At 48.4% G+C, this 143,503-nt stretch overlaps 1 protein-coding gene across 1 annotated transcript; it reads right to left on the minus strand.

Annotated features, from left to right (window-relative positions):
• Positions 1 to 10,477: 10,477 nt before the first annotated feature.
• Positions 10,478 to 67,833, minus strand: LMCD1 (LIM and cysteine rich domains 1). Its single transcript, XM_082848619.1, has 6 exons — positions 67,712 to 67,833; positions 38,889 to 38,977; positions 32,029 to 32,284; positions 25,386 to 25,715; positions 12,386 to 12,601; positions 10,478 to 10,733 (listed from the first exon to the last, which is right to left on the minus strand). Exons 1-6 carry the CDS (start codon positions 67,751 to 67,753, stop codon positions 10,575 to 10,577), a joined length of 1,092 nt encoding a protein of 363 aa, XP_082704745.1. The 5' UTR covers positions 67,754 to 67,833; the 3' UTR covers positions 10,478 to 10,574.
• Between the last annotated feature and the right edge of the window lie 75,670 nt (positions 67,834 to 143,503).

Consider the following 143,503-nt stretch of genomic DNA (forward strand, 5'->3'; position numbering starts at 1 on the left):
TGCAGCTGTCTACCTAGGTCGTAGGTCAGGTCGTGATGTTTCTGTAAATTTCCAATAAGACAAATGTCATCCTCTGTTCTGCAACTTTTTACCTCTATATGAATGGAAAAGTGTTATAACCTTAAAGGTCAGAGCCTTGAGCATGGGTTATCCTATATATTTCAGGCCATTTATACATATATATATAAAGGTTTTTCTATATATTTTATATATTCATATATATATTTTTCTATATATTTCAACATTCTTAACTGAAGCAAAAACAATAGAGCACAAAGGTTAAAGTAAAAGAAACAGATCTAATAGGGAGTCAAATTTGTTCTTCCCTATTACAAAGTTACCTGGGAGGGGGGATGACAACCGGTCTTCTACCCCGCCGACAGGAAGCCCAGCGCTGCACACATTTCTAATAGGGTCCCTGGAATAATCATTCAGGTCACTGCACGGTTGCCCGCAGATGACTTAGCCTTTTGAATAAAAGCCATGTAATTTTAAAGGATTAGAGAAAATATCTGTAGTTCTTCATTATAAATGGAACAGATAAGGTTCACCTTTGCTCTCTTTCTAAAGACTATTCCTTTCCTCTTGGAAAGTTTCCTAGCACGGAGGATGTCACATGGTGTCATAAAACCTTTGGAAGTGGGTTTGCCTTTGGGATAGAAAGAAGTTTCCTAGAGTGAGCAGTGCCCCGACACCAGCGTGAGCTTCATCCCCAAGTCACTCTCCGTATGAAGCCGATGGCCGATTTTTAGGGCCAGGTGTGCATTCTCCTGCAGGATTCTCTCGCCAGACGTTAGAAGGCAGTCACAATTTGGGCAAAATCTGGAAGATCTCACCCTAACTGGCAGATGGACAGCGTCTCAACCACCGAACCGAAACAGACACGTTTACCCATCAGAAGGCACTTGACACTCTGAATATGGAAGAAGCAATAAGAGTTAGAAGAAAAGCCGGCCTCCAAGGCTGTGGCGGGCTGCCAGGTATTTTCTGACTTCACACCAGTTCAGTGGACGCGTCTCTGGAGCCACGTAAACTGCTGTTCGTCCTTCCAACATGAGGTGTTTTCTTTTTTTTTTTTTTTTTTTTTTTTTGCGATATGCAGGCCTCTCACTGTTGTGGCCTCTCCCGTTGCAGAGCACAGGCTCCAGACGCGCAGGCTCAGCGGCCATGGCTCACGGGCCTAGCCGCCCCGCGGCATGTGGGATCTTCCCGGACCGGGGCACGAACCCGTGTCCCCTGCATCGGCAGGCGGACTCTTAAACACTGCGCCACCAGGGAAGCCCGAGGTGTTTTCGCTTTAGGATGTGGGTGTTTCATCTAGAACATTTGGCATTTTCTTCCAGGTCCTTATTTTAACAATCTTTTGATTCTAAAAAATGCTTTCTTAAAAAAAATGTGAATATATAGATGCAATCATGGCCCATTCCCTCAGGCCCACATGCTCATTTGGAGCTTGTGATAATTCAGCCTGTACTGAACTGATTCCTTTTAGAGAAGTTACAGCGGTCATATATGGTGGGAAAACCACTTTGGCGGAAGTAGGGCGTTGTGGTGGGTGGTGGCGGGGAGACGTGCAACTTCTGAAAGTCGACGACAGTTTTCAGTCTCTGGTTCCACATGAATCCCGTCCGGTTACCAAAGCCAGCCATGCGGTTTCTCCTAGATGGAAAAGCGCTGGTTGCCCTGACCTAGAACTCGGGCTTGTCACACTCTGTCGTGCTGTGACAGAAGCCAAAGAACACCATGTCTTAGAGCAGCGCCCTTGGAGGAAGATTTCCTTACGTGAGTTGTTTCCAGTTGATGTGATGTCACCTCATCTGTGGATTTCAGCTCACTGCACGTACCATTCACTCAAGTGAGAACTTTGTAGGGGGCTGGAGGGCGAAACTCAACCACGGTGAACATGCATCGTCCCTCCGAGATGAGTCCCCATTCTAGGAATGCCGTGTTTTCATTTCATGTGTACCTTGGAACCAAGGAAACAAGATAGTTAACCTCTACAGATTCACAGAGGACAGCACTTTACATTCACAACTCTGTGTGTGTGTGTATGTAGAGCAGGATGCTGAAATGTCTCTCTCCGTGGGTAGGTTGGTCATATTTGGGCATTCGCCAGGTCTCAGAGATGAGAAATAAGAAAAGGAAGTTTGCTGATGAACTTAAAATAAAAATACAAAATTAAAAACAACATCAGAGAAAGCAAACCACTGTTTCCAAGAGTAGAGGAGATTCCAATTAAGCCATCTTCTTCCAAGGTCCGCTGTTGGGTAATAGAAGCCCCAGCGATGATGAAAGCCAGTACTTACTGAGCACTTACTGTGTGCCAGGGGCTGTTCTAGGTCTTTTAACATGCGTATGCCCACTTAATCCTCAGAACAGCCCTGTAAAGGAAATGATATTACTAGCCCCATTTTATAAAGGAGGAACTTGGGAACAAAGCAAAATGACTTATCTAAGTGACACAATGGAGTTGGGTTTAGACTTGAGGTACCTAGCTCCCAAGCCCGTGCCGTCAGTGGCTGTGTTTGCACTACCAGATGTGTAGGATCTATTTGGTGAGCAAGGGAGAAAGACCAGGCCCCCTACCGACCTATTTGCGAGGAGGCTGGGGAGACTTTGGGAAGGAACGGAAGCTGGGATTCTGCTGGGCTGCAGGCGTGTCTGAGTAGATGATGGTCTGTTACTGGTTGCTCTCCTCTGATAGATGTTGATGCCATGAGTGCAGAAACCATGTCTCCTTTGTTCACTATTGTATTTCCCAGGCCTAGCACAGTGCCTGGGGCATAGGAGGCCCCAGGTAAAAGCATGGTGCATGAGTGAATCAAAGAATGAACCAGTGAATGAGTTTTGCCTGTTGTTCGGAAGACAAACGTGGAGTCTGACATAAGTACAGTCTGGTCAAGGGCCACATCAGGTACACAGTTGGTTGAGACTCTGAACATCTGGAGGAATCAGGAAGGGCTTCCTGGAAGAGGGAGCATTCCTGCTGAGCCTTGAAGTGGAGGCGGCTGAAGGGTGGCTTTTCGGGTGGGAACAAGCGCTGAAAGCTCAGTGTTTACAAGCTCTGGCCTAAGATGTCACAGACACCTCCCCTGCAGAGGGGACCACACAGGCCACATATTGAACAAACACCTTCCTCCTTGGCCGGGGGCTCTGGCTGGAGCATATTCTTCTGTCCAGCTTTGGCACAGATGGTCTCTTTGCATTGGCCAAAGATGCCCGCCCACCCGCTGGCTCCTGCTTCCTCTCCCCTTATCAGCTGAAGATGAACTCCACAGAGCTCTCCTGTCAGACGATGCACAAACCATTCCCTTGTAGGGCAAAGGCTTGCAATTCCTTGCAACAATCTTGCATAATTTATATATTTGATTAAAACCCAGAACCTGTGCCAGCAGCCTGCATAATCTAGCATATTGGGATCATTAGCTGCTTGTGTCACTCTTCTATTTTAAAACTTGCCATATTTGAACTCCTGGAAGTACATCCTTCTCATTTATTAAACTTTTCCCATAAAGACCGTTTAGTAAGTCTCCATCATCTTTCATGTCATTAAAAAAAAAGGTCCCAATAAAATCCTTTAGGGAATACCATTTTATGCAGACCTTTAAAAACATGTCTTTTCTTGCCAGTAATTTAAAAAAAATCAAGACAAATGAGAGTTTTAGTAGCATGATAATTAGTTCAAGATGAGTGTTGTGACTTGGCTTCTACCCTTGCTGTTTGCTGTGCTCCCCTGGGAGCCTGCATTCCCCAGTCCTGGGATGGTCTTATCCTTAGATTCCTTGGCTTGGCTCTCTTCCAACTTCTCGAACTGCTCCTTCTCTGTGCTTTGCTCCTGTAGTTTTATCCATCCTGCCTCTCTTTGCCCAGAAGGATTTCCTTTGCCACCTGCAGTTCTAACAGGGACTCTCTTTTCTACAAGGGGCCTGATTTACGTGATTTGGGGGTGGCTGTCTTTTCTTTTCTTTTTTTAATTAATTAATTTTTGGCTGCACTGGGTCTTCATTGCTGCGCGCGGGCTTTTCTCTAGTTGCAGTGTGCGGGCTTTTCCTTGCGGTGGCTTCTCTTGTTGAGGAGCACGGGCTCTAGGTGCGTGGGCTTCAATAGTTGTGGCACATGGGCTCAGTAGTTGTGGCTCGCGGGCTCTAGAGTGCAGGCTCAGTAGTTGGGGTGCACGGGCTTAGCTGCTCCATGGCATGTGGGATCTTCCTGGACCAGGGCTCGAACCTGTGTCCCCTGCAATGGCAGGTGGATTCTTAACCACTGCACCACCAGGGAAGCCCCAAGGCGTGACTGTCTTTTCAAATCCCTTCTCCTCCCCTCAGGGGTTGGCTGGTTGGCACGTGATCAAGGCACTGCCAATCAGGGTACCCCGGCTGTCTGGGCACAATCATTGGTCGAGGGATAGGCACATGACCCATGTTGGGCCAATCAAAGTCATTCCCAGAAAGGCCCAGAAAGAGACACTCCCCTTTCATTGGGCTCACTGGCTCCGAGGGTGAATGTGACCTTTATTGGGTTCTGGGGGCCGCCATCTGCTACCATCTGGGCTGGTCTGCCTGAGGACGAAGCTGACATGGAGGAGAACAGAGGCAAGAGATGGAGAAAGGAAGCAGATTCTCAACAAGAACGTAGATTCTAGAATGTGGATTCCCTCCAGGTTTTCCTTTTCATTGTTGTTGTTTAAACTGGTTTGCATTGGACTTCCTTCCCTTGCAACAAGAGAGGCCTGGATAATATTTCTTCTGTCTGCAAGTCCAAATCCTTTCTGCTGTTTAAGAACCAAAGTTGTGGGACTTCCCTGGTGTTCCAGTGGTTGAGACTTCACCTTCCAATGCAGGGGGTGTGGGTTCGGGGAGCTAAGAACCCACATGCCTCGTGGCCAAAAAACCAAAACATAAAACAGAAGCAACATTGTAACAAATTCAATAACGACTTTAAAAATGGTTCACAAAAAAAAATCTTAAAAACAGCACCAAAGTTGTCCCAAACTCAGACCAAAGAAACACGATATCTGATGCATGCGGATTCTATTATCATAGGACCGAGGGAATTGGTCCAGGAGATCATTTTGCTTCAAACAAGTAGCATCTGAATGAACACAGATCATGGTTGAGAAGGAGCAAACACACTTCTTCCTTCAACATCGTGATCTCCAGGCTCAGCTCGTCAAAGGCATGGGTGGTCTGCACACATGCCGTGGCACCCTCTCCGCTTCCATGGAACTGTCTCATATGTGAAGCCAAACTTTTGGAGCCAAAGTCTCATAACCCAGTGAGTCAAGCCCTCATGTCACTATCGCCTGTGTCCTCCCCAGACAGATTTGTTGAAACATCCAGATGAAGCAGAGGGTGTAATGGCTTCAGAAATGTTTAATTCACTCGAGCTAAAATGTGAAACATCTTGGGTATTAGTCCCATCGTTTCTGGCTGCGATGAATAAAACCTCACTAAAGAGAAACTATATGGTGAAGAAACGTATTACACAAGTAATACATGTAGAACGCAGCATAAAGAAGAAGGAAATTGTCTCAAGTAACAAGAAAGCCAGAACTAAGTTCACTGGCTTGATGATCTAACCAAGGATCTAGACACTGTTTGAGTCCCAGCTCCATCACTCTCAGCTTATTAGCTTGGTTCACTTGTGTCTTCAAGGTTCTAAGATGTTCCAGCCTGACAGCACCCAGCTTAAGAAGACGAGACTCCTTGAGAAATGGCTGAATCCAAAACTGGGGCAGGAGAAGTATAAGATGAACTGAGAGTTCCTTGTGGTGTCACAATGTAAAATTATGTTCAAAGGATGGTGGGGACCTGTTAAAGGGACATAGCAGCCAGCTTGTAAAAGCTTTTCATTGGCCTAATTTGGGACAGTTTGAACATCAAAATAATGATAATAATAGATTATAAACAATTTAATAAAATAGAAATCCATCACTCCAAACTGATATAAAATATGAATAAATACATAAATAGGGAGAAAACAGAGCTTTTCCTTATAGTAGAATGCTAAGTAATAAACATGGAAGGAATGATTGAATTAGAAAAAACATCAACATTTGGCAACTGTCATAGTAATAATTCAGTCAAGAAACCTCAGTGGATTCTGACAACCTATGGGTGGAATTTTGATGAGGAACCAGGATGTTAACATAGTCTCAAAGCACCTTCCCACAAAATGCTCATTAAACACCAAGGGAAAAGGAGTCACTTGACAATGGAAAAATTTGGTATCATCAAGTGTTGAAAATTAATAGCAACACTAATGGAACAAATAAAAATCCTGTATTATCTGATAGCATCACTTGCATGGCCTTCCTGCCAAAAAAGCATAACCTGCATCTAATTATGAGGATATCAGACACAGCCAATCTGAGGGACATTCCACTCACTATGTGGCTTTTAATCTTTTAAGATGTTGAGATCCTAACTGTCAAGGAAGGAACTAGAAACACTTCCCAATTGAAGGAAACTAAAGAGACAAGTTAGCTAAATGCAGCGCATAATCCTGGAGTGGATCTTTTTTTTTTTTTTATAAAAGACCTTATTGGGACAACTGGTGAAATTATTATAAAAGACCTTATTGGGACAACTGGTGACGGGGATCTGAGGATTAGATTGGTAGAATGTTAGTCCCTAATTTTGATGGTGGTTTCACGGTTAGGTAGGAGAATGTCCTTGTTTGTAGGAATCACACACTGAAATATTGATGGGGTGATGGGGCAGAGTGTCAGCAACACCCTCAAATGGTTCAAGAAGACAAGTTCTTTGTTGTGGCTTTTTTTCTAAGTTTGAAATAATATCAAAAGAAAAAGAAAGTAGGGCTGTTCCCTCCAGAGCAGCTCTTTTCATCAAGGAAGAGAATATTTCTAAGCAGCTCCCCAAAGGTGAAGCCCTGTTGGCCAGCCTTGAGTCACACGCTGTTCCCCCAGCTGCAGAAGAAGCTAGGAGAGTGAGTTTGTATCGCGGGAAGTGGGCTCTCCCCACAAAGAAGGAAATGGGGCGGAGGATGGCCGCACATAGGCAGCCAACGGCGTCTGCCTCTTTCTGAAGTTTTCATCGTTGATTTAGGCCCTTTTGGAATCCAGTGCCATGAGCAACAGTGAATCCTCGAAGGGCCCTCGGCTGTTTATTCTTTGATTTTGTTGCTAGGCATTATTCTAAGGATTGAAGACTAAAGATGAGAGTATTTTCTCAAGAAGTGCATGGGGGAGCCTTTCTCAAACTAATACTTATAGCACAGTAGAATCAGTGCCGTTATCGCCGTAAGCCTGGGGTATTTGAGAGCACAGATGAAGGGCAAGGGCACCTATGATACCCTTGTAGGGAGGGTGAGGCTGGAGAAGGGGAGTGATGAGAATGGCAGCTGTGCTTCCTGCTGACATGGGGGATAAACCATGCGAGAATTAACGCTGTTACACTGTACAGCGTATGTCTTTCCAGTTTTGGTGCGGCGTCCCGCTCAGTTATGGCAGCCCCATGGAAGAGGCAGTAATAGGGCACCGTGTGGGGAACTCCTGGCAAAGGGAACAGCCGGGGCGGCGGGCAGAGGTGGGGAAGGCTGGGTCACAGAGAGGAACCTGCGTGCTATGCATTTGGCTTCTGGAAAGGGGGCAGTAAGCAAGGTGGGTTGGGGCCAGGAAAATTAAGAAACTTGATTGCAAAGCTAAGAAGCTTTGACTTTCTCCCATGTGCGAACAGGGAGCCCCTGTTCTGTAGAGGAGAGTGCACGGCGAGGACGTGTTTCTGAAGGGTCCACCTGAGTAGTGTGTGGACAGGGTGAGTTCGTGGCAGGGAGACTCACCAGGAGATCGTTGTCAGTCTGGGCCGAAAATGTTCAAGGTGAAATACAACGTTGGGGATGGAAGGAAGAGGTGATGGGAGAGAGGACTGCACTGAGTGACCATCAGAGGGGAAGGGGGGTGTCAGAGAGGATTCCGTGTTCCAAGTGCAAGGTTGGTGTCATTAGTAGACACCAGGAAGGCAGGAGCACGTTCTGGGTGGCATCCACTGGGGTCTGTGGGGGACATTACTCCTGTCCACAGTGGTGTGGACAGAGGCACCAGGACAAAATCGATCAGGCATCGCACTGGGGTTTCAACAGAGGAGAGATCATGTATCCCGTAATCTCTCTGTCCCGCCATTACCACCCCCTGCTGAAAACTCTCGGAAGGCTCCCCGTTGCTCGTAGGACAGAAGCAGGTCTTTTCTGTTGCCCACAAAGCTGGTGACCCTCTTGAACCTCAGCATCCATCCTCCGTCTGTGGACCTGCCACACCCATCTTCCTTCAGTCCCATTCATGGTCACCACTGTATCTCCAACAGCAATAAGTAGATATTGAATAAACTGGTGCTGCTTCAGCCACAGGGTCTTTGCACCTGCCATCCATGCATCCATCTTTAACCATCTTCCTTTCCCTCTTTGGCTACTCGGCGTCTACTGCCCTTTAGATCTCAGTTCAAGTGTCACTTTCCCAGGAGCACCTTTCCTGACATCCCTGATTAGGTCCAATCTCTTTCATTTGCTTTATAGAGACCCGATTCCCCACCCCCACCCCACCTTCATACCATCCATAGAAGCAGTAATTTTACATCAACTTGTGGGAATATTTGCCCGAGGCCCATCTCCTGCACAGACTGTAAAGTCCAGGGGCACTGTTCTTTCTGTGAGCACTGTACCCTCTGTACTTAGCATGCGGATTGGAATTCTGTAGTGCTCAGTGAATACTTGTGAATGAATGCATGAGGGAATGAACAGGTGCCTGTTCCATTGGCGCTTCAGGGAGGGCTGCTGAGAAGCAGGTTATGTTTCAGAAGCTCCTTCTAGGACAGGTAGAATTTCTGTAGAAGGAATGGGTCTTCAAGGACCCAGCACAGACCAGGGCAGTGGTGGCAGGGGAGAGGGTCTTGATCAAAAGGAGTTTCTGAATGTTTACGTGAAATAGGGAAGTCGAAATCTAGAGAAAGAAAGGGTTTTAAGACCAGAAGGACAGCTAAGCCAAGTGTTGGAAGGACTCACATGTCAGGATGAGGACTTGGTTGTTAAGTTGAGGGGCAACAGGGATCCTGGAAGGATGGGTCCGAAAGCTCCTCTTGGAGAAGGAGGACATGGCAGAGAAACACGGGGGCTGGAGAGATAGCTGGAAGCAGAAAAACACCTGTGAAGGATAGGGCAATAGCTTTCGTCCAGCTTGCAAACCACATGAACGGAGGTATTGTAGACGAGGTAATGCGAGCAAAATGTGGGTGGTGAAATGAAAGAAACTGGGCAATAGACGGGCAGTTTAATAAAGAGAGGCCAGGACTTCCCTGGCGGTCCAGCGGTTAAGACTCCGCACTTCCAATGCAGAGGGCGCGGTTTGATCCCTGGTCGGGGAACTCATGGCGTGACTAAAAAAAAAAAAAAGGAAAGAGAGGCCGTGGTGATGAGACTGTGAGCTCCTAAGCCTCGGGTCTTTTTCACCTTTATATCCACAGTAGCAAAAGAAAGGTCTTTTTTTCTGAAATTGTGGGGAGGAAACGAATTTGGAGACTGTGAGTGCACAGAGAGGCCATAAAAGAGAGACAGCCTCACCCGAAGAGCTATTCTGTTCGGCTCATTCGGTGTTCCGTTGGCAACGTTTAAAAAAGGGAGCGATTTCTCTTAAAAGCCGTATTTCTTCAGGTTGGCCTGCACTGGCCACCGTGTCCCATGTGGCGCCCATTGGTTGAGCTTAGGTGGCCCTGTTTGGTTGCTTTGAGTCCCCTGCCTGGTCTTCCACCCAGAGGGGCTCACTCGTCACCTGCCGGGACTTGGAGAACACCTGAGTTGCTGCTCCCCGGTTTTCAAGAGGCTGCTCTTAAGTGTCCCATGAAACACGACACGCTCGTTTCCATCAGTGCTCTGGGGGTACCCAGAACTGGGGGGATGGGAGTTCTGCCCCGAGACCCTTCAGTCCCCAAAGGAGTCTGATGAGACACGATTGATGAAGAGGCACACCTGCATTTCCAGTGCCTTCCGCTAGCACTGGCACTCAGGATCTTGGCGCAAAACAGATGCCGTGAAATGACTGCCAGGTGTAAATAATGAGATCAGGGCATGTGCGAACTTCGTAAAACTTTTATTGATATATTTATCATGCCAACATTTTTTTATTTAAGATTCAAATTCCATTTGAAAGGGAGGCAACAAACGAGATCCCAGGCTGCTCCTGGAGGAGCCCCCAGCTTCACGAGAAAGCACGCACATCCTCCAGCTGTGTGATTTGATCACTCAGAGTTGCATTCTGGGAAACTCCTCCTAGAGAGCCCGGGCAGGATGTGTTTCGTTGGTAGCTGGGAAACAACAACAGCAGCAAAAACAAAATAACTGCGTCCTAAGACTTCTCAGAACATCTCCGGCTTTGAAACTATTGACCCTCAAGGATCCCTCCCCACCCGATCTAGAATATGTGTGTGTATGTATATATATCCACTGAAGAAAGATCACTGTTTTTGTTGCTTGCTGGCTGTCTCGCCAGACCCTTAGGATGGCCTTGGCACACGTGGCTGTGCTTCTCGGTGGGATCCTGTGGATTCCAGCCGTGGGTGCACAGCCCTTCAGGAGCGTTTGGACTTGCTGCACGCTGGGCACAGAAGCTGAGCCCTGGAGATGATGTACGCCCGGCCGCCCAGCTGCTGCTCGCAGCCCTCGCAGACAAAGTGCTCTCGGTGCCAGGCCAGGTCTTCCACGCACTGGTAGTCCTCTGAGAATATTATCTGGGGAGGGGAGCAGAAGAATCGTTCAGCTCAGGTTTTGTCCCTAGTAGACAGGGCGTGGGAGACAAGCCGTAAGATGATGGTCCCTCGTCCCCCATGCTTGTTTTGACCTTTCAATGCCTCAGTGGAGAAATCTGACATAAATCTAAGACAGTAAGTACAGTATTTGGCGAAGGTCATGGTTGCATCTTAGCTTCCGGGATCAAAAAAAAAAAAAAAAAATCCTCCGCTATTGACAGGTTTTACGTATCTGACATCTATGATGCTGTCTGGGCCAAATCCAAAGCCCAGTTGCTTGGGCTTGGAATAAAGTAACGCTTCGGAACATCTGTACAATCTGGTGAGGAACCAGAGAGCAGAACAGCATACTGGTTAAATGTGCTGTCTGATTTTGGGGTCAAACAGGGACCAGGTACATGTTTTCACTAAAATACCAGCTGCATGACTTTGGGCAAATTACTCAACCTCCCTGTGCCTCAGTTTCCACATCTGTAGGATGGGGATGTAAATACTACCCATCCCATGGGGTTTTATGAGGGCCGCGTGTGTTGCTACAGATGGAGTACTCGGAATGGTAACAGACAAAGTCAATGCTTTCTGATTATCACTGACCTCTCTGAGCTGCACTTTTCTCAAATGTCAAATGGAGATAATGATCCTCTGTCCCTGAAAGACTGTTGTGAGATGTAACGGCACATCACATACAACGTCTGTAGCACATTAGGATGAGGTGTTGTTACCGCGAGCATACTGTTGATCTCACAGAAATGAGGTGGGTGGGACCAGGCCTGCTGACAGCCCTTTTCCTTCTGTAACATCCTTGCCCACACAGGTATGAGGTAGGACGATTACAGAGTCTTAACTTCACATGGAGACCAACACGTGAAAAGTGGGAGGAGGCAGATATTGGCTTAAAGTGAGGAAGACACTTCTAACCCTCGTATGTGCCACAGATGAAGGTAGTGAGTTTCTCGTCACCAAAGGCATGCAGGCGGTAGTTATTATTGTCATAGCCATTATTGTCACTCTTCATACACCTTAGAGTTTCTCTAGTCTAAACCCATGTTGGAGAGCTGAACCCCTTTCACAGCATCTCCTAGCTGTCCGATTGTGTTATGTTAATGCTACACGATTTTATTGTATCATCTTGTATTACATTCCCTAAGACTCGCAGCGGCTTCCACTTCTTAGTTACCCGGGCCCCATGCCAAGCATTTTCAGGCACGATCTCATTTATCCTCACAGCAATTCCATGGGATGGGCACTGCTACCCTCCCATGTGGTAAGTTATAAAACGGAAGCACAGGGGTTAGGGACACACACGCCTCACAGATGCAGAGCCCAGTTTGAATGTGGGTCATCTGCCTCCTGGCGGCAGCCCATAATGTTCTTCTGAGCCCTTACTTAGTGCCAAGCCTTGTGCCAAGGATGAGACTTGACAGGTGCTCTGTGTCTGACCCATCCCAACAGGCCCAGGGGTGGGAACTAATTTCTGCCCCACTCTGCAGATGGGAAAACAGAGGCTGAGAGTGTGAAGGGGGATCTGAGCCTCAGTTTTCCTATCTGTGGATCACATCATCACGAAGCTACACTCCCCTGGGCCTCTGGGTCCCCTCCTGCAGTCTGGGGGTGCCCATCCCACTGGTCCTCACCTCGTCGCAGCCGGAGCACCGGGGCCGCAGGCTCTCGCAGTAATGACGGCCACACCAGGGCGCCCCGTCCTTCCAGAAGTAGATGAGGTCCACCAGCGGCTCGGAGCACTTGGTGCACACGAAGCAAGCAGGATGCCACTGCTTGCTGTAGCCTGCCCTGTCCGAGTAGACCACAGGGCTGTCGGCGGGGGCCACCCCCTTGCAGAGCTCACAGACCTGGAAGGGTGGGGGAGGAGCCCCAGGACACAAGGTAGTCAGGAGTGCATCGTGACCTGGGTTCGAGTTTCAACTCCAGTCTCTTTACTTCCTGGGTGACCTTGAGCAGTTACTGTACCTCTCTGTTCCTCAGTTTTCTCATCTGCAAAGTGGGATAATAATAATACTGCCTACCTAGTAGGTAGTTGGGAGGACTCAATAAAGTATCGGTTTGGCCATAAAGTTCATTTGGCTTTTTCTGTAAGATCTTATGGACAAACCTGAACGAACTTTTTGGCTAACCCAGTATTTGTTTAGCACAGTCATTCTCACGCTTTTAGTTCTCAAGACCCTTTAGACTCTTAAAAATTTTTGAGAAGCCCAAAGAGTTTTTGTTCATGTGGGTAATAGCTATTGATATTTACCATACAAGAAATTAGAACTGAGGAAAAAAATTAAATAACTGTTAATTCATTAAAAAACAGTAAACCAACAGCATGTTAACATAAATATCTGTAATGAAAAATAACTAGATTTTCCAAAACAGAAAAATTGAGTCAGAGTGTGGCATTGGTTACATTTTTGCGAATCTCTCATGACTGGCTCCGTAGAGGATTTCTCGATTCTTATAACTGTTTTAGCTTTTTGTCTTTTGCATCATGTGGTTTTCTCTGAAATATATGAAAAAAAAATCTGACCTTACACTGATTAGAAATTGAAAAAGGGAGGCAGGCATTTTAAATAGCCTTTCTAGATAACTGTGGAGTATTTTTCTTTGCCATTACATCAAAATTAGACAGGTGTTAGTTTCTCAAATGTTAGTTAATGTAGAGTATCAACCAACCTTTCATCCCGGTTACATTAAAACCCACCGGTCCACCTGGCACTTTGAATGGATCTTTTACCTATAGAGGATTCATTTTTAATAAACTTAAAATTTTAGAACAGTTTTTGACGTACAGAAAAATTGTCGTCATAGTACAGAGAATTCTCGTATACCCCGCACCTGCTTTCCTCTGTTCTTAGCATCTTACGTTAATATGGTGTACTTGTCACAGTCAATTAACCAGTATTGATATGTTGTTATTAACCGAAGTCCAAACTTTATCCAGATGTGCTTAGATTCCACCTACTGTCCTTTTCCTCTTGTAGGATTGGATCCAGGATCCCACATTACAGGTAGTGATCATGTCTCCTTAGGCTCCTCTGGGCTGTGACAGTTTCTCAGACTTGCCTTGTTTTTCATAACCTTGGAGGAGCACCAGTCAGATATTTGGTAGACTGTCCCTCAGTTGGGATTCGCCTGATGTTATTATCATGACTGCACTAGGAGGAAGACCGCAGAGCTAAACGGCCGTTCTCATCACGTCCTATCCAGACGACATCCTCCATCTGTAAAATCCAGTCATTTTGGAGTTCTCCCCTCCTCAGAGCTCTGATGACGAGGATGATGCTGGCTGGCATCTCCCTGGGGCAGTTGTGTGTCCAGCTCAGGTGTTTTCCCTCCCGACTGACACCCTTACGGAAACCCGAGAGAGTTACTTGCCCTTCTAGACTTATCTCCCTTTTAAGGAGACCTGTATTTCCGCCCAGACATGGCCAAAGCCAGGTTCACAGAGATTCAGTGACTGCTGGGTAGCAATAGCTGACGAAAGGCAAAGCTGGGATTTGAACACAGGCCAAGCCTGACCCCAAAGCCAAGGTTCTTTCTGCTCCACCGTGCGGCCGTGACATCAGAGTCAGCAAACTACCTGCCTCTGCCTGTTCTTGCAGGAACCATCAGCGTCGAATGGGTTTTACATCTGAACTCTAATTTAGTGAAATGTTTTCTCCCAAAAAAGAATTCCATTCTTCTCACAGTAGACCGGGGTTTTGGACTGAATGGTGCCCCTCCCCCAGTTAACATGTTGAAGCCCTGACCCCCAATGTGACTGTATTTGGAGATGGGGCCTTTAAGTTAACTGAGGTTAAATGAGGTCATTAGGGTGGGGCCCTAATCAAATAGGACTGGCGTCCTTATAAGAAGAGAGACCAGAGATGGATGGCTGTCTCTTTCTCTTTCTGGGTGTACACACAGGGGAGGCCATGTGAGGGTACAGTGAGAAGGTGGCCCTCTGCAAGCTAGAAAGAGGGGTCTCACCAGAACCCAACCCTGCCAGCACCTTGATCTTGGACTTCTAGTCTCCAGAACTGGGAAAAAAATACATTTCTGTTGTTTAAGCCACCTGGCCTGCGATGTTCTGTTATGGCAGCCTGAGCTAGCTAATACGGCCTGTATTGCAGAAACCTGTCTTAATTATACTACTGTAGTTTGAATTTCAAAAAAAATTTGTGGATATTTATTTTCTCTCTTGTTACATAAAGTACCTACGTGATATCATCAACACCAGCTCTTGGTCCACAACACCTGAGAGATAGATCACCTGGCCCTCTACAGAAAATATTTACTGATCCCCGGCTTGAGATGAACACTCTGTCTTACTAAGCACAAATTATGTGTCAGCCCCAATAGAGATATTTATTGTTTTGCTGTGTAAAGATGAAAAGGCCTAGATTCAGAGCCTAAACACTTAGAATGCTTTACATACTTTAACTGCATACTTAATATACGCTTGTGTACGAAGAGGAAATAAAAATTAAAATGGTGGCAATTGGGGAAAGAAAACCAAATGACAGAATATGTCCACGTACTGAGTGTGGTCCCTAAGCACGGTCATGGCTGAGCTCGTGTTCAGGTGAGCAGTGTGTCTGGTTAACTGCTCCCGGCTGCCTGATGATGACGCTCCTTAGAACGTGCTGGAGTTTTGGTTTCAGTTATGCCCACAAGAATGACGGGTGTGAATCCTTCACCAAAGTGAAGCCTGTCCTTCTGTATGTGACTGAGCCCCAGCTCACCTGGAACTCATCAGAGGGTCTGAACCAAAAATAGGTGATGGGGAATTCCCTGGTGGTCCAGTGGTTAGGACTCCACGCTTCCACACCAGGGGGCACGGGTTCGATCCCTGGTGGGGGAACCAAGATACCGCAAGCCTCACAGTGTGGCAAAAAATTAAAAACCAACAAACGAAACAAACCAAAAATAGGTGATGGATCCGCGTTCATTGACTGTCACATCTCCAGGAGTGTAAACTGTCTGGTGAGGGCTGTTTGAGAAGCAAGTGAATTTTCTGTCTGTTGGTCTTTCTAAATTTCACAGAATGAAATTTCCGGCCCCTTTCCTCCCACACAGAAGGGGCTTACTGTCCATCCACCACACCTGGTCGAGTATCACCAGGATACATCAGTGGGGCGCCTGACTCCAAGTTTCCAGATGTGCCTAACACAGAAGTGGGGAAAGGGAGGGATATAAATGCACCTGGATGTGTCTGGTGGGTACCAGCAGGCGCCCGCGACCCGCAGAAGGAAATAGAGGGATGTGAGGTCAGGAAGCAGTTTGGGGGTGATCACGGGTGACTCTGAACTGTGGGTTGGGACTTCGCTTTGGAGATAGTGGGAAGCCATTGCTGGTTCTGGAGTGCTGGGGTGAGGTTTGCACTGTGGGGGGATGACTCTGGGGGCACTGTCTGAATGGGCTTTGTCAGGAGCCTCTCTGAGGAGTGTCTCTTCCCTCCTTGGCCCCCAGCATCCCTGGCTGTGCACCCTGTTACCACCAGTAGCCAGTCCTTTTTTAAGCAAACAGTGTCATTGACATTTTATGGAAACATGCTGTCAGAGTAATGAGTCCTGTCAACATGCATCAGGAAGCAATTTCTTCTTCTGGCCTCCGAGCTATTTTCCATGCCCCCTTCCCTGTGGTCTCAAAGGACAAGAGATCTGACAGTGTCTCGGCTCTGTCAGCTGGTGGCCCCTCAGCCACTAGGGGCAGCCTGACAACCAAGAGTCCGACTGCCCAGCCTGCCTGGGGTCCTGTGATCCTGGTCCTGCCCTTCTCTGCACAAACTTATTCTCCTACCATCCTTGGAAGGGAGGTTTACAGTTTCTAAATTGCAGTGGGTGGTTGAGAGGGGGGCTAGCTGTGTGACCTTGGGGAAGTTACCCAACCTCTCTGCACCTTAGTTTTTTCACCTGTCAAATAATACTCGGAACATCACAGGTCTGTTGCATGGATTAAATGAGATAATAGAATTAATGAACTTGACAAGGGTTCAGTAATAATTAGTGAAAATCTCCTGTTATCCCTACGAAGCCTTCCTTATAGAAAGCTGAGGAGCTAAATCCATTTCCTAAGATGACAAAGACGTCGAAGGCAGCATCTGCTTCTGGTTTGGAGGCCTGGGTTCCTTTCAGTAGCACCATGAGCACGTAGCTTGGCAAGAGGTCATCCTCCCACCCATGAGCTCTGTGTTTTTCCATCTCTGTTCTTTCCCTCTGTGCAAGGCCAGAGAATCACATCATGTGAGTTTCATCTTCTGTCACTATCCCAGACTCAGCTACAATCAGTGCCCGCCGTGGTGGGCCTGCTTTTCTCCCTCTCCCATCCCACCCCCTCCAAGACAGCGTTCTCAGCCTCGAGTCTGCCCCAGCATCCCTAGAGGGCCGCTCAGAGTGCTGCATCTCCCCACCCCGAGTGTCTGATTAGTAGGTCTGGGAGGGGGCAGGGGAATTTTCAGACTCCCAGGGGATGCTGGTATGGTCAGGGGACCGCACTTCGAGACCCACTGTCATAGAGCGTTTGAACATGACCTTATGTAAAAACTCAGCAAAAATGACATGACCAATTAGGTTCCATGACAGCAAAAGCCAATTTGAATTCCTGGTATGCTTAAATTCTAGACCATTTTGAAGAAAGCCCAATGTGGTCATTCCCAGGCGACTTCCCCTCTAGAGAAGCCACTTTTGGTCGAGTAGAAGTCCTTTGGAACTAGGCTGAAAGGCACAGAGAAGACCATTGATCATTAGCATGTCAGTGGGTTCTCATTCAGACTCCCAACTGTCTAAAACTAGAGCCTTCTCATGGGAATCTGTCCAGCCTTTGCCTCGTAACCTAGTTTGCAGACTGTGGTCCCTCTGGGGGAAGGAGCTGTAGCACAGACCTGTCATAGGTAGAACACATGTGACGTTTCTCCTGGTGCCACTGAAGTTCTGTCTTGCCCTGTTCAAATGGTGAGAGATTCTTCATCACAAGCGTCTAAATGAAAGAGTTTGTATATTCTGTACTTTGGGATTTTGTAAACACTTGCACTGAGAAAGCTGAGGAGCATTCTAGATTCAGCTGCCTGCAAAGCTCAGACCCTGCAGGGCTGGGGTTCCCTGCGCCGTGAGGTGTGGAAATGATGCCGGCAACTTCTTGGACCCTCGTCCAACCAATACCCGTATTCCCTTTCTTTGCATATGGTCCCGCCGTAGTAACTCGCTTCTGTAGGACAGAATGTGGTGGAAGGGATGCTATAGATCCCTGAGGTAGGTCACAAAGGCAACACAGCTTCCACTGGCTCTTTCTTGGGAGTCCTGAGCCCCGCATCCTAGGGCAGCCACACGGAGAAAACACAGAGATAGAGGGAGAGGCCGGGGCCCCCGCTGGTCCAGCCCTAGCCGTATCTGTCTTCCAAGCATCAAGGCCAGATGTCAGGGACAGAGACAAGCTCTCCCGCTGAGCCCTGCCCAGGTTGCTGATCTGCGAGAAAACAGACGACTTGGAACAGGTGTTCTAAGCCGCAGCATCTCAGGGTGGTTTGCTGTGCGGCCCCAGGTAACAGGAGCAGCACACGTGGGCACGCAGAGTTATTCGGGCTTCTGAAATGGAAGTAACCAAGACACAAAGTGTTTCAGGAAGCAGCAGATTCAGGACGGTGGCCCCGGCTTCCACGGCCAAAGAGCTGTCTCCAGGGATGAGCCGAGCTGGCCTTCAGGGACAGATCTGCAGATGCTGAGAGCCCTGTAAACCAGCCGTAATCCGTCTGCCGCGGCTGCCAGCAGTTCTGTTCCAGTCATGCGGTTCTTTTCTGGAAGGCCCTTATCCAAAGGCCTCCCCAGTCTAAACCCAGATTGCCTTGTGAAAAGCGCACCATTACAATACAGTAAATATTGACTCAGGGGCCTTGAATTCAGGCACTGGGTTCTTTCCAACACAAATACTCAACAATTTATTTATAAACAGCATCTCTCCATTTCCTCTTATGGCGATTATTCACCATCTTTGCTTTGCAGCCTCGTCTATCGGCAGTTTTTTGGGTTTTTTTCCTCTTTTCTGGCCCAGCGTCACGGCTGGCATCTTTAGCCTCTTGCGTTCTCTTGCCCCACACGGGCACCTTCCCGAGGTTCCTTATGGTGCAGAATAGGTGGGTGGCCGCAGGCGCTGCGTTTAGGGTCCCGGCCTTTGCACGAGGTCCCGCCGTAGCTTCATCGGGGGGGATCTCCGAGCCTCCGTTTCCGCATCTGTGACACAAGGTGGGCCCTGATCTTGGGGATTGCTTTGCACGTGGGGTCAGTGCTGTGGGCCCACCAGTGCTTTGTCTCCCGCATCTTCTAGGGGCAAGTCCTTGAGGAGGGGCCTCTCCCAAGCAAGGCAGAATGCAGGCGTTTCTAACCGCATCTCCCTCACTGGTTATCTGGTGAAGGGGGAGGATGGGGCCAGGAAGGCTTCCCAAATGCGACACTTGGAAGAGAGAACGGCAGCCTGGGGTGTTCCCGAATCCGGCTTTGACGAGTGTATCCCTACAGCGGGCTGCTGCTGAGTAGGGACGAGGCTTACGTGTGGTCATCTCTGTTGCAGAAGCCTCGCCAGGTGTCTGGGCCACACGGGGGCTCTGGAAGCGGGAGCTGCCGTCCTTTGGAGTCTGTGCGGGGTTTGAGGTGCGGCAGGCCTGAGTTCCAGTTCTGGCTTCACGGCTCACCAGCTAGACAACTAGAGAGGGGGATGATATATCTTGCCGGGTAGTTCTTGGGATTGAATGAAACAACCGTGTGAAGCCTCTGGCGTGCTGCGAGGCACGATGTAGGTCGTCAACGAATGGCAGATGACGCTATCCTCAGAATTATCAGCGTCCCCAAGTAACCTCCAGTAGCAAAATAAAAGGGAACAAAGCCCAGGTCATTCATAAATGGTGAAAACCATTTTTTATGGCTCTTCTAGTTCCAGGGTCAGCAAAGTACATCCCTGGGGCCAGATCCAGCCTGCTGCCTGGTTTTGCAAATAAAGTTTTATTGGGACACAGCCCTGGTCATCTGTTGAGGTATTGTCTTTGGCTGCGTCAGCGCCACAAGGACAGAGCCCAGTGGTTATGACTGAGACCTCGTGGCTCGTAAAGCCGGAAATATTCACGATCTGCCCTTTATAGGAAAAGTTTGCCAATCCCTGTTTTAGTCAATGGACTATTACGTAGCCCACTTCGGGGCGGTGGGGGGGGGGGAAAGATAGTTGTGAAGCCTTATGAGGCAACACGGCAAAGTATTTACAGTATGAAAAGCAGGATAAAAGGAATTTTCTGTGGCAAATCAAATCTCCTTTAATGTCATTAAAATATCTCCCCTGTGAACAAGGTGGTAGGCAGATGCTGAGAAGCCTGGTAACCATGGCAATTTGCTGGGTGGGGGGGGCTTCCTTTGATCCTCTGTCCTCCAGCTCAGGCATGGCTTGCAGGCCTGGGGGCGCACAGTGGTTTCAAATTCGCAGAGAGGGGCTGGCAGGAAAGCCAGCCTGCCGGCCCACAAGCCAAACATCTGCTCGGACCAAGCTTTGGAAGTCCCTTGCCCACAAGTATGTCCCTTGTCGGGGCTGGAGTCGGGCTGAGACGCCAGCGGCTGTTAAGTTTCCATCTGAGAGGCCCACCTCGCGGGAGGGAGGGGACCCACACCTCCGGTCCCTCCTTTGTGCATTCTTGTGGGGAAAGGGGGCAGGGGCGTTACACTGTAATTTGGGACCAAATTAACACATCTTTAGGACTTCCAGCAATGTCTTCACTTCTTTCAGTCTGTTCTCCTCTTAATCACTTTCTCTGGGGCCACAGCTTGGCCCACGAGGCAGGAGCTGGGGTCTCCCGGCAGGGATGAAAACTACGAAAGGGCGGAGATGACATTAAATGCTATGTCCTGGCTTTCTTTCGTCTTTCTTCGGTTACAAGTTTGGGGTGTAGGGAAGGGCGGAAATTCCTGGGCAGGATGACCATGCCCAGGAAATTGGTATATTTAATTTCGGAGAAAACATCCAGTAAACTTTCTAAACGCAGGGAAATGGTCTGGTAGAGCTGTTCACCGTCCGAGCATTGAGGTCCAGTGTCCGTAGGATCCATCCAGGTGGGAGAGGTCGGGAGTGGGGGCCTGGAAAGCAGATATGGGGCCCCACCGTGCTGCTGTGGAACGGTCTGGGCTGCTGGGGTGGGCAGCTCCACGGCCGCGGAACACTTGGAAGCCCCCAAGACCCCCGAGGACCCGTGGTGGGTGGGACTGGGGCGGGGCAGGCACGTCCTTCCCTTGTTCTTGGCTCGCAGACGAGAGGCCCTCAAGTTCCTCACCAGGCTGGGCTGGGAGTAACTGCACACTGCCACCCACCCCGACAAACATAAGTGCACGTGCCCTTGCTTTGTCCCCACGCTGCTGGGACCCCGCAGGGCTGGTGACGCAGAAGGACCTGGGCTGGAACCTCGCCGGCAAACCAGTTAACCTGTCTGTGCCTCAGGCTCCACGTCTGTGAAATGGGCGTAACGACCCCAAGCCGTCTTGCCGGTCGTTCGGAGGATTCAAAGAGATGAACGAGCCTGCCGTGAAGTAACAATTCCCCACCACCCTCGCCGCTCCACGCACACACACAGGGGCAGATCAGGGAAAGAGGCTAAATAGTGGGGTGTCTTTGCTTGGCCTCACTGATTTAAAGGGGCTGCTTTGGGAGTGACAGCGCTTGGTTAGTATCTGGGATTTTTGTGCCGTGGCGTTTCCTCATGAAGTGGGATGACTCTCAGGGCATTTGCCCTGCCATGGCCTCTCCTGAGCTCAGGGTCAGGATGACACTTGCAGGGACCTGCCCTGAGGTCGGCATGGGCGGCCGCAGCTTTGGGGTTCATTCCCAGACGTGCCACGGCTGATTTCAGGCCGCCCGTCCTGTCACGGGGCCCGTGGGAAGGCCTGGGAGGGCCTTACTCAGAGCCGAGTAAGTGAAGAGTCCCGGCCATGAGGACGGGTCGGCTCAGAGGGCGCTGCTCCCCTCACCCAGCTGGCCCACCGCCCTCCGGCTCCACCCAGCGCTCAGCCCGTGGGTGGGGATTCCACACAGGCGACTTGGAGAAGCCTTTTGGCGATAGCGCTCTGGTCTGGACAGTCTGGTGGAGGGGCTGGGGTTGGGGGGAGGACTTGGCAGCCAGGGTCTCCGAGGAAGGGCACGACTGTAACAGGCCGCCCAGCAGCAGGACAGAGCCGAGCGCGCTCCTGGGAGAACCGCCGTGGGGTGTAGGCTGCCGGCAGCTCAGAGAACGCAGGGCTTGTGGCCTCCGGCTGCCAAGTGTGGAGTGTAGTGCGCTCTAGGATGGGGCATTCGGGGTGGGTATAGATCAGGGGGCTATGTTCTGTGCCTGTGTTTCCACCACTCCCCGTGGAGAGTTCAAGGAATTCAAGAGTGCTGTGCAGTGTTCTCAAAGCCGGACACCCTAAGCCAGGGGGCCACATAAATCTAGAAAATGCCCCCGTTAGCATCTCTTGGACCCTCCCTGTATACCAGATCCGCAGTATCATTTTGACTGAGCTTAAATGTAAGGTCATTTTTAACACTCTTTAGCGGCGGTTCTCAAAGTGTGGCCCCCAGCGTGGGCATCAACCTGGAGACTCGTCAGGAATTCAGATTCTCAGGCTCCACCTGCACCAGCAAGTCTGGGGTGGGACCCAGGCCTCTGGATTTTAGCCAGCTTCCAGGTGACTTTAGTTTGAGAACCACGGCCGTGGCCTCCTAAAGGCTCTGAGAAGTCCAGCCCTAAAGAAACCCATTTCGTTTTGTTTAGTCTGATGTCCCCTTTACATGGCCACATGGCCCGTTTATAGCTTCAGGGCCTTGAGCTTTCTAGGAATAAGCTTTGGGAAACAGGAAAGAGGGGTTTGGCGGCTGAGTTGGTTCGAACATCAGATACCCTCCTGCTTAGCTCTGTCCTCGGTCCAGAGAAAGCCCGCTAAATGGTAGCCGCTAACGACAGTAATAACGTCGCCGTTAGGATGATAAAGTGTGACATGTTACCATCGTAGCTCCAGTGTAATAACATTTCACATGGCCTTCTTTTTGCCGCCTTTTCTTTCATAAATCACTGTTGGATTTGGGGTGTCAGTCCTATGCTTCCTCCCTGTACCTGGGTTCTCAAGTTGAATGCCCTGACTGCTTCTAGCAAAGTCTGTGGCCCTCGTCAGGGGAGCAAAAGTCAGGCTTCGTGCCTGACGCTTGTCTGTGGTAACTGTCCTACCTGCCCTTTTATGAGAACAAGAGGAGCCCAGCACACAGGACAGCCAGCACCCATGTCCCCTTGATATGCCGCCCCCTGGGGTAGAGCAGAGCAGTTCAGGCAGCGAGCCCACAGCCAGGTCCAATGGCAGGGCTGCTGGGGACAAGCCATCTATGGCCTGGCAGGTTACTTAGCTACCTTATTAGAATTTGCTCCCCGGCTTCAAGGAGATAAACAGGGAGTTAAATACAGATAACAAGCAGGGTTTTATAACTCAGCATCACGCAGTAGAAAGAGTATGATGATCCAGCTTCTGCCCTTTAGAAACGACGGGGCCTCTGACAAGCCACCATTCTTCTCTGAATCTCTGACTGCTCACCTGTAAAATGGGGCTGGTGAAATCCACCTACCAGGTAACAGTTCGAATTAATCCAAGACCTGGAAGTACTGAGCATAGCACGTGGCACATAGCAGGTGCTTCAGGCATGTGAACGTGAAATCTCATCATCCTTTCAGGCAAAATGGCCACCCTAGTGGTCCCCATCTTTCGAGGATCAATTTAGTTCGAACATGGGACTTCCCTGGTGGTCCAGTGGTTGAGAATCTGTCTTGCACTGCAGGGGACGCCGGTTTGATCCCTGGTTGGGGAACTAAGATCCCACATGCTGTGGGGTAACTAAGCCTGCGTGCCGCAGCTACAGAGCCCACGCGCCACAACTAAAGAGAAGCCTGCACGCCACCACGAAGGATCCTGCGTGCTGCAACTGAGACCAGACGCAGACAAAAACGAAAACAAAATTTAGTTTGAACATTCATTATTCATTCCTTTGTTCGGTCATTCATGGATCGCATATTTATCAAGCACCTATTCTCTATATTATATAGATGACTGCTGCTGCAGATACAGAGATGGACAAGACAGGACCTCAGCATTTAGAGAGGGTGATGGACTACTGACATAATTTGTTATCTAATTAAGATTGGGGTTAGGGTCAGGAAGGAAAAGTCTGTCTTCCCAGTCAGCCCGACCCACCAATATCGGCTTCCTTCGCATTCCCTATTTACTGCCTGGTCTTGTTTAAATGCTTCCAAAGTGTCACAGCCATTTCCTAAAGTTGACTGTTGCCAAGGCCCTGGGATCTCAGGCCGCCTCTGCCCCACTTCCACACTGTCCAAACCTGTGGGCTGAGTCCAGGATAAAATACGTTCTCAGACCAGCATTTCTCTCTTGGGAATGGCAACTGGGAAACGTCACAGACTTAAAGACGTTGCGTTCCAGCTTGGAATTACACAGTACTAATGTGTTAAAGATCGATGGCAGCTGGAGGGTAGATAGAAGGCAGGGCTGGGGACAAGGCTAGTTTATGAAACGTGGTAACTGGATCTGATGTTTTCAGAAGTTCCTGGCATGTGAATTCTTCCTGAGAAATGGTCTTTTCAAGACCATCACCAATTTGTGCTAGTGAAAATCAATTTCATTCTTTTGTCTTTTTGTCTCCTTGTTCTTTGTGTTGGATGGCAATCCCAAATGAACGGGCCCAGGGGGCGGGGGTGGGAGATGCAGGACGGCAGGTTTTGGATAACAAGTGTGGGTCGCTACAGAGAAGAAAGACCCGCCCCTTCCGGATGTACTGACGGCATCGTTCGGGCTGGCATTTCCCTGGGGTGTCTGGCTCACGCGGGTGACGGCTAGCCTGTTCCCAGCAAGGCAGGTGGTTTGCTTGAGGACCCTATATATTGGGACTTTTATCTCCCAATGTCACGTAGAAGCATGAAGCCTCTTGGCTGACAGGGGTTGGGGGCCCATGAAAGTTAGCAAACAGCCCCACGTGGCCCGAATCTCAAGCCCGCCACCTCTCCCTGCGGCCCTTGGAGTAAAGTCCTAAATCTATAGCATCCCAATACGGGGACAGTGTCCTCCGCCTCTTTGATTTCCTGGGGCTCGGCGGACAGTACAGGCCAATCAATGCTTGAGTGATGGATGGACGGAGGGCGTGACCCTTCCGGAAGCGTGCCCCTGCTGACCTCGCCAGCCTTGGGCCCCCTTGCACCCTGGTACCCCACTTCCAGCCACCTGGGACTTCAGTCCTCTGACTGTGCTGCGCTGTCTGAGACTTTCACCTTTTTTTGCACGTGATCACCTCTTTAAGGCAACACAGGTCTTCCCCGAAGAGCCCGAAGGCCTGGGGCACTCTTAATTATTCTTCCAGGGCCAGCATGGGCCTCACCTCCTCCCCCAAGCCTACCCTCACCCCCAAGCAAGGACAGATGCCCTTTCTCCGCACTGTGACGGTTTGCTTGCCTGTGACCTCTCCTGGATCATGACCACGAATGAAGGCAGGAATGAGGGAACAGAGCCTGGGGCTGGGGCCCTGACCCTGCAGCCCTGGCCTGGGCGGTTTCAGCCAGACCCTATGGATGGATGGATGGATGGATGGATGGGAGAGACTTACGTGTTCCTTGGACGGGTCGCTGATGCTGCCGTTGGTAGTTGGGGCGGCCGTCTCTGCGCCCTCGGGCTTCTCCTGCTGCTTCCCTTCCTCCTTGGGCAAGCCGCCCTGCCCGGGGAGGGCCACTTCGCCCACACCCAGGGCCTCGCTCTTATACTGCTTCACAAACTCCTCCATCACTTTCAGCTCGTTCTCCAAAAGTCCGCGGCAGCGAGAGGGGTCCTGGTCATAGATAGGGAGCTGACGCAAGAGCTGACGCCGGCGGTAGTAGGCGCCCTCGGTGCCCGTCACTGGCTGCTTCTCCTTGGGGATGAGCTCCATGTACTGCAGGCCCTGGGGAAGAGGAGACCCAGCACCATGATTCCCAAGCACTGGGCAGAGATCTGAGCCCTGGCGAGACCTGGGCTTCTTCAGGTCTCTGCAGAACCCAAGGATTATCCTCAAGGAAGAAACGGGGTGAATTTGGGGAACACTGGAAAGAGACCTAACTAAGCTTCCGCTCTCCCCTGAGTCACACTCACAGATTCACATTCTCGATGAGAATCGGGTAATTTCAGTAGACGTTCCTTTTAGATTTGCTGGCTTTGCAACAAGGATTTTTGTTTCCTTCAAAACTGAATATTTTTACCTCATTTACCTCGTGGCAATGCTTCTCATTTAAAAAAAAAAAAAGTCGCTCTAGTTTAAAATCGCTTTTCTTGGCAAAGTATAATTAAATCACTATAGGCAGAAGGTATTTCATAGTTTATTAATTTAAAAATATGCAAGGGCACCTTCTAATAGTAGAATCGACCAGGTCTCAGGTCAGTCCCATTTCCACACCGACAGGGCTGGCACAGATGCTAGACCATCTGAATATTAATATGTCCGTGGATGACTGTCCAATGGCCTTCTGTTGGCTGGCTTGCTTGCTTTTGTGAGATGAGCAGAAACCTTACACTTGGGTGGGTCCCAGGGACGGGGAGATTAGGGGAAGGTGAAGGTCGAGGCCACACAGCATGAGAAAGTGTGAAGGGCCAGTTGTTGGTCCTGGACTGCTGTTCTCCACCACTGTGCCCGACCTAACCCTGACCCATACCTGCCTCGCCCACCAGACGGCCTCATTCCCACGCCCCCGTGGCTGCTGCCGTATTTACCCTCTTAGAATCTGCCTGCCCCATATCTCATCTTTGAGGCTGGCCTCACCCTGGAGTTGTGTTAACCAACATGGAAAATGCGATTCATAATGGACAGTCCCAGCTGCGGCCTGTCTGTAGGGAACAGGGTATGAGAACGTGGGGGTGGGGGGTGCGACTCCAGAGCCTGGTTTGCTGAGTTTCATAATAAATGAATTCCGGATAAGAGCCTTTTGAGAACAGGGAGAGGCAGGTGTGGGAATGCAGTTGAGGGGGGGCTGTGAGCACCCCACCCTCGGCGGCTCAGCACTGGATCCCGGGGGACCCGGCTGAGACCTCCCGGCCCTGCGGGCTCACGCATACCCTCTTCGTCCCTGTTCCTCTGCACAGCCCCTCGTACTCTCAGGGCACCTTCTAGACGCAGGAAATGGCCTGGGTGGTGCACGGACTCCTGGGGTGCCGGGAAATGTGGGTTTCTAGCTCCGGCCCTGCTGCTGCTTTCTGTGTAAGATCAAGAAAGCACCCAGCCTCTCTGGGCCTCCGTTTCCTCATCTGCAAAGTTCGGGGTAGAAAGCATGATCGTTAGGGTCTGGGCCATTGTGAGAAGTCAGTGGCCACCTCACTTGATCTTCCTCCCAAGTAAGAGGAGAGCAGTGTCACTCAGCCGAGTCCGCAGCCCCAAAAAGGGGCCAGAGTAGGCTGGCTGGCCAGAGTCCCAGGCCCTTCACCCAACACTCAGAAGAACCAGAAGCCCCGGGGGGGGCCCCCCAGCTGACGACACGTCTGGCAGGGGCTGATCCCTGCTGTGTCTTGGGAAGCCCGTGGCTTTTCTCTTGATCAGTGTGAAACTGCAGGTGGCCTCCGACGAGAACAGGCCAGACGGGTAGATCTGAAGACCCTTGTCTCAAACTCTGCGGTGCATAGGACTCACTTGGCGCCCTTGTGGGAGAGCTTCCCAGGCCCGCTCTGTTTTAGGAGCCTGCGGGGGCCTGGAAGTGAGTGCTTGTATAGGTCCTCCTGGGGGAGTCTGAAGTAGGACATCCGAAGCAGCAGCCCAACAGCCAGCAGGCTGGGGTGGGGCACAGGGCCCTGAGGAGATGGATGAGGGTACGGTAGGGCACAGGACCCTGGGGAGATGCAGCAGGGGCGGGGCAGGGGAAATACCCCTGCCAGCCCTTCCTATTTCTTGCCTGGGGCCTGCCCGGCTCCTAGAATCTCAGGAAGGATTTTGCAGCAGTGGAAACAAGAGCGATGCTCATGCTGCCAGAATGGGCATCCAGACCTGGCCAGTATCTCACTTACTCCGAGTGCTGAAGCAGCCCCAGTCGCACGGAGGATTCGGCTCATGGGAGAGCAACCTCTTCTAGGAAGCCTGCTTTCTTCCCCCATCGGAGTGGTATGAGGAACGGTAGGGACAGCTAACACCTACGTGCTGCTCGCTGCGTTCCAGACCTTCTTCTAAGTGTCTGACCTATGTTAACCCATTTAATTCTCACAACACCCCTAGGAGAAAGGCACTAATATTATCCCGTGGGAAACTGAGGCACAGAGAAGTTAAGTAACCTCCCGAAGGTCACACAGCTAGTATGCGGTAGAGACAGCTTTGAACTCAGCAGCTTGGGTCTCGACTTCTTCTATCCTGACTGTCTACAAGTTGGATGATTTGCAAAGAGAAAAGAAATGTCCCCCAATCTCTGGGGGAGTTTCCTTTTGTCATCATTTCAGGGTGAGGGGGCTGTGGACGCATTGCCTGGGGCCAGGAGGCTGTAGTCCCTGGATCTGTGTGTGGCTCTGGTCTTCTAGGGCCTGCACCCCTCCCTGCCCGACTTTATAAGTCAGCCCTGTGGTCGAGGCTGCGACTGCACTCACAGTGTCCTCAAAGCCCCAGCCGGGTACCGGCTCTCTGCCTTTGCTCTGGCAAGGCCCCAGCATCTGGCTACCACGGGCATGTGTTTCGTGATGGCTGGCTTTGCCTGGCTGGCCTGAGGCCCCTCCCACACTCCCGAGCCACACGCTGATGGCAGACATTGCTAATCAACCCTGATGAGGGTCTCAGAACCCACCTCAAGGCAGCCCTCAGGCAATCACTATCAGTTGGCAAGGACTCGGGAAGGGGAAGATGGGGAGGGAGGCCGGGTCAGAGTGAGCTGCATGCACGTGGTGCTCAGAGCCTGCAAGAGAAGCTCTCAGGTGTTTCTCCACGAAGCCGACTACGGTCATGTTCCCAAACCTTTAGCAAGATGCCGTTTCTAGGATCGGTTGGAAAGATTGGTTTAGGTTTTAAGTTTTTCGTGAGAAACTCTCTGAACCATTTGGTGCTTTGCTGTCTGGCACAGCCATACTGGGTGAAGAGGTTCCTGGAACCAGGCTTTTTCAGGACAGAAATCAAAAGAGCAGAGAGAAAAGTGGAGGAGAAGGATGCTCTTTTCCCAGTGTTGGGCAGTGGGACACACACAGACTCTGGAATCAGAAAACCCAGTCCTGATTCTGTGCTTTCTGATTCTTCTCCAGCTGTCAGACAAAGAGAGCAAATGGGCTTCACGTCACACGTTAATCCTGGTCAATCATGGCAGCCTGGAGTGCTGTGTTGAGTAGGATTCTGAGGCCCAATGAGGGCTCAGTGGGAGACAGTGCGCTGACTGCCACGGTAAGGGAGCAGAGGATGGGGTATGAGTGAATGCCAGCCCTGCATGCGCTCCTCAACAGCTTCTGTTTGCTCTCCTGTAAAATGGGGGCAGTAATGCACCCAGCGCACAGGGAGTGGTGAGGTGTTGATATCCTTCATATACAAATACTCCATGGATGCTGGTTCCCTTCATCTTCTCCATCTTGCCTCCCCACAAATTCCCGGCTAGCTTTCAAAGACCCATTCACCTCCCTGAGCCTCGGTTTCTTCTTGTGTAGATGAGGATAATAATAGTACAGCCCTAACAGTGTTGGAAAATCAGAGGCGATTGTGCATGTGTGGCTCTTAGCGTAGTGCCTGGCTCATAGTAAGTACTCAATACATACTCGCAATTAGGTTTATTGTGACTTTAGTCTTTGAAGACTTTAGTCTTTGAAGCATTTCTCTGGCTTTTATTCTGGTTGGGAAGGGTGACAGAGAGCAAGATTCAGTTCCATTTCCAAAATGTAATCAGTCCTGATCACTTGGTAATTAAAAAAAACGTCGGAAGGGTGAGTGGGAAGAAAGTCGTCCAATCTCAGAAATGTGATTTGCTCGGGCAGGCCAGACGCAGGGCAGACAGAGCGGCCTTTATCCCATGTGGTTTTATGAGCCGGCATTAATCACGGCCCGACGATGCCTTCCTCTGATTAGTCTGGGGCTGAAGCGTTTGGGGTTTTCACCAGTCAGTTCCTGACGCCCACAGCTGGCTCTTTTATGAGCTGCTTGCTTTAGTTTCCGCTCACATCTTGGAGACCCACTGATGGCTCACCCAGGCCCGGGTGCCGGAGGGCAGACCCACGTTCGGAACCACCCGGCACTGCTGCTATTCCGTGCCGCCCCCCGTGGCCCCCGACCTGCCCCTGCCTACCCACTGGAGCTGTCAAAGTCCAGTTCAGCATTCTGTGTTTCCTCACATGTAAGCTAACCCTCACCTCACAGGGTGGCTGAGCTCATGCAGGCTGAACTGTTCTTTTAAAATATGCTTCTCAAAAAGCAAAGCTTTAAAAAAAAAAACAAGAAAACTTTGCCTCTCTTCGCTTTATCTAGAAGGGATGTTTTCCCCCTCTTAAGCTCCAGCTTAGCACTGTGCTGCTCGAACCTCCTATGGTGAAGGATCAAGATTTGTTTGGTGTTTTTTCCACGGATTGCAGGATGATTTGTGGGCTCAGTGCATGTGATGAGAAGGTAGCTCAGGCCACATGAGATTTCCACGTGAGGCTGACCACGCAGGAGCTCTGCTCAGCCATCCGCACTTGGATGTCAAGTGCCACAAAATTTTCCCAACATTTATTCTCAATTTCTGTGCTTCCGATTGGGGACCAGTCACAAGGATTTTGTGGAGCAGTGCCAGTCCCCAGACCACACGTGGAATGTCCTTGGCTGGGAGGCGACGTGGCACAAATACGCCTCAAGCCTGCTGCATGCCCTGTGCAGTGGAAGGCGAGGAGTGAGATGGTACACAGGACAGGCGTGCGCGTGCTCTCGTGGGCCTGGCTTCACTCCAGTGTAGGGGAGAGGTGATGACGAAGCACAGACACGCACGAGACAATGACGGCTCGAAATAAGAGCTTCTAAAGAAACCATGGAGAACTGGGAGAGAGAAGAAATGTAGTAGAGGGATGGGTGACATCTTCCACAGGTTGGGTAGTGAGGGACGGCCTGTCTGAGATAGGACTGGCAGAAGGAGCCAGCCATGCAGAGAACCGGGAAAGGATGTTTCAAGGAGAGGGAACAGCATGTGCAAAGTCCCCGAGGAGGGCAAGAGCCTAGGGAGCCCAGGCCTGCCGTAGAGTGGTCCAGGGCAGGAAGGTGGAAGGTCATTACCATGCAAGGTACTCAGTGAGGGGGCGTAGCCCGCAGGGACAGGGACACACGGGTCTCAAAAGGCTCTCCTTTTCTCCCAGGAGAGATGGAATTCAACGTCAGGCTTGCATCTCTAACACTGTAGGGTTTTTTTAATCTCACTAACCTGTAGAAATCATCTGGGTCCTTGCTACTCCAGGTGTGCTCTGGGAGCCGGCAGCATCGGCATGACCTGGGAGCTTGGCGGGACTGCAGATTCTCAGAACGGCCCTGAGCCTACTCGATGTGTTTCTGCAAGCTCTCCAGATGGCTTTTACGCTTGTGGAAATTTGAGGGGCGCTGGTCCACTGCTCTGGGTCTTGAAGGGGGCCCACATGGGGTATCACCTGGGGCTTCGTTTAAATACTCGTGACTGATAACTCTGATCCTGCCATCTGGAGCTTCCGATTTAATGGTCTGGGGTGAGGCCTGTGCATGGGGACTTTGCTTGGGTCCTTTTAGGGGGCAGCCACGGGGTGACCTTGTGCAAGTCACCTGCTCTCTCTGGGCCTTGTCCTTCTCTGGGTGCCTCTTCCCTAGGGTTGTGTAAAGCCAATTTACTTCTCTCTTTTAAGCCCAGGAGTTAGGGAGAAGAGAGAAGTGTTCCTGTGCTCTCCCCGAGACTTGCAAAGGGCACATCCCAGGCCACTTTGAGGGAAAATGAGGAACTTACGGATGAACATGAGCACTCTGAGAGTTCTGAACAATAAACCATCCTCTGTTCAGAAGTGGGGAACCTAAAGGGAACCATGAGCAACCCTGTACTAGAGCTGAAAGGGCCCCTTAGAATTCACGTGAACACCTCTACCCATTTCATGGATGAGGAAAACTGAGGCCCAGACAGTTTTCACTTCAAGATCACAGAGTGAGGCAGGAGCAGGTTCGAAACCAAAGCTATTTTCCTACCATTTTTGCAAACTTGCCCACTTCTTACCTCGTCTTTGACGTCCAGGAACCTGTGGCACGGCTCCTATTTACAAGGGCAGGGAAACAACCACTTGGTTGCAGGAAGCTCTCTTACCAGTTTCTGGGTGACTCCAGGGGGAGCCCACTCATAGGTGATGGTGTCAAAGGTGGGATCTTTCCCGGTGGCAATGGGGTTGGTCATGATCATTCGGTTCCTCTTGTAAATCCGGATGCCGTCCCCGCCTTTCACTCGGGCCGTGAGGGTGGAATACTTGGAGTCCATCAGCAAGCGGCCAATTTTCCGATCGTCTTCCAGGTCCGAGCTCAGGCAGTGGTCCTCCTGACTGCATTTGCATGACTTGCACATTTTCCTGGGGGGTGGGATGGGGACAAGTGAGATCAACCTCCAGAAAAGAGAGGCAGAATCTCCCGCTGGCAGCGCCTACGCTTTGGAAAGCAAGCTCAAAGTTTAACTTTAGTAACTTGAAAAGGTTAGCAGCAGACAAATGGTAACCGGAGCCCAAAAGGCCTTTGACGTCAGAAACTCACGTCTTCCTATCTATCTGTGGGGAATGTGGGTAGGACTTTCGTGGGTAAAAAGAGCAGCACATTTTTCCTCTTGGTCACTGGGGTGGCAAAGGCTGGTTCATCACTGGAGATGTTCTACAGCAGGAGTCTTCACAGCCTGTGGGCTAAACCCGGCCCACAACTTGCTTCTGTAAATAAAGTTTTATTGGAACACAGCTATGCCCATTCATTTACATATTGTCTTTGGGCGGCAACAGCAGATAAGTAATTGCAGCGGAGATCACGTGGCCCACCAAGCCTAAAATATCTACTCTCTGGCCCTTTATTAAAAAAAAGTCTACCGATCCGTGCTCTAAAGAATTATTGAAATTGTCTCCCAAGATTCATGAGCCTCAGAGCTTCAGCAACTTGTAAACTCTTTAGCACTCATCCTGAAGTTAAAATACAGCTGGAAATTTTCTTCAGGAAACGGGTGGACAGGACCTGGGGGGAAGGGAATGAGTTTAGGAAACCCGTCGGGCTGGAGAGATGGATGTCCCTTGCCAACGCTTTGTCCTGGGGCTGGGAAAAGAAAAAGCGTCCTGGGGAAGCTTCACAGTGACTTGAGGCCTGACACTTCCCTCTGACAATTAAAAACAGAAGCAGTTGGCTGCTTTGTGTCCTGCTGTTAAGGTTTAGATACCCAGGGGGTTCCCAGTGTGAGAGGAAAACCGCTCCCCTCCCTTCCTGGCCGTGTCCCCTCAGGCGTGCTGTGTCTCAGATGCTGGAACACACGCGATTTAGAGCTTGTCAGGTCAAGTGAGCTACATCAAGACCTACCGCGGGATGGGGCAGGCCTAAGCCAGAGACGTGTCAGGGCAGTTGCATGGGTGCTTCACAGCCAGGCCTGCCTGGAGGAACCCTTCTTTTCTCTTCTAAACTCAGGAGACTGATGCATTTAATCATTTAGCACAAATTTTGACTATGGGGCTACCAGACGCATGCCTTGATGGTCTACATCAGTGGTTCCCAGCCAAGGTCAGATCTGTCCCCAGGGGGCATTTGACAATGTCTGGAGACACTTTTTTTTTTTTTTTTTTGCGGTACGCGGGCCTCTCACTGCTGTGGCCTCACCCCTTGCAGAGCACAGGCTCCGGACGCTCAGGCTCAGCGGCCATGGCTCACGGGCCCAGCCGCTCCGCGGCATGTGGGATCTTCCCGGGCCGGGGCACGAACCCGCGTCCCCCACACCGGCAGGCGGACTCTCAACCACTGCGCCACCAGGGAAGCCCGAGACACTTTTTTTAAAAAAACTTTTTATTGGAGCATAGTTGATTTACAATGTTGTGTTAGTTTCTTTTTTTTTTTTTAGATTCTTTTCCCATATAGGCCATTACAGAGTATTGAGTAGAGTTCCCTGTGCTATACAGCAGGTTCTTATTAGTGATCTATTTTATATATAGTAGTGTGTATATGTCAATCCCAGCCGCCCGATTTATCCCTCCACCCCCCATACCCTGGTAACCATAAGATTGTTTTCTACATCCATGACTCTACTTCTGTTTTGTAAGTAAGTTCATTTGTACCCTTTTTTTAGATTCCACATATAAGCAATATCATATAATATTTGTCTTTCTGGGTCTGACTTACTTCACTCAGTGTGACAATCTCGAGGTCCATCCATGTTGCTGCAGATGGCATTATTTTGTTCTTTTTTAAGGCTGAGTGTGGAGACACTTTCGATAGTCCCAATGGGGTGCTATGACGTCTATAGTGTAGGGGCCAGGATGCTGGTAAACATCCTACGATGCACAGGACAGCTCCCTCCACAGCAAAGAATTATCCGGTCCCAAATGTCAGTAGTGCTGAGGTTGAGAAATCCTAGTCTAATGTGAAAAGAAGGAGGCCCTATCACAACCTTCAAGGAGACTGCAGTTGGGGTGGGAGAGGGAGAGAAAATCAGGTGGAAACCATAACATAAGGTAGAATCAGGTTGGGCCACGTGGGAGTCGCAGATGCTCTGGGTGGGGGGGGGGGCGGTTCTGCTGCCTGGACCAGTTCACGTGGGAGTCGCAGATGCTCTGGGTGGGGGGGCGGTTCTGCTGCCTGGACCCGTTCCCCCAGGAGGTCAGGATGTGGCCCAGGGAAAGGGCTCAGCGGTGATGGAGGTCAGCAGGCTACAGAAGGTTAAACACATTTCTTCAGTGCAAGGCACGGGTGTGCAGTGTGACATTAAGGGGAAGAGAAGGCAGCATTTCCAGCATTATTTGAGGAGAAGCTTCCAGTCCAAGTTCACATTCAGTGGGCTGCCATTTGAGACATGTTAAAATCGCAGATCTCAATGATAATTCCAGAGAAATTATCTCTCAAGATGAATAGGACCCTAAAGACGGTACAGGGCAAATGCAAGAAGGCTTTTCTTTTCGTGCTCGTGAGAACGGGTGGCTTGTTTGATGGAACTGGGGCATTTTATTCATGACCCAATGATATTCTTTATGAGCCAGTCATGGAGGACACTGATTCTTTAAGAAGACAGGTGAGGGCACTTTTGGTTTATGGGGCGGGGTGAGGGAGGCAGCAGCAGAGCAGGAAGCAGAGAGGAAGACGAGGAAGGAAGTGAAGGAAAGCTCAGTGTCCCACCGGGTCCTCTGACGTCCCCAAACCTTCCATACGTGGAAGCGGGGGAGGAAGCTGCCCTTTGCTCTGTTGGTTCACGTAGACGCTCAGGATGCTGTGCGAGGCGTTGGGAACGCAGAACGCTTTGAAATGCAAAATGCTGACAAACAGATGTTCTTTGAGATTGTGTCCACATTATTTTTCCTTTCTTCATGCTCTTCATGTCAGCAGACACGTTTCTGAGACTTTACAGATGAGGCGGACACCCCCTTGGTCCCACCCCGCTCTTTCCAGGCACCCAGATTGCAGGGGACACAGACACATCTGGAAAGATCCTCAATGGTGTCACCATGGCCATTTCTGCAACCTGTCATAGGCAACCTGGAATTATGGAAATGGCATGGCCTTGGGCTCCAATCCCAGCCTGAACACTAGCCCACCACAGACCCCTGGCAAGTTTCTTATCTGTAAAATGAGAGGGTTGGTCTATATCAGGGGTTGGCAAACTACAGCCCACTGGCAGAATCCAGTCCATCACCTCTTTTTATATGGCCTATGAACTCTTTTGGGACACATGAAAATGATGAGAAATTTGAATTTCAGTGTCCCTAAATAAAGATTTATTACAACACAGTCACATTCATTCATTTACCTACTGTCTATGGATGATTTCCTGCTACAAGGGCCAAGCTGAATAGGTGTGACAGAGGCCATGTGGCTTGTGAAGCTGAAAACGATTACTATCTGGCTCTTTATTTATTTTTATTTTTTGCGGTTCGCGGGCCTCTCACTGCTGTGGCCTCTCCAGTTGCGGAGCACAGGCTCCGGACGCGCAGGCTCAGCGGCCATGGCTCACGGGCCCAGCCGCTCCGCGGCATGTGGGATCCTCCCGGACCGGGGCACGAACCCGCGTCCCCTGCATCGGCAGGCGGACTCTCAGCCACTGCGCCACCAGGGAAGCCCTATCTGGCTCTTTAAAGAAAGTTTGCTGACCCCTGATCTAGTTGATGAATTTTCAAGCTTTGCTGCACACCCAAATCACCTGGGGAGCTGTGTTAACTTGGGGATGCCCCGCTCGGCCCCCGCCAGTTAGATACACGCGTCTGGAGTGCGATCTCGGCCCGGGCACTCGCGTCCCTGTTCCAGAGGGGATTCTCACGCACCCCAAAGCGCGAGAGGCATGAGTATGTCCCTTTCAGGAACTTAGGCACCTCAGGCTGACTTTCTATAGGTTGTCACTCCAAGAGCACAGGAAGCCCAGCTATTGTATCACTGCGCAGCCACCTATGAAGATCCTGACCCTGGTGAGAGGAGCAGAATTAACATCAAAGGGGTGCCGCGATGAGGAGATTGGGGGAATCTATCCAGAGAGACCCCCAAAGGGTGTAAAATTTTGTAATTTGCAGAGCCAGTGGTCTCCCTTCCGTTTTTCATAGTATGTCCCCTGCTTCCCTCAGATCAGGGTTTTTCCCTCTGCTCACTGAAATCGGTGTGCTTTAAAACATAAAGCTATTAGAATGACGACGACGATGATGGTAAGTCTGCATGCGAGGGGGAAGCCTTGCCCTGGGCTCTCTGGAAAGCTTGGCCTTCCGGAGGCCCGCTTCCCTCCGCCGTGTATGGTAGCTCAGCATCCTGTGAGGTTGGCCCCTGCGGGCAGGGAGTCCGGCACGGCCATTTGGAAAGCGGGACGCTGAAGGCTGCTGGGGGGACCTCCCCTTCCATCTCCATGATATGTTTGTTCTGAAAGTCTGCTTCTGTCTTCGCTCTGTACCCTCCTCTCTAAGTAATTCTACTTATTCTGTGCTGCGAATACGAAGACCATTCTAATTATACCAACCGTGTGAATCCGTAATTGGATTCCAGACAGTTTGCCTGAAACTATGGAATTGTAAAGCTGGAAGGGGATCCTGGGGCCCACCAGCTCCAAGCTTCCCATTTTTCAGATGGGAAATCTGAGGCTTAGAGAAGGGAAGTGTCTTATTCAAGCAGAGTCAGCACATGAATTCTGTCCCGTGATTATTAGTTAGGAAACTTTCCCATGAAAGCAGACTGGCTGCCACTCTGACCCTTTAAATATCTTTCAAACTATTGAGAACATGAGAACTGAAGCATAAAAACGGTTTGACACGGTTTCCCTGCTAAGGCTCTGCGACCTCACTGCTCCACGAAGCCTGAAATTTAGGTCCCTATTAAGGTTGTTCCAAGGTGACACTGGATGGGCAGGACCTAAAAGCTGCAGTCTGTGTTTCTCAAGGACAAGTTCGCTTGACGTTCAAAGAACTTGTAGGATGATGAGGAAGTGGGATGAAAACAATGCTGAGAGGCTTCTGCTCCCAGCCGAGAGGAACAGTGTCCAGAATTGCCCTCCTGCCATAAACAACTAGGAAACCAGACAAAATATATCAAACACCCATTTGCAGATGCCAGATAGCAGCGCGGGACTGTGGTCCTTGAGAGAATGGAAACATTACTGCACTGACGCCACGTGTGCATTTAGGGAACATTATCCCTCAGCTCCAAGAACTCTTGAGGGAGGCATCCTTGCTTGTCTTCAGAGAGCTGATGAGGGGCCAGCCTTGTTCTCTGACACCCTGGTGGCAGATTCAGGACCAACGGGGTGAAATGATAGGGAGGCAGCCTCTTTTCAAGGCCAGAAAGAGCTCAAGTGGCCAAAATAGATGCGTGGGGAGCTCTTCGTCCTGGAAGGACATCCTAGCTGTGGGAGGAATTTGTGCAGGGGACGGGTGTTGGGATTGGATGACCTTGACAGTCCCTGGCGTCCAGAAGACCATATGAGCTCCTCCGAAGTGGGGACTGCCTGGGAATAGCGTCAAGGAACAATCTTGTGCTTGGACCGCAGTACTGCATGCAGAATGGTTGACAGTGTGGGATGGGGCTTCATACAGACCTGAGTCCGAATTCTGCCCCCATTACCCACCCTCAGTTTCCTCATCTGTAAAGTGGACATACTAGTACCTCCTGCTTAGGGTTATTTTAGCATTTAAGTAGAAAAGACTTAGCTCAGCTCAATAAGTATTTTTGGTAACTGCTATCTCACAGCGGAAATCAACTTCTCTGAGACAAACATCTCCCCAATTTTGTTCCTCCACTGAGTGCCCAAGGCAACCCTCTGGCAGTGGAGACAAAAGCTCCTTTTTAGCTCTCGTGCCCTACAGGGCTTAGCCTCTCTCCCAGGGCTGCAGGGACGGTCCCCCAGGCTGTGCCCTGCACACCTCCAGGGCATATGGTCCACACAGATGCTGATGTGAATAGTGCCTGGGGACTGTGCAGAGCAGCAGCCCTACCTCTTGTTTTCAGAGTCCTCAATGAAAAAAACAAAGAACAGCGCTGTGAGTCCAAGTCCAGCTGGATCTCACAGCCCTCCTGCCTTGGATGTGAATACCAGGTCCTGGTTTTTAAGTACTGTGGACACAGTGATTTTTATTTCTGTCCCAGGGGCACTCTTTGGTCAGAACCCCAGGGGGATGATGGTGCAGGAGGGGGAGATGAAGCCCATACCCCAAACCCCAGGACAGACAGGTCTACCCAGCGTGGACCAGGCACCAGCTAACAACTGCCCACCGCTTCCCAGAGCATCCTCACCGGGCTGAGCTTGGCAGCCTCCACCTGGAAATGGTTTATAAAGCCCTGAACTCCTCCTTCATCTTGGCCCCTCAAGGGCTTTTCTGTCATTTCTGAATTAAGCCAAGCAAGAAGGCATTCACCCCGGAGCCGGTCCACCAGCAACACATGCATCCTAAGCAGTCCCATCAGAGAATGACCAGGGTTCCCAGAAAGGACAGCCAAGAAATGAAGGCAGGCAGAGCCTCTCCTGACAAACTCTGTTACCTCCATGAATGTGGCTCGAAGCCCGAACACGTCCCCTTGCATCTCAGACAAGGCACACCTCTTGCTGACTGCTGCTGGCCCAGGGACATCTGGAAAAGGAGACAGAAAAGAGGGTGTTTTCCTTCCAAACGTCTTGGACCAGGGATGCTTGACCTCTAAAGACTTGGCATGCCAGCAAAGCGATTGTGTGGGGTTCAAAGGTCTCGAGATGAATAAGCCATCACTTTACTGTTTACCAGGAATGGAGGAGACCAGTCGGGAAAGTGGCCATGGGTTAGGCAAGTGTGGAAGGGTGGAACTTTCCCAGCAGAAATGCCCTGGGGCTCATCGTGCCTTCCCCAACCCTCACCCGCTCCCCTGATCCACTTGTCACTGGAATGGAATCTTCCAGTGAGTGCCTCCTGTCTCTCATTTATTTGTGATTTATTGATAGGGTGTGATTATACCAAAGCTACAGGCACAAACAAAGGGTCATGCTGCCAAATGTTTACAGCTCAAAGCATAGCTTAAATATTTTGCTAAATCACGGGAAATCAGGAGCATTTGAAATCCGGTCGTCTTTTGGGAGGAGCGCGACGCATGAGACAGGTTTTATTGTTCATTACCAGCCACAGGTAACCAAAGTGCACGGCTGCTGCTTGCTGATGTATTTAGACCCGGCTGGCTCTCAGATGGGGTCTTCGAACCAGCAGCATCACCAGAAGCCTGCAGGAAACGCCCCACCCATGAGGGTCTCAGCCCTTTCGAATTAGAACCTGCACTTTAACACAATTCCCAGGAGATTCATAGGACATGAAACTTGGAGAAGCGGTGGGTTAGTATGTGGATCTGCCAGCTGAGAAACTGACCTGACTCTCCACTGGGGGTGGGTGCTGACTTGGGATGGGAACCACATGTACTAGGATTTTATCAGAAGCAGTGTTCCATCAACTTGTGGGATAAAGGGATAAGCTTCTCATTCAACAAACTGTTGATTCATTTAACCATTTATTTAGCATCTGCTATGTGCCAGGCACAGGGATGCATGGTAAGACTCGCGGTGCCCTAGAGGAATACACAGTCTAGGGGGAGATGGAGAAACACATACTTATCCCCTTTCCTGGGAAGGGATTAGTTTGAGGCAAGGACAGCTGCCTGTGGTGTAGTAGAAAGACATGGACTTTGGAGCCTGAGAGACCTGGATTCCACACCCAGCTTCGTGACTTAACAGCCGTGTGGCCTTGGACAAACTGAGCCTCAGTTTCTTTACCTGTCAAATGGGTATAGAGATAACGCATGTAATGTGCCCAGCCACCTTAGCCACTACAAATGGTAGCTGCTATTATCTTGCACACAGACTTTAGGAGCACAGAGGAAGGTGTTAACCCGAATGGGAATTCCAGAGAGGCTTCTCAGAGGCGGTGACTCAGGATTGGGGCTGTGCATGGTGAGCGGGCAGAAAAGGAGGAGAAGGAGGTCCTAGCAGAAGGAGGAGGTATGCAAGGGCAGAAGGGTACAAAAGGGCTGGGTGGGTAGGGTGTCACGATCTGAGCATGCTCTGTGGGGCATGACACCTCTACTCTCTCTGCTTGTAAGTGGGGAGAAGACAAGTCGTGAGCCCGTCCTCATTGCTAGTGTCAGGATTCAAAGAAGGACATAGGAAGAAACAGTTATCCTTCACAATATTTCTCTTCTCCCGCCCAAGTCTTCCCGCGATAATACCCAGCTCCACACCTCCTGCGTGGTGACTGCTGTTTATACCACATCCTCAGACACTTCACTCTTCTGTCTAATACACCTTCACAGCCTTGGGAGTAAGAGCCATGTGGCACGTATTTGAAGGGATGCATGTTTCTATTTGTGCCTATTCGGTGCTAGAGTCATGTTAAAATAGAAAACCAAGACGATGCTCGCCACCGTCTCGTTGTCTGAGCTGGGGAACTCTCATTCGTGGGTGCGACTTTGCTCCCTAAAGCTGTTGGCGTAGAAAACCTTGCCTGTTGTTCCTGACACGTTGGATTCTACTAGCTGAAATACAACGATCCCATAACACTTCATGTTTAAATGATTTGAAGTTTTGCGGGGAGGTGTATGATGTATGAATCAGGCTTCATCACTGGATGGTTTTAGGTTTACCCGGAGGCAGCAAAGCCTGAAACAGAAGAGCTACGCGGGAGAATTTCCTAAGTGGCAAATCACCCCGCCCACTGGAGCACTGTTCTAACGACTGTCGCATTTAACAGCCAGCCTACAAGGGGATTAGTCGTGATGCTTGGCCGGGAGAGCTGAACTGCTGGCTCAGGGTTTGGTTTAGATGCAAGGCGGCCCAGTACAGCCGAGCTCGGGCCCGTGGGTCGGGGGGCAGGCTCTGTGGTGTCAACTCTGACATTTATTAGCTGTGCAGCTAGAGGCGAGTCGTTTCCCTGCCCAGCCCAAGGTGGTCCTCTGGGAAATGAGAAAACTGGCCTGGATCGGGGTGGCCCATATCCTGTTGCGTGGAATCCTCGTTCTGTGGGCTCTTACAAAGTGGCTTATGGCGGAGGTGGGAAGGATTATATGATCAAATAAAAATGGTGGACGCCGGATGGACCGGGGCGTCCAGCGCCTTTCAAGAGCTAGCTTATGACAGAGGCAAGAGAGATAGGAGAAGGCAGCTGTTTCAAGTCAAGAGGTCCGGGCTTCGGGGTCAGAGGTGTGCATTTTTGTCCCAGTTCTGTCCCTTTCTTCTGTTGGACTTGGGCCAGTGAGTGATTCGTGGAGTCTGTTTCTTCATCGGTGTCATGGGGCCAGTAAGAACCACCCTGCCCCCTGGAGTCACTGAGAGGGTTCAATGGGCTGCCGCACGGAAAGGGCTTAGCATGCACTTATTACGCACCGAGTGTTTGCTGTTGTCAGTATACCTCATATAAACATACTCTGAATCAGATGTTCTCAAAAAAAATTTTTTTTCCCAGCTTCAGAGTTGTAGGCGACTTCAGAGGAACTGCTTTTCTAACTGCACACCCCATATACTTTCTTATCGTCTACTTTGTTTCATGATTATAAATGTTGCCTCTCTCACTGGATGCAGGAAGCAGGGTTGGGCTGAGTCTCTATCCTGCTAGTGGGACAGTTTCCATGACAGCAGAAGTCCGTGGGTGAGAAAACTAAATGGCCTTGCGAGGAAGAAACCGATTTGGGCCCTCAGGCCACACTTGCTGCCGGTCTCCTGGCTGACAGTTTAACACAATAAACAGACATTTGTCCGCTACCGCTACGTGCCATTCACCAAGGAGGCAGACAGACCCAGCTCTCCCTGACACAGAAAATGACCATCCTGTTTATCGACGAAGGGAAAACGTCAACCAGAACAGGTGTTTCCAATGAGATATTCCGGTTTGTAAACAGTGGGTCTCTCTGATGTGGATGCCGTCTCAGATGAACGATGGCAAAGTGGCTCACAGCAGCTGAGAAGACGAGCGCTCCTTTTTCCCGAGGGGAGGATAAAGTGTTTGGACAACTTTCTTTGGCTCGGGGTAGTAGGATGTGTGGTTCCTCTAATGCTGTGGAACTGAATGGTGTCGGGGACTTAAAAGGACGTGGATGAGACCAGAAGCCCCTGGGATACGAAGGGTGGGGAGTGGCAGGGTCTTCTCCCTCCTCGAGCATTTACCTTCAGTGAACCCCAAGGGAAGTCTGAAAGGGGAACAGTGCCACCGAGAGCAATGGGGGGCTGAAACGAAGGGGAGCAGAGAAGGGCAAGGGTGAGATGGAGCTTCAGGACGGGCATGAGACTCGGAATTAGAAAACGGGATTCTCCTCCAAGCCCAGCTTCTCTCTCTCCTCGTGTAACTCAGTTTTCTCCTCTGGAAATGAGTTTTCTCTGCCCTTTTTGCCTCAATAGGGCTGTTGTAAGCATCATGTAAGAGAAAGGTTGTTTGTAAAGTGAGGTAAGTATTTACCATTGTTTAAAAAAAAAAAAAAAAGTCCAAAACTCGGATGGAAGGCAGAAAGGTGGGTGGCACACCCTTCAATGTCATATGGTGGCAATATGCCATTTTCTCCACCCCACCCCATCCCTGCAGGGATTATCTAGAGAAATTTACTTCTTGCTATCCTTAGACTCGATGAAGTTCCATGTTAACGTGTAGATTTTTGTCCAGTAGAGATACCAATACGAATAGTTTCTGTCCTTTTGAAAAAGACGACCCCAAGGGTTACGGTTGATGGTCCTGTAGGACATTAACTAGTTATATACCTAACCTATCAATCTTGTCCTAACATTAGATTGCCTAGGAACCCCTAACTCTTCAAATGCTGTTTGAACTGCTCTAAATAGCTTACTGGTTCCTTCCTTATATAATGAGTTGAATATAATCTTTGCCGAGTTTCATTTTATAGTTGCACAAGAATCATGCTTTTTACCTCTTGAAAACTGTATCTTAACACCATCCCATGCCCTCCTGACTACCCATGGGTTTGCTTTTTGAGCTGGGGCGTTCTGAACTGACACTAAATTCTCTTCCAAGCCAAGTATTCTGACTTGTCTTTTACAGGTAAACTCTATAAGCATACCTGTGTTACTGGTCAATGTGCTTTGTTACTTAAAAACGTCCCTTTTGCCCCGGGGTCCCAGGAGAGAAGGTGTAGAGACCTCTTCCTTAACAGTGATGACACCCCTGTGAGGTATAGTCATTATTCCCAGTCAGCAGGTGACGTAGGCCCGTGAGGCTGAGGGAGGAGAAGCACCTTGCCTCTTCAGAATGGCCTGGACTGGAGACCCTCTGGGGAAGGGCGGTCTCCTTAGTCTGTCCTTATTTGTATTATAACTTTAAGCAAAACTGTTTTGTCTTTCCTAAGGGTCATGATTGTAGCTAACATTGATTGAGTACATCTTATGTGCGGGGCGTACACCAAGCATTTTCATAATATTTAATTTAAGCTTCTTGATGAACCCACCAGAGAGGCGCTTTTAGTAACCTCATTTTCAGGCGAGGAAACAGGCCCAGAGAGGTTATGCCTCCGCTTCGAGATCCAATAGCCCGTAAGTGATGGAGCCAGGAAGTGAAACCATGCAGGTGTTACTTCCTTGCTATGCTCTCATCTACTGTGCTGTGGCGCCTTCCACCACAGGTACAGCACTTCAGAGTTTACAGAGTGTATTCACATCCCTTATCTCACTTGGTTTTCACAACAACCCTAGGATGTCAGTATCTTGCATTTGCCTCAGGAGGAAAACAAGCTCACAGAACTGATAGGGTACAATGCTCAGGCCATGATTCACACTCATGCCTTTGGAATCTAGGTCCTGTGACTTATTACCACGCTGGGCGTCTCCAGACCCCAGACAGCCTCCCACGAGCCTAGCCTTGACTCGGGCGGGCCTCGGGCCACTTGGGTCCAAGGGGATGGGCAGCGTTTCTGGAGGGATGGGAGGTCCTGGAAGGGTTAGGGGCAAGGGCGGTAGGACAAGGTCATGCTCACCTTGGTTCCAGGATTTCTACCAATTAACCCTGTTCTGCTAAATAAAGTGCAGATGTTCAAGGCAACAGACAGGCTTCAGTGGGAGAGGTGGCAGCCAGAGGAGAAGGAGAATCAGAACCACGGGCAGTGCCTATGGGAGAGAAAGCCAGGCCCTGGCTTCACCTAGTTTATCTGCCCTGCACTGGAAGCCTGAAATGACGGCTGGTCACGAATGCATAGGACCAGGCCAGGGAGCTGGCACTCACTGAAACTCTGAAGTTTACATTTTAATTTAACCCATGCACTATAGGCAATGTTAAGAAACCTTTTCTAGATATTTTGGGGCCTGTACACTGACTTCTGTAATAAGTCACATAGATATACAATTACAAATGCAATCCATGCCAGGAAGGAGAAGGATTTGACCTAGTCTGTGTGTGTGTGTGTGTGTGTGTGTGTGTGTGAGTGTGTGTGAAGCAGCGCTTCGCAAGTGAATCAGACACTGATTAGCATACAGATCCCCTGGCATCTGGCTAGTGTGCAGATTCTAGTCTAGCAAGTCCGGGGGGAGCCTGATATTCCATAGTACTCCTGACCTCCCAGAAGAAGCCAATGCTGCTGGTCTGGGGACCACACTTTGAGTAGCCAGGGACTCCATCAGTGGTTCCCAGACTTGTCTGCCCATTAGAATCACCTGGGGACCTTTTCGCACTTCCCAAGCCTAGGCTGAATCCCAGAGCAGTTTAGCTGCAATCTCTGGGGATGGACCACGGGCTGTAGGCGTTTTTGGAAGTTCCCCAGGGGATTTTAAAGTGAAGACAAGTTTGGGAACATCCAGGCCTCACCCCTGGGCCCTCAGCTGTCCAGCGTGGACTTGAAGGCTCTCAGATCCTTAGCTTAATGTCTCCCCCTCCCATACTCCACTCGCAGACCACCACCCCCTCCAATGTGAGTTTTTACAGGCCGCCTGAATTTTATTGTTGTCCTTTCATTTTGGTCCCATCTGCCCTGGCACAGGCCTGCCTCCCAGGCTTCCTTGCCAAATGCAGTAACTTTCTTAACAGCCACGCAGAAAGGAAACCACACCCTTCCTCTTCCTTTAAATTTCACTGGCTGCCTGAAGCCCCTCGGGGGCTCTCATGGATCCTGAGACCCTCTACCAGGCCTGAGGTCAGGGGTGGTCCTCCCCCTGCCCACCCGGGGCCAAAGCAGGGGCTGAGGGGTCGTGCCAGATGGAGGAGCCCAACCTGGCTATGGCTTCAGGTCTTGGCCAAGAGAACCCTGTTTCCCCAAATAGGAGAGGAAAGACTGGGATGTGTAGCCCAGACCCTGGCGGGTTCTGTCTTTTATTCCCTCCGCCTTAAGAGGACTGGCTCAGAACATGGTAGCCACAGACAAGAGTGTGCACAACCGAATGCTGGCAGTCTCTCCCCTTTTCCAAATTTCCATCCTGCGCCGTCTGACCCACGCTCTCTCTGATGACGTGTAAGTCACCACGGAGACAGGTTTGGATAAAGTGCCCCCTAAAACCACAGTGAGTCCCAGAAGCAGAAGCAACATCCTCGTCTACATTAGAGGTCATATCTGGGGGCAGAGTGTGTGTGTGTGTGTGTGTGTGTGTGTGTGTGTGTCCAAATCTACTGTTTCTCCCCACGTTTGCTGCTTGGGAACTTCTCTTCCTCTGTCTGGACAAGCACGGATGTGAAGAAATCTCTCCAATTAGGAAAAGAGACTCTCTTTTCCTAAATTGTGCAATGAGGATAAAAATGCATAGACTAAACAAATTCAGATGAGCCCTACTGATCTAGTGCTTAGAATTCTGTGCATGGAAAACTTTTTCTTTTTTCTTTCTGGTTTTAAAGACCAATCCTATTTAAAGTGACAGAAAAGGAAAACATTGGGTGGGTGACGAACTGATTGCAGAAGTGGCTGAGTTGCTAGTATTTTAGGGTAAAGACTCAATTATTTTTCCTATTACATGTGTGTGTTGAAATTTATCCCATGGACTGGCTGTGTTTGGAAGAGTTAGTCTGATGGATTTAGCTCAGGGTGTTAGGAGTGTCTGGTGTCCCAAAGAAAGTTGTTAACAAATGCCCAACAAGAGTACTTTTCACTTTTCACTCCTGTGAGAAATGGTGTTTCATCTGGGTTTCGTTTTGTCCATCAAGATAGTTTGTACAGGTTCAGCTCTAGGAGAATTTGGGTTTGGGGTAAAATATGCCATGTTCTCCTTTGCTGTCCTTTTTTTTTTTAAGTTGAATATAGTTCCCTGTGCTATACAGTAGGACCTTGTTGTTTATCTACTTTATATACAGTAATTTGTACCTGCTAATCCCACACTCCTAATTTATCCCCCCCACCCCCTTCCCCTTTGGTAATCCCAAGTTTGTTTTCTATGTCTGTGACTCTATTTCTGTTTTGTAAATAAGTTCATTTGCATCATTCTTTTTTAGATTCTACACGTAAGTGATAGATGATTTGTCTTTCTCTTTTGGACTTGCTTCATTTCATATGATAGTCTCTAAGTCCATTCATGTTGCTGCACATGGCATTATTTCATTCTTTTTTATGGCTGAGTAGTATTCCATTTTATATATGTACCACGTCTTCTTTATACATTCTCCTGTCGGTGGACACCTAGGTTGCTTCCGTGTCTCGGCTATTGTAAATAGTGCTGCTATAAACATTGGGCTGCATTAATTTTTTGAATTAGAGTTTTCTCTGAATATGTCCCCAGGAACTGTCCCCTTTCTCTCAATACATCCATGTTTAACAGGTAAAATTAAGTTAAAATCAGGGTGGCCAGGAAGGAGCATTGAATTCACGGATGCTCTAGAGCACGTGAGGGGTGAACAGGAAGCGTGGTGGGCCCAGACCCTTTGTGGGGTGAGGAGCCTGCTGCTTCTGTATCTCCCACATCAGCTGTCCCTGAAGTGGGTCCCGATCATCTACTCAGGCTCCTCGATGAGCATGTCCCAGGAAAGTTCTAGAAACCACCATCCAGTTCCTCTTCTTGCTTCCTTGATTTTCCTAGACTAGGTCCCCTCCCCCCTCCTCCCTTAAGTTCCTGACCACCATATACGACCATTTACAGAATATTTCTGACAGTTGTAATCACTTATTTGGTTTTGTTCCCCTCCGGGGGAGGAAACGATCGGAGATCCCCACGGTTCGCATCATGTGTGAACAAAAAGGGTTAATCTGGCTATGAAAACCAAGTAGGAAAACAAATCCATATGTGGACAGGGAGATACAAAATGAAAGCCTCCTCTGTTTAAGACCCTGCTTTAGCCTCCCCTCCCCGAACCCTTGTCAGACAAGCCTCACTGATTTGAGGCTGGTTCCAGAAAGGCACGAATGCCCAGACCCCCTGCCTTTGGGGTGGCTGGTTCTAAAACCGCACTGCACCCCCAGAGCTGACCCCACGCTCAACCGGCTGCCTCCTGGAAGGTTCCCCCCGATGAAAAGCGAATGATTGCCGCCGTGATTGCCTCAGCTATCTGGCCTGCTTGGCTCAGTCTGTTAGTGATGTCTGCCTCGTACCACATCATCACTTGGCAGGACGGTGCGGACACCGAATGCTCAGGCAGCCACGATAGGGGATTATCGAGCCCTTTTTTCTTTGCCTTCTTTCTGTCTGCCTCTTCGATAACTTGACTCTTCTGTGTTTTTAGCACTTTCATCAAAAAATAATCCAAGAGGCGACAAGACTCAAATCAGGACATTTTTCAAGGGTTGGCAGCTCATGGAAAGGCCTGACAGGAAGGCTGTTTGGACTGAATCGCTGTAGCAATTCTGTGAACCAATTGAAGTGGCAGGGCTGGCACCGCCAGAGCCCTTGCAAGGGAGCAGCCTTGAAATATTCGCAGAGGATCTTTTATTTCCTTTCACAGGTGATGGGGCTGGGGCCGCTTGGAAAGAGAGCAGTACTGAGGGGGGCAAAAAAGTCCCATATCCTAAACTCAGCCGCTGACGGCCGGGGGCTGGATCTGTGTGACAGCTATGGAAAATCTAGGGAGTTGTCAGCCCCGGCCCAGGACTCTGACTCCTTTGTTTAACATTCTATTGGCAGGGCGGAAAGCAAACCAGCCTCTTGGGCTGCCAGCTTCTCGCTGATAGCTGATGTTTACGTGTGGTTGTATCCAAAGCGGGTCCACAAATCTTCTGTGTGAGGGACCCTGCTGGACTCAGGTGATAGGATTTTTAGGACTGAACTCTTATTTCCCTTTGACTCTAGCTCCCTTTCAACCAACTGCAGACGCTGCCCGGGGTACCGTGCATAGCGCATCGCCAAGCACAGACAGATCAAACCAGCCCAGGGGGCAAAACCCTTCTCTCCCGTTTTTTTGAGAATCGCTTGTTTCTAGAAAAGCCCGCCCATGATCTGAACATGTCGCTGGCTGTGTACTTAGTCAATGTGAGGAGAGGTCCTCCTGCCTCTCGCCCCGCCCAACCCCCCAGACTTTTATGGACCTTTTGAGACACTCAGCTTCCCAGAGCATGCGCACTGTTTCTTCAGCTGTGAAAGGGATTTCCACAGGGCAGGAGCTGACCTGGCATTTCTTGCCTAACTTAAGTGTTTCCAGAGGCTCCGACACGATCTTTTTTTTCCCCTTGGAGTTGTCTTTTTTCTTTCTTAGATAGGCCCTGCCAGCTTTGGGGGAGATGGAAGTAAAGCCCCTTGCTCAGAGCCAGAAGTTATCCAGTCCTCCTGGGAATCTTATTTACAGGTTTACGAAGTAGCTCGGGGGAGTTGAGATAAAAGAAGATAAAGTGTTTGCAGGGAGTCTTTACCGCCCCCCGCCCCTTCCCCAAATGAGAGCAAGCTTGGTGCCCCCAGGTTACCCTCGGAAGTGAAAACCTCACTGGCTGCGTGGTTCTTAGGTTTGGACCCCTAGTAGACTCTTCCTCAAGTGTAAAACTGTAAGCTTGAGGCTGGCAATATTTACGCATTAGATCTCTCCAGTTTTCCTACGGCTCTTCTGATTTTAGAGGCCTGATGTCTCAAGAACAGCTTCCTGTAAGGATGTAATTTGGGGTGTGTGCATCTGGATTCTGAACTTGCAGCATCCCTGAGCTTTCCAAGGATAACACACTGTTATTGGGGTTAATTTTGGAAACGGGGGCGGGCACTTGGCAAACCAAATTGGAGGATTTTTTATCTCGCCTATCTGAATCTTAAAATCTTAAAAGGAAACGTGCGTGTAACTGTACAGCACTGTTATTAAATGTCTGAAGGCTTTGCTTATATAAATGATTCCTGCTGGGAGTCTCACGGTTAACGTATAGGACAAGGGAAGCATTGAGACACACGTTTCCTTCAGCCAACACTGGTGCCTTGATGGAAAGAAAGCACTTGTGTTTTTCATGAGACATTTTCTTGGTTTAAATCAAGCATCCTTCTTATAAATGACTTCTCTCTTCTCTCTTTATTGCTATTAAAACTAACATTAAATACACTTTCAAATATTTCATCCTTTCCTTGATTTTCCCCCTACGTAAAGCACTAGTTGTCCATACTCTATAGAGTTGAATTCTTGTGTCAGAACCTGACACAAGAAAAGCACTGATTCTTAGAAAGGGAAACACCTTAGAGAGGGTTTAGGCCAAGTTTTTCACTTTCATGAAGCAAAAATTAGCAGATGGTCACTCACTTTGCCACTTTTCAAGGTCCCACCTTTGAAGGTCATGGAACACAATGAATATGTAAAATCAGAGATACCGAAGCTAAGTTCCTTTCCAGAAAATTATCTCTGGAGTAAATTTAGAATTATTCATTTAACCATATGCCCTAGAAAAGATGCCAAATTCCTCTATACCTCTAAGCCAGCCCATATGCAGCTCCCTCTGCTTGGACCATCTTCCTCATCTCTCTCCCTTCACCTAACACACTCCTGTTCATCCTTTAGCTACCCCTATCACAGGGTCTTAGAAAAGGCTGTATCTTGTACTTCTTTGTGGTACCCATCATGATTGTAATTATTTAATCATGGATATAACTCTTTAATGTCATTCTTTCCTGCTGGGCCGTAAGTTCTACGGGGGCAGGGTCCCTGTGTGTCTAGTTCATTTCTCTATCACCAGTGCCTTCGGCAGTGCCTTGCACGTAGCAGCTCCTCAATATACATGGGTTTCAGTAGCTTCCTTGGTAACGCTTTCAGTTTTGCCTTCGAGCAATGCTTCTTGGTGCCATAAAAGCTACCACATGATAGAGCTCTTCCATTTGAGGCGGCTGTCTGCAGGACACGTTGGAAGAAGGTCCACCCTGGTTTCCTGTGGTTTCCAGAATTCTAGCCTTCCCTGGTCACCCAACCCGCCTGGGCAGCCCTTCTCCGCTCCCCTCACTTGCTCCCCTCCCCCCTCCAAGGTTCCAGCACTGGCTCTGGTCTCCCCTTGGTTCTCAGGATGCTTCTCTCTTATGCATCAACCTGCTCAAACGGCTTCAACTCTTCCCTCCGGCTCTTGGCATCATTTCCAGGAGTGTGTTCAGCTCCTGCAAACTCTCTGTGGATAGACTGATGGAACTGCCAACTCACCTCCTTTGCCACCCAAACCCACTGGTTCTCCCACGTTTATGGAATCCCTGCTCATCCAGTCACCTGGACCTGCGGTCTGAACCTTAGTCAACTGCTGGAAGAAATGCTCTTCTTACCGGGCGGAGGCTGGCTTTTCCTCCTTGAGGGGCCCATTTCTAGTTTGTGTCACCCCTTCTGTAGTGGACCCCAGAAGGTAGGAGATGTTGCCCTGATGGGAGGACCAGTTTCTGAACCTTCTGGAAGGGGACTCACTAGAAGGAGAGTCAGACTTCTCTAGAGAAACTCAGAATGGAGCAAACGCAGGCTTGTCCATGAAATAGAATATATACAAGCACGGGGAACTTGTGAAAACCCAGGCCAATCGGGAGAGTCATCAAGTTCTGCAGACTTTCCTTGGCATTTCTGGCCTTGGCCCGTTGCTTCGCAACAGCCCTTCGTCTGCTCTTGCCCTTGACGTGATGCGCCGGCGGAGTGCTGGCGGAGCATCGTACATGCTGGAGTTGAACCTGAACTCCGGCTGCTTTCTTCACTGCCTGTGTGACCACGGTGAGCAGTTCCTGCTCTCTGAACCTCGAGTTTTTCAATGCATCATCTTTAAAACGGATAATTCCTACCAGCTTCATGGGGTTGTCGTGAGAATCCAGTGTGGTAATTTATATAAGAGATACTGAAAATTGGAAAGTGCTGCAGAGATCAGGTATTATGAAGTATTAGGTGTTTATGAAGCCCTATTTCCTTCTTCCTAAATCCTATCCTCAGTATACCATCTGTGTGATCGTTTATTTATAATTTTTCTTCATCACTTTTAAAAAATCTATTTCTTAAAAAAACCTTTATCCCTAAAGTGTATAAAAATAGGAATTAAGCCACAGACATAGAAAACAAATTTATGGTTACCAAAGGGGAAGGGCGGGGGGGGAGGGATAAATTAGGAGTTTGGGATTAACAGATATATACTATCGTATATAAAAGAGATAAACAACAAGGACGTACTGTATAGCACTGAAAACTATATTCAATATCTTATAATAACCTATAACAGAAAAGAATCTGAAAGAGAATATATATCTACACACACGTGTGTGTGTGTGTATAACTGAATCACTTTGCTGTACACCTGAAACTAATACATTACAAATCAACTATGCTTCAATAAAAAGTTGTTTGTTTTGAAAGAATAGGAGGTAGCCATAAAAAATACAATAAATATGAAACAACAACTTTCAATTCTACCTAATACTCTTGCCATTTTAAAGCTCTGAACCTGAGGACCACTCTCCATCTGTTCAAAGTGACACTGGGCAAGTGATCCAGGTGTTAAAGGCATTTTAGCACCAGGTGCAGACTTCCTCCTGGATATAATCCAAAGGATGAAAGAACTGAAAAGGGAGACAAATTCTGACTACTGTGATTCAGCATTGTGAATGCATGTCTGGGTACCAACTCAATTCATCTGTGACCAACAGGTTCATGGCCCATAGTCCTGGAACCCTGTAAACATGTTCGGTATAGATGAGAAATGGTTTAGAGGGAGGACGGGGACCTGAACATTTAATTCATGTTCGTCACATTAGCTGTGTCACTGTGGCAATTTACCTCATCCCTCTGAACCTCAGTTTACTCATCCGTAAAATAGGACTTGCGTAAAGATTAAGAAGAAACTATGTAGCACGATGCCTGGCACGTAGCCTGTGCTTGATAAGTGCAGTTAATATGCCAAGCGCAAGGGCAAGGCTTCCGTTTTTGTCCCGCACACCAAGAGCAGAACTGGCTCAAGTTTCTGGTGGTTTGGTTCCGAGGAGTATGGAATGACTAATAAAAGTGAGGAGAAAATGTGGGGCCATTTTTCCACTCGCGGCGTAAAGAGGAGAATTAAAGTGATTAACTGGACCATTCAGATTTTCAAAAGATGGGAAGAAATAGCAGCTAGCAAAGCAATTTCGCCCAGCGGAGCTTTGAATATAGGCTTATCTACTCTTTCAAAAAAGCGCTCACGGTCAGCACAGTGTCAAAGGCTGGGCTGAAGCTGTAAAGTACCGAGAGGTGTTGATATTAAGCATTTTTAAAGAAGGGAATGCCGACTCTGAGCCTTCAGGATGAGAAGAAATATGATGGGTCCAGGGCCCTTCTCAGAATTTCTTGCACTTCAAAGAGCATGTGCTTGGCAGGAATCCTGCCACTTTCCTGAGTTTGTTAACGTGGCTGAGGGAAGGCAAAACTCTTAAAATCCACACAGATGGAACTTTTCCACTGGCTCTACTTTGGTATAAATATTCATTAAGGACTAGAAACTTAAAGTAGATATGGGCCTGAGCTATGAGTGGTTTGGACTAAATTTCAGCCAGTTTTCAGTCGTCCCTCTGGATCTTATCTCTCAGAAGGGCCAACCCTTCTGAGATGCGGCTGGCGTTGTTTGGAGGTCCCAGCCAACTTCCTCCCCAGATCAGAGAAATCACTGGAGGTTGGTCTCAAGAGACTTCCAGCCAGAAACAGGGGGCCTCAAGGTTCAGACGAAGGTTTCAGTTTGTTGTCTGAAGGAAGGGAACAAATGAAAGCTTGGCTCATCTGCCATCTTAAAGTCCATCCTTTTATAGATGAGTCTGAAGGAGGATAATAAAACTTGGGACCAGACTTCAAAAGTTCCGAGTCTGCTTTGGAACGGTGTTTTCCCCATCCCCCTCAAGAAGGTTTTAGATTAAGCAACGTGTATGGGGCTGTGGAAGAGGTTAATAGTCTCACCTAGTCTATTCCATGTCTGTCTGTGTCCTCCGACCCCATCTTCTCTCTCCCCCTTTCTATCCTCTCAGGATTCCTTGTCTCTGTCAGGAAGGAGAACCAACCTGCTCTCACTTCTTTTGATACCTTTCCTTCTCTCTCCTGTATCCTGATTCCATCCCATTTCCTTTTCTGTCCATAATATTACTGAGCCCTTACTGTATGCCAGCCTTTCCGAGGTGACACAAAGGAGAATTAAGGCATGATCCCTGCCCTCGAGGAGCTTACTAATGGAGGATGTAGGGACAAAAAAGATGTGACGGGACAGGAGTTAGGCGGGTGGGACAGTGATAACGTGTTCCAGGACCATTTGGGAAACTAAACGTCCATTCAGTAGGAGAGCAAAATCCATGCTGGGAGAGAGAACTTGTCTGCACTGCAGGCTTCATGGAGGAAGGAATGGATGGGACTTTGGCCCATGGAGAAGAAGTCCTTTTAGTATGCGAGTGAGGAAGAACAAGTGTTTTCAGGGAAAAATTGACAGATCAGCTTGGGTAAACAGAATGTTGTAGTGATGGATAAGGCTGAACAGGGCCCCATCACGCAGAAACTTTAATGCCAGACTAAAGTCACTGGAGAGATTCTAAAGTGTCCTAGTGGCAGCTCCCTGGAACAAAGCTGTCTGTTACAGTGGTACCTCCCCGGGGCTGAAGCAAGAACTCAGCCCTCAACCTCTTTGTGCCCACATCCTTCTGCTTGAATATGCAGCCCTTTCCAGTTATTTGTCAGATATTGTCTTGATTATTTTCTAACAGTGCTTCAAGGTAAAATTTACATGCAGTAAAAATTCAGAAATCCCACGTATTCACTTGAGTACTTTATATGTATATCCCCTGGGACCACCATCCAGATAAAGAACACTTCCTGTGCTCCAGAAAGTTCCCTCATGCCCCTTTCTGGTCAGTAACAACCTGTTCTTAGCCACTCTTCTGACTTCCGTCACTGTAGATGGGTTGTGCCTGTTTTTGAATCTCACACAAATGGAATTAGACAGTAGGTCGTCTTTTGAGTATGAGTTCTTCTGTCCAACTTATTTAAGATTCCCCATGTTGATGCATGTATTAGTAGTTTTTTAAATACTAAGTAGTTTTCTGTTGTGTAGATGTAAAATAATTTATTTATTCATTCTCCTGTTGATGAAAGTTTGAATTATTTCCGGAGTTTGGCTATTATGAATAAAACTTCTCCAACTACTCTTGTCCAAGCTTTCTGGTAGACATCCATGCTCCTTTGTCATGGATATAGACCCTGCTGGGTCACAGGGTAGGTGTATGTTCAATCTTATTAGAGGTTACCGAACAGTTTTCCAAAGTGGGTGTGTCATGTACATTCTCCCTGGCAATGTATGTGAGTTCAGCTGCTCCACGCCCTTATAACACTCGCTCTTAAACTTATTTTACTTATCTATCTTTGGCTGCGTTGGGTCTTTATTGCTGCGCACGGGTCTTCTCTAGTTGTGGCGAGCGGGGGCTACTCTTCATTGCGGTGCACGGGCTTCTCATTGTGGTGGCTTCTCTTGCTGCAGAGCACGGGCTCTAGGCGCGCAGGCTCAGTAGTCGTGGCGCACGGGCTTAATTGCTCGGTGGCATGTGGGATCTTCCTGGACCAGGGCTCGAACCCGTGTCCCCTGCACTGGCAGGCGGATTCTTAACCACTGCGCCAGCAGGGAAGTCCCTCAACACTTGCTCTTGTCACTGTTTAATTTCAATCATTCTCTAGGTGTATAATGCTATCTCATTGTGCCTTTAATTTGTATTTCTCTGATGAGTCATGAGGTTGAGCACCTTTTCCTACACTTATTAGCCATTTAGACATCTTTTTTTGTGACATGCCTGTTGAAGTCTTCACCTATTAAGAAAAATGGATTGCTTTTTCAAAACTATTGATTTATAGAGGTTATTTTTCTATTTTGGGTTACAATCCTTTGTCAGGTATATGTACTATGAATATTTTCTCTCTCTGGGTTGTCTTTCGATTCTTAGTGGTATCTTTTAATGAAATTGAGTTAATTTTGATGACCAGATTTCATATTTATTTACTAAGCATTCTCTCCAGATGCAAGAGTCATAAGGATATAAAACTTAGACTACTTTCTTACTGTTCTAGCGTTCCATAGAGTAATAAGCTATGACAACGTTGCAAATCATCTTTAAAAGCTTTTCAGAAAGATATTACCCTATTTACCAAGGTTTTCTTCTTTTCCTTCATAGCTGCCTCTGATTTCCTATTACCCACCCACCCCCCCGCCTTACTTTTGATCAATCAGGTACTGTGCATGTGGAACAGTGTTGATTTTTCATGAGTGTTTATGATATGGGTTTGGAGTTCTTCCCTTAGTGATTTAAAATTTCCTATTTCCTTTCACTTGACATGTCTTTCCACTTAAAAAAAAAAAAAAACCTCTCTTCCAAGGAACAGAATAGTTTGGTGGCACAGAAGTGGCCTTCCCTACTGGGTGAGGATGGAAGTACCTACCTGGAGGAGGTGACACACGTCCCAAAACTGATGCCAAAACAAAAAGTGGGGGCTGTCTGTGGGCCATGTCACTCCGTTAAAAGCATATTCTAGGCTTCCCAGCAGGTAGGAAGTAAGCCAGGAAATAGATGCTCTGACCTCAGTCTTGACCAATGTGTAGGACTTGGTCAGTGAACCAGAACGAGAATGTTAGAAAAACGTGGCCATTGCATCCTTGAACTAAGGAACTGAGAAAACAGAGAGAACCAATGGGGAGTGGTGGGAAGTTGCAGAGAGAGAGAGATTTTAGCTTAACATAAGAAAGAGCTGTCTAATAATTAAAGGGGTTCAAAAAACCAGATCTCTTGACGAAGTTTCAGTGCTTGCCAGTGGTTCTTACGGCATCTGGCGCTCTGGTTCATCTCCCATTTAAGGTTTTGGATAGGCTACTTGGACAAAATAGTTTTGTTTTTTTTTTGTTGTTTTTTGCGGTACACGGGCCCCTCACTGTTGTGGCCTCTCCTGTTGTGGAGCACAGGCTCAGGACGCGCAGGCTCAGTGGCCATGGCTCACGGGCCCAGCCGCTCCACGGCATGTGGGATCTTCCCGGACCGGGGCATGAACCCGCGTCCCCTGCATCGGCAGGCGGATTCTCAACCACTGTGCCACCAGGGAAGCCCAGACAAAATAGATTTTAAGTCTTTCTGAACCTGAGATGCTAAGACACCCTGAATTCTAATCCTAGCTCTTCTACTAATTACCTCTGTGACCTTGAGCACATGACCTAACCTGCTGGATCTCTCTCCTTCTTTGTTAACAAGGAAGTTGACCCAGGGAACCTGTAAGGCCCGTTCTACCTCTTAAAAATTAATTCTAATTGCTGAGATATACAGTATAACAATTATTCAAATAAGGATATGATGATTTCCTTTGTGATGGTCTCAGCCCTGGGCTGGGTCCAAGGAAAGGTACAGGGTGGTGACAAGAGCCGTTCTAATTAGTGTGAATCTTAGTGTAAGGTGTGTTTTCTCCACAGGCTGTTTGGGCCTGTTGGCTGTGAATGAGGACAGACTTGAGGAAACACAACTTTTCCATCAAACCTCACCTCTTTGTCAGATCCTTGCAAACACAGGGATGATCCCCAGAATTTCATTTTCCAGATAACTGGCAGGGAATCATCTGGGATTTTTATCCCTCCTCTGTTTAACGTACCACAAGCAACTGAAAAAAATCAACTGACAACACTCATCCCAGTGGCGTTTTGATATCCAAACCATATGGTTTTCATTTTGAGGCATCACCTGCTCAAAAACATGGCAAGAAGAGACCCACAGTCTCAGACCAAGTCAGAAATCTGAAGAACGGAGCAAAAGGAATTGTTTTGATGCAAGAGTCTGGATCTCGTTACTCAAGTCTCCGTATTTCGAAAGGCTGATTTACCTCCTCGCAGTTTATCAAGGAATCCTCTGTAGGATTTCTTTTCTTCTAATTACCATTTAAAGGACTTGAGAATTGGAAGGTGAATAAAACTTGGGGTGGACACACCATCCTACGGTCCTCTGAATTGTGTTTTCACATTCTGCTCACAAGGACCGCGTGCTGAATTTTGCAGAGTGTGCTGTGTGTGTGTGTGTGTGTGTCTGTCTGTGTCTCTATGTGTTCCTTTCTTTCCATATATGTTGCATACCCTCAGTTAACTTTTTTTTCCTTTGATCACAACACAAACCTACATCTTCCTGCAAAAATTCAAACTGACTGGGGGTAAGCTTGCTGGAACTCCTTTGCTGAGCTTAGGAGTCTCAAGCATGCCAGCTGGCAGGCTCTGCTATCCTATCACCCCCAAGGGTTTTGGTTGAGAGGCGAGAGGAACAAGTTCTCATACGAGAAAGTTACAAGACATGCCTGATGGATGGATGGATATGTAGGAATGTATTTCTCTGTAGTTCAAGATGGGTGATATTCCCCAAATTAGAAATCAGATCAGATGGAGAATATGCGTCTCAGACTTGGAACGCATAAAACTGGCCTGTGACCCGATCCCATTACTCATTCATCCTTGTCTTTCAACACGCAGCTCAGATGCCGCCTCCTCGGTAAGCTTTCCCTGACCTCCCCAGGTGAGGTTAAGTACTTCCTCTTCTGATCTCCCTCACTCCCTCGATTGTACCTCTGATCAAGGCCTTTGGCACTGCTTTGGTTCTCTGATGGCCAGACTGGCTGTTCTGTCTCTCAAACCATCAGCCTCTGGGATTTCTTTCCTTTTTACTTCTCCGCTTCCCAGCTCAGTCCCTGGCTTATAATAATTACATGGAATACGTGTTTGCGCAGAATAAATTCTTAAAGTCAGCCAAATCAGAGGTGGGTAATAAGTGTTATCAAAATAATGTTTTCATTCTCTTTACCATTTCACTCTTATTGGCTGTTTCAATAGTGATGATAATTCTTGTGTAACACACATTCATTAGTTGTCAAATACTGTGTTAAGAACTTAATAGATTATTGTTGTGATGACAATTTTTAGGCCCACTTTATAGATGAAGAAACTGAGGCTTAGAGGTAATGTGATTTATCCAAATAGGAAACACGTGGCAGAGCTGGGAGTTGAACCCAGTTTGTCCATTCTAAGGACCTCAGATCTCAATCCACTGTGATTGTGTGTGTACATGTGTGTTTATATATGCATACATGTGTATATTTGTGCACGCATGTGTGTAGAATACTGTTAAAGCTTTATGTCGACAGAAGTCTTAATCTATTTGAGCCCTTTTGACTGTCTGATATGGAAGTGTCCCTTCTCAGAACCATGTTTTAAATGCGCAAATTAAAATATGTAGGATTACAAAAGAAATGAATATTACTGAAATAATACCAATATATAAAAACAAATCTGTAATTTAGTAACATACGGGCCTCTGTTAAATTAATTAACAAGACCAGCCGTGGATTTAATTACTGTTATTTCAGAATAAGAACAAGCATGAGCGGTATGCCCGGCATTTCTCTTGGCTGTAATAGGATTATGAAAACATCAGATTTCCATCGGTATGAAGGGAATGGGGTCTATTTCCAGTTATCATTTTCTAACTTAAATGTCATACACAGAAACAAAACAAAAAAAGGCATAGGGGATGCTGAACTGCCAGGGCTTTTGTCTTCATTTATAATGGAAGGAAACGCTATATTTCAGTTAGAGGTTGGGTATACAAGGATGCAACAGTTTTCTTAATTTACGTCCCTCAATTCTATCCACGGATTCCCGGTTAAAAAGCTCTCCTCTATCTACTAACAAGATTAAAAACAAAATCTCCCTCCCAGACTTCCTCTAAAATAAGCCTCAAATGCTGACCCCTCCCCCCTTCAGAGCCAGCCCCCTTAACAAGGACACTGGTGGCCACAGGGCCAAAGCTGGGGTGGGGAGCACAGGTGTGCCTTGGCAGGTGGGTGGCTCTCTTCCAGGATGAGGGCAGGGCTGGGCTCCACGTTCCCTCCACCTCTTCCCGTCAGAGGATTAGCCAGGTCAGTCACCTTGGTGGGCAGCCTCGTGAATCAGTACGTGGAAATGCCTCTTAGTCATATAGCCCAAATAGACGCTACCTTCTTAAGGCAGGTTTCTTATGGGGCATTAGTCAGCTCAGAGCTCTCACCCCATGCTCCTGCCCTTTGGTGCCTCTGACACCAGCACCAGGAAGGAGAGAGCCTGGGGTGTTGAGCTGCCTGAGAACATGGGCTGAGCACAGACAACCGGTCTACCGCCAGTGGCGAGGGGGCTGACGGGGCCGCTGCTTACCAGTGGTACGTGAGAGCTGCCACTAGCCCCCTTGCCTCAGACTTCTCTTCACTCAATGCCCTGTTTAAAATGCAACAGCTGGGGGCAGAACTGTCATACTTATTTCACTGTTACACTGGAGAGATGACTGAGGTTGGGAGTGGCTCAGATGTGTGCAGTGCTGAAATCTGAGGGTAGACAGCAAAAGAGGAGGAAGAGGGGTGTGTGTGTGTGTGTGTGTGTGTGTGTGATGGGGGAGGTCAAGGAACACACAGAGTGAAAGAACACTGCCATTATTTGGTTCTTCTCTTACCGTCATGTAAAACACATTGCACTGGACTCAAGTTACCATGGCAGGAACCAAAATTTCTTATTCATTGCCCTGTACTGAGTGCTCAGCACATAATAGGTACTAAATAAATATCTGCTAAATGAAGAAATGGGTGACTGTTACCCTGTCTTACAAGCAAGACATCCGAGGCCTTGGCGAGGGTAAGTGCCTGGGTCAGATCACCCAGCTGGGGCCAACGAGTGGTCTCAGCAAAGGGGAGGGCTGCTTTTTGCAAATGTGGCAACCACACACCCAAGGCAGATTGTTGCCATTGTCATGATTTGTGCAGACGATGTGACCAGAGTCTATTTATGGCCAGGTCTAAGTTTAGCTACAAAGAGAAGGTCCTGCAGTCTGATACCTTAGAAGCCACCTGTGACGTCAGTAAGCTGAACTTGGTCTTCCACGTTCTAGCACTTAACTACCTATGGGATTTCTGCACTGGGCTGATGAGAGGGCATACCAATAACAGGAGGCAGGATTATTTTCAGAAGGTACTACGCATCCAGGCCCTTTACCTGCTTTATCTCATTAGACTCCTGCTTAAATATAGCGCTGTTATTAATTCTCTTTCTCAAATGAGGAACTAGAGGTCCAGAGAGGACAAGCAACTTGGTTGCAGACCTAGGAAATGTCAGAACTACGTGTCACATCTAGATCTCCATGCTTGCAAAGGCTGCATGTTTAGCCACTTCTCCAAATGGCCTCTGAACCATGTGGCCAAAGCTACGTTCACAGCCAAAATGTTCACCTGACCTTCTGAGCTTTGAAGGTATGAGGGTGACACGAAATCAGGGTGCCATGGCCATGGAAGTGACGGAAGAGAGAAGATACCCTTTTCTCCTTCATTCTTAAAAGATGCTGTGAGTCACTGCCTCTCTGCTGTGTCACATGTAAATTTTGGATGTGACATTTTCCCCCCATGTCCCATCTGCCACATGAAGGGGTTGACCAAGCAGATCACTAGATCTGTCTCAGCTCTTTTATATAATGATTCCTTCACATTTTCTCCAAAGATTAATTTTAAGGACCCCATGTTTTAAAATGGGAGGAGGAAAAAACAATCAGTCCATGCACATATCATGTGGATTTGAAACAGCCGCCATGGGCTGGACCGTGGCACTAACTTTGTCCTTCAGAAGAGTGACTTGCCAAATACAGCCTTTGGTTTCTTCTCCCTGGGCAATCTTATTTCCTTTTAAAGCATGTCCTGGTGGGGGCTTGGGCTGTTTTGCTTGGTCCTGATTCCCGTGTTATTGGGTAGACCGTGAGTCAGGCTGACCAGGCACGTAGAGATACACATTCCAGAGGCCAAGCTTATCCCCAGGATAGAATTTCCTGGAAGCTCTGGAACTTGGATCTCTAGGATTTTTTTTTGTCAAGTATCATTGCTTCTTCAGTAATTTCTGGATAATATTGTATGATTCTTTAGATTGTCTCTCTACCAGCTTTCTCTCTAGACAGTTCTGTCAGACTTCTAGAAACCCAGGAAGGGAGAAATCTAGAAAGTCCTTCTTCTCTATCTGGGAAGTAGCTTTGACTTGGCGTGGGTGATGGTATATACCTGGCCGTGGCCGAGAACTAGCAGAGAGGCACAGATGCCTGCTAACCTTTGGCAAATGCTGGGCCATTCCTGAATCGCACTATCAGTGTGTAAGAAGACCTTGATCTGTGTGTGAAGCCTGTAGTAATAATCCTAGTCCTTCACCAGATTTCTGCTTCTGATGAAAGCCTCTGGTTTCCTCCTGTAGGGGAAAGAGCTTCAGTTTTGGAATCAGAGAAGACCGGGTATGAGTTCTTAACTTGTCATCATACGATCTTAGGCAAGTCATTTAAACCCTTAGCGTTCATTTACTCATGTGTAAAAAGGATATTAATAGTTTTGCACAGTAGTCCTAAAGGCGAAGAGAGATAGGATGTGAGAAGACATCAAGCATCCTGAGTGTACTCAAAAGACATCTTTCCTTCCTTTCTTGTGCCCTTCCCCAAACTTGTCCATCCTAACAGAGAACAGATGAGTCTTCCTGCAGATCCTTAGGGGACAAGAGCCCAAATAGATGATGAAAGTAAGACCAGCACATCCTTTCTGAGAAAACATGTAAACACGTCTCATATAAAAGAGCAGACAGTGAGCAACTGGATTTCCACATCAAATATTTAGGCTTGATACGAAATACAAGTTCCTGCTACTAAGAGAGTCTTGGCCCACATAGAAGACCTGACTTCTTGTTTTACTCTTTCTAGAAAAGCTATCTAGACAGCATTTCTGGAGCATCTGCAGATCTGTGCCATGGATATGTGCTCAGCTCCCAGAATGGGTTCAGGATAGCCCCAATGTTGCGTTAAGGAAACGGTTCGATCTTGAGGGTCTCCTGTACAAGTAGCTGGTGGCCCTGCATCTGGTGGGGTCACGGCAGCTGCCAGCCAAATCCTCTTCCTATTAGCAAATGAAAGGGAAGAGGGGGATACTTCCAAACAAAGCCACTTAGAGAGCAGCAGCTGTCTCTTCTTTCTGGAGGTCCCGAAAAGCTGCTCCCCAATTCTGCTTTCAGTGGAACTGAGTTTTAGTCCTGTTTTCCCATAATCATGTGTTATTTGGGAGACAGTGTGGTATCCAGGAGAGGTCAGCGGACTGCAGGGGGAACGAAGTCCGGTTCTCATTCAAGGTCGGCCACTTCCTAGGGAAAGTGACCTACCCAAAGTCTCCGGTAAGTGCTTGTGGTTACTGTAATGACTCGACCCCCGCCCCAGCCAGAAAACTTTTCTTATGATACATATTTAAATGGTGTCGGATAAACACTGGGGAGATCAGAACTCCCAGGGTCTGTGCTTATCAGGACAGATTTCCACTTTATTATACAGACACTATTTTGAATGTGCAAGTTGGAAGGAAGATTCTCCTTGCCACAGTCAAATGGAATACCTCTTGTGGAGCCCAGTTGACCCTAGTGGGGGGGTTACAGGAGGAACTATTCCCTGGCTTCTCTGCTCCTGACTTACCCTCACCGGAAGTAGCAGGAGCAGGGGTGGGAAAGGAAGATGCACATGTGAGTCTGTGCACCTGTCCCTCCTTCCTGGTCCCCAGGCCTTTGCTGAATGTAGCCCATTCTTCTTCTCCCTCGTCACCTTTAGTCAGTTAACATGGAGAGAAGATCAAACTACGGGAAGATCCGTCAGGGATACCACGGGATCCAGAGGGGAATACCAAAGTCATTTTTCCCCTGTCCTGCCTGTAGAACTGTTGGTAAGCCCTGGGCCGGGAGAAGGCCTTGGAGCTGAGATGGCTTAGAATAAAGCCGAGAGATGATCTGCGAGGTACCTTTCCCTGCCTTCCACCACCTCAGGGGGTGGATGCATTGGTGCAAGTCAACTGTCAACTGCAACCCCGTATATTCGGACATGTCTGCACAACAAGACAAGCATCTGCAACTTACAAGCAGTGGCTTCAGCATCTGTTTGGGGAGATCTTTAAGAAGGACTTGGATAATTTCTTTCTCTTTCTTTCTTTCTTTCCTTTCTTTCCTTCCTTCCTTCTTTCTTTCCTTCTTTCTTTCTTTCTCTCTCTTTCTTTCTCTCTCTCATTCTTTCTCTCTCTCTCTTTCTTTCTTTCTCTCTCTCTCTTTCTTTCTCTCTCTCATTCTTTCTCTCTCTCTCTCTCTCTCTTTCTTTCTTTCTCTTTCTTTTTTTTTTTTAATATGGCTCTCTTTGGGCCAAGTTGTTTATACACCTATGGGCATGTATCCAATGGCTTGGCTATTAAAGTCTTTAGTGACAGCTTAATATATTTCTAAGATGGAGGAAGCCAAGGACAATTCTCGAGGAGCCGTGTTGATGTTGGATTGGCTGGCCCAGGCAGTGTGCCAGCAGTTTTGCACGCGGCAGGAACTGGAGGTGAAAGCAGGAAGGGCTGAATTATGGAGGGGAGGGCAGAGCTGGAGGACAGGAAAGCCAGGAGGGACATGATGTGGAGAAGCGTGGAGGGGGACGCCCAGCTGAACCTGGCAATGCACTAGGACGAACCATTCTTTCATGCTCCTCTGACATGGTGCTGAGGGGTGAGAAATAGAACCCTGCGGAGCCGGTCCACTGGCACACTCACAGTCAGCAGTGAACGTGCTCTCTGATCTTTTTGTTCTAGTCCTTTCCAAACTCCTGCAAATGGCTCTTTGGCAGCCAAGGGGCCTGTATTCTTACAGAGCCCAATGGGCCCTGGCCCACCTTCTTAGCAATCTCAGAGAAGGGGCTTGACCTGTATGGGTCTCAGTTTCCTAATCTATAAAGTGAAAAGAGCTCTGTGTCTGCTTCCAGGCCTACCATTCCAGCACTCTAGAGTGAAATGCTCAGTGACTGATGACCTCTGTTGTGTAAGCAGATTTTGTATCTGTTGGGCTAGAATGAAGACAAGGTCATTGGTCATTGCTGTAGGTTATCAAGGCTGAGCAGCTGGCTTTCGCTCAGCCGAATGAAAATTAGTGACTCGTCAGATGGGCCAGTCAGCTGAAGAAAAAAGAGCAGGTTCTTCATTCCCCAAAAGAGTCCTTTCAGCAATCACACACCCACTGAAATACACAACCACCACTGACAATAACAATGGCTACATCTATTTGCGCTCATGTGCTGAGCCCTTTGTACGCATCAGCTCATTTCACGATCACGGGCCCCTTGGGAGGGAGATGCTTTTAGTGTCTCCCAATTTTCAGATGAGGACCCAGACTCAGAAGCTTACCCAAGAGCACACAGCTAGTAAGTGGTGGAGCTGGGATTTGAACCCAGATCTGGTTACAAGAATACTAACCGCTTAATAAACAAGAGAAGAACACATCCACAGTGGTGGTTGATTCCACCAAGAGAAATGGCATTTGGCCTTCCAGGCTTTTTGTTACCAGGGCATGGTGGCTAGTTCCTGATTCTCAGGGAAACTCTCCATGCTAGGAAACCTCTTTCCCAGTTGAAAAACAAATCATGACTCAAGAGCTGCCAACGGGAGCATTCGACTCAGCACAGATGAGAGGAAGTAGGGAACTATTTCTACGCCCTGCCACGAACTATGGATGTGACCCACAGCCAGTCCCCCTGTCTGCCCGGAATTGGATAGATGGTCTCAAAGCCTACTCCAGGTTTGGGATTTTATGTTCTCTCTCTTGAAGACTTTTTTTCTGACTTTCCAGCTGCTAGGGATTCCCTGCAGCGCCCATCCCTTTGGGGGCAGGGCAGTGGAGTCAGCTTGTAGCCCATTTGAAATCATTTCTCATTTTGTAAACAGGTCCCTTGAAGCTCTAAGGGGCTATGAAATTGTTTCAGAATGCCTAAGTGTGATTATGCCTCCTGAAGCCAAATGTTAGAAAACCCCCCACTGTTGCAGATTTTGAAAGTAAATTATGCAATAAAAGTTGTGCAGCGTGCTGTTGACGTGACCCAGTGTTTAATCACCGCTGTACAGCTCAGGAAGCACAAGCTTGTACAAAAGCAAGTGGCGCTTTCCCCCCCTTCCCTTCCCTTTTCTTGACTTTCTGAGTTGATGCCATGGGTTAATCAACCAAGTGGTCATCCTCCTCTGTCACAGTCCCAAAGGGTAAAAAATACCCACCCTTTCATCTCTGCCCACCACATTCTTCCGCTAAGCCTGTAATTGGATCTAAATGGAAAATAAACGCTTTGCAGGCCAGGGAAGTTGGCACTAGAGGGTGACAGGTCGGAGGCTGTGTTCCACCTCTAATCCGGATAATCACACGCTCCCATGCAAAGGAAAGTAAAAGCAAGCCTTCCTCCGAGCGGTGGCCAGGGCTGGTGCTGAGGAGGGGTGTTCCATGCATCCTGTTTCCCTTCACCCACTAACCGCCCACTAGCTTGTAGTAGAAGCACCCCGACCCATCTGATTTTCCAGTGGACAGTGAGACGCTGCCCCTTTAGCTCTGAACTCTTTTACCTTGGCTGAATTTGGGGAGGCAGTTCAGACACACAAATATCCCGGTTGCCGCCACAAGTTAGAAAACAGTAACGCACGAATTGTACTGTCCGAGAACACCATGGTCTTAGCCCGTTCACTTGTAGTTGATTGAGTCCTGCTGTGCGTGGCGTGCTGCATCAGGACAGAGATGAGCGAGAAAGGTTTGCCCTCCAGGAGTTTAGAAAGGTGGGCAGAGAAGTGAGAGCAGTGTGTGCCTGGCTCACTGGTGGTAGAAATTACCGGGTATCTTACCAAGGTCTAACATGCGGTGAGAATTCCAAAGGAGGAGAGGTGACTGCATTCTGCACATAGTCTGGCAAATGCAATGGGGGCAGGTACATTCCAGAGAGATGCCCCGATGAAGTGTGCCCTGGTGTACACATTCACAAGGGTCTGATGCACTCTCTGTATGCGAGTCTGGGGCAGGCCAGCCATGCAGTGGCGTAGCTGTAAATCAGATGCGTGAATCCTGCACCTCTAAGTGGCTGGCTTGCATCTTGATTCTGACATAGGTTTTTTTTTTTCCCCCTTCTCATTCTACTCCTGCACGCCCCCCCCCCCCAAGCCTCTGGTAATGGCAAATGTCTAAAGAGGAATTTGCCCTGTAAGACCAAGTTCTCTTTGGGAGATGACCCTACAGGGGACCATCGCTGTTACTGCTTCTGTGAGGGAGGTGGGACCTGTCATCCCCCCATGGGAAACAAGGGAACTGAGGCTCAGAAAAGGGACTCGGTCATTGTGATGCAGCTAAAAGGTGGCAGGGCTGGGGTTTCGATGCCAAAGGTTTTCCTTAGGCTCTGCTGCCTGCTGGGAGCAACTCTCTGTGACGCTGGGCCTCAGTTTCTCCACTGGTCTAGGCTGTCTCTCGGCTTCCTGCCAGCTCACAGGTCCTCTAAGCCTCCGGCCTGTGCCCCCTCCCAACTGCCTGCAGGTACCTAACTGGCGGTGGTTGGAGCTAGGGCACAGCTGCAGGCCCCTCAGGCAGTAATTCACCCGTGACCTTCTGGGCTCCCGGCCAGCCCTTCTTGAAAGGGAAACGTGCAGACCCTGGGGACAGAAATTAGTTCCCGTGTGCTGGAATTGCTGCCACTGCCAATATCGCCAACTAAAGAAACTGGTTTCTCTGTGTGTGTGTGTGTGGGTGTGGGTGTGGGTGTGGGTGTGTGGGGGTGTGTGTCTGAAAAACACAAAACGCTAGGATGACAGCAAAAAGGGAGATTCCTTGTGAGTAAATATAACCCCCTCCCCAAACCTTCACCTCAATCACAGGAGGGGGAAGGTAGGGTCTTCCCCACCCCCTACAGACCAGAGAATTACCATTTCAGAAAAAGTTTTACCTTATTTAAATTTTAATTAGCATCATCAGAGAACTAAGATCCTTGGCAAAAACTTTACACGACGGCCTTTAAGAGTAAAATTTGGGGGGTGTGCCTGTTAGCTCAAACATGTATTCCCAGCTTTTCTATTTTCTGTTAAGTCTCGGAATTTAATGAATTTCCTTCTCCTTACTTCTAGGTAAGCCGCCTCAAACACAGAGGAGAGGGAAACGGGGAAAGAAAGAATCTGGGTAAGTACAGACAGATCGCAGCTCACCTTCTGAACTCCTGGGTTGAGGTCCATGGCCACCTTTGCCATCCTCTTCTGGGGTGGACAAACAGCGCCTGGCTTCTCAGGCAGAGGCGCGAGGGCGCGCAGCGGGGACAGTGGTGGCTGAATGGCCAGGATCTCTGGCCCAGGGCGAGCTCTGCTCGCAGCCCGGCGCGGCGGGGCCCTTTAATTGGAGAGCGGGACTCCCTCTAAAACCTCGCCAGCCAATCGGCGCGGGCGCTCGCGCTTGGCCAGCCAATCCCAGCGTGCGGCTCCCCCCTCCCTTCGGTTGGTCTGGGTCCGGCCGGGAGGCTGCAGCTGAGTGAGCGCTGCCCTTACGTCAGTGCGGCCGCGGCCCCTGCCTGCCCGGGCGGCGCACATCTGTCCCTGAGCGGCAGGAATCCGTCCCCACGCCCTTCTCCTTTAAAGGACAATGGGCAGAGGGTGGGGCGGGCCGCAGGCCCCGCGATCCATTCAGGTCAAAAGGGAGAGTGATCAAACAGGAAGGCTCGGGTATTTTTAGTGAGCTGGGTCCAAAAATAAATGCTGAGCTGTGTTCCCCTGCCCACCCTTTCTGCCTTGTGGTAGAGGGGTGGGCAGGTGGCGTGCAGCAGCTTTGACTAAGCTGGCTAGCTTTTCCCAAACCTGGGCAAGTTTTCCAATCATCGGAGAGGAGGTGAGATTGCAGTGAGTTGTGATTTGCGTTTTAAACTTAATGTTTGTAAAGTATTATTCTGCCTTTTATAACTTGCTTTCGTGTCAGTCCTCCCCGTTCAGGGAGGAAGAGAACACTGTCCTGATTTTATAAGTGGCAGCGTGTACATCTTCACTCCTGTAGTCATATTTTCTCATTGTTACCTAATAATCATCTCAGGTATTGCTATTGCTACCATGATAATGATGATGATTGTCACTCCCATTTAACAGAGGAGGGAATAGGATCAGAGAGGGTCACTGGGACAAAGGCGAACTCTTCAGCAAGGCTTTAACCTGAGAGAGGGAGCCTGAGAGCTCATCTGGGGAGAAGGAACACAGGATAACAAGCCATAAACTAGGAAATTCCTATTTTTTTAGATTAATTGAGTCATGCAGGTCTGGACGAGCAAGATTCCATCTGTGGATTTCTCACATCCTTGGGAGGAAGTCTCTTGCAACATCTAACATCACAAGTCCTAGAAGACAAAATCGGCCAGGTCTCACTGTGTCATGCTGTCTGCCTAGAATCCACAGCTGTTAAGCCAGTTCCACAGACCTGGGTTCCCAGAGCCATTTTCCCAGCCTAGACAGAGGATTGAACACAGCCCCTTTTCACCTTTTTCCCAGACAAGAGAGTACTCTGTCATGAGGTTTTCGTCCTGTAACCCACATTGGCAGTGCCCCCCTGCTGGAAACCAGGGCTCAAGTGGGCTAAAATAAAACCCGGCTGCAAGAATGCAGGGTGGTTTCAGAGTACGTCGTGTGGGACTGATGTGAGGGGACAGGGAAGCTGCAGGTCACTTTCTAGGGCTTTTTCTCTTATTGGAGATGCTTTCCTTCTTAAAGCCTCCTCCAGTTTGGTTCTTAGCACATCATCATCCTCAGCAATCCCGAACCTTGACCCGTGATCCCAAGTTGTGGTTCTTTTTTCACATTCCTGGAAAGGGCTTTCTATCTGTGACTCCTTTTTTCCGAGACGCGGGATGATCTTTTTCTCCTTTCATGGATTTCCGCTCTGATTAGTGTTTGTCTCGCTTGCTCCCACCTGTAGCCCCGACACCTAGCCCATGATTGATGCTCAGAACACATCTGGGGAATGAATGGAGGTTGCGTTCTGGCTTTGAACCAGCAGTGAGCTGGCAAGGTGGGACTGGGAGAGATGGCTCAGTGCCACCCGTAGTCTGGTTTGTCCAAATTTCCTAGGTGGGCTGCATGATTAAACCAGGGTGTAAATTAACCGTGGCTGACGGACGGAAGCCTGGGCTGGGAGAGGTTTCCACGTGAATAGCCCTTTCAGTAGCAAATCCTAGAAACAATGGTGTTGAACTGGGATGTCCTGCCAGAAGCCTTTAGACTTCAGAGCTGTGGGAACAGAAGCCAGGAGAACAACAAAGGCAGGCTTTATCCCTTGCAAACTAGGCAGAAGCCTACCCAGTGAAGTCATTTCCCACTCTCTTCCCAGCCACCCTCCCTGCCCCATTTTGAGAAATTATTGTTCCATGGAATAATTTGACTTTTATGAACTGTAACACTGTTTAGCTCCAAAAAAGACAGTCTTCCCCTCTTCTTATTTTTACTCTTGGCTACAGTTTCAATTAAGGAAGCAGGTATTGTGGCTCTTTCTCAGAATATGAGTATCAGAAGCTACTGCTTGGGGGCCTCCCTGGTGGCGCAGTGGTTGAGAATCTGCCTGCCAATGCAGGGGACACGGGTCCAAGCCCTGGTCCGGGAAGATCCCACATGCCACGGAGCACCTGAGACCTCGTGCCACAACTGCTGAGCCTGTGCTCTGGAGCCCGCGAGCCACAACACTGAAGCCCGCGCGCCTAGAGCCCGTGCTCCACAAGAGAGGCCACCGCAGTGAGAGGAATGTACACCGCAGCGAAGAGTGGCCCCTGCTCGCCACAACTAGAGAAAGCCTGCACGCAGCAACGAAGACCCAACACAGCCAAAAATAAATTAATTAATTAAAAAAAGAAAAGAAAAAGAAGCTACTGCTTGGATGGCCTTGTCTCTCCTTTCTGGAAAAGAACCTGTCGCAGGCAGAGAGCTGCTCCCTGCTTCCTGTAGTGCTTGGTCTGTTCTCAGTTGAAGATGCTGATTCTGACTCTTTAAATCCTACTCTCAAGCCAAAGGTTCCAGGGGACCTATAGTCACAGTTTTGACTGGACACCTGGACAGAGTCTTATAGTCCGGACTGTTCTGGAAAATGGAGGCAATAGGGCCCATTATATCTCAGCCTCACTCCATCTCTGGGGTCCTTTTGCTTCTCTTTGGGAGAAAATGGGGTATCTTTTCCAGGTTGGAACAGCAAAGAGATCTGATTTCCCCAAGGTTCATTGCTTGGTGGTGCTGGGGCTTATCGGAAGCTTCATTCATCCATCAAGTAGTTTTGGGGGCGCCCGCCTTAAGCCAAGCCCTGTTTTAAGTGCTGGGGACACCCAGGTAAATAAAAGAATTCTTCCCCTTCAGGAATGTCTTGGTCTGATAAATTTCACTGGGGCTTTTTGATTCACAAAGCTCTTATCTTACTTGACCTTCAAGACAACCGTGGTACAATTCTAATTATTCCATAATAATTCTAATTCTATCTCTGGGAGAAAATGGAGATTTGGGACAGTCACGGGCTCCATCCAAGGTCATACTCCAGCAGGTGGCAGAGGTGAAATTCAAACTCAGGGCTTTTAGCTCCAGACTGTGTCCTCTGAGTTATCACGCTGCCTCCTATAGTGACTGTCAAGGATTGATTACAGGACAAGAGTCAGCATTCAGAGCAAGGTGATGGGGTCGTTATCCTTGTCATTGGGTTTGTCCTAAGTGGGACTTTCTGACTCTGAGTTTCATGCTCTTTTCACTGTTCGTTCATGCATTCAACAAACATTGAGCTGAGAACTCTAATGGGTGAGGCCCTGAGCTGTAGATATGACATAGACTGAAGAAGACCGGAAAGGTTCCTGCCCTCATACAGCTTCTATTCCGGTTGGGGGAGACCGGCATGGAACAGGTGAACAGATCATTAGATGAGGGAACTAAGAATGGCAATGAGGGCCTCAGAGGAAATAAATGGAGGAGTGAGTCACTGGATGTGTGGTCCCTTGAGATCAGGTGGTCCAGGAAGGCCTGACTGAGGAGGTGATGTGTGAGATGAAACCTAAAGAGGGAGTTCGAGTCAGCATGGCGATGAGCAGAGTTGCCACAGAAAGAACATTCCAGAAGGATGGAGTCATGAGTGCTAGGACCCTAAGGTGGGCATGGGCTTGATGTGTCTGGGGGATCATAGGGTCATTACAGTTGGAGAGTAATGAGGGACAAGGAGAATTTGTGAGGAGACCTTGTGGGAACTGGGTCACCCTGGATGCTGATAAGGAATTTAAAATTTTTTTAAAAATTTATTTTATTTATTTATTTTTGGCTGCACTGGGTCTTCGTTGCTGCATGCGGGCTTCATCTAGTTGCAGCGAGTGGGGGCTACTCTTCGTTGTGGTGCACGGGCTTCTCATGGCGGTGGCTTCTCTTGTTGTGGAGCACGGGCTCTAGGCGCGAGGGCTTCAGTAGTTGTGGCACGAGGGCTCAGTAGTTGTAGCTTGCAGGCTCTAGAGTGCAGGCTCAGTAGTTGAGGCGCATGGGCTTAGTTGCTCCGTGGCATGTGAGATCCTCCCGGACCAGGGCTTGAACCTGAGTTCCCTGTGTTGGCAGGTGGATTCTTAACCACTGCACCAGCAGCAAAGTCCCAAGGAATTTAAATTTTTTTCTGAGGACAGTAGGAAACTATGTATCAGTGCTTTCCCACTGAGATATAATATGAGCCTCATATATCATTAAAAATTTTCTAATAGCCGCATTAAAAAAGAGTTATAAAAAGGTAAACTATATTTAACCCCATATATCTGAAATGGTGTCATATCCACTTGTGAATGATATAAAACATTATTGAGATGTTTTATATTCTTTTTCTGTGCTACATCTTTGAAACCTGGTATGTGTTTTATACTTACAGGGCATCTCAGCTAAGGTCAGCTACCTTGCAAATGCTTAATAGCCGTGCGAGGCCAGTGGCTACCATACTGGACAGGGTGTTATAGAGCTTTAAGTAGGGGAGTGGCAGTATCTGATTTGCTAGTTAACTCACAGCAAGGACACCCAGGAGTTTCTAATAGAAACTCAGTTGGTAACTAACAACCTCTGATTATCAGAGTGTGAGGCTGAGAGGCTGGGAACCCATAACTGAGTTTCTGGCCTCCTATGTGTGTTTCAAGCATTGAGCTGGGAGGGAAAAGTGATTTCCTCAAAGTAAGAGAGCTAGAAAGAGGCCAAGCAAAACCTGGAACCCAGATCTTTTAGTTCCATGCCAATTTAGAAAATCCCCAATCATCATGGCTCACAAAGACGATGTTTTTACTGTTATAATGTAGCAAATGTGGCTTAGTTGTTTTAATATGCAAACATGCACGGTGGCTTCTATTTGGTTATGATTTTCGTTAACATATTGTTTTCATTAAAAACACCGAACACTTAAGAGTAGGCAGATATCAATAATCCGTGAACCCCATAGTATATTTTAATGTGTATTAATTGATATAAATACACCATGAACTGCATCATATATTTTAATGTGTATCAGCTTGGACCATCATTTGTACCATATATATGTGAATTGTTCACGACTTGAATTTTTTGGTTTCTTTCCTGCCATGCTTACAGTAACTTTAATTTTAGAATAACTATGTAATTTTCTCCAGATTTTTGGATGGACTGACTCCTAGATCAAGAAAGGCTTTGCCTGTAAGGCCAAAGCATCTGGATGAAAACAAAACATGATTCTTGGGCCCAGCTATCCTCCTGCCTTAGAGCCTGTCTTTGACAGGGACAGTGAAACGCACAAGAAGATCTGTCCATTGCGAAGGAGCACTGGGTCACGAGTCCAGAGCCCCGCATTTGATTCTAGCTCTGCTGAAAGCGGTGTAGCTGCTGTCTTCCACAAGGCCACTTGCAACTCAAATTTGTCATTAGTTACTGGGAGCACGTGATCAACTTCCTCTGAACATCAGCTATGTATTGCACTTGATGGTGCGATGGAGCCATTCCCTTCTTTGCCAGGTTGACGAGGGAGTGGAAGGAGCACGAGATTGAGACCCAGAAAATCTCCGTGTGTGTTTCAGCTTCATCACGGGCGTGAGTTCAGTGATTTGGGCAATATATTTAAGAGTGTCTGAGTCCTTGAAAAAAATGAGGATAACAGTATTTATTCCTCTTGCCGTACAAGGCATATCCATACGTTCATCTATAACTATCTGTAGTATCAGAATTCTAAGATGCTGTCCAATGGCCCAGGCCCTTATATAATCCCTTCCCCGTGAGTGTGGGTGGTACCTCTTAACTTGCTTCTAACGAACAGAATGTGGCAAAGGTGATGGGATTCCACTCCTGTGATGATGTTGAGTCTTATGGCCAAAGTGAAGGGATTTTGCAGATGTAATTAAGGTCCCTAATAGGGAGACTATCCTGGGTGGGCCTGACCTAATCAGGTGAGCTGTTCACAGGAGGAGCCAGAAGTCAGAGACAGAGGAAATCTCTACCTCTGTCCTGCTGGCCTTAAAGAAATGCGCTGCCACGAGTTCCACGTCTGTAAGGAGGTGAATTCTGCCAACAACCCCGCGGCAGGATGATAAACGAGTACCGTTGTAAGTTGCTAAGTTCGTGGTGTATTGAAAACCAACATACTATCACCCTCTTCGCTCTTGGATCTGGTTAAAAGATTTACTTCTCTTCTACTTCCTGGGGAGAAGATGTTTGGTACCTATTTTTAAAAGAAATACATCTACTCCCCTCAATTCTTTTTTTTTTTTTTTTTTTTGGTGGTACGCGGGCCTCTCACTTTCACGGCCTCTCCCGTTGCGGAGCACAGGCTCCGGACGCGCAGGCTCAGCGGCCATGGCTCACGGGCCCAGCCGCTCCGCGGCATGTGGGATCTTCCCGGACCGGGGCACGGGCCCGCGTCCCCTGCATCGGCAGGCGGACTCACAACCACTGCGCCACCAGGGAAGCCCACCTCAATTCTTAACGCTTCCTGGGGCAGTAAGTTACATGAGTGTGGCCTTTGGAAAGCAGCGTTTACTCTTACCAACGAGAACTTTCTAGATATGGTCCTGGCGGACTGAACCTTTTCCACGTATAATTTCCATAGGTGTAGTATTTACTGCTACCTTCCGTCTATCCATTCTCGCTGGGTGCGCGCGTGCGTGTGCGTGCGCATGCGTACGTTTGTGTGCTCGCACGCGTATTTGCGTGCGTGCGCATGCGTACGTTTGTGTGCTCGCACGTGTATTTGCGTGCGCGCGCATGCGTTTATGTGCGCACGTGCGTTTGCGTGCGCACGCACGCATGTGTCTGCGTGGTAGGAAGGAAGTGAACAGGTGCTCGGTGTTTTTTCTGTGCCCCTCAGCGTTTTGTGTGGTTAAGCCTGAAGACCACCCCAGGTGGTAGCTATTGTTAATCCTATTTACCAATGAGAAAATGAAGCTCTGCTGTGTTATGCGAGCTGCTCAAGCCTCAGGGCTAGTTGGGACCCACACCCAACACGGATCATTCAGGAGATGCCTGGCTTCGGGGTAAGGGCTCAGCCTGGACGATGGCGTAGAGATAGGACTCCTGACAGCTGGGGATCATTTTGGATGTTCCCTGTGACCCCTCCAGAGCCCCTTTTCCTGTCGCCTCCAGCTCTGGGCCTGGGAGGCCGACCCGCGTTCTTCATGCACAGCTCAGCCAGCGCAGGAGGCCCCGGTTCGAGATTAGAGGTGGGTGTCTTAAATCTCCCCGCTTCTTCCCTACTGGCCTGGGTTTTGGAGGTGGTCCTGTTACTCCACCTGCAACCACAGCTCCTGTCAGCCTGGGGACAGCTCTCTCCCTCTGCTCCTTCAGGCTGGGCGTGGTCCCTGCCTCCTGTGGTCGCTGGCCCCGGGATGCTTGCTTCTCCCAAGTGGGTTCATGGAACGGTGCTATTTTCTCTCTCGTTGATTTGCCCTTTCGTTAAACCCCCTTCAGTTACCCCTTCGAGTGTTTCCAGCTAGCCCCCGGACCCAGAAGCTAAAGTGGGCTTTAGAGAGGACCCCTTCCATAGGTTGTGGCGATACGGGCTGCCCTGTGGTCTCCCACATTGTCGTTTTGGCTCTTGGCATGTGAGTTAGTTAAAAGAATCTGAGGCTTAGCGATTAATTAGAATAGGAAAACCAGATAGAGATGCTAGGAAAGGCAAGACAGAAACTTGGCAGCCTTCTCTCGGGCAGATCTGCCGGCTGCTTGTGAGTCTCGAGGAGAAGACTGACCGTGGAGTGTCTTCTGCTAGTGATGGTGACTTGAGGTCTCTCACTCCCTTGTGCCTCGGTCCCCTGGTTTCTGAAAATGGCTTGAGGAGTGAATGCGGGGCTGTGTGCAGCAGCTGGGTCTGGGCCCCGATGGCCCTTGCAAACGTGAAGCATTCCCGTGCCAGGCCCCAGCGAACAGGGTGCTTGTCTTGAGTATTTGAGGATGAGGCTTGCGCGTGAGACACTGGGGAACCTGGAGCAATTTGCCGAGTTGGACCCTCTTCCTAAACTGGAGTCACTGGAATTTGCTGACCTGCGTGGAGTTTGCAACCAAGCGGTAGGTAGCAAAATATTGATGCTTGTGTGTGGCCTGGCACACTGGCCCAGGGTGTTGATATGACTCACTAAGGAGAAAGGCGGTTGAATGGGATTAAGGGGCAAACGTGCAGCTCTGAGTTCCTAGCCTGAGAATGATTGTGATCTTGGGGGTAGGGGGGTCCTGGGAGGGGTGGACGAGCTTGCAGGGGGTGGGGTGGAGGATTTACAGTGGCCTATCCAAGGGGGAGTTCCCAGCTTCGAGGGATGTGCTCAGGATAATTGGTCCACGTGCCCTTTCTGAGCTCCCATCAGCACAGCTCTGACAGACTCTGTCCCTGAGCGATTTCACTGCATCCTCCCAACACCTTCCTGAGGCGGTGGTCTTGTCCCCCTTTTACAGTAGAGCAAACTGAGCCCTAGGGACGTTACATAATTTTCCTGAGGTCACATAGCTGGTTGCAGAGCCTGAAATTGGACCCACATGTGTCAAACTCCAAAGATGGTATGAATAAAAACTACAAAACAACAGCTAAAGCAACAGCAACCATTTCTTGGGCTGTTCTCCATGTGTCAGGCTAAGTTCATCACATTTAATTCCTACAGTGTAGGGTCTGAATCCCTAGCATAGACATAAAAAGCATTTCAGCCCTCTGTGCCCACAACACACACTTAAAACCTGTGGTCCAGTTGTAGGTAACCCTCAACAAGCTAATTATCGCAACTGTTTAGAATAAAATCTATCTGAGAATAACTTTAACACCCCAGATAATGGGGAAAAGCAGGCCTGTTCGACCCATCATGAAATCTCTAATGAGCGAGAGGTCGGGGGGAGCCTTGTAGCACCGCGGTTTCCCAGGAGAACTTAAGGAACAGAGAGGAGATAAAAATCAGTATAGTTAAAGTAGTCATTAACATCCTTTCTCATCATCGTGTTTTCCATTCTGTCTGCCATGTTGGCATTTTAATTTTCCAAAGCCTTGTGAACCTGTGTTACCTGGTAACATCTCCTCATGGGATGTTGAAATCATTCTGTACTCTGGAAAAAAATGGTGACGGTGCTTTTATATGTTACCTTTGAGGGCAAAGTTGGCACATGTGGGTTTTGTTCAGATTGAAATGCCTGACGTCCTGTCTATGAACCTGCATTATTGGCAATTTGGAACCAGTTTTGTAGTTTGGGCTGTAGGCCAAAATTAGACTGATTTGTGAAGGAGGTGATTTCTGGTTTGATCCATTTCGTGTTTCTTGTCTTTCCTCAGTGATTATAAATTAACTTGTCTGAGCAGCCCGTTCTGACCTGCTCCCTGTGTCTTATTCTACACTGAAGACTTATCATTCCTTTTCTGCCCTTCACAGCCTACCTGTCCTCAGTACCATGCTCTCAGGGCTCTGCTCAGTCTTCCCCTCCCTGGGTTCAGCATGTACTTTGGAGAAAAGAGGGATGGTTTTGAAATCAGGCATATCTGAGTTTGAACCAATTATTAGCGATGCAGCGTGGGCAAATGAACTTCTCTCTTAGATTGTTCTAGCTGTAAGATGGAAATGATGAGCCCCACTTCAAGAGGGTGGTACCCAGCTTTAGTAAGGGAATGTACCCAATCCATTGCAAACAGTACAGTAATACCCGTAGTTGCCTTCCTCTCCCAAGATTCCTGTCCCTTCTAACATCCACCCAATTCTTCCTTGTGTATCACAAATAGGGTCAGAATAATGGTTCCCCATGATTGCTTCCTCTGTCCTGAGAGAGATGAAACTACTGCTATGGACCGGTTCTGCAAAGATTGTTTTACTTGCATGCCTGCGGCAGATGGTGGTCGGGTGCACGCAAGGGTAACATTGTCAGATGCTTAGTGAGCATTTCCCCAGAGCCAACAGAGGGACTGGGAGTTGGACAGGACCTCCAGGGTACCCCATCCCCACTTCTGTGGCACCCACGAGGGTGTTTCCTGCTGTGTGCTTGAATGCTTTCCGTGTCCAAGAGCTCATTCGCTGACCAGAGAGTTCCAGCAGTTTTGGACAGCGCTCACTGTTAGGAGGGGCTTGGTTACCTTGGGCTGACATCTGCCTTCCAGGATGTCACCCATCTGTTCTTTCCAGACTTTGGAATCTCTTTGGAGGGCTCTCCTTTTCTCACGTGATGACGGTTGATCTATTAGAAAACTGTGGTCCTGTGTTCAGTTCTTCCCCTTCTCCCCTCCAGATTTTAGGTACCACTTTAGACTGCCTAAGTTTCATCCCACCCTTCTATTCCACTTTGTCGGCAGTCACCCTTCCCTCCTATCTCGGTGGGCTGTGGTGCAGCCTCTAGAGGGGTAGGCGCACCAGCTTTGATATTAGACAGATTCGGGTTAAATCCCTGCTTGGGCACCTACTGGGAGCCTCAGTTTACCTATCTGTGAAATGGAAACAATAATACCAATCTTATAGTACTGCCACGCAGGTTAAACGTGCTGATGTCTAGAAAGCATGCTGTCTAGCGCCTGGCATGGAGAAGGTGTTTGATACCTGGTGGCTATGTAATTATTATTTAATTATTATGCAGTTACTGTTTGCTTAGTTTCAGGTAGGTAGTCATCATGCTTCATTCACTTAAAATCTTCCCAGGGCCCCTTAAGGTTTTGCTCAGCCTGGATGTGGGGGTCCTTTCCTCCATCACAGCAGGAAAATGGCCTTAAGTGAGTGTTTCAGTTATTTCGTTACAATCACAGATTCTCAGGAGGATAGGATAGTCAAAGTACCATCCAATGGTCATTTTCAGTCTGTTAGTTTGAGGCAGGTTATCATTTAAAAACAATTTGCATCTTCTCTGGCTAACTGTGTGTGTCCTGAGAGGCCCTCTGGGAATGCAGCACAACGTCCAGACGTCCGTGGGCAGAATTCCAGAGCTTCTGAAAGATGAGCATGTCCTGTGGCTGATGAACAAGGTATGAAGACACCAAGTCCCCCCGATGGAGTCCAGCAAGACCTTGCCCCTGAGCTGCCTTTCTGGAAAGACTGGATGAGTCCACCCAGAAGAAGGGGTGGGCGATTTCAGGGAAGAGTCTTCGTTTTCAGAAATTAGTCACTGAAAGATCTGGGGCCTGCTTCCTCTTGATTCTCCCAGTTGTTCTCACAGCCCAAGACAACATCGTTTGGCCATGATGTCATCTGACACAGATAGACACGCCGAGGCCAGACGCTGTCAAGCAGATCCCGGGTTATGATGGAGTGGGGGAGGGATGTGCAGTTTGAGGGCCACATGAGTGTGGAGTGAGTAATGTTTTCCAGTAGGGTATTATCACCCGTCCCATCACTGATAGCGGGGAGGAAGAATTGGACTCCTTAAGATACTGAAAACCAACTATTTTATATCCCCCCAAAGATCCTACTTGTCCAAGTTAAAATCCTGTATTTAGTAGTCTTGTGTTTTGTCATGCTAGGAAGTATTTTCAGGTCATCCGTTGAATGTAGATGATTAATTTCAGTCATTCTATCTGTTCATTCATTCATTCAGTCACTCAGTGGGTCATTCAGTCTTTTGGTCTGCGGTTCATTTGGTCACGTGGTCTCATTCCATGGGTCCATTGATTTTGCAGTCTTTCAGTCATTCGACAAACAACCATTGCACATCTCTTTCTGTACCGAAAGCTCTGCTGGGTGTGGGGCATGCAGCAGTGATAAAAAAAATTCACAGGATCTACTGTCCTGGGGAAGACAGATGTTAAACAAGCAATTACAGCAAAAGGTGATGAATGGGGATCATGGCGATAGGAAAACATGGGCCCCGAGGGGAAAGAAGATCAGTCTGGCTGGATATTACAGTTCCCTATTACCTAAAACATCAGATTCCAGTGGCCTAACTTCCAGGGTGTCTAAATAAATGACTCCAGACAGTCCTCCGTTAGAAAGAATCAGAGCTCACATTTATGAAACTCTTGGTATGTGGCCAGGTACTGAGCGAGGTCCTTTACAAAGATGGTCATACTTAATCCTCCCAATAACTCTGAGTTAGGGACTCTAATTATCCCCATTTCACAGATGAGGAAGCTGAGGCTCAAAGAGGATTAGCAACTTGTCTGTAGTTGCACAGAGTGAAGTGACAGAGCCAGGATTGAACCTTGTTCTGTCTGCTCCCAGAGCTCATGGTGATAACCATAGTTGCTTTTTTCCTCCCTGTGCCCAGGAACTGGGAAACCTGTAACAAAGGCACAGAGAACTCAAGGCAAAGAGAGCCTCTGGACCTTCCTAGCTTACTTCCAAAGAGCCAAGTGGTCTGCAATGAGGCTGGCAGCCCACGGGAACAAGAGCAAGAACTTGGGGTGACCAGGTCAGAGAGCATCTTGGTGTGAGCTGTGTTCCTGCCTCCCAGAAGGCATGAGAACGCTTTGAGGGAAGCTACATGTAAGAGTAGAAAGACCTTAGGCAGTGCACCCCAGAAGTAACTCAATGTTATGCTCATACGTGCATTTTAAGTGTAGCTAGAGTAATACAAACTGAGTTAAGAACCTCCTGCCCACATGACATCTTTATTTGGTTGTGAAGCATTCCGTTATACGCGCTCGCTTTCCTTTTCGATGATCAGAAAAAGAAAATGAGTCAGTCATTTTTGCATAAATAGGTCCTATATTTCAAAAGAAAATAGTTTTCTTAGAGAACATAGCCTTCTTTCTATTTTTTCTCTCTCCTTATGTCCCCTCGTCCAATTCAGTAATAAATATCTCCTGTCCAGATGTTAGATGACTGTGAGCTAATTTGGAAATCTTCATGCTTAATTTAGAAGTGATTCATCTGCACATCGAGTAGTACCTAAGTTTGGCCAGGGATGGCGATAGTTGTAGCAGTGTGGTGATTCAGGCTTGCCAGTGAGTGGTCAGCCTTCTATCACTCGAGATGTGACTGAACTGCTATGATGACTCAGCTTGAGTCTGTACAATTGTGAATATGATGGTGAGCGCGCTCAGCAGCTTCTCTTGGTGTCCCCCACGTGGTCTGAGCTGACTCTGTGCTCACAGGGGCATATTCTCAATGGAGGCATGAGTGAGTCATGTGTCCTCGTGTCTCCCTGTCCTTTCTGTTCAGCGTCTGCAGTTACCACAGGCTTAGTTCATCCATCATCCCTTCCCCAAAGGGATTCTTTTACCCGATGTCTCATTATCATGAAAGATGGTCCATCATTAGAGAGGGATAAATTTGGAGTCTGAGATTAACAGACACACACTACTGTATATGAAAGAGATAAACAGCAAGGACCTACTGTATAGCACAGGGAACTATATGTAATATCTTGTAATAAGCTATAATGCAAAAGAATCAGAAAACGAATATATTCTTTTATATATATATTCAGGTATTATATATATAACTGAATCACTAATATATATATATATAAACATGTGTATATATAAACTGAATCACTTTGCTGTACACCTGAAACTAACACAGTATTTTAAATGAACTATACTTCAATAAAAAAAAAAGACGGCGCCTTCTTTTCCAGATTCACAAACAGTGAGACTCAGAATCCAGCTAGTCTGCCTAAACCCCATATAATTATAATGGTACTGTCTCTTCTTGACAACTAGTCCTGCAGTACTGCAACTATCACCAGCACTCCTCTTAGTGCCAGCAGGTGGTATTTTGTAACACTGTGTTACAGCCACTGGTTGTGTTACAGCCACTGGTTGAGTTCTTTATATGCTGTGTCTAATTTCATCTTTGTACCGATCACATATGGTAGGTGCTATTTGGATCCCTCTTTTGCTGAAGAAGCAAAACCAAGGCTCAGATAAGCAAAGTTACCCGCCTGAGGTCTCATCGCGAGTAAATGGAATTATCTGAAGCCAGCTTGTTTGGCACTGTCCTTTAAGCACCACAGCAGCGCCTTCTACCTTCATGGTCTGTCTCACCACCTCGTGTCAAATCACCTCTGTGCTGTTATTTATGTAATAGTGATGGCCTGGCACTCAGCACACTCAGGAACAAGGCTGCAGAAGCAGCAGAGTCATTTCCAGAGTGCATTGCTTTCAATACACTGGTACTTGGACTGCAGTCTGCATCACCCATCGAAGTAAATCCCCTGAAGGAAAACAGAAACCTGGATTAGCGTGGACGCTGCAGGAAGAGCTTGGCAAGTTCCCAGTGTCCTCTCTGTCACCGATACTTTTCTTATCTATCTGCAGGCAAGAGAGCCTTTCTCTAAGAACTTCCTTTTTGCCTCATGACTTTTCCCCTTCATCACACTATAATTTTGTTTCCTGTACAGAGGACCTTAGTTCCTTCTCTCTAGGAATCGTCTAAGGGCATCCAGAAGGTTTTGTGTAAGCTTTATTTCCCAGGGTTGGTCAACTCTGACCTCTGCCCGGGAGGACCTGGTGTGTTTGGACATTGGAAAGTATTCTGTGGTTTCAATTTCAAGGGACCTCCAGGGAGGGATGAGTCCCAAGGGCAAGAGTGGCTCCTGTCCCCACCCTGGCCCTCTGGTCACCCACTCCTTCCAGGCCAGGCTTAGGTTCCTTAGACCCCAGAATTTCCTGCTTGAAAGACTCTAATGCCGCTTCCAGAGCAGAGCGGTCCTCTTCTCTGGGACCATTCTCCTCCGAGGATGGACCTTGGCACAGTTTACCAGTAGGCCTGATGGCGAACCAAGAGGTGGCCCTTCACGGCACGTGGATGATGTTTGAGAATCTGCGTATGTGTAAGCAAGATCCCTTAGAGTGTGGGACAGCTCTCGGGGTGGGTAAAGAAGGTGGAAACAGAAGTCACAGGAAAATCCAAGAGCTTGGGATTCAAACCTAGCCTTCCAGGTAGTTTTAAAGACATTTGTCACGGCAGGAAGATAGACCGTATTTTTATTGAGCAGCGTGTCAGCTTGATTTATAAATTCTGTATATTTGGACATACCGTATATAGGCCTCTGCCTGTACCCTTTTCTCCTGGGTTCCTCAAGTATTAGGGATAGGCCTTCAGCTACCACTAGGGCGACCAGTTTGTCCTGGTTTATCTGGGACTAAGGGGTTTCCCAGGATGCAGGATTGACCCTGCTAATGGAGAAAGACCCAAGCAAATTAGAACAAGGTGAGTTGATACCTTGAGACCACCCACTATCTGTAATATACCGATTGCTGTTGATTTGTATAACTACACAGAACTCCTTTTTGGGGCAAGGAAAAGCTATTTACATTTTCATCATAATAGCACACTAGAAATTCCATTTAATGAGAGATCTGTTTCTCAGAGTCAGGAGAAAATTAAAGGTCATTTTACCACGGGCAGGCCTCCCGTCTCCAGAGCAGGATGCTACCCTTAGCTGTGGCCTTTGCAGAATTCCCACAAAATCAGCAGTGAGCGTTTATTGACCACTAAAAGAAGATGCGTCATAAAAAGGAAATCAAAAAAGTTTTCTGTATCTTGGACGGTCTTATTTTCTCCCAGAACATGGAGCCTGGACTGGTGCCCCTGGCGTTATCCCTCTCCCAGTTCTGACCTTGCTGTCCCAAGTGACTCCGTTCCAGACGGAGTCTACAGGTGACCAAGGGCTGTGGATGTTTTGGGGCATTTGGACCCTGAAGGAAGACTCGGTGGGAGCATCTTTACCCAGGCAATATCGGGAGGTAGGCAGCGTTTGTCTCTCCTCATGCTGCTGTTTATCTACTTTTCCTGAGTTCTTGGGAAGAAGACATTGATTCATCCATCAGATGAGGCCAGGAGTAGTAGCTTTCCAAGCAAAAGGGACTGCGAGAGCCAAGGCAGACAGAGGGGTGCGCTGGGAGAGGGGGAATATGGAACAAGATGGGGTCTGAGGGTCTGAGAGGTGGGTAGGGGCCAGATCACAAGGGACCGCAGAGCCACGGTAAGGAGTTCGGATTTTAGCAAAAGGGCAGTGGAAACGTAGTGTGGTAGGCTAAGTAGTGATCCTCCCACAGATATCCACACCCTTGTCCCTAGAATCTGTAAATGTCATCTGATAGGACAAAAACAGACTTTGCAGGTGTGATGAAGTTAACGATCTTTCGGTGGAGAGATTAATCCAGCATTATCTGGGTGGGCCCTGAGTGCCACCACATGTATCCCTGTGAAGAAAGAGCCAGAGGGACCATTGTCACAGAAGAAGAGAAGGCAGTGTGACCGGGGAGGGGGAGATTGGGGTGATGCGGCCACAAGCTGAGGAAAGCTGGAAGAGCTGGAAAAGCTGGAAGAGGCGAGGAACAGATTGTCTTCTAGAGTCTCCAGAGGGAGCGTGGCCCTGCCAACACACTGATTTCAACCCAGTGACACTGATGTGGACTTGTGTTCCCCAGGACTGTGGGACAGGACGTTTTTATCATAAGCCACCATGTTTAGGGTAATTTGTTACAGCAGCCAAAGGAAATGGATACAGGCAGTTCTTAACTTTAGGCTGGGATGTGACGTGATGGGACTTGCATCTTTCAGGGACCACCTTGAGTGCTTAGTGGAGCAGAGGCAGGCAGAATTGGGAGCAGAGAGACCAGCTGGGAAGTTCTTGGCAGGCACACGTGAGCTGTGACGCAGCAGTGGACGTGGGGAGAAGTAGAGCTTTCAAGGTTCTCTCTGGAGGTAGGTCGAACGACAAGACTTGCTAACAGATGGCCGTGGGGAGAAACAGGCTCTGAAAAGGCTCATCACCGACTGGGTCTGAATGTAGATGTGCTTTTTCTTCTGGGGAAAGCTTATAATTTTGAAAAGAAGCACAAGGAGACCGCAGTGATGGGCTTTTAGGCTCTCTAATAGCCCATGTGTGGAGAAAGGCACTGAGTGGGTTGTGGGCTTGGGGAATTGCCCCACAGTCCATGGTGTCATGTTGCTTAGCTGGCCTGCTCTGTTTATAAGCTATCACCAGTCCTTTTCCAGAAGTAGATGGGCTACAAATCAATTGATGATACCTTTCTTGCCATCTCAAAGGAAACTTTTTTGTCGCTCCTGGGTGCAGGAAGTATCTGAAAGATGGGGTTTGAATGCCACAGTGATGGTGTCCTTAGGACATTTCAAAGCTCTCCTGTCCTGGTTTTCAGTCTTCAGCATGTATCTGATTCACCTGGGGAGTTTGTACATCAAGCAGATTCGAAAAGTATAGCTTCAGAGGTTCCGATCCTAGGTTGTGGCACCGTCTAAGGCAGGGCTTCTCAGGCTTTAAAGATTCTGATTCAGCAGATGTGGGTACAGCCTGAGATTCTGCATCTCTGACGAGTTCCCAGGTGATGCTGTTGTTGCTGGTCTCTGGACCACACTTGGAGTAGCACGATACAGGGATCATTTTCAGATTTTTAAGCCCTGTGTGCCAAGGATGAGCCGAACCCTTAATTTGGGTGCGATGCTACACGTATCAGAAACAAAGGTAGCCAGACACAGTGCCAAGCCCTCCCCGTGTGAGGGCCCGGCTGTGATGGGGACGCAGCAGATCCTTTTCTTTTCTAAACCAGGGACACTCGGCATTCTCTCCTGCTTAGCTCATAGATGCCTCCTTGCCAGACCCAACAGGGGCCAGCTTCCCAGACTGGGTTACGAGGCTGAGGTCTACCAGGCTCACCCCTTCCGGGAGAACCGTGGGCCAGACGACTCGTCCCAGCGGCGTCCATCTTGCTTGGGGCCTCCTGAGGGCTGGCTCGCCATCATCAGCTTGCTGTTTCTAGCACACAGTCCTGGCCACACTCCTTCCCCAATTCAAACCCTGTCCTGGCCCGGATTTGGCCAGGGTCAGGCTCACTGGTCTCCCCACCAAGCTCCACTCCCATCTCCAGCCTCTACAACTCACCCATGTATTAGTTCCTCATTTCCTATGGTCGCTTTCTCTTCTCTCTAGGCCTGAGGAGTCACAATTTAACTCAGAAACCATCCTTCATATCCCATAGAAGGGTATCTGTAGTCATGAGAGGGGCAGGATTTGGGCATAAAGAGACAGTGCAAACTGGTGGTTAAGAGTGCAGATTTATCTTAGTATACATCCCAGCTTGGTTGTACCTCAACTGTGTGACCTTGGGCAAGTGTTGAGACCTCAGTTATCCCATCAATAAAATGGGGAAAGTAAGACCTTTTTCTCAGGGTTGTTGAAAAGAGTCACTGAGCCATTGCACATTTAAAATTAAAAGGCTTTATTTTGCAAGGGGCACATTTTAAGGGTGGAAATGAGCCGTTCAGATTAGCTGCCGCCGTTTGTCCTTCTCTCTTCTCTGCTAACCTTGCTGTCTTCTCCCCTCCTCTCCTGGCTCTTAGGCTCTTAGGCTCTTGGGGCCTTCATTGAGGTGCAGTCCTCGGCATTTCCTCCAGGTGAAATTCCACAGAGGTGGGAAGAATTGATTGTATTTCAGAGACTGTTTTTGAAAATTGCCCGTAGGCATGGTTTGGGGCTGTCCACTCGGCTGGGCTAAACACAGCCCTTTAAAAGGAAATGAAGGGAAATGCTCACGATTCCGGCTGTTCGTCCAAACTTGGAGCACACAGGAATCTCTAGGTCCAAACATTTCCCCTGTAAAGCTTTGTTTACCTTGGAGACCAACATCAACACAATTAGGTTTCAATATCAGCTACGTGGAGGTCAAGGGCAGCGGAAGCCTTTTATAAATCTGGTGTCCGGGGCCACAGTTAACACCTTCCTTTCTAGATGGGAAGGAGGAGACATTTCAGGGTTGCCCATCAGATTAAATAGTCAGGAGCCGACATAAGTTCCAGACGTGGTCATCCCTAGACATTTAGAGGTGACTCTTTGAATCCGTGCAGAAAAGGTCCCAGGAGGAGCCCTGGCTGGGGCCCTGCCTCCTCCACGGCCGTCCAGATGAGACGTCGTGGTCCATGGGTCACCTTAGGAGAAGAAATAGAGGCTTTGGCTGGCGTTCATTCACCTACATTCATCAGCAGATGTTCCCCAAGTACCTAGCGCGTGTCAGTCACAGGTGGAGATGCCACAGCCTTGCAGGAAAGGCAGAAATCCTTGGCTTCCTGGAGCCCACATTCTACTTAGGGTAGTTGTTTGAGTCTAAGAAAATATCTGCTTCAGCCTGAATTCAGAGACATAAAGGATTCCAGGACCTGGGGCCTGGTTGGGAGAGGCACCTTAAAGATTATCTGGTCTGTTGGTTCATCATCTTTCTTAGGGTCTCTTGGGCTGCACCCCACGGGCATACAAGCCCTGTACTTGCGCAGCTTTAAGACCAGAAGAGTGAGCCCGGAGTCAGCAGCAGAGACGTCCATGGTTTAATGAATGGGGGAGCTTGTATGTCTGAAGCAGGGTCCTGGGGCAACGCCCCACTGTGCGAGACGGACAGAGGGCAGGACATGGCGGCAGTCTTTGCTCTGGGGTGGGGGAGAGGAAGGTTACCAGTTACAGGGGAATTGATGTCTGGTTGGCTCATCAGTTACCAAGGAAACCAGCAGAGGGGCACACTCCTCACTGCCCCTTTGATAAGCTATCATGGTGGCTGAAGTTAGGCCAGTCATTATATGGTGCCTGGGACAAGCATGTAGGAAGGTCGGTCAGGTGAGTAGGGTGTAGGTGAAGCAGGCCCTGGTCCAGCAGGGGAGGTACAGAGAGCAAGAGAACAGCTATCTTGGGTCACACGCCTCTTTGAGAATATTGTAGAAGCTGTGAACCTGCATTCCAGCTCTGCAAACTTCTGCCTTTAGTTTCAGAGGGTTTGATTTCATCCTCTCTACCTCTAGCTTCCAGCTTCTGATCTGGTTCTACCAGAACATTCCGCATTCCTCAGCATCCTTGCTAAGAGGGGCTTATCACAAGGTATGGATTTTTTTTTAAGAGATGGGAACTTGCTACCTCTCCAGGCAGCCCATTCCATTCTAGAACTCTGCGGACCGCAGAACAGTTTCTTCTTCGACCCTGTTCCCTGCCTCTAAGCCCTGAGACTGGGATCTGGTACAAATACGTCTGCCACCCTATTCACGGGTGTGCTGATTTTTTTCTTGAAGGGACGGAAAGAAATGCCTGCTTCAGCTACACTCCGGGGCTTGGGGCTTGTTGTGGGCTTGGCTGCCATCCTTTTCCCTGAAAGGGAAAGACTCCAGTAACATTTCTCCTCCTGGTCTCTCGGTAAAGATACTGGCCTAAGATGGGTCTCCTTCATCTCCTCCACCCCTCTGTTTGCCTTCTTAGCTGAAAATATGACTGGATTTGCAAGTTAGCCACAGGAAACAGAGACATGTTTTTAAGGCTGGCGACTTGCTTTTTGAGCCTGCCAGTGTGTATAAAGCTTAAATGACTTCTCTGTCCCTTGTGTTACGTGGGAGGAAAAACTCTTTACCTGCAGCTGCTGGGAGAGCGGTGTCAACAAGCACCCCGACACACACACACCCCTTTCCTGCTGAAAGCCAGCTTTCTTTTAACCCGAAGTCCAGGCCGGGTGAAATCCTTCAAAGGGCAGGGCCAGAGGCTCGCCTGTGAGAGTTCTTTCTGTAGGGAAAGCGCGGGCACATCACGAGCTTTGAAGAGGTTGCTATCCAAAAAAATGTCAGCTGACGATTTTGGAAGTAACCGGGTCTTGTCATCTACTGGATAAGAGCTGGGTGATATTTAAAAGCACGAGGCCCAGGAGAGCAGAAAGGTTGTAATGATTCACAGGATCGGTGGAGCCCTGAGGCCGAGGGAGTCAGAGTGAAAGGAATTTTATTTTCTTTAGCTCACTTGAAGCTGTCTTCCAGCCACATGCGGATTATGGGCGTGTGCCAACCGCCAGCCCGCATCTGGTGCCTGGGAGCCGGAGCCTCACAGCATCCCGGCCAGAAGGAGTCACTGTTGTCGTTGTCACTGGTCCTCAGCTTCCCAGGATTAAATTAATAACGACTCTAAGTTCATGACATGTGGAAACTTACATATTTTCATAATGCAGTGACCACTCATGGCCTGGCCTTCAAGTGCAGACACTAACTACATCTCGGTATATTGGGGTCCCTCCCCCATCTCATCCCTGCCACCGGCTCCTCCGAGGTGGCCATTGTCCTGAACCCCATTCCCACCAGCCTCTGGCTTTTCCTCTTGATACAATTGTATCTCATGTGTGTACATTCATACTACATGTGTATATTTCATTTTCGTTTTTTTAACTTTGTATCAAGGGACTTATAATTAGAGGGCCGTGGTGGCCGAGATCATCTGTATTGTGCCCTTCTCCTGGTATATCTGTAGAGATGGCCTTAGAAGATTCCACTGGGGAATTGCCCACAGTTGATGCAGTCACTGTTATGCTCCGGGGTTTTGGGTGGAGCCTTCAGATTACATCCAGTTCAGTGTGTGGAATCGTCACATTTAAATGTGTTTTCCAGGCTAATAGACGTAAAAAAGTTGGTCTCCTGTTGTGGTACTGATTTGCATTTCTCGATCGCTAATGACGCGGAAGATCAATTTATTTTTTTTCGGCCTTATGTTTCTTTTCCTGTGAACTGTCTGTTTCTTTTCCCTGCTTTTTCTATTGCATTGGTTGTGTTTTACTTACTGATTTTTGGGGGGTTTGTTACTAACCCAAACGGAAGAATTAATATCTGCACTTCATCAGTGGAGAAACCGAGTGTCCTAGAGGTGAAGTGCCTTGCTTGAGGTCACGTAGCGATCCATGGAGGACCTGTCTGACCCAGTGTATATCCAGGATCTCAGGGCCACACTGTCTTCCTACTACAAAGTCCGTGGGCCTGGAACGCGAGGTCTGGCTCCAGCCCCTGTGGCCCCACCCGTGGGCTGGAGGTCGTTGGATGGGTCCCTCCATCTTTGGGCTTCAGTTTCTCCTCGGAACCACGACAGCTTTTCTTCCAGCAAAGCTTCGGGACCTACCTCCAGCTTCTTTGATTCTTCTGCTTGTAGTACCTGTGTGGCGGATGCGTTGGGAGGGACCATCCCCCGCCAGCCCACACTCCGGCTCGTCTGGTCCACAACGTGGGGTGGGTCGTCTTGGAAAATTGTGTCTGGATTGGCAACACCGAGGAATTTCCTTGCTTTGGGGTTTGGGGGTCCCGGGGTGAACAAAGATAGTGCTAACGTCTTTTTTACTCTTCCTTGATTTCATTTGCTGCCCCTCTGTTTTCAGGAAGCCATTGACTACACCTAGCAGAGGGAAAATTAAGGCTAATCATCAGGATAGCTTTCGCTTCTCTTGTGCATCCAAGAGATAACTTATTAAGCACCAAAAATGGCACTGACGATGGACCAGGTGCACTGGGCGCGTAGTATACTTAGGGTGACAGAGACTTGAATTGAATACCTTTTGCTAGTTGTGGGAACCTAGACCAAGTTCTCCCATATTTTGGGTGGCTTCCGTAGTTTGGCTACGGTGAATAATGCTGCCATGAACAATGGTGAGTACTTTTTATAAATAAGAAAATCGGGAGGTAAACTGAGATACGATATGCTCTGGCACATAAGAACTCAGTAAATGGTAGTGGTGATGAAGGTGGATCTTACCAAGGGGAGGAAGTGTCAGTGAGAAAGTTCCAGAACACTGCCTGAGGGACGCGCTGGAGTCCTGGAGGTCACCCAGGTACACGCACACTTGAAATCACACAGATTGAGAGAAGTGCATCCCCACCTAGTCAGAACTTTTTATTTAGGGCTAGACACTGGAGAGAGAGACTAATGGTAGCAGTAAAGATTTGTACGTGCGCCAGACCCTGTTCTGTGTGCTTTAATATATCAACTCATTTAACGCTCACAAGAACCTGATGAGACAGGAGACAAGTCCCATTTTACAGATGAGGAAACTGAGGCACAGAGAGTTTACTTAACTTGTCCCGGGTCACAAACTATAGTCAGTGTTTGGGCCAGGGTGGAATCCAGGCTGAGTGGCACCATGGTATCATTACAAAACGTAGGAAGCCAAATCCCTGTTCTCGGAATGTCGCATGTCCTAGGACATTTCAGCGTAGTGCGATTGAAAGCACCTGGATGGATTCACACTGAGTGTTGATGATGTTTGCCTCTGGGGAGAGACACTGGGTTGAAAGAGAATTTATCTTGCTTTTTATCTCGTTCCCTCGTGTACTGTTAGGATTATTTATTTTTACATTGAATATTTTTACACTGCTAATAAAAAACATCACCACATGGGCAGATATGAAACAAGGAAGTATGACAGAGGTGACAACAGAGATGTGGACCCATGCTGTGGGAGCCTGGAGGGGGTGGTGGAGGGTTTTGCAGGATGAGTAGGAGTGCACTGGATGGAGATGAGCAGAGATTATTCCAGGAAGGACCACTTGAGTAGAAGCAAGTATAGTTGCCCTCAAAGTAAGAAGAGCACTGGCCTAGGGTGTGGGCGTAGGACACACCCAGTTAATACCGGATCGCCAGTCCAGCGCCCCAGGATATAGGCTGTTTGTGTCTCTCTCCTGGATTCTACTCACTATTATTCTGTGAGCTAGGATTTTGGGTAGCTGTTGACAAAGAACCAAGCTGTGCATTTCTCACGTTCAAATCTGGCCATGCAGGGAGAATGTGAGGTTACCCCTCATTTGGCAAAATGAGCTCACATAGTCAGGAGTCAGTCTCCCCCCATCTCACAGGTTCCCTTCCAGGCAGGGTCCCCCTGACAGTCTCCCCCTGTACCATCCCCTCCTGCAGCTGCCAGCACTGGCAGGGGAGGAGGGGTGCTCTTCCGGGAGCTTCCCCACAAGCCTCGGACTCCCTCTGAGTGGCCCAGACTGAGCTGCCAGCAGGTCCTGAACCAATCCTTGTAGCCGGGACCATGGAATATGCCAACTGGCGAGACCTGTTTACATCAGGCGCCCTTGGGACGGACAGTGGAGTTCTCCCCTCCTGAAAGCCGGGAACCCGAGTGGGAGATGGTAGTTCCCCTCCAGGAAAATGAGGGTGATGCTCCCGGAAGAGAGGAGAGATGGTAGGCAGGCAAGGCCCAACCAAACCGCAAAGGCAGCTTTTGAGAGAGAAAAATGGTTCCATCTACTATGGTATGAGCTCAGGTATGGAGCCTCTGATGTGTCCATGTGGAAAACCCTACGCGTCTCTTTCCAAGCTCATGGCGACTGGGGTTAACGAGGGGAAAACTATCTTAGAACGTGGCTCTTCCTGTTTCTTCCAGTTTATCTCTCTTATCTCCATTTTTGGATATTTTCAGGCTGGGGAACTGTGACCCTTTGGAATACATTTTTAATATTGTTTCTCATCCAAGAAGGGCCTTGCTTTTATAGCCACTCGTTCAGACCTACTGCTCTCATTGTTTTCATTCTTGCTGTTTCCAAAGGTGAGTTCCAAAGGCTGGGTCAGGGCATTTGCGTGAGGGGGTAGAGTTCATTCCCACAATATTTTTGAAGCTTCAAGGTTGCCATAGATGCAGAAGTTAGCGAGGTCACATGCCTCTAAGAGGTCTGGGGTGTGTCTTGTGGCTTTGAGAAACCTACATTCTTCAGACAGTTCTTTTCCTGACTCATAAGCGCTTCTCAACAGGCCGGATTGGGTGGTAATGCACAGACATCCACAACCTAAGGAAAGGGCACCTGATTAGGGATTCAGACTCTGGAATCAGTCTTGTGTTCAAATCCTGACTCTGCCACTTACTAGCTGTGTGGTCTTAGGCAAGTTGCTTAAACCTCTCTGGGCTTTACTTTTTTCATCTGTGAAATGAGGATAACACTAGCCTTGAGAACACTAGATGAGACAGTTTGTGTAGAACCTAGCCCAGGGAGAGAAGAGGCCCAGTCTTTGTCCTCAGGAAGTTAATAGTAAAATGATTATTAATATAGTAGACAAGCGCCTATAGTGTATTACGGCAAGAATGCCAATGGTGGCTTCTAGCTCAGTCTGGATTCCAACCCTGGCTGTCCACTTAACAGCTATGTGACCTTACCTCCCTGAGTTTTAGCCTTCTCGTCTGTAAAATGGGGGTGAGGATACCACCTTGCAGAGTGAAGACGGGAATGAAAGCAATTTATGAAAACCACTTGGCGTGGTGCGTGGCACAAAGCGCGTGCTCGGCCGGCAGTGCTGCCCTTAACCTCCCTTTCTTTCCGAGAAGCTGGGTCAGCTCGCGTCCCTGTGCTGGGGGTCGGGGCGGGGGGGCGTCGGCTGATGTTGTCACGGCACGAACCAGCCGAATTCACTGGGGTGGAGAAGAGAGAGTATTCACAGCCTGTCTCAGACATTGGCAGCCCAGTGTGGGAAGCCGCCAAGTCCCCGCCTCTGGGTGTCCAGGGGGTACTTGTTAAACTGTTTCCCCTTTTGACAGAGTTTGGCTTACGGGACAGATGCCGCTGCTGTGCGCAGAGCACGCATCATTCGCCCTGTGGGGAAGTGTGTGCCAATGACCGGGAGGAACCTCAGCTTCTCCCACGTGGCCAGTGGTTGTCCTGTGGCAGCTAGCATGTTATGCGTGCTGCCTCTCTCACCATCTCAGTTCCCAGGCAGCTCTGAGAGCCCATGTGGCGTTTTACTGCTGTGACCCCAACTAAGAGAGAACACTTTAGGAACAATTAATTGCGGTCTAAGAATCTGGGTGGGAGTACTTGGCTTCCAGAGTGAATAATTCTCTCAATACAAACAGTGCGCGGCCGCCTCCCACCTAGAGGATGCTGCTTCCCAGCCGGGCACTGCTGCAACAGGGCGTCCTAAGCAAGAGCCAGGTGACAGGGCAGCCTGGTCAGAAGCAGGAATAAATGAAGATGGGTTTGCCTGGAGCTGAGAGACTTACAGATTCCCTTTGGGAGCCCTCAGCAGTGGGACATAGTGAGCATATGAAATGACGCTTGTTGCTGGTCACCTTCTTCTCCCTCTAACCTGCTGTCTCTTTTTCTGTTCAAACTCTTTCCTGTCTTTCCTTCCAGTCTTGTTTCCCATTCTGCCTTATGTATCTGCCTTATGTATCTCATCGTCTGACCCAGGAGTGTCTTGCAGGGCAGCCCTGCTCACAGTCTGCTTGAGAGAAGTGGAGAGCTGCCATCGACCAAATGGGTCCTCTTAAAATTTATTCCCTACTGTCCCCTTTCAAGGGCCTGAAAGTCCTACTCTGCCGTAAGACACTGGGATTTCAGGAGGCTCATGTCGTAGGTGAAATAGATCAACCAGGTGACGAGCACCAAAATCCACTGATGTGCAATGTACTGGTCAGCTATTGCTGGGTAAGAACTAAACCCAGAATCTTAGGACAAGAAGTATTTTGCTCATCGGTCTGTGCATTGGCTTCGGTTGTGCTGGGTTGGCTGTGCTCCACATGGCTTCATTCTGGGATCAGGCTGAGGGGGTCACGTGTCCCTGGGGGAGCCCATCTCATGGGGATGGCAGAGGTGTCGGAGGGTAAGCTCAACTGCACAGGCACATTTCAAGCCCCTAATTGTATCACATCTGCTGACGTCTTGTTGGCCAAAGCAAGTCACATGACAAAGCTCAAAGAAAAGGGAAAGGGTTGTATAACGTGCCTTTGGTGGAGGAATGGCATGGCTTCGTCGCAAATGGCGCCAAGTGCAGGGAGGGGTGAAGACCTGGGGCTGATAATTCAATCTGTGACAACCATTGACACCTGAGTATGAATTAGGTGGCTTATTTCCAGGGGGAGTAGTGATGGGAAGGCCTGGCAGACAGGGCTCATACAATTACGTGAGGGAAGGTGAGAAGAACATAAAGCCCATTTATCCTCTAGATGTGGCAGAGATTTGGAACCTGAAGACGACCTGAGGGCACTGGATAACTAAGAGCCATGGTTCTCAAACTTCATTTATCAGGATCAGCTGGAGAGCTTGTTAACACAGACCGCTGCACTCCACTCCTGGAATTTCTGGTAGTAGAGAATTTGTCCTTTCAACACATTTCCAGGTAATGCTGTTCATGCAGGAACTACACTGTGAGGACCACTTCCCAAGGGACCTGGTTATGACCGAAGGCGAGTGATATTCATTAGAGATGGTCATTCCTCTCCCCTTTGATTTCATGCCAGTCCTATTCCAGCACCTTTGTCCTTCATTCCCGTTCATCTCCCTCTTGATTCTGTGCCCCGTTTTCTTCCCAGAGAGCCCCTCAGTCCTTCTCCCTAACACCTGGACATGTGTTCCCCTTCTCTTTGCCCCTAGAGGATGCTAGGACCCAGGGTGCCTGTGTGGCTGGAGTGTGCCCACCACACACACTAGTCACTGCCTGGCAGCTGAGTCGCGACCTCTTGGAGGAAAACACTCCATGTTTTCGATGCAGATCACTAGTCAGTGTGAAGACAGTGTCCCAGGAAGGTCCCTTGGTTCTCGCTATGATGGTGTGTTTTTTTTTTTTGCATCGGGGCTCCGCCATGTATTTGTACTTTCTCTTCAAAAATATGTTTGGTGCCTGGTGTCAGCCATCTCAAGGTGCTGACCGTCATGACTTCTGAGGGATGATGACGATCCCCATGGGACTGTAACAAGTGTGTCGTGAAATTTACCCAGGAGCTGGGGAAGTGGTTGGACCTAAAACCCAACTCATGCTCAGCAGCAACCCAGTGCCAGTGCTGACCAGCACCATCGATGAACTCCCAGTGAGCCCAGGTCTGCCTCCTGGGCTGGAGTGCACGGTGACCAAGATGCTGGGTGCCCCAGCATGTCCTTAAGCTCCTCCCTAAGCAAGTCAGTGATCTGAAGATGCTTCTAGCCGGTTCCCAGAGAGACAGAGAGATGAAAGAGGGGGCAGCTTCTGCACTGGGGCCCACCAGCGGCTCCCTTATGGCAAAGCACCCCAGTATAATTGGGGCCCATGTTGTGCACAACAAGACGTTTTCTTTCTTCTTTTTCCTGTAGACCTCAGGGTCTTAGTCGGCTATGTTGTTGGCCACAACGTACATCCTCCTTTGGGACTTTCTTGCCCCCAGCCCTGGCTGGGGGGTGAAACAAGTCTCTCTTCTCCCTTCTGCTCCAGAGCAGAAGCATAGGGACATTTTTCTTAGTTTAACGCTAACTACCAGAGGATATCACCACCATATTGGCTCCTGGTTTACAAGCTCTGTCTCTGAAGTAGTAAATAAAAGCATCATAGTCTTCATGTTCTTGATCGCAGGCTCTGTAAATTCTAATTGCTTCTGATTTGGCCTGAATGCAGAAGGCACCTTTAGTGAAGGCACCTTTGTTTCTGTAAATGACTGAATGACTTTAATCTCCTTTGTATTAGTTTTCTGTTGGCGTGAAACCATCTAACACAAATTTAGTGACTTAGAACAAGACAAATGTTAATTACCTCAAAGCTTCTGTGGGTTTGGAGTCCAGGCACAGCTTAGCTGGGTCCCCCACTCGGTCTTATCAACCAGCACCCCAGGTGCCAGCCAGGGCTGTGGTGTCATAAGAGGCTCAGCTGAGGAAGGAATCACCTCTGAGCTCCCTTGGCTGGCCACTTTGGTTGTAGGACTGAGGTCCCCGTTTCCTCTCTGGCTTTTTTCTGGGGACCCCTCTCAGCTCCTGGAGGGCCCCTTGCCACATGACTCTCCCTGTCTGTTTCACAGCATTGCAGCCAACAACAGAGAGGGAGCTTCAGTCACGCTGGTCGGCTGAGGTGGACACTTCCTCTTTTTAAAAATTAATTAATTTATTTATTTTTGGCTGCGTTGGGTCTTCGTTGCTGCGCGCGGGCTTTCTCTAGTTCCGTCGAACGGGGGCTGCTCTTTGTTGCGGTGCACGGGCTTCTCATTGTGGTGGCTTCTCTTGTTGTGGAGCACGGGCTGTAGTGTAGGCGTGTGGGCTTCAGTAGTTGTGGCACGCGGGCTCTAGAGCGCAGGCTCAGTAGCTGTGGCACACGGGCTTTGTTGCTCCGCGGCATGTGGGATCTTCCCGGACCAGGGCTCGAACCCGTGTCCCCTGCATTGGCAGGCGGATTCTTAACCACTGTGCCACCAGAGAAGCCCTGAGGTGGAGCCTTATATGATGCTGTGTAATCGTAGGAGTGGGAGACCATCACCCTTGCATATTTCATTTTCGTCATGTATTGTTAGTTTATTCAACAAATATTGATCACACACCTCTTGGGCACTGTTCCAGGCACTGGGGAGACAGTTGTGAACTTGACAAAGTCTCTGCTCTCATGCAGTTTGCATTCCAGCTAGCGGAGAGGACCAATAAACAATTAAACAAGAAATGCGTAAGCAAGTTGACTAGAACATGCCAGAGGAGTGCTTTAAATGGGGGTGATCAAGCAAGGTGCTCTGAGAAAGTGGTGTTTGAGTTGAGCCTTGAATGATGACAAGGAACCAGCCATATCACCATTTGGAGAAAAATTTAAGGTAGGGAAAGAGCAAGTGCAAAGGCCCTGTGTTGTGGTTCCAAGGAACTTGTCCTGTTTGAGGAACTGAAAGCAAGCCCATTGGCTGGAGCTGGTGGGAGATGAGGTGGAGGATATCGGCTGCGGGCTGATCTCGTGGGGTCTTACGGGCCGTGGCAAAAGTTTGGATTTGATTCTTGTATGATGGGCAGCCACTGGAGGGCTTCAGCAAGGATGTTATGTAACATAATTTATACTTTATGAAGCTCACTGTGGTTGCTTTCAAGGGAGCAGAGTTTAGGGCAGCAGGCATGGGAGACTGTAGACCTGTTAGGACTCTGCCTCAGTTTTCCAGGCAGTGAGACCTTCAGCTTGGGCTGAGGTCACAGCAGTGGACCTGGGGAGAAATGATGGGAATTGGAATATATTCGGACTTGCCTCATTTACCTTTGAAACACGTGAGTCGAACGTGCTCTGGTTTTTCAGTCGGTAGAGAAATCAGTCCTCGAATTGAAAATGATCCATTTCTTTAGCTTTGTGAATGTTTGAAAAAAATTTTTAATTTTTTTAATTTAATTTTTATTTTATATTATAGTTGATTTACAATGTTGTGTTAGTTTCAGGTGTATAGCAAAGTGGTTCAGTTATACATATATATCCATTCTTTTTTAGATTCCTTTCCATTATAGGTTATTATAGATTATTGAGTTCCCTGTGCTATACAGTAGGTCCTTGTTGATTATCTATTTTATATATAGTAGTGCGTATGTGTTAATCCCAAGCTCCTAATTTAGCCCTCCCTCCACCTTTCCCCTTTGTTTGAAAATTTCTATAATAAAAAGTTAAGGACGGACTTCCCTGGTGGTCCAGTGGTTAAGACTCCATGCTCCCAACGCAGGGGCCCTGGGTTTGATCCCTGGTCAGGGAACTAGATCCCGCACACCACAACTAAAGATCCTGCAGGTGGCAGCGAAGATCCCGCATGCTGCAGCTAAGACCCGGCGCAGCCAAATAAATTAAGTAAGTAAGTAAGTTTAGGAGGTGATGGAGATCGTCCCTACGCACTACCTCCGGCTGCCCGCTCAGAGGCTCCAGCCATCCGCTCTCACCAGCATGAGGGCTTGCTCCAAAGTGGAGCCTCAAGAAATAACTAGAACTTCACTGATTGAAGAGTTCCACATGCTAGGCCCTTGTGTAGACTGACTTCTGCCCCCGTGGTGTGGCTGTGGGACATCCATAAATATTTCCTCCCTGCTTCAAGGAGGAAAAAAGAAAGGGCCGCTCAGTTCCCAGGGCAAAGGATTGGAACAAATTTTGTGCTGCAGCTCGAAGCCAACGCTTCTTGTTAACACAGAAGCATAGTCTCCATCATGGCTAAGGGCACAGATTCTGGAGTTAGAGTATCTGGGTTGAATCCCTGTTCTGCTACATCACTCTGAACAAGTTGCTTAGCTTCTCTCTGCCTCGGTTATCTCATCTGTAAAGTGGGACAATAATAAAACCAACCTTATTGAATTTAATGAATTCACACTTGTGAAGCACCGTTGCAGAATAAAAGTAAATGCTATAAAGGTGTTTGCTACATTAAAAACAATAAGTCAGATGTTGTAATTGTCTTGAAGACCCTCAGGATGTATAAGGAACCAGTTAAAAATGCAAGTTGATTCGTCTTCCTTTACTTTAAATGTTAGCACATTTATTATGGGGGAAAAATGTGAGATTTGGTGTCAAGTGGAATTGATTTAATCCCCAACTCTTCCATTTACTGGCTGTGTGACCTTGGGTAAGTCACTTAAATTCCTCAGAAGCATTGTTTCCTTTACTGGTAAACAGAAAGCATAATTCGAGTGGGGTGCTGGCAAATGGTTGATGACGAGCTCTCTGAAAATAAAGAGCCCTTATTTGTAGTTTGCTGATTTCTTTGGAGTAAATACACCCACTGTCGCTGACTTCAAGCTATCTGTGTGAGGGCACTAAGCACAGAGTTGGGAAGAACTGTACACAGTCTGCTCTTGGAGCAGCGTGTTGGCTGCTGTGTGTTTCCTAAGGAAAGCAGTGTCTGCCATTTACCGAATGCTTAACATGCATACACGTGTAAGCTGACCTAAGTGCAAGAGAATATTTCACTTTAACTTCAAAGCAACCTTACGAGGAAGGTATCGCTATGATCTTTATTCTACAATAGAGGCCATCGAGGCACAGATGGGTAATTCACCCAAAGTCACACCTCCCGCAGGGATGCCAGTCACTCAGTTCAGTGTCTGACCCCTGGGAGACACTCAAGAAGAGACAGACATTGATGTTATTGTTTCTGTGACGGAAGGAGAGATCCTCCTTAATATGCACTCATTTCTACAGTGTTCCAGTGGTTTTCATTAAGTCACCCCCAATTGTCATACTTCTAAAGGAACTAAAAATTTTCGTTTTTTCCGTTAAAGATGAGAGTATGAGGTTCAAAGAATTGACCTCTTAATTATTTAGATAAAAGCTGAAGATTCGACTTTGCTACATACTTGGCAGAAGGGTTAGGGATGGAGAGAAGGTGTGGATGTTTATTGAGTGCCTCCTACCTGCTAGGTGCTTCCTGTGCATTTAGTTGTCCCAGCGGTAGAAAGAATTATCCTTGCTGTGCTTCCCATTCAACAGATGAGAATACTAAGGCTGAGAGCAATGCAGTGAGCTGTGCGGTTTTTACATTATGATAAGTAGCTATGCTGGGATTTGAACCCAAGAACGTGGGCAAAACTTGCTTCTTTTCATCGTAGCATACTGCTCGTGCTTGGGCTCCCCCGTTGTGCGAACTTCAACACAACTGTTGAAGGCTGTTTTCTAGGACTCAGATTGGAACTCTCTGAAATAAATAGTCTGGCCAGCTCCGGAGCATCTTCTGGCAGCTGGCCCATCCCTCCTCCCTCTGACTGCCATCAGTAAGAGCAGTAGCTCAGCCAGTGTCACCATCGGTGGCTAGAAAAATACAGGGGCTCCGCTGTGGCCCTCTGGTACTGTTTATATGAAACTGCTCAGTCCATGCCCCTGGGATGCCCCGAGCTCTGGCTTACGGTTGAGGGAAAATATTAGCAAGTGCTCCATTTCTGGTCACCATCTGTAACCCATTCCCAAAGCAGGCGGTCCGCTTTAGCTCATGACCAAGTTAACTTCGAGACTGCGGAGAGACAGCCCTGCTTGTCCCTACTCACGCTCATCTGTTTGCTTTAGGTCCCGAGCCAGTGTCCAGAGCAAGCCTGAATTCAACTTCTTATCTTCATGGCCGGAGGGCTAAGTGGATGAGATTACACGAGAAAGTACCATTGGAAACACGGACAAAAATACTACTACTGTGGTATCTGGGATTTCCTGACCCAACAAATTGAATGGAAAGGGTTGTTTTTTTCCAGCTTAAGAGGGAAAGCAAGCCCGTGTATTTTTCAGGCGCTACAAGGAACCCTAGAATATCCACATGGGAAGGGTCTCCACTTCCCGTATTTATTCATTCCTTCACTCATCAGATGTCATTTGAGCATCTTCCATGTTTCAGAAATTGTTGGGTGTCCAGGTTACAAAGTGAATTTGGCATGATTCTCATTAACATGGTCTAGTTGGGGAGGCAGCTTCAGAAAACAATCCTGTAAATACATCTAAAATTGCAACTGTGAAAAATAGTATGTAAGGGAAGTATATGGTCCAGTGAAAACACTTAATAAAGGTCTATTTGCCAAACGATGGGGGCCGTGGGAGGCTTCCCCAAGGAAGTGACATTTGAGTAGCAAGGGGGAGCACGATGGCTGAAGTGGAGAGAGAACCCCAGGTAGAAGGAACAGCGCATGCGAGGCCTGAAGGTTGAAGACAACAGGCTTGTCTAAGAGTGGAAAGAAGGGCAGAGTGGCTGGACCAGTGAGATTAAGTAGGAGGGGGGGATAAGCTGAGACTGGGGAGGGGTAAGGAGCCAGGTCATGGAGGGACTTGTCTCCAGGTTCAGGATTTTGCTCTGTCTCCTGAGGATAAGGGGGAGGCGTTGTAGGTTTCCAAGCACCATGGTGACGTGATTGATGCTGTCCTCATAGGATAGTGTGGAAGGAGGGACAGGTGGGTGGAGCGTGGGGCTGGGGAGTTCAGATACATCTTTTCAACAGCCAAGGGGAGAGAATGATGGTGACCTGACCTGAGATGGTGGCATTGCAGATGAAGGGGGACATTGAAGACATTCCATCCCAGGGAGATTTAGGAAGCGTGTTGACAGGACTTGAACGTTTTTTTTTGTCGGGGGTGTTGGGGGGAGGGGAGAAGAGGTAGCAAAGATAAATTCCAGGTTTATAGTTTATGTCGCTAGGTGGATGTTAGTCTCTTCTACTGACATGGGAACATGGAAACTTTTTTCCAGGTTTGTGGAATTGATTAGTCAGTTTAGGCTAAGTTATGCCGAGGTGACAAATGACCCCCAAATCTTCGTGGCTTACAAAAAACGGACTTGCTTGTCCTATTTGGCCACAGTGGTCAGCTGCATTTCTGTTTCACATCCTCTTCACTCTGGGACCCAGAGTGACAGGAGGCAGGCTATTCATAGGACCGAGGGAAAAGAGGGGAAACCGTGTGCTGTTCCTTAAAGCTTTTGAGATGACACACCTCACGTCTTAGTTTTCATAGGACAAAGCAGGTCACATACCCCTGCATGAGTGTATAATCCTCTTATATAGGATTATATAAGGGGTGGGCAACAGGTACTTTGAACACTATTAAAAATCTGCAATAGGGAAATTTAAAATTTTATCTTTATCATCTGTAAAATGTGGATGATGATAACATTTACTTCATAGGATCATTGTGACGATTGAATGAATTAATGCAGGGAGAGTGCTTAGGGAATGCATTCAGCATACCCCGTGGCTCAGAAAGGAGAAAGAATCTGCCTGGGATTCCTGTTTTTACACACATCCACTCCACCTAACTCCCAGCTGTGTGGTGAAAGTAAAATTCCACCTGACACACGTTTACTGAGCACATACTAAGTGCCAGGCACTGTGCTGAGCTGACATTCAGACAGGAAGACTTCTTTTTGAAGGAATTGGTGGCATAATAGGGCAAAAGGGTGTGCCAACAAGTGCAGAACCCAAGGATTGTGTAACGGTGCTAAGTCAGAGTGGTCAGCTCTGGACTTGCATTTTCTTTCCTTTGGCTGAGGAAGCAAGGCTGAAATCCCCAAGGTGTCTCAGAAGTGGTGATTCTTGTCCTGGGTCTTGAAGCCTTGAATGGTTCATAAGATAGGCAACGTGGGAAGGGCATGCCAGGAAGAGGGTGTGGCATGTGCACTCACAGAGCCAGAGCTGGCTGGTACGTTTATAAACTTTACACGGTGAGTGAATGGAGCGTTAGCACGCATGTCTCCACAGCCTGGGACTCACCAGGAATGCTGGGTCGTCGAGGTGCGCCTAATGATCTGTTTTCAACCTCTCAGCCCCCTTTTTGTTCCATGGATATTTGAGCTGAGGGCGGAATGAGGAGAAAGAGTTAACTTCAGTTGGAGAGCGGTTTCTGCATCAAGAGGGGAGAGGGACAGTTGACAGTTGTCTTAGGGAAAGGGATTTTGAGAAAATATTTTAGAAGGAATCGTTAAAGGACATCGGCCAAATGATGCACAGTCTAATCCCCTTCTTCAGTCTTCTCTCCACAGACCGGCAGTAAAATTACGCTTTATGGTCTGAATGCTCTAGGGCGTGGATTTGTGTGTCTCTGTGTTTGTGTGTATGTGTGTGTAAGCATGTGTATGCGCGGGAGAAGGTGATATGTTGAACTTGACTGTAGTGCAGTGGTGAGCTGGCCGTGAAAGTCCAGGTACGTTTGGGTCCCAGAGAAGCAACTTGGCATGGTTAGCATGTACTGTAAAATGCAGGCACTGTCAGGATATGAACATACAGAAGCAGGCAGGGCCAGTTGTAAATGGTCTTGAATATCAAGCTAAGATCTTGAACTCCAGCACTCAAAATTGAAACCTACTTACAGGTACACAGGATTAATGTTGTACGGGGGACTAGAGAAAGAACTACAGTCCCTTGGTCGAGATGTGTCCTCACACGCTCTCAGGAGTCTGCCAAGACTGGTGTGATTGTGGAGTGAGAGAAAAAGGGGGAGAATTCAGTTCAGTTTCAAGATAAACAGTATTGCTTAACAGAAACCCAAACCTACCATATCTCTATGCAGTGTTGCCATGGAAAGAGCTATTTTCATCAGATGTGCAAGCAGGAAGCCACATAAAACAGAGGAATGGCCAGAATGGAGGCTTGAAATATCCCTGGGCTGCCCTAACTTAGGAGCGTTTTTAGACAAGGCAGTTTCTTCATGTTTATATGACAGGAATGAGAAAAATGAAAGGTCTCGACCTGTTCCTTCCATTTTCCTATTGAATGAGAAAACATGCCTTAAATCCACGGAACAGATCTTCCAAATAAATGACAACTTGCTGAATGAAGAATGGTTTCCGGATGGCACGTCAGCGATCTCACATCCATCACCACGTTCCCCTCCCAACAGCAGTACCATCTTGGGATGATGTAGCGTATCTCGTTGCTTCCCTGTTAAGTGTACGCATTGCAGATGTCAATCCGTGGTGGTTGACTTTTTCAGGGGCATATTATGCTCCGGTGAAAACTGAAAGACCGTAATGAGGACATACAGATCTTTCCAAGAAAAATATGTTTTAAAAAAGAAGCACATTCATAACGTTGGAGAAAAAGAGGGTGGAGTCAGAACCTGGAATGGGATGCTGAAGCCACCTTAGGGGTCTGAAAAAATGACTGGTGCCCAGGTGAGTGGTGAAGTTAGGGGCTGGGACAGGAATTTTCAGAGTCTTGGGTCTCCGGGGATTGAAGGCTCCTGTCGAATGCACCAAAAACCAGGGAAGCAAATAATATTTTGTTTGCATGTCCGGCTCCTCTGTGGCCCTGTAGTCAGGATCTTAAAGTTGACACAACCCTTGAGGCTGGAGAACAGAAGCGTTTGCCATTTGAGGCAGCAGAAGCCTAGGGCATTAGGTCTTGTGTTTTCTGGGCAGTTTTGGTGGGTGGGGGGGAACAGACCTCTGCTTGAGAAGTGGATGTGAAGATGCATCCATTTCAGAGAGAGATGAGAGGCCCAGATACCAGCCAGACGTTACTTCCTGCTCGTTCTGTGCGATCACCCTAATAAACATGGGTTTGGAAGGCAGAGTGCACAGACTAGACGTTTGACTGCAAACAATTCTGTTTGACGTGGGGAATGCAGGGCAAGCTTACTTTCTCATGGCTGGCAGCCTTTCTTCTTAAAGTTTTGCTACAGACGTGAGCTGTATGTGTTTGCCTTCTCTGGAGAGCTGAAGGTCAAGGAGTACAGAAGCCACTAGAATGCCTGGGTCGTGTTGGAATGGCACCCAGTTTAATTCGAAAAACGTTCACTGAGCACCTCCTGGGTTTGAGGCAAAATGCAAGACTGGAGAATACAAAGAGGAGCTGCATGTCCTTCCCTCCCTGAAGAATTCGCAGCCTGTCGGCACACACACGGACAGATAGCTGTGGTTAATGCTAGAATCCCAAAGCAGCGGCGTGAGGTGCTAGGGCTGGACCTTTCATCTTCTGTGTACTTGACCCCGTTCAGCCCTCCCAGAAATTCTGTGAGTTGATGCTATTCTGACCACCATTGTTCAGATGAGGAAACTGAGGCCCAGAAAAATGAACCCTTTTCCTGAGTACCCATAGCTAGTAAAGCATGGGAGACGAGATTCATGAGGTTGTCCAAGGACGTGAGAGTGGGCAGGACGTGCCCACCCCGTAGGGAACAGCATAGGCGAGGGTGAAAAGGCAGAGGGGACAGAGGAGCAATGAGTCAGCCATGACCCCTGTCTGGGCTGAGTGTCAGGGGGACAGGGCCAGAGATTATTCATTCACCTTCTCAACACATATTTTGAGTGCCCGTCGCTGGTCGGGATACTGGCCACGTAATGATGACCACGACTGGATAGGGCTCTGCCCGTATGGGGCCATCCTTAAGCCAGGACATACACAAGTCTATGAACATGCCAGTAGACCACATACATGTCAGCTGCTGGGATGCTGGGGATTCATGTAGCACCATGGGAAACTGGTCCTGTGGTCAGGCCTCCACGACAGCGTGACATTTAAGCTGAGATCTGAAGACCAAGTATGAGCCAGCCATGCACAGATCACGGGGAAGGGCATCTGGGGAGGAGGTCAGCAAGGGCAAAGGCCTCTCGGTGGGAAAATTGGGGCAAAGAATGTGTCCCAACCAAACCTACATTGCCGTGTGTTCTTACGTTTGTCACGTGATCACCGTGACGCTTGATGCCTCTTACAGGCTCGTGCAGGACGGCCTCATTTTGGAAATTCTCCTGAAATTAGTGCACTGATTGTGGGTTCTGAGTTGCATAAGACCCACTGACATGTTAACCTGTTCAGTCCAACTCCTCTTCCAAGACAGGCAGCTTGGATTATTCCTTAGGCCGTGCACTGTTCAGATGTGCCTGCTGGGTTTGTTCTGCTCTGGCCCTGTCCCCACCCTTTCCCCTCTGAACAACTCTGCCAGCGATTCAATTGCCGCATTTTGACCAAATGGCATCAATTATACTTCCCCCTCTGTTTTCACTGGGGCCATGAAAAACAAGCTTCATTAATAATCTCCCAAGTGTTCCCTTTCTAAACCTAGGCTAAATGAGGTTTTAACCACTGAGATCATTTGAAGACTGTCAGTTTCTATTAATTAAACATGAACTTCTTTTCCCAACCACCTACCCGGCACTTGGTTTGGAATGATTCTTGGAAGTAATTTTTGTTGTTCAGCTTGGAGAGGAGACTATTGAAATGCACAGACTGGTCACTTGTTTCCTACCTGCCAGAGAAAACTTAGGTGGAAGCTGTGAGGAACGTTGGAAAATGCCAAAGAGAGCCAGTCACCTGACCCAGATCTGACGGCCATGTGACTGGAGCTGACCGGTCAGCCCCCTCTGGCCACAGAGTTTGGGTCAGGGTTGACGCATGGCCTGAGCCAGGCCATTGAGTGTCAGATCAGGCACTTGGGCTGGAAGATTGGGGAAGACGGTCCCCTTTCTCTTGGGGTTGTTGAACGAGGGGTACTTGGGCCTGAAGCTGCATGTGGTGAAAAGCAGAGTCCAGAGACGAGGTGAGACAGCTTCCTAAAAATATTATTTGAATACCTGGAGCCAGCGATGTCTTGAAGCCAGTACAGTCTCAGACTTCTCAATTATGAGGACCAATACAGATAATTAATGTTCTCTGAGACTTCTTTGGATTGGGTTCTTGTTGCTTTCAACTCACAGGGTTGTGTTGAAGACGCATCCGCAGCTGCTCTGTTGCTCCCCCTCTGGTAACCATGTCGGTTTGCTTGTTCCTTGCACTCATTCAGGAGACATTTGTGGAGCTCCTGCTGTATGCCAGGGGCATGGCCACTGCAGCAGACTGTGACCCTTATCCATTTCTCACCCACCCCCACCTTTCCTGGCTGGCAGGGTCCCTAATAATTCACTCTTGCCCTTTTCCATAGAGCTGCGTGCCAGGCATGGTGACACGTTCTCCATTCCCTGTGACGGATGTAGTCCAAGCAAATCTTTCTTTCTCTTTTTTCTTTTTAACCAACTTTTGCCAAATTATAAGGGGCACGTGACCAATTTCTGGTCAGTGGAATATGAAGGGAAATCATCTGGGGAGGGGGCACTTTGCAGAGTAACAGTAGGGCAAGAAAAGTCCCTTTTCTTCTGATGAATATTATTTCCATGTCAGACAGTAAGAGCTATAGTGAGACAATGGCAGAGCAAAAATAGGGGGGTGCAAATCTGCCGCGGAATGACATCACCGTGCTACTGAATTAACTCTGGGTCCTCTGAACTTCCCGATTGGTGAAATAATAAGTGGCCTTATTGTTGAAGACGTTGGATTGGGTTTTCTGTTGCTCACAATCAAAAGGATTCTAGGGGCTTGCCTGGTGGCGCAGTTGTTGAGAGTCCACCTGCCGATGCAGGGGACGCGGGTTCGTGCTCCGGTCCGCGAAGGTCCCACATGCCGCAGAGCGGCTGGGCCCGTGAGCCATGGCCACTGAGCCTGCGCGTCCAGAGCCTGTGCGCCGCGACGGGAGAGGCCACAGCAGTGAGAAGCCCGCGTACTGCAAAAAAAAAAAAAAAAAAAAGGATTCTAACAGGTGCAGATGCTCCATAGACAGTGACGCACGAATTGACAGCAGTGTGCCCAGCCAGGAGGGCCCATGGAGAGTGAGGGCGCCATGTTCTTTTTTAAAAAAAAATTTATTGAAATATAGTTGATTTACAATGTTGTGTTAGTTTCAGGTCTCTAGCCAACTAACTCAGTTATACGTGTATATATGTATATATCCTTTTTTTGTATGTTTGTTTGTTTTTTGCGGTATGCGGGCCTCTCACCGCCGCGGCCTCTCCCGTCGCGGAGCACAGGCTCCGGACGCGCAGGCTCAGCGGCCATGGCTCACGGGCCCAGCCGCTCCGCGGCACGTGGGATCCTCCCGGACCGGGGCACGAGCTTGCGTCCCCTGCATCGGGAGACGGACTCTCAACCACTGCGCCACCAGGGAAGTCCTGTATATATCCTTTTTAAAAGTCCTTTCTATTACAGGTTATCACAAGACTGAGTATCGTTCCCAGCACTATACAGTAGGTCCTTATTGGTTATCTATTCCATATATAGTTGTGTGTATATTTTAATGCCAAACTCCCAGTTTATCCCTGCCCCGCTTTCCCCTTTGGTAACCATAAGTTTGTTTTGTATGTCTGTGAGTCTATTTCTGTTTTGTAAATAATTTCACTTGTATCATTTTTGTTTAGATTCCACGTATAAGTGATATCATATGATATTTGTCTTTGGCTTACTTCACATAGAATGATAATCTCTAGGTCCATCCATGTTGCTGCAAATGGAATTATTTCGTTCTTTTTTATGGCTAATATTTCATTGTATGTATATATACCACATCTTCTTAATCCATTCCTCTGTCAGTGGACACTTAGATTGTCTCCACGTCTTGGCTGTTGCAAATAGTGCTGCTGTGAACATAGGGGTGCATGTATCTTTTTGAATTATAGTTTCCTCCAGATATATGCTCAGGAGTGGGATTGCTGGGTCATATGGTAATTCTATTTTTCGTTTTTTAAGGACCCTCTGTACTGCTCTCCATAGTGGCTGTATCAATTTACATTCACACCAACAGTGTAGGAGGGTTCCTTTTAGTCCACACCCTCTCCAGCGTTTATTGTTTGTAGAGTTTTTGATGATGGCCATTCTGACCAGTGTGAGGTAATATCTCATTGTAATTTTGATTTACATTTCCCTAATGATTAGTGATGTTGAGCATCTTTACATGTGCCTGTTTGCCATCTGTATGTCTTTTCTGGAGAAATGTCTATTTAGGTCTTCTGGAGGGCACCATGTTCTACGTCTGGGTTTTCACTATGTGATCTTGGACACTCGGGAGACTGGGCCCGGGGGACTGACTTCCTGGTGATAACCGGATTTGCTTGAGACCCATAAGTAAGAATTGCAGAGTCAGTTTATCAGTTTGCATTTGAAATGTAGCTCCTGTTTGGACATTCTCTCTCTACAGACAAACCTACATGGGAAGCCAATGATAACAAGAGAGTAGCTGGCTGAGCTTGGAGTTGGAACCACAACTAGGAGACTTAGTTCTCTGTTTCGTGATTTTACTGGCTGTTATCACCCAGCCCCCAAGACCAAGGCCTCTGTTGCCACCGTCCATCCACCCGGTCTGCAGTTCCCCATTCTCGCCTCCCTCTCTGTTTCCTCCAGGCTTGCCATCCTCTCTGCCTAGGACACGGTTTCCATAGCCAGCCTCACTCACCTGGCGGCCTTCTGTTTGTCCTTCAAATAGCAGTTTGGTGTCACCTCCTCCAGGAAGCCTTCCTTGACTGTACCCTCCCTCCTCATAGTCTGTATCAGGTCCCCTCCCAGATTGCTATAGTCCCTTTGTGTTAACCTAAGTGTTTCATTTCTGCTGTTGAGTTGTAATTGATTTGTGTCTCCCACTGAACTTGGTTCCCCCTATATCCCTAGTTCCTAGGGCTTTGCTTGGGCAAAAGGTGATCAGTACATGTTTGTTGAATAAACAATGAATGAGTGAATAATTGTGAAGATATTCCCAGAGCCAGCCCCATCCCCAGTCTTACTTTGTAGGTACTGGCAGTGGCCTCTGATGACTGTTTTTTGGTGGGTTAGGCCTCCTGTAGTTACTTAAATTCCCTTAGCTGGTTAATTTCAGCTACTCCCAGTCAGTCTGGGAGTCCTGCTTTGGATTCAAACAGACCTGTGCCCTCCTCTATCACTTACTTGTGATCTTGGGAGATGTTCTTAATGCTTGAGAACTTTAGTTTCACCATCTGTAAAATGGGGCTGATGGCAATACTCTATCTCATAAGTTATGGTGAAAATTAAATTTAAAAAAGCATATGAAATGTTTTCCACAGCATCTGAATTACACTAAATGCTCAATTTACATTCTCTGTTATTATTATGAAGCTTTGTTTCCTTCCTTCAAACCGGGGCTGGAGAGGGAGTGTTCCTCCTAGGATTATTGACGGCTGACATTCTCTGCCCTTCATCACAGAGGAAGAGAGAACTCGGGGCTTCCACCTAGCGTTTCCAACTATTATGTTTGTCCATAAATAGTTAAAAAAAAAAAACACACACACACCAGAATGTAAGAATGTTTGAGTCCAGCCCAAGAATGTATGTTATGTTCTTTAAAAAGGAAATGTCAACAGAGTGTTGGGTGACAACCAGTCTCATGCAGATCCTTCCAACAACACGAAGAGGGCATTCCATGGAAAATAGCTCTAAAGGGCCTTCTCTGAGGGAAGTTAGTTCTGAGTTTCCCTCTAATTCAGAGGGCAAGGGGGCCAGATCATGAGACGGAGCAAAACTTTTGGAATGAGCATCGTAACAGCCGAAGGGACCCAGCCACTCCCTCTGGAGCACTGTGTGTGTGGGGGGGCCTTAGGGAGGGAGCCTGGCTGGCGGGGGCGCTTGGGTGACGGGAGACACATCAGACTGAACAGCCCAAACTCTACCACCTCCTTGCACAGGCTGACGTCTCCAAATCTCGGTTTTCCCGTCTGTAAAATGGGCATAAGGATAGGTAGCTACCTAAGGAGAGATGTTAGGAGTGAGTGTCCGAGACACACAGTGCCTGGTGCAGAGGAGGTTGCCAGTCAGTGTCGGTAGGTTTACTGCTTTTATTACTACTGTTACTTCTGTCGCTACTGTTACTTCTTTCATTACTACTACTACTGTGACTTCTTCTCTTACTACCACTGTTCCTTTTACTACTAATCTATCACCACTACTACTACAGCCTCTGTTGCTGTGACTGCTACTGTTGCGATTTCTTCCATCAGTACTACTTCCTTTATCACTACTATTGATCTTTTTCTTGTCCTCCTCCTTCATCTGTTACTGCCATAACTTCTACTACCACTTCTGTTACCACTACGTATTTTTCCTAATTATACTACTGCTTCTCTCAGTAGTACTTCTAGTACTGTTGTGTTTACTGTTCCCTCTTCTGTTACTGCACCTACTGCTTCTCCTACGATGTACTTAAAAAAATTGATGTATAGTTGATTTACAGTGTTGTGTCACTACTGTGTACTTTTAATATTACTACTAGTGATACTTGTACTACTTCTTCTATTACTGTTACCACAATAGCTCATCATTGAAGTCAATCCTTTCATTTTATAAATGGGGACACATAGGCTGAGAGAGAGGAAGGAACCTGCCCGAGATGCGAATTTGCTAGGGGCAGAAATGGGACGGAAACCAGGCCTCCTGACACACAGGGCTGTGTTCCTTTCATCCCTCCGTGGGTCGGCACTGCTGGACTCCGTGCTACATGGAGATTCAGTCATGAACACTGAAGATAGTTAACTAATTAGAGATGAGACTCAAGGGAACAGTTACCGGCTCTGTGACTGTCGGGGAATCAGTTAACCCTTCTATGCCTCACTTTCTCACCTGCGAAATGGGGATTATAAAGCGTCTATGTCGTGGGGCCGTTGTCGGGATCGAGTGAGTCACTATAAGTCTGAAGTGCATATACCAGGGCCTAGCACCCTCCTAACCATCGGGAAACTCATGTGTCCTTGTCCTCCAGTCCCAGCCCTCTGCCCGCCATCTCTCTCTTCAGTCTCTCCCTTCTCTGCAAAAGTAGCGGATAACTCAGCCATTGCCTGGGCAGGTGTCAGAGTAGAGAAGCAGCTGACGTAGCTCCTTCCTGTGGGCACCGCCGGCTGAGAAGTCCAGCCATCTGTCTGTCTCTCCCTCCCTGTCTCCTTCCTTTCCCCCTCTCCCTCTCCCCGCTTCCCTCCTTCTCTCTCCTTTAACACCCCCCGTTAGTCTCTTGCTTCTTTGCAGGAGTCCGGGTGTGTCTGGGGCTGGGGTGCGGTTTGGGGATGGCATCTTTCCTTTGAATAAACACCACTGGGGGTCCTGAGACCTCTGCCTCAGCAGAGACCAAAAGCATTGGTGCCGGACGCTGCTTGGGTGTAAATCCTCCGTCTGACCCTTGCCCGCTCTGTGCCCTTGGGAAAGTGACTTCCCCTCTCTGAGCCGCAGTGTCCACCTCTGTAAAGACCTGAACAGATGAAAAGCTCGTAGTATAGTGCCTGGCGCATCTTAGGTGCTGAGTTGGAGAAAGTCCCGCTTCACGTTGCTGCGTGCGTGCGTGCGTGTGTGTGAGAGAGGGGGGAAGAGAGAGACCCCGACACAGCAGACTTTCCCTACGCGTTTACCTGTTCTACCTTGCGATGCTGGGAGAGGAGACGTGGCACGTGGGCGGGCTGGGGTTTCTGGAGCAGCTTCTCGTGCCCTGAAGGAGCAGGGAGCAGGGTCAGAGCCCTTCTCCTGGCCTCCTCTAGCTCGCTTTCTCTGGAGGCAGACCAGAGAGGCGCCAAGAGCGTCGGGGTGGAGGCAGCAGTGGCCTTTGGGTGCCGGGCCCGACTCCACGTCTGGCCTTGGGCGACCGTGGACACGGTGAGAAGGGGACCCAGCACCAGAAGCTCATCGTGGCCAAGTATCACGAAACAAGCGTCACAAAACAAGAAAGTGAAGCCCAGGGAGGCCAGTGACTCAAAACCAGTAGTAAGAGTAATGATGACAAGCTGCCGCTTGGGGGCACGCCCTCTGGAGCCCGCCTGCCTGGGCGCGGGCCCTGCCGGCTTCCTTCCCGGCCGCGGGCTTTCTCTGAACCTCAGTTTCCTGATCTGTGACGATGGCACCTAATCCGCTGGGTCGTGATGAGCGTGCAATAGCGCCTGGCGCTTGGTTAGTGCCCCATAGCCGCTAGCTGTTACAGTTGTTATTTATTGGCATTATGATCTCACCGAACCTCACGGAATTCCGTTCATTCAACTTGTCTGACTTGGCCTCGCCACCACACTGTTCCGTTTGACACAGGGTGGGGTTTTCCGGCAGCAGGCTCGGACATGTTTATGAGTGCACATGACCTTTCTTTGGGGCCAACACCAGGGAGAGGATGGGCAGGAAGTGGGAATGGGCAGAGGGAAAGCTGAATGACTCTGGAGGTCCCCCAAGCCGCCTCGACTCTCTGGGGGCTCAGGAGGTGTCCCCTGTGATGGAGAAAGGGCCAGGCCTTTACACCCCACCTCTCTCAGTCATGGGCTGCTCCCAGGAGGCTGGAGCTTGGGGGGACAGTGCTCTGCAGCTGAGGCAGACCCCCAAGAGCCAGGAGCCAGAGAAAGCAAATTCCTCCCCGAGGTGGATCTGGGCAGCACAGCTGTGGGTCCGTGGGGCCATGTGCTGCTTGGACTTGTAGGTTTCCATGATCTGCTGATCACCTAATATGGGGCTTCTCCTGAGTTCTCCCAAGGCAGACCCAGAGCAGAGAGCACCGCAGCTGGAAGAGGTCCGGCAGCCTTCTCATCAGCTCCCCTTTATTTTCCGATGGGGCCTCCGAGGTGCGGGGATGGGAGTTGCCTAAACCAAGTTCCCTGAGCTGGGATTAGAAGCCAGTGGAACTGAAGACCTGGATTTTAAACTTAATTTGATTTTAAATAATACATATTTCATAGCCACATGTGGCGAGTGGCTGCTGTATCAGACAGTGCCCGTAGCCCTAGCAGAAGGCATCCTGTTAATCTCACGAGAGAGCCCTTAATGTCATTACCAGACAGGCTGCGAAGAAGGCAGACACACGAGGGTTTTGAGAACTCTCTTCTGAGAGTTCTTCTGAGAGAAAACTGAGACCAGTTTTCTGCCCGTCTTCTCAGTCTCTCTTAACATCCTCTGTTTGATTTCAGTCCACTGGAAGGGCTTTGTTTGCAGATCATGAAGATTGCTTCCTCTGCTTTGCTCATCTCTGCTTCTGCTGCTTGCAGATATCTAATTTTCTGACCTGCGGACTAGTGATCTCTTGTATTCCATTCATAAGGCATCCATGCAACCTTACCCCTCAGGTGCCCTGATTTACACAGGGACCTGGCAATTCAGCTCCTCAGGGGTCCACACTTGGGTTTCGGCCGTGCCTTCCCCCACCTCGTTTCTGTGATTACGCATCATCATTCTCCCTCTACATAATCTCCTCTTCCCGCCTGGCTGCCTCTTCAGCCATCCGCAGGGATGATGCCCAGTGCCTTGCGGCAGCGGTGATTTTGATCAGAAAGTGGCAACCTGCTACTCATTGTTAGAAAGTGTCATGGAGCCTTAAGTCTCTGGTTCTGCTCGTGAAGATGAAGATGTAATTCTAGGTAACGGATGGCCTGCAACCCACCCGTTGGAATTCCATCAAGGTTGGGTCAGTTTCTGGGCAATGCTTCTTAGCTAATTTAGATTCTGAGACCTCTTTTTCCTCCTTCCCTCCTTCCCTCCCTCCCTCCCTTCCCCCCTTCCCTCCTTCCCCCCTCCTCTCTGTTTCTCTTACTCTCTCTCTCTAAACTATTACTGACTGTGAAAAGGCTACCGTGTACCTTATAAATAAAACCAGTAAGATAAAGGCACTCATTACTTCATAAATTGTAAGGGTCTCGCTTACCTTCCTACAAATCCCCACTTTCTGGATTCCCATTCAAAGGTGAATTTCTTTAGCTGTAATTGATTTAAAGGAATAGCTTTCATTGTTCTGTGAATTAAAGATTCTTGATCTGAGTAACCATAGCTGCTGCCTTTAACGAGTATTCATAAAGGATTCCATGTCAGAATAAACACTTCTTCTTCCTTTTAATCCTCAAGACCACCCTGTGAGTAGGTATTAACATTATGCCCGTTTTACAGATGAAAAGGGAAAAATTGAGGAAATGACTCGTTTCAAGCCACACAGTAGGAAAATCAGGGTTTGAACCCAGGTTTGACTGCAAAGCTCACGCACTTGACCCCTGGCCACCCAGTAACCTGTCACCTAGTGAGGGGAGAGCTGGAAACCTCTGCAGGAGGGCTCCTAGTAGATCACTGTTGTTTTTGACTATCCGGCAGTCTTTCCCGCCCTTTTTTTGGTAACGCATCTTGTCTTAGGCCAGGTTCCCTGAAAGCAAACCCTGAGAGGGGATTTGGGTACAAATGAGTTGTTAAGAAAGTGTTCCCAGGAGACCCTGGAAGGAAGTGGGGAAGTAGCGAGTACCAAGCAAGTAAGGTCCCAGCCTCGCCTGATCCTGTGGGTGCCCTGGGGTGTAAATTGCACCTGACTTGAGGTAAGAGAGCTGGGTTTTCCTACCCCTCCCACCCCAGCTAAGGGTCGTCGTGGGAGACGGAAATTCCCAGGCACTCTCAGCTTCCTGAGCCTACAGGTGACTCCAGCAATCCAAGGACTGTCCTTTGAAGAAGGTTGCAGGTGGGAGGTGGAAGCAGCCATGCTGGGCAAGGGGAAAAGAGAAATGGCGGAAGGGACTCAGGGAATCTGGGTGGAGCAGACGGTGGATGTGGCCACTACACCCTCAACTCTCCATTAAGGAAATGTCCCTTTTGCATTCCTGTTGGACCAGTCAGTCAAGATCAGGGTTTCTCAACCTTGACACTACTGGCATTTGGGGAGGGGGGTTCTTTGCGGTAGGGGGCTGTCCTGTGCAGCGTAGGTTATTTAGCAGATCCCTAGAGTGACAGCCCATGGATGCCTCGGAATGTCTCCAGACAGTGTCAGATGTCTCGGGGGGGACGGGGGTGGGTGGGTGTGCAAAATCCACTGGTCAGGATGGTCTGCCATCCCCTGGCTGGGGGATGCACATTGGACCCTGACTCTCCCTCCCAGGAGTTTTGCTGGATGAAACAAGAGCATATGTGTTTGGGGTTGATTAATCAAGAATGCCGTGTCCTGAAGAGACTGGGCCTGGCTTCTTTCTTGCTACCTAGATGCTCATAGATGCCCTGGTTTCTGGCTTTTTGAGGGCTCTTTCTTTCCTCCCAGTTTTTCTCTGACTTTATGAGTCACCCCACATCCTTTAATATATTTCTTCTCTGACGAAGTTAACCTGAATCAGTTTCTGTAGCTTCTGATGAAAGACTCTTAATGGACGCAGTGATGAATCGGTTAAATTTTATGACATGGTACCAGTAAACCAAGAAATAGAAAGAGTCCGTAGACCCAGAATGGAGTAGAAGACTCTGCTGGACCAGATCACGTCTCCTTGTTTCTAAACCTCCACTTTTCCCCTCTTTCAAACCTTCACATGGATCTGTTTCACAGTTTCCTGTCATTCCAGCGTTGCTTGGGTTCGTTAACTGGAAGAGTCAGCAATCCCCTTGAGGAGAGCCTCTTTCTTTACTTCACTGGGCGTTGGCTACAGAACAATCTATTGCTTCAGGAGAGATCGTCTTCCTAGGAGACATAGACCTGGAATTTTTTCCCAGGATTTGTCTCTTCCATGCCTCAGATAAAGTTCGTCCTCTCCAAAAAAGAGGGTGTTCTTTGTTTTTTGCATGGGACCTAGGAACCTGCATTTTAAACAGTCGCCTCCGTTAATCCTGGTTCAGGGGATTAGGAGACCACATTCTGAAAAACACTGCTCCGGACAGCTCTTTGAGGACCGATGACAGCTTTTTTTAAATATAAAATGTTTTTTATTATAAAAGGTTTTTTAAATTTGTTATACAAATTTTAAAAGTTACTTTACATTTAGTTAGTACAAAATATTGGCCACATTCCTTGTGTTTTACAATACCTCCTTGAGTGGCTCTTACACCTAATAGTTTGTACCTCCTACTCTCCCACCCCTGTATTGCCCCTCCCCCCTCCCCACTAGTATCCACAGTTTGTTCTCTATAACAGATGACAGCTTTTAAATGATCTTCTTGGGCTAGAGCTTTGGCCTCAGTCTAATAAATGGATTAACTGGGATGGTTGACAAGTCCAGGACTTGAATCCGAATCTTCAGTTATATCAGTAGAAAATGCAGGACATGTGGCCGAGCTGCAGTTGATGTAAAAAAAATAAAAAGGAAAAGAAATCACTTTGTGCTTTTATTCAGTGGTAGGTACTGAGAAAGCTAAGGCAGCTTGAGGCTTCCTTAAGAGAAGTATTGTTTCTAAAGTGAGGGAAGTGATAATCCTATACTTAATATAGTGTGCAGACGATACAGAGACTGTCTTTAGTTCTAGATGCCACACATTATATGGATACACTGGAGTGGGCAGTGAAGCTAACATTTATTATTAAGCACCTACTATATGCCAACTACACATTTTTCTCATTTATTAGCCTATTTTGTCTCCACGCATGCCGCCAGTGATCCTGTGATATGTAGATTATACCCATTTTACAGGTAAGCATAATTGAGTCTGCCAGAAAGGGGAAGTAACTTGCCCACTGATTTTCTCCTTCTGTATAGAATACCTTGGCATCTCTCTTGCCATCAGTACCTCTAGCCTGGGACGGCTACATGCTACAAGATACTCACTATAACTATAGTAAGTTGTCAAGATGCCCCATCGCCAGCCACGTTGTATTGGAAGATAGTCCTTCGTAGCCTGGGAACCAAGCCACACGGCTTCCAAGTTCAACATTTCTTCCTGGAACTCTTCCAGCACAGCGTTGGGATGACTTACTGTTTGCTTTGGGTCTCTGGTATGTGCCTGGTGTAATATTTACCAACTAGTCGGCTCTGTGGACACAGCAGGTCGTGAGACTGTCTGTGTTTGCTCCACTGGGCTTCCTGGCTGGGCCTGTTTCCATGGTAACGGCCTTTCCTCTCAGCAGCCTTGAGGGGAGGTATAAAAGAGCACACTGTTAGGCGTTGCTCTCTGGGGACTGATGGGGTCGCAGTTTTCTCCTGGATCCTTAACGAGGAAAGTGGGTTAGGTCCTGCTCTTAAGCATCCGGCTGTGTTTTCCTGTGCCCTGAAAACTATCTTCTCAGCTTTGTGTTCTACATCAGCCAGGGAGGTTTGATGATGTGATTGGCTGATGAGAAAGGATTTCCCTCCGGAGGACCGTAATTGGATCGTGTGTCTTTTCACAGTGCAGTCATCTGAAGTTCACCTGCCAGGGATTTTCTCTTCTCCTGAATAGCTCTCCCAAGTTTCCCTTCTCTGCTTTCTTCAGATCTAAGCATTCCTGATTTAGGAAACACTAATGGCCCCCAGAGAGCCCTCCCAGACCACAGCGTTCCCCCTCCGGTCTACACCCACGCACGGTGTTTCTAAACCCTCAGTGTATTGAATCGCTCCTCTGCTGCAAACCTCTGGTGACTCCCTTTTGCTACTAGATGAGCCCCGACCCCTTTATGATGGCATTGGATGCCCTCATGCTCGAATGAGCCCAGCGCTGTCCAGGGGAGCTACAAGGCAAGCTGCCTTTGCCATCTCGAATTTTCTAGTAGCCACATTAAAATAGTAAAAATAAGCAGGCAAAATTACTTTCCGTAATACATTTTATTTATTTAACTCAGTACATCCCAAATAGTATAATTCAGCAGGCAAACAATATAAAAATATTAATGAGGTCTTTTGCTTTCCCTGTTTCCACTGAATCTTCAAAATCTGCTCTGGATTTTACACGCAGCACATCTCAATTTGGACCAGTCACATTTCATGTTCTCAGCAACTACTGGCACCAAGTCTAGTGCCCCTGCCTCCCCCGCCAGTCTCCTTGTGGTCCACCTTCCCAATTTCCTCACATTTCCCAGGCCCCCAGGCCCCCCCCAGACTTTTGCCATCCTGTGAACTTGTCGTGCCCTTGACCTTCTGTGCCTTTGCACCTGCCCTTTCCTGTTGATAAGCATCCTCCTCTGTACTTGAACTTCTATTCATCTTTTAAACCCAGATCCCATGGTTTCTAATGTCATTCCATGCAAGCCTCTTCTCTCCTCCCTGTTGTCCTTTTTTCCCTCCACTTTGAGTGTTTCTCAAATGTAGCCCTGGGTGTGTTGTATTGTGATTACTCACTTAGAGGTCTTCACTGTGGGAACCAGTCCTGAAGGGACAAAGGCGTGCCTTGGCCACTTCTGTGGCTCCCAGGAAATGTTCATAGCAGGCAGTGAGCACATCGTTGAGATTTTGCAGCTCCTCTTCTTGTACATGCAGGATCCCGCTCCGCTCCAAACTCTTGTCGTCCCTCGACTTGGGATGTGTGAGTGGCAAAGCGTGAACCTCGCTGAGCATTCCAGGCCTTTTACATGCCGTTTCTCTCTTTGGATCTGAATTCTCATCTACTTCCTGTATCAGACAACATACCACTCAGATGAATGTTATCCCACCTGAACAGCACGGGGAAGATAAATAGGTTGATTTAAAAAACGTACGCAGATCCCCCCCTCGTTTCCCCAAATAAAGTGCAACATATGCACATATGTCAAAAGTTAAAAAAATAAAGTCCTGCTGTTTGGGATCCTCCAATCTACCTTTCCTCCCTGCCAGCTATACCGCTTAGCTGTTGTGCAATCAAGGAGAGGGGTTGTATTAGAAAAATGGAGTCAGTGAATTAAAGAAGTGCTTGAGTCTGCCTTCTGAGCCTCGTGCCCGGTGACTCACTGTGCTGGTGACAGTGCGTCATGTCCCTGGGATGGATGTCATCGTACAGGTGAAAGAGCCCAGATGTAAACTCGGACAGACCTGGATTCCGTCCTGGTTGAGGCACATCCTAGCTGTGTGAACTTGGGTCGGTAGGAGCCTCTCAGGCCCTCAGTGTTCTCACCTGTAAAGTGGGCTAGTAGTGGTCCTGCCCCTCAGGATGTTCAGCGGCTTCACTGAGACCCTGTGTATCTGAGATGCAGATGCCGGACCCTAGAGGTGTGGTATCTCCTTTGGCATCATTAGGAAAATCAGTCGTCCTTGACCTCGAGTGATCTGGGTGTAGCTTTCCGTAGCTTTAAGACTTTTCTGGGACTTAGTTCAGGAATTTTTTTAGGATTGAGATTCCCTGGCTTCCTTAGCCCTGTTTCTAGCAGATGTTGCGTTTGGTGACCCCTAGTGGTTGGATGAGGTAGTTGTCAAAACTGAGTGCGAACCCTCAGATTTGTTCTTGTCTCCCCGCTGTTTTCCCCAACCGCCCCTCCATCCCTTTGTCTGCCACCTTCCTTTGTTCCTCCATCTCTGTGCAGTCAGGCAGCATCTTTCCTGCAACATTCCTCAGCAGTCAAACCGAACTGGTCCGTCCCATGCGCTCTTCTCCAGGAGGGCACTGCCAGGAGGACCGGAGCTAAGGTTTCGATGCCGGGAGATAGAGCGTCCCCTCTGCCTGGAGCCCTGCGATCATCCTCTCTGCCGGGCAAGGTCGTTCTTCGTACATCGCCACTCACAGCCCCCAGCTGCGTGCGTCACCCCTGCTCTGCCCCGGCCACGCCGGGCCCTTGCTCCTCTGGCGTTTCCAGACATTTTTTATTTCTCTTCATTTTAGCTCTTCATTCGTCTTCTCATTTAGTTGAAACTATTTACTGAAAATCCAATATCTACCAGGCCCTCATTACATGGAACTGTAGAAATATATCCACATGCCCGTGTCTGCCATTAAACGGCGAGACGCCCCTCCCCCCGCTTTCTTTCTCTTTTATGTTGTAGGCGCCAGCGTACAGTGGGCACACAGCACGTTCTAGATTACAGTTTATTTTTTAATACTCTTGTTCAGTTTTAGACCCAAGAGTCATGAATACAGAGAATGTCAGTTCCCTTGGCACCTGAGATGGGTCATATTTTCGTCCAGTTGGAACTGGCCTTCAGATTATCCCCCAGCTGATATGTATTTCACCAGTAGTCAGAATGGACACAAATCTATGGCTTGTTCAACTTAAGACAACATAGCAAAGTAAGTAACTGGATAATTGGAGGGAAAGGAAAATGTATTTTCGGGGAGTGTAAAGCCCAGGGGAATAGCAGGTTATAGTAGGTGCTTGGACCGCTTCACTTCCCTACTTAAAAAAAAAGTGAGGCTCCCTATGCTAAATGTTGTGATTTCCAGGTTTTTTTGACCATGCCCCAGCTGTGAAAAACCCTGAAAAGCCCCAGTGCATGGACGGTACTTAGACATTTATGTGCCCTACTTCAGGAATGTGTTATTTTTATTGAAGAGCATACAGAAAGAGAAATTGAAAAATAATGAGAAAAAGTGAACATAAGTAGGCGTCTACTGCTTGTCTCTGTCTCCATCCCCCTGGGCATCCAGAGCCTTCTGTCACCTGGGCCCTTCGCTCTGACGCAGACTGTCTTCTGGAGTCTCCGTCAGGTTGACTCACACCCCCTGTCCCATCTCCCTGCCCTGGTTCATGCCATCCCACCCTCCCGAACCCTCCTTCCCCTCTCCTCCTTGCCCAGTCAAAATCTAGCACCTTTGAAGGTCTGGCTCTAGATCCTTCCATCTCAGAAAATCTCTGGGAAACGGAGACCCAAGAGAGTAGGTTACTGTTCAGGTTGGAGTGCGGGGGAATGGGGTGGACCCAGGTATCCCAGCTGCTTCTTCACTCATTCACGCGACAGGTATTTATCTAAGATTTGCACCGTGCCCGGCACAGAACCTGGCTCCATTCTGGTCTAGGGAATTCTCAGAGGTTGGCGAGGTGGGCTTCATTGCCCTTGAAGTATTTGGAGGCTGAAAAGATATTTGAATCAAGTATGAAGTCAGTTGGGTTTCATGGCATGGTCTGACTGGGTAAGCTTGGTCTCTGAAACCAGAGGAGTCTTGATTTAAATTTTGCCCAGACAGCTGACTTTCTGTATGATTTTAGTCAAGACTTACCTTTCTGAGCCTCAGTTTCTTCATCTGTTAATTGGGGCATCTAGTGTCTACCTCATAGGACCAGTGTGAGGATTAAAGGAGGTGATGAAAGTGGGATGACAGACTTGCCCCTGTTTGCCTGGGACTTTCCTGATTTAGCCCTGAAAGTCCTGCATCCTAGAAACCCAGTCAGTCCAGGAAGTGATCGGTCACCTTAAATGTAGGAAGGCTGCCTGGAGAGGCCCTGTCACATAGGAGGTGCCCCATAAAGGCTGTTTCCATCTCCTGCTTCTCTGTTTAGGCTTCTTTTTCGTGCACCCTTGATTCTTCTTTCTTCCCTCTGTCTTCTTGTAGGATGTTTGACTTGATCCTGGCTAAGAGGGTAACTCCTCAGTGCTGAAGGTTTGTCTTTTCCTGGGAATTGTGCATTTTACTAGGTGACTTTTTATTTAAGTCTAAAGGAATGAATTTATAATGACAAAATTTTAGACACAGCAAGGGGACTGTGGAAAACCTCTGAGACAGAGACTTACCCCTTTCATTAATTCTGTGAGGTTTATTGCATGCTTGCTATGTGCAAGGCTCTGGGCTGGGACCAGGGATCCTGCAGGGAGCAAATAGAGCCAGCCCACCTTCCTGCGGGCAGACTGGCGAGTGCCAGTTTCTGGCCCCCTTGTGTGCGTGGCGCCCTAGCACTTCATCATGAACTCTTTTTTATTTTTTTTAAATTAATTAACTTATTTAGGCTGCACCAGGTCTTAGTTGTGGCGTGCGTGTGGGATCTAGTTCCCTGACCAGGGCTCGAACCCAGGCCCCCTGCATTGGGAGCTTGGATTCTTACCCACTTAACACCAGGGAAGTCCCTATCATGAATTCTTAACAAAAGCCCTGGAATTATTCGTCCTTAAATGGAGTATCTGTGAGGGGTGTTAAATGGAGTATCACCAAAGTGGAGTATCTCTGAGTGGTGTTAAAAATGCCCTTTTCTCAAGATGCTTTTCAGAACTAAAAGCACATGGGGAACATGATGAAGGGACTAAAAGGCATGCCCAGAATTTAGTAGGGTTGCCAGACCATGACACAGATGTCCCCCAGGCCACCTGGGAGACTTCGGAAACCTTCTGGGGACGTTGTGACCCACTCGTTGTGCAGAGGGGGCGAGCCGTGGCCTCGGTCAGCATTCCTGCTGGGTGCCTCGAGGAGGCCTCCGTCCCCATCTGATGCGTGATGGTTAGAAGCGTACCAGGGCACCGCTGGAGAATCTCCACGACTCGCTGAAGAGGCCGAGCTGCAGGCACACATCGGCCTGAGCACTGAGCAAACTTTGGTTTGGTTTTGGCCGCAGAGGTTAGAAAAGGAATGGTCAGTGAACACTCCCCTTGGGCAGATGGCCCTCCCTCTTTGGGGGTGGAACTTTGTCAGTAATTGTAAATGGGCTAAAACTTGAGGACCTAAGTATAAATCTAGAGGGTGTGTGTGTGTGTGTGTGTGTGTGTGTGTGTGTGTGTGTGTGTGTGTGTGTGTGTGCATGCATGCAGCTACGGGGAATTCCGTCCTGGCTCCACCAATGCCTAACACGAATCTTGGGTAAGATACTTAGTAACTGGATTTCTCCATCCGTAAGTTGGGAATAACTTGTGGCTTTGTTTTGAAGACTGAACTATCTTATTTCATGATTGGACAACTGACATTTCAGTATCTCATAATTCGAGTGCATCTTCCAAGCAACAGTGTTGTCTTAGCGTGTTAGGGCTGCTGCAACAAACTGAGCGGCTTAAACCACAGAAATGTGTTCTCTCCCTGTTCAGGAGGGTAAAGTCCTAGATCAAGGTGTTGGCAGGCCTTCCTCCCTCTGGAGGCTGGAGGGCGGATCTGTTCCAGGGGACTCTCCCAGCTCCTGATAGCTCCTGGGCTTGTAGCAGCGTTAAGTCCAGTCTTCACATGGTGTTCTCCCTGTGTACACGTCTGTCTCCTCACACGGTGGTCTTTTGCTGTGGACACCAGTCATATTGGATCAGGGCCCCCCCCCCCCCCCCCGGACTTCATTGTGACCTCATGTTTACTGATTCCATCTGCAGTGACCCTGTTTCCAAATAAGGTCACCTTCTGAGGTCCAGGGGGTTAGGATTTCAATATAGGAATTTGGGGAGCACACGATTCCACCCCTAACAAGTCTTACTGTTATAATTGGCAGTATTTTTCCTTTTAAATTAATGATTCATCTTATCAGTGATGACACGTTAGGATCAGTGAAATATACTGAATTAATATATATGAGCATTCAGTACAACACCTGCCATGTGGCAAACACTTGACTAATGATAGTGAGTCTTATGGTCACAACAGTGAATAGGTTCTTTGTCCTTTAGTTTTATTATCTGTAAAATTGGGACAAGAGTATCTGCTTGGCAGAATTCTCATCATGCTTAAATGAGGCATTATGTATGCCTGTGCCCACGTGTGTTCCTGTATTTAACTGGCACGTAGCCCGTGTCCTTGCCTTTCTTTTTTACTGTGTCTGCTGCTAGGGTCAGATTCAGGGTTTGATCCTGGCTTCCTTACCCACTGGTTGTGACCTTGGGAAAGTTCTTGGCTCCTTGGTGCCTTAGTTCCCTTATTTTCCCACCACTAAGATGGGGTTTTCAGAGTCCCTGTGTCATGTGTTGTGAAGATTGGCTGAGACAACGTGTACAGGGCTTGTCGAGGAGCGTGGCACAGAGTAAGTGCTTCACACATGCTGGGTCACCAGTAATTATCACTGTTATTATTCATATTTTACTGTCGTATCGTCTCCAAATCCCTCTGCTCTTCTCAGTGCCTAAAAGTGTTATATGTAAGCAGCATAGAAGGCAAATGGTGGAGGAAAATATTATTAAGGACGAGGCATTCAGGGATGGCTTCCTGGAGGAGGAGAGACTCCAGCTGCTGTTTCCTGGAGAAACCGGAAGGACGTGGCTGGCCTCCTCTCTGCTATTAGGGTCCCTGGTGCCCAATTGCTGCGGCAGGAAGGGGCCCTGGTTGGTCTAACACTTAACTTTATTGTGCTCCCTGGGACTCAGGACCCCCTGTGCCATTGCCAGGGCCTCCGTCTCCCTCTCTGCCCCGGACCTCGGTTCATATTGGTCCCACTCAGCTCTCCTGCCTGTGTTTGTTTAGTCACAGGTCAGAATTTTTCCTCCTGCAGCCAGCTCTGTCTGGGAAACAGACAGCTCGTGGCAGCGGCAGGGACCACAGGGGCAGCAAAAGCTGCTCAGCAAGCAGGTCGCATTTTCACTTGCTGGCCAAGCATCTGGGCCAGCGATAGCTGCGTCAGCGTCCTTCTTAACCCGCTCCCGTCCCGAGCCGGGGTCCTGCTCAGCGGCCCCTCCCTCCTCCTTTCCTTCCCCCATCTCCACCTTTACTCCCTTTCTCGTCTCTCTCCCCCTCCCTCCCTTCCTCCCTCCCATCCCCACTTGGGCACATGCTGATTTGGCCAGCTCTTTTTGGCAATAAGCGTCCACTTATTGGAGGCAGGTGTGGGCTCTAGGTGTCCCCTCGCCACCTCGCCTCTGGGTGGTGTATCCTGTCCCCGCTGAGCTGTGCCACACACGCACCTGTTACTGAGCAGGTGGCCACAGGAACAGCCCCACACTGTCCTGTGGGCTCAGGAACGGGCAGCCTGCGGTGCTTTTGTTTTATTTTGTATTTTTTAAATTTAATCTTTATTTCATATTGGGGTATAGTTGATTTACAATGTTGTGTTAGTTTCAGGTGTATAGCAAAGTGGTTCAGTTATACATATACATAGATCCATTCTTTGTCAGAGTCTTTATCCATATAGGTCATTACAGAGTATTGAGTAGAGTTCCCTGTGCTATACAGTAGGTCCTTGTTAATTATCTTTTTTTTTTTTTTTTTTTTTTTTGCGGTACGTGGGCCTCTCACTGCTGTGGCCTCTCCCGTGGCGGAGCACAGGCTCCGGACGCGCAGGCTCAGCGGCCATGGCTCACGGGCCCAGCTGCTCCGCGGCATGTGGGCTCTTCCCGGACCGGGTCACGAACCCGTGTTCCCTGCATCGGCAGGCGGACTCCCAACCACTGCGCCACCAGGGAAGCCCAGTTATCTATTTTATATATAGTAGTGTGTGTATGTTAATCCCAACCTCCTGATTTACCGCCCACCCCCCTTCCCGTTTGGTAACCATAAGTTGTTTTCGAAGTCTGTGAGTCTGTTTCTGTTTTATAAATAAGTTCATGGCCAAAAAGCACATGAAGAGATGCTCAGCATCAATAATTATTAGAGAAATGCAAGTGAAAACTACAGTGAGGTTCCCCCTCACCCCAGTCAGAATGGCCATCGTCAGAAAGTCTGCAAACAATAAATGTTAGAGGCGGTGTGGAGAAAAGGGAGCCCCCTGCACTGCTGGTGGGAATGGAAATTGGCGCAGCCACCATGGAGAGTCGTTTGGAGATTCCTCAAAACTGAACATAGAGCTGCCATGTGATCCAGCAGTCCCTCTCCTGGCATATATCTGGAGAAAACCATAATTCGAAAAGACACATGCACCCCAGTGTTCACTGCAGCACTGTGTACAATAGCCAGGTCATGGGAGCAACCTAGATGCCCATCGACAGATGAACAGGTAAAGAAGAAGTGGTACATACGTACAGTGGAATATTACTCAGCCATAAAAAGGAATGAAACAGTGTCACCTGCAGCAACGTGGATGGACCTAGGGATGACCATTCTAAGTGAAATAAGTCAGAGAAGAACAAATGTCACATGATCTCACTTCTATGTAGAATCTAAAAAGATGATACAAATGAACTTATTTACAGAACAGAAACAGACCCATGGTGCTTTTAGAAGCTTCAACAAGCCCTTTGTCTGAAAGGATTAGTGAGACAGCAGCTAAGCTTTCTAATCAGATCAGGCGACAGGCGAGAAAGCCAGGAGACTGAAGGTGGGAGGGGAGACAGGACCCCTGGGATTCCAGACACGAGACGCCATTCGGCTTGGCGGGTGCTCGTCCTGTGCTGACCAGCATGGAGTGTCTGTATCGTCGTATTTCCAGCCTCACACATACCCTGAACTTCACTCATTCAGTCAGGGAAAAATTATTTCTAACGCCTCATCTGCTAATTAATGACCCTCTAGAGCAGATTTAGACAGGTTTGAAATGCTTGAGGTGACGGCTTCTGGAGTTTGGACCCCCCCCCCCCATGAGAGTCCACTAGACACTACCCCCCACCACTTCCATGTGGATTCCTGATTAGGGAATTTCCAGTGTTAGTGAACTGCCCCTCGGGTGTAGACTAAAGGTAACTGTACGCTTACATATCTTTGCCTACGGGGCTGTCTGTGTGTCAGTGTTTCTAACTAGCGCTATGAAGTAAATGATAATATTCACCCCATCCTTGTTGTTTATGTGGCTGGTGGGGCATTGTAACCACAAACTCAGGTTGGCAAGAAATAATCACGTTTCCCCTCTGCATCTCTTCCCTCCCCTCCCCTCCCCTCCCCTCTGCATCTCTTCCCTCTGCTCCCCTCCCCTCCCCTCTGCATCTCTTCCCTCCCCTCCCCTCCCCTCTGCATCTCTTCCCTCCCCTCCCCTCCCCTCTGCATCTCTTCCCTCCCTTCCCCACCCCTCCCCTATTAATTACAGTCCAGACTTTATTCCCATGTCATCAGTTTCCACACCAGTGCCCCCTTCTGTTCTAGGATCCCATCCAGGACCCCATGCAGCACTCAGCAGTGTGTCTCTTCTGAGCTGTGGTTCTCGTCTTTCCTTACTTTTCATGACTGACGGTTTTGAAGAGTACTGGTCACATCTTCTGTCGGATTTCCCTCTATTTGGGTCTGATCTTTCTCATGATGAGATCGGGGTCCCATGGCGGCAGCCAGAGTGACCCCCCTCCTGAGTCACCCTTGAGCATGTGGAATTCAGGTTTGCTAGGTCTCTGTTCCACGCCCCCCACCCCCTTCCCATACCCCTAGTCTGGGCGCACGTCACTAGGTGGAGTCTGTGCTTACCCAAGGCAGATGGTTAAGCTTTGCCTGCAGGGTGAAATATCTACTTCTTCTTTTTTAAAAATGTTTATTTTATATTGGAGGATTGTTGATTGACAATGTTGTGTTAGTTTCAGGTGTACAGCAAAGTGATGCAGTTATCTGAAATATCTACTTCTGTTATTTGAAATTATTCCATAAATGGAGACTTAGCTCTTCTTCCCATTTATTCATTCATTCATTTATATCAGTATGGATGCATTGACTCAGATATCTTACACTTTGAGTTGTAACCCAGTATTATGCTAGGGATACTTTTTGGTCCCAGTGCTCCCAGTTTTGGCCACTGGGATCTCTTTCAGATTGGTTCCTGCTCTAGTTTCCTGTGGCTGTTATAGCAAATTACCATAAACTTTATGGCTTAAAGCAACCCAAACTTATTATCTTATAGTCCTAGAAGTCAGAACTCTAAAATGGGGCTGACTGGGCTAAAATCAGGGTGTCGGCTGGGCTGCGACACTTCCTGGGGGCTCTGGGAGAGAATTCCTAGCCTTGCCTTGTAGAGCCCTGGAGCGGCCCCCATTCTTTGGCTGACGGGCCCCTTGCACCCTCAAAGCCAGCAATCCCAGCTCTCTGACCTCTGCTTCCATCTCTGCCTGTCACCCTCCCATGTCCTCTCTCACTTGTGGTTGCACTGAGCCCACCAGGACAGTCCCCCAGCCTTGGTCTGCTCAGGCTGTCATATCACAGTGCCCTGGACTGGGTGACGGAAACAACAGGCGTTTATCTCCCACAGTTCTGGAGGCTAGAAATCTGGATCAAGGCATCAGCTGAATTCGGTGCCTGGTGAGGGCCGCTGTGCGTCCTCGTGCGGCAGGGACAGAGAGAATGAGAGCTTTCTCCTGGCGTCTCTTTTTTTTCAAAATAAATTTATTTATCTTATTTTTGACTGCGTGGGGTCTTTGTTGCTGCGCGTGGGCTTTCTCTAGTTGTGGCGAGTGGGCTTCTCACTGCACTGGCTTCTCTTGTTGGGAAGCGCAGGCTCAGTAGTCGTGGCGCACGGGCTTAGTTGCTCCACGGCATGTGGCATCTTCCCGGACCAGGGATCAAACCCGTGTCCCCTGCATTGGCAGGCGGATTCTTAACCACTGCGCCACCAGGGAAGCCCTCTCCTGGCGTCTCTTATAGGCATTGATCCTAACACATTAGGGCTGTGCCCTCTCCCTCCTTAATTACCTCCTTATAGGCCCTTTCTCCAAATACAGTCACACTGTACCCAGCGTGCAGGAAAAAGACTAATTGTGTTAGTTAAGAAGGGCCAGGCTAGGCAGCCGCCACAAGTAAGCCTGGAAATCCCCACTGTTTAACGCAGCAAAGATGGGAAGTCGGTCGGGTGGTCCTCTCCCAGCTTGTGGCCTTGCCATCTGGAAGATGGGGCCCTGAAGGTGAAGGCCAAGGGAGAGACAGGTGGGGGAGACTGCTGACCTTGTAGAGGAGCACACGGGCATTTGACCATTAAAATCTTCGCTGCACCTGGTAACTCGGGCAAGAGCTGGTAAGAGATGACAGTGGAAACCAGACTCAGGCGTGTCTGTCGGACTTCAGAGAGAAAGGTTCAGGGATCCCCGCATCAGGGTCACTTGGGGCACTTGATAGAAACACATTTTACCTGGTCCCACCTCAGATCTGCCGAATTATTAGATTGAACCTTATGAAACGACCATTTGTGAACTGACTCACGGTTCAATCTAAGTAGTGTCTCTTGGAGGTGGGAGCTTTGTAAGCAAGCTCCCCAGGTAATTCTGATGCTCACTGAAGCTGGACACCCACTGTCCCGAAGCCTGAGACCCAGGCACCACGTGGCAGCAGGCTTCACGTGAGGGGGCGTTGATGAGCTCGAGAAAACCGAGGAATTGGGAGCAGGGACCCTGACCCTGAGTAGCCGAGGGCCATTTCTCCATCAGCTTGCTGCTTCCTGGGACACTTTAACATTTCACAGTGAGAGCTTTGTCCTTTGAAGCATCATTTTTTAATGTCCATTTGGCCTTTGGATTAACCCAGGTCATGGGACCGGGCACTTTCACTGCCACTGGTCCCTTCCTCCATTAAGGAAAAAAAAATATGTTGGCATAAAGACAAACATATTAACATCCTGTAGTGAAATATTTTCTTCACCCTAAAAATTCATTTTTTCTTAAAAGAAAATTAAAATGTGTTCAAGGTCCCCTAGAAGTATTGCCTCTTATGCCTAATGGGGAAGTTGGCCTTGTAGAAAAGTACCTGGGAGGGAAGGGTGGCTGTTCAGCTCCTGGTTACCATCTGATTTCCTGCTGGGGTGATCCGCTGACCTCTAACACGTGGGTGGAGAATCTCGCGGGGTTTCTGGGGGGAAGCGTGAGAAAATGCCCCACGTCACCCAGCTGAGCCTCCGACAGAGTTAAACCGCCTTTATAAAGCGATTGTTTGGCTGGATGCTGAGGGGTTACAAACCTTCAGAGACCTTGTTGGCAGGCCAGGTACCACTTCTCCTCGAGACATCTTTGAAATGCAAAGTTGTTCTCTCGGCACGCCCACTGCATCTCAGCCTTCAAGATGAATGCTTCAGACTGGCAGCAGACCCACTTGAGTTTGGTGTCCGGCTTGCCGACAGATTAGTTCTATCGATCGCTGGCTGTCTGTTTGCCTTTGGGGCCGTCTCTCCCTTGTTGGTTCCCATTTGCTTTCTCCAGCCGTCACGGCGCTGGCCGCAGCTCTACCTTGAAATAAACCAGCACCCATCAGCACGCTGGCGTGTGAGGGGAGACTGTTTTCAATAAGGAGCTGCCAGAGTAGGGCTTGGGGGCTGAGGCTGGAATTCCAAATCCCTTTCCTCTCTGATGGGTTTCCGGGATGCCTTCAGGGAAGAGCCCTGATGTGTCAATAGAACAAGCGGGTATCCCAGCTGGTGGGGCAGGAAGGGCATGCGGTAGAGTGAACCCACAGCTGCCCTAGGAGAATCTGCTGGACACGTGGATCTGATGTGGCCCCTGATGCGTGAGTGTGGCTCTGCTTTGGCAGAGTCCTCTGCGTGTCTCCGTGTTCTCATCTGCAAGGTGATAGTGAGATGGGGGCCAGTATTTATTGAACTCTTCAGTTGCACCAGGCACTGCTCTAAATGCTGTGCAAGTTTTACGCTTTTAATCCTCACAGCAGCAGCAGCAGCAGCAGCTGAGGCTTAGAGGGGTGAAGTCACTAACCCAAGATCAAGAGGAGGGGTCAACCCCAGGTTCAAGGCTAAGCCCAACTTTGAGGTTGTGCTACCTCAGAGTGGCCACTAGGGGTCGCTCAGACCTCGGTATCTTGAGATGGTAGATTTCACCTTTTGATCTGGTGGCCATTCACATTTTCCCAGGTGTAGTGGAAAGTTCTAGTTACAATATCTGCAGCATAGTGTAGTGGCGACGCGCACAAATGTTGTAGCCAGCCGGGCTGCCTGCGTTTTAATCCTGTTCTGCTACTGACCAGCTGTGTGACCTTGGGTCAGTAACTCGACCTCTCTGTGCTTTGCTTTCATCATCTGCAAAAGGTGACTAATCCTAATAATAGTGACCTCGTAGGGTTATTACAGGGGTTACAGGAGTTAGTGCTTGTAAACGTTTTGAGCAGTGCCTTGCACATAGAACGTATGATGTGTTTGTTAAAATATCTAATTATCCCTCATAATTAAACTTGAAACTCCAGGAACTGAAGCTAGGAGATGTCGATGTCTCATGTTAGCTTAGACTGGTGGGTTTTTGTGGCCTTGTAACCTTGAGTGCAGAGGCTGTGATTTTAATACCAAGTGGAATAACTAGGTGTTGTGAAAGAAGGTGGGGGGAATCTGCATCCCGTGACCCTTTGCGTCTCGTTTTACTTCACAATTAACAAGAACAAATGAACGAATGAAAATTAAAACATAGGATGTACTTTCTGTTAATGAGAATTTTCTCATTTTGAAGCAGAATGTAGTGCCTTAATTTCCTTCTCGTGAAAAGCTGCTCCCGCTTGGCAGGGGGCTCTTGATGGACTTATAACGATGGGTCCTTCAGGGTGGCAGCCAGCTCCTTCGGGGAGGGGCTCAAGGGGCTGATGGGTGCAAGCCTGGGAGGAAGCGTTCGTTCCTACTCAAGCCTGAAAAACAAAAATCAGAGCTGGAGTCCAGGAAAATTGCACCGGTGACGTGGAGAAGATTGGGTGAAGTCCTCTTAGGAGCCAGTCAGCAAAAGAAAGCTGAGACATGCCTTCGAGGGCTTTGAAAGCTCCCCCCAGGCCAGAAAGATGTTTCCGGCAAAATTGAGTCAGGTCAGCCTGAGCCTTTTCCCGAGAATGGTTATTTGCGAGGTAGTGCGCCAGCTTTCCTTTCTTTGGCTGCACACCCTTCCCGGTGGCTCCCAGCCCCGTTCGCTCTGGGACACCTGGAGCTGGCCCCTGCTGGCCATCCCCACCTCCCCGTCACCCCGCGATCTCGGCACTCCTCTTCCTGCTCTGCTTGTGCCCGTGGCTGGCCCAGACGCTGCCAGGCTTGCGAGAGATCGTGGGGGACGCTAGGGTTCCACTGGGTGACTGAGCCCAGCTCATTTTAATAATGGAAAAGCAAAACGAGGTGGGACAGGGAGTCACAGAGCCACTGCCCAGAGGGGAGGGCTTGCCCGTGCGTGAAATATAGGGACGTGGAAAGTGGTGCCTGGTGGATGAGTCACAGTGATTAAAAAGGATCGTCAGGATGCTGAGAGCAAACACGTTTGAAGTGATGTTCTGGGCACCCCCATATTTTATGACTAAGCCTTCCAACCATTTATTATCTCTATTTTTTTTTTTTTTACGGTACGCGGGCCTCTCACTGTTGTGGCCTCTCCCGTTGTGGAGCACAGGCTCCAGACGCACAGGCTCAGCGGCCATGGCTCACGGGCCCAGCCACTCTGCGGCATGTGGGATCTTCCCGGACCGGGGCACGAACCCGCGTCCCCTGCATCGGCAGGCGGACTCTCAACCACTGCGCCACCAGGGAAGCCCCTATTTTCTCTGTTTTGTAGATTAAAAAACTAAGGTATTAGAAGCTGAGGGTCAATTTTAGTTGACCTCTGTGTACCTAAGGTGCGTCTTTATGTCCTGAACACCAGGATGTGAGGTTGATAATGTTCACAAAAGGGGTGGGACTGAGGTGTGAGGGGGGGGCAGCGAGTATTAATAATGACAATGTTAATTCATAACAGTATTGAAAATGACATTAAAAATGAATGATAAGGGCTTTGCTGGTGGCGCAGTGGTTGAGAGTCTGCCTGCCGATGCAGGGGACACAGGTTCGTGCCCCGGTCTGGGAAGATCCCACATGCCGCGGAGCGGCTGGGCCCGTGAGCCATGGCCACTGAGCCTGTGCGTCCGGAGCCTGTGCTCCGCAGCAATGAGAGGCCCGTGTACCACAAAAAAAAAAAAAAAAAAAAAAAAAAAAGAATGATTAGTAGTTCATAATAATAGCTACCATTTCTTGGGAAATTCCAGGGCCCCAAGGTCAGTGCCATTCTGGACGTCCTCTCTTTTGACCATCACATCACCCCTATGAAGTTTGAGGGGATGATCCCAAAATAAACATTTTCTGTTTGTGGACAATGAACTTGAAATCCTGGACTGACAGATGAGCATTTGTTCCTTGACTTTCTTACCACTTACTGAGCACCTAGTATATCCACGCCTCAGGATGTGAGTGCAGTTTGTTGGGGAGGCCGGTCTGCAAGCCAAGGGGTGAAGGTTGTGATGGGGATGAGTCTGGTTTCCTGAAGGGGGCGCAGAGGAGGGAGCTCTGCTCACACCAGCACCAGGACTCATTTCTACTTAGAGACCCACGGGATTTATCACAAGCCCAGATGTGCCAGCTTCCTGACATGAATTCTCTTATTTAGTTCTCCCTGTGGTCCTTCGAGGTAGATTCAGCCTCCACTGGACAGAAGGGGAACCTGAGCCCATTGTGGAGGCTGATGTGGGCACGGGGCAGAGCTGAGGTTTGGACCTGACCCTGACCCCCAAACACAGGCCTTGCAGGGCACCCCTCAGTTGCCTCCCAGGCCTTTCTGTCCCCGTGTGGCCTGAGGGGGCTGCCCCCTGAAGCGGGACCAGTGGGTGTGTGGCCTCGGCTTTCTCTTGCTGTGTTGGGTGTAGCCTGGCCGTGGCCCTGCTAGAAGACGCCCAGAGATGCCTGGGAGCCTCGCCGTGGTCCTCAGCTGCCACCCCAGCCAGGGCGTTTGTTAGCTGAGCTTGTGCTCTATGGGCGGGTGAAACGGACTCATGCGCCAATATCACAAGAAGAAAAAGAAAGGGGGGGAGGGGGGAGCTGGGGAGAAGCCCCCAGAAACAATCCACGTTCTCTGTGTTTCTAAACCAAATCAGTCTGCCTTGGCCCTTCCCCCATTTGTCAGAAAGGGCAAGACCTTCAGACTGGTTTATGTCTCGAGCAGCCCTCTGCCATCCCCAGGCTTGTGTGAGGGGCCCTTGGGGTTCCCGTGGCCCAGAGGGCACGTGAAGGCCTCTTTGGTCTCAATCCTGGCTGTCGTGGCCCCCCCAGGCCTCTCGGGGGCTGGTTTCTCCTGGGACCTTTTCTGCAGGTCTGAATGCCGTAGAGCTTAGGGTGGACACCCTGTCTCTGCTCACTGTACCTTTTGGGTGGTCCTGCCCCCTGTAAGGATGCAGCACGGGAGAGAGGCCAGTGCTGTCTTCTCCTCCATCCTCTAGTATTGGGATATCTGACTGCTCTTCTGGGCTGGGTCACTGCCCTCTCCTGCTCCCCCGAGGCCTCTCCCCTTTGTGGATGACAGAGCTACAAGGCACCAAATTCTGCCTGGACCCAGAAGACAAAAGTGCCAGGGGTGCAGGAGGGAAAGTTTGTCTCTCCTTCTTTTACTATAATCATAGAAAAGCTGATGGCCGGCAGTGTTTATTATGCGTCCTGTGTGTGAGGCCTGTGCGATATTCCACCTAATCTTCACTCCAGCCTTGTGAAACCACTTGGTGACGGTCATCCCATTTTGCAGACAGGGAAACTGATGTCTGGAGAGGTTCAGGAATTTGTGTGGGGTCACACAGCTGGTAAATGGTCACCGTGAGGTTCAAACCCAGGCTGGTGTCCCCAGGACCCACACACTTAACTACTGTTTAAGTAAACTTCCTGTGTGTAACGTAACTATTTAAGGTAGCTCTGTGCACCCAACTTCCCCGAAGGGGTTGGTGACTATCTCCATTTCAAATATCGTGTCCTCTTACTATCTCTTAATAGTGATGTGAGCTTATACTCAGTAAAGATGTGCGTGAATGTCCTGATTGGCTGGGAGATTCTTGTAAAGCAGGGTGCACCAGACTCTAGGGCAATGGGGGAGGGTGTGTTCACCTTGTTGATTGACATGGGAGATTGCAAAAGTGGTCCCCAACTCATTCCTGCCTTGTTCCCATGCCTTTGCGATGTGACTTTAAGCTCCACCCATAAAGAGGTGGAGTCTTTTCCTTGTCCCTGAAGGTAGGCTGCCTGTGGTCTGACATACCAGTAGAATACTGGGAGGAAGGGCATGCCAGCTCCAGCCTAGGCCTCAAGAGGCCCCACAGGCTTTTTCTCTTTCTCACAACCCTTCCACTGCCGTGTTGACAAGCGCAGCTAGTTTGCCAGGGGATGACAGACATGTGACCTGATCTCTGTGATCACCCCAGCGGATATACCAACTGCCCCCAGAAACGGGGCTTCCTATAACCAGCCACTGATGGCTGATTCATGAGTGAACTGAGGCCAGAAGAATCTTCCAGCTGAGCCCAGCCCAGGTTGCCAACCCATAGAGCCATGTGCTATATGTATGGTCACTTCTTGAAGCCACTAGGCTTTGAGTTTGCAGTTTGTAGGCCACAAAATCTACCTGACACATTCCACTTCAAGTCACACCCATTCATCCCAGAACTGGGTAGTGACTAGAGATAGAAGATAGGGCAGCTGAATTAGAGCCACATTTTTCTTTTCTCATTGCTCCATGAAAGTGCAGGTTGGTGTCACAGATGCCTGTTGCTGTGATTCTGTTTCTAATCATCTTTTTAAAATTTTTATTTATTTTAAACTATTTTTATCTTTTAAAAAATTTCATTGAAGTGTAGTTGATGTGATCACCTTAACAGAAGAAATGAACCATCAGTGACAGCTGTGATCTGGTCCCAGCCCTGATGCCACCTTGCCATGTGGTTTTCAATAATTCCTTTAACAGTCCGGGCTGCAGTTCCTTGCATCCTTAAGAATATGAGACTGACACACATACTCTGTAAGACTTCTCCCACCTCTAGTATTTTGTGGCTGTGTGATGCATCATCATTAGCATGGTGTTCATCCTGTCCACATTTGATTTGGGTGGTTTATTCTGGACCGTTGGAGTGGCACAAAATGACGAGATGGATTTTTTTTTTTTAACTGTTCACATAAAAAGAAAGAGACCATAAACTGGCTCGTGCCACTTGAAGAAAATTCCTTTACTGACAGTGAAGCAAAAAATGTCTTAGCTATAAACGTACGGGTTTGGAAAGGAAATACTCAAGTTTCCTGACAAAGAAGACACTGCATTATTAAAGACAGAGGGTTTATGGCTTCTTGTTGCAATTACAAAGTCACATTGCTTTTGGCTTTTCTCCTAAAGGCAGATAAAGGTTAGGTTGGCCCGGCTTCATGAGCTCTATAAAATGTGTTCCTTCCTTCCTTCCTTCATGCATTTATTCAGCCAGTGTTTTCTGTGAGCCACATACTGTCCTCCTTCTGGGAGATGAAACCGAACAAGTCAGGCAATCCCAGCCCTGCACGCACTGACATGTGTATGGCAGAAACAAATCCAGAGTTAAGCATTAGTGTCATCTAGTGATTAGCGCTGTGAAGAAGAAACTTAATTCTTAGAGGAGAGATGAACCCTGGGTACGTTTTCCAGGAACAGGAGATCCATTTACTACCTTCACATGGTCCCGCCTTCCCCTGCAATTTCTCATTCATTCTCAGATCCAGTCATTGGAACTGAGAGGGCATCCGTGTGCATGGATGTCTATCTGACAGACAGGTCTCCCTCATCAGGGAGAAAACCCAAGGATGTGAGACTAGGGAAGAAAATGACTCATGACAGCCCACCTTTGGGGGATAGGCTGTGTGCGAGGCTGGGATCTGGGGCAACACTGTGGCCTCCTAGAGCAGGCAACATTGAATTAAGTGACAAGAACTCCCCTGAGATTTGAGGGTCCGGGTTCTGATTCCATCTCAGGACCGGATTTTGGGTGTGATTTTGCACGTCTCACACCCTCTGTTTCTCAACCTGTCCAACAGGGATAATAATACTACTCCCTACCTCTCTGTGTTGTTGGATGATCAGATGCCATAACATACACAAAAGCATTTTGTTCAAGTTGTTTTCCAGATGGACCTGAGGGTGGAGGCCATGTCTTATTCATCTTATTCCCGCAGAGTTTGGCCTGTATCAGGTGCTCAGTGGTTGAGTGAGTGAATGGGCCAGAGAATAAATTAGCAAAAGAATGAAATTGAATCCTGTGGGCCTCAGTTTCTTCGTTTTGCAAATCAGGGCTCCCATGTAGAGTTGTGCAGGTTGTGCACTGCACAAGTGAACTTGCTTGAGAGGATGGGAGGGGACTAACACCCAGATTCTCTACCTGCCAAGTCATGTACCTGGTGCAGAGAACAATGCCTTTCCTATTTCTCATAAAGGTGCCGTATAAGCCAGCAGTGGCTCTGTTTAAAATAAAAGCATTAGACTCTCTTGCCTCCCAGAGACTGTGATTTAATCATTATGGGCTGGGGCCCCAGAAGCTGTATTCTTCAGAAGATCTCCGGATGTCTCTGATTTTCCTCCTGATTCGGGTGCCATTGGACTGGTGGTCTTTCAATGCCCTTCTCTAATAGGAGGTGATTTTGCATTACGTTTTATATTCTAGTATTTCATGTTTAAATTCTCTTTGTTAATGAGCACTTGAGCTGCCATCTCGTGGTGTCCTTATTCACTGTTCCCACCATCTGTTTTCGGCAGGGAACAGCAGTTGGAGTGTGTGGAGTATGTGTTCCCCATTCATCAGTAAGAAAATTCCATGCCAAGCTAAAGGAGAAAAAGAATTTCCCAGGATTCCTCTTTTCATCCTCCAGCCCTTGTGCTTTTTCTCACTCCATCAGCAACAACAGGTCAAACAATACAATTAAAAACACAGCAGGGTTCTTTAGACAAGCCAGAGCTGCTAAGACAAAAGCCTGGTGAGGAAACTTCCCAGGGTCTGATTTAATTTATCTCCCTGCATTTCTTTCTCAACCTCTGCATCAGTTACGGTCCAGGAGGAGAAAAAAACCCCACACAGTCATGTCAACAAGGAAAGCTGACCGTGAAGCAGGGTTGCTCAGCCTCAGCAGCTGTTGATATTTGGGGCTGGGTAAGTCTGAATTCAGGGGAATGTTTCTGCCCTGAGGATGTTTATTAGCAGCATCCCTGGCCCCTGCGCACTGGCTGCTGGGAACACTGCTTCCTCCTTCCCCTGTCGTGACAGCTGAAAACATGTCTAGACAATCACCACTGTCCCTTGGTCTGAAAGTGACCCCTGCTTGATCACCACTGGTAAAAGAATTATTGCCTATATCAGAGATGATCGAGAGGGGAGTAAAGAGAACCCCAAAGAATACCGTAGGGCTAAGGAAGAGTCTGAAGGAAGGGACATAATGAGAAGGTGGACCCCCTTCCCAAGGGGGGATTCAGACTGGGTTGAACTTTAACCCTGCAGCCACTGTGCGGGGATGTTCTCTGGGTGGGGGTGGGTGTGGGTGGGTGTCTACAGTTGCATGGCAAGCAGGAAACAACAGGAGGAGAGGCAGAGACCAGCCAGCAGGAGAAACCCCTTCCAGGTGCAGGTGGGCTGAGGCTGGGAGCTGACCGCTGGGTGCCTGTAGCTCCCTGGAGATTCATCCTGGAGATGTCACTGAAAGTTGATGGGGATGACGGTCACCAGCTGTTCCCCCCCCCCCCCCCCAAACACTGCTGGCAACAGCTCTTGGTAGAAACCAGAAGAAGCAAATGGAAAAGCGTGGAAAGAGAAGCCTCTTCTTCTTGCAGTGTTTCTCCAGCGCCCTCTACTGACAAAATTTAGCATCTTGTCATCTTCGGAAGATATTTCCACCGAGCTGGCAGTGAAAGATGGATCTGGAGCTGAAAGGCAATAAATTGGTAGTTGGCACACTCTTGTATTGTACCCTCCTCTTAATCATTTCTGTACCATCCTACTTGGCCCCGGTCTGGCTCTTAGTAGATACAGAATTAATGATAATGACTGAAGGAAGGTATGAATGCATGTGTGCATGCGCGAATAAATGAATGACAGGGTTTGCTTTTCTCTGGTAGCTATTTTGGTGAATGCAGTTTACCACGGGTTTGAATTTTATCTATGGGATACAAATGACAGCTTTTATTCCCTCCTATCCCACTCTCGTACGAAGTTTAAAGTTCATTGATTTATCCTGTTACATCTTCCCAACTCTCATCTAACTGATCAATCTGATAAAAATCCATTAAAGAATTGAGCAATTCAGTGGAAAACACTAAGTAAACCAGTTTGACGTCGATCGGTTGATTAAATTCCCCAGTTGAGTGTTGATCAGATAGCCAAGAAAACAGGAGACTGGTATCTGTTTTTTAGACCAGAATATTAACTGAAGGACTGCTGGCCAGTGAATTACGTGTAGCAAAATTGTTGTCTAGAAAGCTAAGAACATTAATAATGTGAAAATCAGAACTAATTTTGATTTATTTGTCAAATGGTTACTCTCTGATTGCAGCGTGGTAAATTAGCAGTGACCATGTAGTAAGTTACACTGTAATTTGGCACCAGGAAGTGTGGTGAAAACATAATTGGATTGGGATTGTGAAGTTCTGTGAGGGCTACCGGCTAACGTGGACAGCTCATTTGGCTTTTTGGGCCTCCCTCTCCTCTGTGTGTGCAAGAATAACCATACGGGGCTTCCCTGGTGGCGCAGTGGTTGAGGGTCCGCCTGCTGATGCAGGGGACACGGGTACATGCCCCGGTCTGGGAGGATCTCACATGCCGCGGAGTGGCTGGGCCCGTGAGCCATGGCCGCTGAGCCTGCGTGTCCGGAGCCTGTGCTCCGCAACGGGAGAGACCACAGCAGTGAGAGGCCCGTGTACCGCAAAAAAAAAAAAAAAAAAATAACCATACGTTTCTCTTTGGGAAAGAGTAAACATAATCTGGGTGTAAAAGTGTTTTGGAGATTGAAAGTAGTACACAGATTTGAGGCTCTTCTAATTAGTTGATAGGTACAAAATGGGCATCTTGGGATCGTTTGAATTTACTTAGGTTTTCTGAGTGCATCTGAGGTCCGTAGAATGTACTTCTGTTTTCTGATGTAAGGCAGAAGCCTGGTGGAAAGGATTTTTGTATTTAGGATGATACATATCCGTCCAGTACCTCAGGGCCTTTGCACATGCAGGTTCCTCCACCTGGAATTCTTTCCTCTCCTCTTTGCCTCCATAACTCCTACTTATCCTGTTGGTTTCCTCATGACTTCCTGATGATCTGAACTGTCAACTCTCCCTATTATATGCCCTTATGTACCACATCTCTCCTACCCATAACTCTGCCACGATGGGTATTTTACATTTTATTGTGATTATTTGATTAACATGTCTCCCCAAATGGGTTATAAGCTCCATGATGGCAGGGACTACTTCTGCTTTTGCCCACAATGAAATTTAGTTTGATGACTGTTTGTTGGATGAATGAATGAGTGGATGAAAGTATTATCCAGAGTTGACTAGAGCCTGCTGGATTTTGATGTGTTGGTCACATTTTGAAAGAAAAGGCAATGACTGGCTTTCTGGGGCTGTAGAAAGAACACAGTGATAGATACGGGTCACTGGGATGTCCCAGCATCCAGCACAATCTCTGGCATAGAGTAGGCACTCAGTAAATGTTTACGGAATGAGTTAACTTCGGAGCCAGAAGTCTGGGGCTTTGGTTTTGTCTCTAACATTTACCGGCTTGGCAAACTTGGTGAAGCTGTTTAGCGCTGCCGTACAATACAGTGGAAACAGGCTCAGAGGCCAGCATTCCTGGATCCAAACCTCCATTGACTAGATGTCTGACAAGACACTGAACATCACGGTGCGCATGCGCAAGTCTGCTTATTTACATGAGGGTAGTATTAATATCCCGAGATTATTTCAAGTATTAAACGAGAAAAATGATTCAAAAGGCCTTACCTAATACAGTCCGTATTAGGTATCAATAAATGTTTGTCCTTTCCCTTCTGTCAGCCTCCATGACATGGGAATAATATTACCCCTGTCAAACCATTGTATCTCGAATAAGGTCTCATATGTCACACACTTTGTAATCAGAGGTGCAAGGTTCCGTTTCCTCCTTATTCCCACGCTGAGTCAGGAGAAAAATGTGCAGAATCAGCATTCACCACCAGGTGGCACTGTGGCAATACCTTTGAATTCACGGTTTTCGCTTAACAAAATGACGCCTTCGTGTACATTTTAAATTGAAATCTTGAGGTGAGAAAAATGGGTTGCATTTAAGAGGGAAGCATTGCTCGATAATGGAGTAATGTCTGTTGTAAATGATATTTTAATGTCCAGCGTCTTACTCTGGAGAATCAGGAAGGAACATTTTAAAACATTCCTTTAGATTCTTAATTTGGAAACACAAGAACCGCAAGAACCGGGTTAAGTGAGGGATAAAAGCTTTTATTTGCTTTATTACAATGTAATTTTATCACAATTTACAACTTTTTCCTCCTGGAGGTCCATTTTGTTTCCTCAAGTATCCTGGCGATATACATATTCTTTAATTTTTTTTTTTTTTTTTAAGGAGTGTTTAGTTTGGTCGGCAGATATTTCTTGAGTACCTAATATGTGCCATGCACTGTTCTGGGTGATTGAAATCATGGCCGTGAACAGAGAGACAAAGCTCCATACTCTTAAGGAATGGGGACACCCATTGCTAACTAGGAAAAAAATGAGGCAAGGAAGGTATTTCACCTGGGTGTTGGGATAAAGGGAGACTCGGACTGTGTGTGTCGGGAGCACACACTTCAGAAAGCGTGGTCAGGGAAGGCCTTTCCAAACTGGAGGTGTTGGATGTACCGCCTGAGCACTTCGAAGGACCTGGTCAGACAAACATCCCAGGCAGAAGCATTAGAAGGACAGCATCCCAGGCAGAAGGAAAAAAAACAACAACAACAGTGTAAAGGCCCTGATGTGGGAAAATGCTTGCCATGATCAAGATGAGCATCTTCGGTAAATGAATTCTGTTGCAATGATCTATTACTGCATAACCAACTCTCCCCAACCTTAATCGTTTTCAGTGACCTGTGTATTCTGCTGACAGTTTTGTGGGTATTAGGGACTTGGGAAAGGCTCAGCGGGAGGTTTGTTTTGATCCGCCTGGCATCATCAGTGAAGGCAGCTGAGGCTGGAGGACCTGCCTTCAAGACGGTTCTTTACTAACTCACACGTCGTCACCCTGATGCCGCCTGGCCTCTCTCTCTCCTACGTGGTGTCTCATCCTCAGAGCCCCTCCAGTATGGAGCAGGATGGACTCAGAGTATTCGTGCTTCTTACTTGGCTCTTGGCTTCCAACGACCAAGGTAGAAGCTGCCAGTCTCCTTAAAGCCTAGGCCCAGAAGTTACTTCTGGCATGGCAGCACTTTTGCCCAGTTCTCAAGGCCAGTCCTTTATCTTTACAGGGAGAATAAGTGGCTCCCACTTTTAATTATTTTTTATTTGAGCTGTAAGTGACATATAACATTTTATTAGTTTCAGGTGTACAGCATAATGACTTGATACATGTATATATTGTGAAACACTCAGCACAGTGTTTAGTTAACATCTGTTATCACACATAGTTACAATTTGTTTTTTCTTGTGCTGAGAACTTTTAAGATCTACTCTCTTGGCAACTTCCAAATATACCATCCAGTATTACTAACTGTAGTCAGCTCTGTAATGCTATGCATTACCTCCCTAGGACTTGTTCATTTTGTAGCTAGAAGTTTGTACCTCTTGACCCCTTTCATTCATTTCACCCACCCCCACCCCCGGCCTCTCGCAACCACCAATCTGATCTGTTTCTACGAGTTTGTTTGTTTGTTTTAAATGAAGTATAGTTGATATACAGTGTTGTGTTAGTTTCAGACGTACAGCATAGTGATTCAGATTCTTTTCCATTGTAGGTTATTACAAGATACTGAATACAGTTCCCTGTTCTATACATTAGGTCCTTGTAGTTTATCTATTTTGTATATAATAGTGTATATATGTTAATTCCAACCTCCTAATCCCCCCCGCTTTGGTTACCATAGGTTTGTTTTCTATGTCTGTGAGTCTGTTTCTGTTTTGCAAAGAATTTCACTTGTATCATTTATTTTACATTCCACATATAAGTGATATCATATGATGTTTGTCTTTCTCTACCTGACTTACTTCACTTAGTTTGATAATCTCTAGGTCCATCCATGTTGCTGCAAATGACATCGTTTCATTCTTTTTTATGGCTGAGTAATATTCCATTGTGCATATGTACCACATCCTCTTTATCCATTCATTTGTCGATGGACACTTACGTTGCTTCCATGTCTTGGCTGTTGTAAATAGTGCTGCTGTGAACATTGAGGTGCATGTATCTTCTTTGTTTGTTTTGGGGGTTTTGGGGGTTCATTTTTTTTTTAAGATTCCGTATACAGGTGAGGTCATACAGTATCTCTCTCTCTCTGTCTGATTTATCTCACTTAGCATGATGCCCTCAAGGTAGTGGACCCACCTCTTGATGGAAGGAGTGGCAAAGAATTTGTAGCCACCTTCAGTTGAAACAGATCCTTACAGAGTTAACAAATTCCCTTTAAGTGTCTGGGGGTCAGACTTGCACAGGCCAACACTACAGGTCTGGTCCCTCTGTAGCATGAAGATCAGCCAGCAGCTTTGAGGAGTTTTCCTTGGGGTCCAGACCCATAACTAGGAAAGTCTGCGCTGAACAGAATCCACTCTGCTCGTTGCCCACAGCAAGCATCGTCGTCAGCACTAACCTGAGTGTCTAGGAGATTTCTTAAGTCTTGATTGTAAAACTCTGGATTTGGGGGTTGGGAGGGAAAACA

This window comes from Leucopleurus acutus (assembly GCF_964270905.1).
Source record: "Leucopleurus acutus genome assembly, chromosome: 10".
NCBI classification, from domain to species: Eukaryota; Metazoa; Chordata; class Mammalia; order Artiodactyla; family Delphinidae; genus Leucopleurus; species Leucopleurus acutus.

Coding starts and splice junctions, on each gene's coding strand:
- LMCD1 (XM_082848619.1), bottom strand. CDS start 67,753: ATGGCAAAGGTGGCCATGGACCTCAACCCAGGAGTTCAGAAG. Junction 32,285..38,888: donor TTCGAGCCACATTCATGGAG/GTAACAGAGTTT, acceptor CCCACCCCCCAG/GAAAATGTGCAAGTCATGCA. Junction 12,602..25,385: donor GCGACCCGTCCAAGGAACAC/GTAAGTCTCTCC, acceptor CCACCCTTCCAG/GTCTGTGAGCTCTGCAAGGG.